A 144,179-nucleotide genomic window follows, 5' to 3' on the forward strand; every position below is an offset into this window, starting at 1 on the left:
CAGCATGGTGTCTGTGTGTAGAGACACCGGGTGGGTGGTCTTAGTAGAAGAGTAAACAGGAAGACCAAGAAGTAGACCTGAACAGTAATCAAGTCTATGGAGCACAAGGGTGTGGGTGAGGTGAGCGCGGAATGCTAATCCAGCCAGTAGTTGCCATGTTGAACTGCTGTAGTCTTAGCTCCCTGTCTCAGCTTTCCAGCCAGGTGTGAAGGGGTGAGGAGGTCAGAAGGGATGAAACGTGTCTTTAGCTTTGGAGGCAGATAGACGCATGGCTTCCATCTTTCAGGAGTGTAGCATCAGGCAGCGTAGGGCCATCTAGTAGTAGATGGTTTGGAGGCAACTGTCAGTGTGTTCGAGATGGTGGGGCGATGGAGGGAAAGGGGAAAAGGATCTGGGTGTCATCAACAGAAAAGAGGAAGTGCAAGCCAATGGATGAGAGAAGTTTGCCTACAGAGGAGGTTTAGAGATGGAAGAGGAGTGGCCCAAGTACGGATCCCTGAGTGACCCCCCCACTGCAAGGGACACAGGGAATGTGTGATATGTGCCTGTCCTTCTGGCTTAGCTGCTGTCTTAAGCGGATCTTCTGGAGAGAGGTCCCTATGAACCCTGTCTAGTCTCCAAGCAGTTTCGGAGATTGCTTTTGGAGACAGTGCCATGTAAAGAATGAAAAGTATAAAGTAAGCTTGCGTGTGCATCTTAACCTTTCTCTGAGCCAGCTCTTCTGGGCAGCCTGACCCGGACTGCCGTGGAGTAGGTGTTTTTCTCAATTCTGCAGCTCTTGTGCTGCCCCGTTTCCTCCACTTTACTAGTGGGTGGAACGGCTAACATGGGTGGCTCGTAGGCGAGATCCTTGGAGTCTTGGTGGGGGTTTAGTGTTGAGACAGTGGAGGGGCCTGTTCCATTTGGTGGTGGACTGATTCTGGTCGTAGGGTAGTCTTCAGGATGTATGGTTTCCCTGGGGTTCTCGTTCAATTCATGAGAATCTACTGTCCTTTCGATGAATTCACAGTTTGGGTTTTCATGTGCACCTTCCCTTCATGAAAAGGCTGGTTTTTGGTAAGAATGGTGAGGGTGCTGAGGAGATGTACCCTGGGGGATGGAAGGATATTACATTTTTGATGATTGCCAGGCCTTCATTGAGGTATTTCTGAGATGGCAGTAGTGTATTTGGCCTCTTGGTGGCTAGGTCTGCAGATTTCACAGGTTTGGTTGTGGCATGTAGCATATTGTGTGTTTTTGGTTATCTCACGCTATGCCCTTTGCCCGTCTTTGGCTTTTGCATGCTGCCTTGACTTCCTTCAGGCTGGATCATTGCTGTTGGGAAGTCCTTGCTTGCCTTTAATATTTGTGAGGGCACCTCCCTATCGGTTAGGGTGCTGTTTACATGGCGGGTGTTCAGTGTCTGCCAGTGCTTTACTACTGGGGTTGTCTTAAATAAGTTGTCTTAATTTTGTTGACGGTTATGTGGGGTCTCTCAAGCTATCATTTCTTTTGGGGTCTTCTATTGAGTGCTACATGTTGAAAGTGGCAAGATGTTTGGATCAGGGAGTTGAAAGGTGGCCACCGTGGTGCCCCATTAGTCTGGCATTGGACCGCCATACTGTTTAAGTGTGTGGGTTAAACATTGTCTTGATGGGTGGTCAGCTGTCTGTCTAATGTTACCTATGGTAAGCCCTGAGGAGAAAGGGCGAGCTGATACTGTTTGGCTGTGGCGAGTGGAGGTCCGTGCTAACTTGCCTTCTACAATCCGTGCTTTCTGCCAGAGGTACCTGGAGGTACCTGGAAGTGCGTGTGCCTTTAAGACTTCAAGAGAAAGGGCGAGCTGATACTGTTTGGCTGTTTGGCGAGTGGCGTACAGTGTCTGTGAGGAAAGTGTGTCATCTTACAATCACATGATGTCCGCTGAGCCGGAGCCAGTATTGTCATCACCACGGACTACAGCCCAAACAAAACACTCCGTCAGACAAGAAGATCGGGTTTCTAAGCGCTCTAGACAGCAGCAAGTAAGTCGTTATTTTTCATGTGCTTCTGTCATGGAGGACTTGTGTAAGCCTGATGCTCAGGGTGAATCTGAGTTAACAGGATTTGTGGCAACCATTGCCATGTCTCAAATTACCCAAATGGCACTTTACCTAATGCCACCCTGGCTAAAGACATGACTGATAACCCACCTCAGGCGTGCTCTTTGCCGCCCACTGCACCCCAAGTAGCTTTTCATCTGGATCAGGCTGCGGATAGTCTTACCTTAGCAGAGCCGGTGGTTTTGGAGGCACGGCTCCCGCCGTCGGGTCACGCTGCGGCGGCGGCGTGGTCCCTCGGTGGGGTGGGGGTCCTGCGGGTTGGTGTGCAGTCTCTGCGTGACTTGGTGCGGGTGGCCCCCTCTCTGTCCTCCCCAGCTCCGGCGGTCGAGGCCGCTGATGTGGAGGGGCGTGGCTCTGGGGTGATGAACCTGTATTGGAATCACTGCTGCGCAGGTACCTATTCATTGATTGATCAAGTAACGACGATTATCGATAACCTGTTAGAATCCACTCAAAGGGCGGGCATAGTAGTATGCGGAGACTTGAACATTGATTACTTTAAGCCTCAGAAATCAGACAAAGCACAATTATCAAAGGAATGGATGGAAGAACTAAATGCACGAGAACTATTGATGCTAAATGGCAGCACCCAAGGCGACATACCTCCGAAGTCAACATGGCAGCGTGATGATCAACCATCCACTATTGACTATATTTTTATATCTGACACACTGCATGAACGCATTAAATCTTTGAAAGTCCTTTCCATGACTAACAACGATCATGAAATGTTGCCAATGGAATTCCTAATGATCGATTCTGATTCAGGCTCTAAATGGTCAACGAAGGTTCAGGTCGAAGCCAACCGACTAAGACTGAGGTTGAATGAATGTGAGGTTGCCCATTTATATAATCGATTTAAGACCGAACGTCGGGAGGTCAAATATGCCTCACTACTATCTCAGTTCAAACCAAAAAACATTGCTCTAAAACAGCTGTCTTTCAAAAAGACCCATTGTTTTGATCTTAAGGTCATGCAGTGTAAGAGACTGATGTGAGCTGAGATTCGTAGGAATAAGCAAGGGCCACCGTGTGAAAGATCTTCAAGAAACCGAGCTTCGAAACAACGCTACAAAAACTGGATAAAAGGGCACAAACATCTCTTACAACAACAAGACGCTGAGGCAATGATAAAGACCTTAAAAAATAAGAACAGTGGGGAGATTTGGCGCATTATTAATAGCATGGAAACATTGCAGAGTGCATTGCAAGCCTGCCTGGTGACCGAGTCGGAGTGGGCGTCTCATTTCGAGAACTTATACAGTAAGAATAATGAGATTACATTACCATCTGTCCTCAATGAAACACCATGGGACCTAACGTTCTCGCGAGATGAAATTCGAGACATCATAATAAAAGCAAAAAGTTCGAGGGCTCCTGGCCCAGATGGGTTGACAAATTTTACCATCAAACAGTTCCCAGACCTCTGGGCCGACCTGTGCCTCGAATTATTTGAGCGAATAAATCTGTATCGCCAGACGCCCACTTCTTGGAAAACCGGCATAATTGTACCAATTTTCAAGAAAGGTGATAGAACCTCTCCAAAAAACTATCGCCCAGTGGCATTGCTGGATGTTTTTGGAAAAATGTATGCATCTGTGCTTCAAAAAAAATTGACCAAAGGGGCACAAACAGCAAAACAAGTAGACGAAAGACAAGCGGGTTTCGTGAGAAACGTCGGCTGTTCTTTAAATCTATTAATTTTGAATTTGCTGAAGATGGAAGCGTTACGCACCAATAAAAAAGTATATCTTGCTTTCGTTGACTTTTCTTGTGCGTTCGACATGATAGACCGGGAGATACTTTGGCAAAAGCTGGGTTTATGGGTTGCCCGGCTGGTTTATTAGAGGCTATTAAAGAGCTGCACACAGAAACTACAATCAGAATTCCATCAGACTAATTGGGCAACCTGTCCACCCCGATTAAGATGCACAAGGGGGTGAAACAAGGGTGCCCTCTAGCGGCTGCAATCTTCAGTCTTTTCATCTGAGACATTGGTGTTGCAATAAACTCTGTGCGAGCATTGCCACCAAAGCTCCACTTGTCGCACGTTAGCTGGTTGCTCTATGCGGACGCTTTGGTCATAATAGACGTAACTCCTATTGGTCTGCAAAGAAAACTCGAGGCAGTCCAAAAATACGTGACCTTGATTAAATTGAAGATCAATGCAACCAAATGTGAAATCTTGTTGCTTAAAAATCTAAGTACTTCACAATACTCAACAGACTCAAAGTTTTTTTGGGAAGCTAGGCCATGACTCTTTACGCATCTCTAAAAGTGTAAAATACCTAGGCATGCTGTTAAATTCCAGCATTTATGACGGCCCGTGGATCACGGAATCAAAAAGGAAATGCAGTGAATTGGCCTGTCAGTCACTGGTCTTGCATAGAAGATTCGGAAAGTTCTCACTGATACCAGTACGAAACTTTTACGAACAAAAGGTTTCTCCAATTGTAATTTACGGAGCTGAAAACGCTTTAGGTTGCTCGTACGCTCACTGGGCAACGCTAGAGAATACCTTTTGGTCAAAAGCTTTAGGCTTACCAAGTGGTATACCAACAGCGTGTATAAGGTATGAATTAGCTCTAATATCCTTACACGCATGAATTAGCTGGAACCTGCTGGCCCTATTTCATAAATGACGAGCGAGTGAGAACATTTTTCAATTTCAAATTCTTCATGATGTTTTATCATCAAACAGAGCTGATATTGTCTCAATGTGGGTTAAACGCTGTGAAAAAACTTTTATTAGAGTATGACATCAAGTTGGAAACTCTTCATACCAATCCTACTGCAGTGAAACTGAACATCTGGCGGGAAGATTTGGAGACTATGGGCCTCATTACGACCCAGGCGCTCGACCATGGTGCTATTAGCACCATGGTCGATGCCGGATTCCGCCATGGTGAATGGCGGAATTTCCGCCCCATTCCAAGGTTGGCGGGGCGGTAATTCCCCATTCACCATTGCCCCTTCCCCATTCCCATTTTTGGCCCATAGGGCTCAATGGGAATGGGGAAGGCGGTAATTACGGCACCGTAAATTACGGTGCCGTAATTACCTCCAAAGTCCCTTTGCGGGTTCGTTTTTTAACGCCTGCATAAAGCAGGCGTTAAAGTACAACCCGCAAAGGGACCTCGTAATTAGGCGTTAAGGGTTTAACGGTGCCAACACCTTTTACGGCGCCGTTAACCCCTTAACGCCTGGGTCGTAATGAGGCCCAATGTGTGCCGAGAGATCTGCCACCAGACCTATGGGAAACTTGCTCACTGAGGCAAGCGGATTCAATGTTGTACAAAAATATGTACATCTATTCCCGAAACCCAACGCGCGAAGACTTTTCATGCTGTTTCGATTAAATGCCTTGAAAACTAAAGAGCGGACAAGCACATGGGCATGTCATGTAGGTTTGGACCTTTCCTGCCGTCTTTGTTCCAACGAAGTTGAGTCACTGAAACATCTGGTGCTGTTCTGCGCGGAATTGAAAGACATGAGATCTATTCATTTGGGTCACTGGAGCGAGGAACATCCATCTTTGTGTGCTGAGGATTGGTGGTTGAGAATGTGTGACAGCACTGACATGAAGTTAATAATGCCTTTGACGTCCCTGTTAGCGGTGATCGAAGGCAGGTTAATAAACATCTAGTGAGACTGAACTGACTGTCGAACAATGATAGAAGAGTCAAAGATGGTTTCTAACCATTTGGTCGTTGTAATGTCGGACGATGGGATGGGAGGGACGTTTGCATTGTTCTGTTTTGTGTAATATTTTAAAGGTTTGTATTGAAACTAAAAAATTAAACTTAAAAAGAATCTATGTTATAGCTACTATACAGCCATGGACTGGAATCTCCCATGAGGGGATTTTGGGAGTGCTTTTCTGGATGTTGGGTTTGGTAGTGATTATTGTTCTGTGAAATGTGCCGTCACCACTCGTCTTATTGCAGACGTCACTGCTGTTCATACCCACAATATATCTCTCCGCAGCCCCACTGTGTGCATGCCACTTGCACCTCTTCTGGAGGATCTCCAAATATGTTACATTTGGTGGGGATTAGTACCCGCACGTTCATGGCAATAACGACTGGGGCCATGGGAGAAAGATCACAGCAATTTATGAGGGCAGTCAAGAAACATGAGGTCAATTGAAGAACCTATTAAAGAAATCATCGATCAGCTTTTGTTCTTTTTCAATTTTTATTACTTTTCAACACTCGGAAGATAATTAGGAAAGTCATAAAATAGTTATTTTTTCCAATACCCTGTTAAAGAAAAAGGTTAGTAAGGAGGTCATGCAGCGAGTAATACAATTTCCTTTTCCTCAGGTATCCATATGTATCATACTCTACTGGTTATGTAAACCATTAGGCATATAAATGTCCATAACCTCGATCATCAACTTTAATCACCATGGTAACACTTTGTATTTTACCCTTCCTTCATAGAGTTCCAGACTTCACCAAACCTGTCCTCTCGATGACATAGTCTGTAGAATATTCTTCCTAAAGTCGCTAATTCCGACATCTTTAACAACAAAAGTCTATTTAGAGAGTGCGACTGTCCTTCCTTGCCAGAGAGACTTTTTCTATGGTGACCAGCCGTCTCTCTTTGGTACCAGTGCGTTTGCTTTTGGATCATCCCTTGAACAGTTAACATTACAGCTTCCTTGCTAAGACTTTTTTTTATTGGTCATTCACCAATGGCATACCCTCCAGGATCTCACTCTACCGCCTTGCCAGTGTTATGCAGTCCAGCAACATGTGCACTAAGCCAGCATCAACGATGCCCCCCAATAGATCTTAGGAGAATTTTAATCTTAAACTCTTCACGTTAATTCAACGTAATAGCGTCATAGGTCTGACTCAGTGCTCGGGCTAGCGCCAGGTGTTCCCATAGCTCGCATCTAGGGCGCCGAAACCTCTTGTTTACATTCACAAACCTTTCAATTCCTTTCCTGTCAGTTCTGTACTTGACCTTGTCGTTCTTCCCTGATATCCATAGAATTAGCCATTGTTCTTGAGCACTGGCCTTCTCTGGATCGGGGAAACTGCCAATTGGGTTCCCAGCATGTTCAGTAGTTTCATGGTCTGTTTAAAATTCCTCCTAGTGCCAACTGTTGCCTGGCACCAAGGGATCTACTTTAGCATCGGTTGATCCTCCAAGGCCACTTCTGACAGAACCATCCATCCGGGCATTTTGTCATTTGGCTGTTCCAGTAGTCTTTTGGTGTGAGCTAAGACAACATCTTTATAGTGTGTTTCATAGCACAGGACGCCAACGCTGGCACTCTTTTTTCGCCAGTTTTAATTTCATCGCTTAGCTTTTAAATATCAATGCAGCCATTGGCCTTCCATCTTAACTATTAAAAAATATCGTTGTATTGCTTAGTTTAGCTGATAGGCTAAACATCAACTCAAACTATCAATGATTCCACACATTGAGACTGTCATCGGAACGACATGTTTCGGCAGTAACAGTTCCCTTCCTCAGGTGCTCTGTTTATGAAGGTGTTTTTAAGATGAGATATGCACACTTATATTTTAGACATACAATACAAAAATATAAGAAACTAAAGAAATACCACTTGCCCAAGAGTACAGGTGTGGAATTTTTCCCATGGGCACCCACATTGGCAGAAAGAATTGTGTGTGCATCCAAACGGCCAACCTCCATCATGAGTTAGTCAAAGCCTTTTAAACAATAGGACTGTAGCAGTTCACTTCAGTTGAATGCTGGAGTGAGTTAAGGCCAATGTAAATGATTAAATGCACACGAGAGTGAATGCAAAGCTTTTGGTTCACTTCTGAAGTGAGTGACTTCAGCAAGGAGTGAATGCTGAACAAAGGAATATTGGAGTGGGTGAGTTAATGCAGAAGGGGGAGAATGATGGAACGCGGGAATGCTGAAGTGAGTGAAAGCAAGAGGTAGTAGTGATTGGGAGAATGAGGGAATTCTGGAGTGAGTAGATGGAGTGAAATCAGGAGTGAGTGAATATAGAAGGGAGTGAAAGCAGGATGGAATGACCCCATTGGTACGTATATGTAATATTCCTGTCAGGCACTGATTGCCCCAGGTGTTAACCCTCTCTTGCATTCATCCACTCAGTGTAGAGTGAATCCTTGCAGTGATGGTACCGGAAACCTCTTGCAGGGGTTTACGCAGCGAGCACAGGTACTCCTCAGCGTGAACGACTCAGAACACACCATTTTGGATGTAAAATGGACTCTTGATCAAGACGTGTTCCCCTTATAAAGTCTTCTCCTCTCCTGTTCAGAGCATGCGGCTGGATTGGGAGCCTCAGGATGGTGCTGGCGTTGTCAGGCTTCGAGCCCCAGGAATCGCGCCTTGTTCAGAATATCATCTCGGAACAGGAAGTAGCCGAACAACTTGCGGGATCCCGTGAAGGCCTCTCGGCCATGCAACATGCGCCAGTTGTCTATAAACAGGATCTGTGAAATAAAGAAAACACAGTGGTGTGATTGTTGAAGGCGACCGGGTGGAGAAGAGTACATTTTATTCTGGAAGGTAGACAAGAGGAGAAGATGAGATCAGATGAGGACAAAGACACCCTTTATACAACAACTTGGAGAGGTTCTTTGCCCTATCGAAATGCTTCTTCAGGGGCAATGGGGATGGGGGGAATCTGTGTTTCAGGAAAAAGTGCTGTGATGGGCTACTTGTGCTATCATACGATTCGCCCAGCTGGCATTACCCATGCTGCAGACTCAACATAAACTCAACATAATAATAGGCTGTGAAAAAAGACTTGTCTCTCCCAGCTCCTCCCATTAATGTCTGTGTGGCAGACATGTTTGTGTGCAGATTTCTTTGTGTAATGACACTGGGTTTCTGTGTGGCGGCCATGTTTGCGTGCAGATTTCTTTTGTGAAATGACACTGGGTTCATGTGGCTCACCGGGTGCTGAGGGTTCGGTTTGTGACAGGATTAAGAAGTCCTTACGGCCCACGATATTGGCCAATGTTGGCTGCTAATGCTCACTTTTCATTTGGGGGGGTAGATTTGCTGTTCAGCAATAGTCAAATGGTGTAACGGAGGGGTTTAATTGTTCGCAGGGATAGTCCTCTGACCAAGCAGGGGAAATGGGCTGTCCAACTGTGCCGCAGAAAACAAACTTTATTGATTGCATATTGGAGAGAGTAAAGGGTGCTCCAACCACATATGTGAGTTGTATTATGGCCAACATAATGTGGTCCTCACAGCAGCCAATTTGGGCAGGCTAATTTTTCAATGTCCTCGGAAGTACTTTTATTGCCTAATACGTCGCCATCTTAGAACAGAGTATCATAGAATTTATAGATTTAAACATTTAGCAAACAACAACCCAACGCAGAGTATATGCTATTCAATCTGCGATTTTAAAATGGCCACCATTTAGACCAGAATGAATAGACAATCAAGGACTAATAAACACAGCACTCCAGGTACGTGTTTGAAGCAACATCAACGCCTCCCATGTGAGTCTTTAACTGTTAATACAGCAATAAGTAGACACCTTTGGTTTCCCTCTCTTTGTTTGCAGTTATCAACTTGCCTCTTCAGAGTATTCACTTCACCTTTTACAAAGAAATATCTTCCATATATTTGTCTACTGGACTGGGAGGATAGCTCAGGGTCAACGCACCTCCTTGGGAACAGGACGATGCCATGCAACATGGGTTTGATCAACGATTGGGTGCAACAGGGTTGTGATAAAAGGTAAGGTTCTTAGAAGGTGGAGGGGTCTGCCGTGAAGTGCAACATAAGTGCCAATTAAAAACAATTGTCTAAGGATGTCTATATATTGGGAACTGGGCATGTGCACACTCTAAGCCTTCCTCTTCAAAAATTCTGGTTGAAAGTGAAGCAGGGTGGCCATGAGATATCCCTAGAATGACATGACAGATGCTTCAGTCATTTTAGTTTCACAATTAAACACTGAGGCTGCCTTAATCAGTTCAGATGGTTCTGTATTACAAACATTTGAATTTTATTATGAGTGTTGTGAAAAACGATATGAGCAAAAAGCCCAGTGTGCACTATGTACTTAGTGATTCAAGAATATAGCCCTTTTATCACATATATATTTCTTGAATATAATTATCTGTGGTCAATCCTATGTTTCCAAAAGGCTCTTGGGTTTTATGCAAAGCAGGCAGGAACCCTTACTGTTGTCATGTGTCCCCTTTCCCTTTCTCAAAAGGGAATTTCAAAGTAGTACAGTAGGAGTGTGAAAGACTAGCCACATTAGAATGTGTAACGCCCTGGTATCCACGGGGACATCACTCAGCCTGTTCTGACCTCTTACGACCTTGAACCCTTCCCTGGAGTCTACTCGACTAGAGACTGGGCCTGAAACACAGGATTGGTAGAGTTTAACTCCCTATTGTCTCTGTGTGCTTGAACCCCTTCTTCCCCGGGGTCCAACCCTTCCCTTTGATCCACAGCTAACCTTGTTTTCTTGGAAAGTGTGCTCTACGTCCTGCTTTCAGTGCAGCAGCGCGTTGATTGATGCAGGCTCGTTGCTGCCTAGTTACTTCACTGGCAAGAGTCCGACAGGTAAGTATAATGAGTCTTTTGAACAGTTCTCTAACTTCGTTCCTTTCCTTCCTTAGATGATGGCCGGCGTCCGGGGATGGCGATGTGCTGCTGAAATGAGTAGCGCTGAAGGTGAGTGAGAGCGCGATGCGACCCTTTCGTATTTGTATTGAACTGAGTTCTTTTTCTGTGTCTTTTAGGTGCCGCAATGTTTTCAGCGTGGATGCCGGTTATGAAGAACAAATGCGGTGAGTAAGAGCGGTATGCAGCGCCTCTAGATGTTTCCACGCTAACCTGGAGTGTCTTTTCCTTCTTGCAGATGGATGAGAAGTTCCGGAGACAGAGTTCCCCCAGAGCGGCTGGGATTCGGGTAAGCGTTCGAAGCTCGTACAGTCTTTAAAAAATAAGCAAAGATATGCTGAATGCTTACTAATGCCTTTTTTCTGTTCTTTTCCCTTTTCCTTAGGAAGCGGCGTGCCGGGATGGGAATGACACCGCCGAAGATGCCCGCAGAACAGAAGGAGTGATGAATGATGGGTAGAAGCGCCGCAAGGTAAGGCTGTTCCTAACAGTGTTCTTGTTCTTGCAGGAGCTGAGCGCAGAAGAAAGATGCAGGCCTACTGGAGACCGATCCGAACACGGTGAGTGTCACGCTGCAGGTGCAGAAAACGCAAAGAAATTTCTCAGCCTGGGCGTGGCTTAAATAGTCTCTGGGTATCCCAGGTGTCTCTGGGCTGAACCACACCCAAAAGACGAGACTTCACATGCAGTTCTGGGAACCGAAATATGTGGGGGCATCCATCTTGTCCCCATCAATGCACTACAAGTCCAATCCCCAATGTTATCCTATGGAAGTGAGTGAATCTGGTGCCACAAGCGCCAAGTCTGTCTCCAAGTGGGTCTTTGGAGGGATGGAGAGGCCCTTGAGGGCCATGTAGGTGATCGTGGCATGGCTCCAGCCTGACATCTTGGAGGGCTGGGGACATGAGGGGCAGGAATCATGACAGCACCCCCCCAAGGCCCCTCTTAAGGTGGCTCTTCTGTCTGGTCCTGGTTTGTTTGGATGGTTTTGATGAAATCGTCTAAGCAAGCGAGGTGCATGGATGTACTCACAAGGCTCCCATGTCCTGTCTTGTGGACCATACCCCTACCAGTCTACTAAGTAGTATAATTTGTATCTGACGTACTTTGAATCCAGGATGTCCTTGACTTCGAATTCTGGCTCCCCGGCGACTACTACTGGCTGTGGTGGCGTTGCTACCCGGGTCCCAGGTTGAACAGGTTTAAGGAGAGACACGTGGAACACAGGATGAATCTGCATGTTTGACGGCAATGCTAGTCTGACCGCCACAGGATTTATCACAGAGGTGACGGTGAATGGACCCATGTATCTTGGACGGAAGGTTCGGGTTCCTTTAATGGACACGTGTTTAGACGCCAGCCAGACTTTGTCTCCCACTTGGTAGTTGGGGGCCTTTGCTCGGTGTTGATCAGCAAACTTAATTTGGCAATTCTTAGCTTGAAGTAGGTGTTCAGCTGCCCTTTTGAAGGTTTGAGAAATGGTCGTGTGCAAGGTTTTGACTGCTGGCATTTCCAGGGTTGTAGGAACGTCCAACTCAGAAGTACGTGGGTGCCTGCCATACATGGTATAAAAGGGTGTCTGCCCAGTGCTGGTGTGTAGGGAATTATTATAAGCATATTCAGCTATCCATAATAGGTTGAACCAGCTTCCTTCATCTTAGTGTAACATGCAACGCAGATACTGCTCGAGCATCTGATTTGCCCTCTCAGTTTGACCATCCGTTTGAGGTTGGTGACTGGTGGATAGCCGGATGTCGATCTGGGCCATAGAGCAGCATTTTCTCCAGAAGTTAGATACGAATTGAGTACCTCGGTCTGAGACCAAAACTGAAGGAAACCCATGGAGCCGTACGATGCCTTCAAGAAATACCTTTGCCAGAGTGGAAGCATTTGGGAGCCCCTTAAGAGGAATGAAATGTGCCATTTTTTAAAATAGGTCCACAACCACAAGAATAGTGTTAAACCCTTGACTGGGTGGTAAATCAGTAATAAAATCGAGGGACAACGTGTGCCAGGGTGATGGTGGGATTTCCAATGGTTGTAATAGCCCAGCCGGTTTCTGCTTGGATGACTTGGTTTGAGCACACACTCCACAAGATAGGATGAATTGGATAATGTCTTTACGCCACGTGGGCCACCAATAATTTTGTTTTACCTTGGCTAGGGTTTTAGCGATTCCTGGGTGGCCCTCGATCAAGGAATCATGATAACCGGACATGACTTGTTCTCGTAGTTCTTACTTTGGTAAGAATAAATGATTCCTGAAGTAGGGCAAATTATCTTTTATCTTGTAATGTTCTCCTTGTGCACTCCACGCTTGTAATTGCTCCGGACTCATCAGGTTTTGGATTTCTTCATGTAATTCTTCCTGAGTTATGGTTGCTGTGATTCCTAGGAGCTTGTCACTCGGGATGATTGCTATTGGGTCAGCGGTCTGATGCCCTTGCTCTTCCACCCCCACATGGGAAAGGGCATCGGCCTTCCCGTTTTTCACCCCTGGTCGAAATGTAATCACGTAGTCATATTCAGCAAAAAAAAGAGCCAAATGTAGTTGTCGTGAGGATTGGGCCTTTGCTGTTTTTAGGTACTGGAGGTTCCGGTGGTCAGTTATTACGGTGATTGTATGTCTGGCACCCAAGAGGTAGTGCTGCCATGCCTTAAAGGCTGACTTAATGGCCAGGAGTTCTTTGTCTGTGATAGCATAATTGAGGTCAGGGATCTGAATTTACGCGGCTAGAAGGCAATAGGGTACAACTGGCCCGTTTCAGGGTCCTTTTGCGAGAGGACGGCTCCCATAGCCATGCTTGAGGCTGTGGGATGTTTTTACCCATGCATCCGAGCCCTACCACAAAAACTGGGCAGTACTAGCATGGAAAACATCATGATGGCCAGAACTTCCCAGAAAATGCACAGGGAAATGCATGAAGAATAGGCTGCCACCCATTTTTGCCTATGTTGTGAGCACAGAAGGGCACAGAGCCTAACACCATTGTAAAAGGGGCAATGCTGATTGCCAAAAGCAACCCATAACTGGTGGGAATTTGTTTTCTTCAGGTCAAACATGGCTAATTTATGGGCACAAAATTATTTTACTGCAGATCTACACCAATGCCATTTGTTGAACCTGGACAATATACTTCCATGTAATATCTCTTGTTTGAAATGCTTGAATTCAAGACTGATCCAAAAAAAATGCATGCAGTACCCACTTTTGACTGAGGGCGGCGCTAGCGGTCTAAACTCTGACAGGGAAACTGCATGTCAGGAGTTGCAGGAGAGGCCTTTACATCAAAGGTTAGGAGTTAATTAAAATCTTAACCACATGCTGTTCCCAGAAGACAATCTGATTTAATTAACAGGCCAAAGGCTGGAAACCTCTCACCTCCAGAGATTCACACCAGGAGTTAGATTCTCACATGACCTCTTGATTGATAGAAGGCAGACTGGCTGGGAGTCTCCTGGAGACCACACAATTGGCTCTTGCACTTGAATAGAATATGTTGATTTTGACTGTTTCCTGTCAACAAAGGCCTGCCTGCCAGAAAACACATGTGATCACTGACCCACCCAAGTCTTGGAGGCGGACTCCAACACTCTGAGAACTGAATTGAAAGCAAAATATATATTTTACAGAAACACTGATAGCTCTTTGTAATCAAATGACCGGAATGTATAACTTTGAGAGCCTTAATTTAAAAAATGTACCTTCGATTCAAGCCCAAACTCCAATTTGTGTGATGTTCTGGGGCAAAACCCTGCTATTTATGTATACTACAGACTCCGTGTTTAAGCGAGAGACACGGGAATTTACTGGAGTATGTATGGACAGGCCGTGTATATGTGTATAATTTTTAATGAAAAACCAATATTGCAAAACCAGTTAAAAAACGCAAAATGTTGCCATTTCTGAATGCAAGCTCTTAGAAACATCAGAGTTTGAACAGAGTATACCTCATGTGATACGTGATGGGTGCATGTAATTTCAAACCACTGTGTATCTATGAAATATGTCTTTAGGTCAAATATAGATTTGTGGGCAAACTGACCAGGGGAGGATCCTATGACCCATAAAACCTACAGCATCACCATGACACACATTTCCTTCCCCCAATCAAAGCAGTGCGGAAAGCTTGACCAATGGGCAGTTGAAAGAGGGGCTGGCTAGTGATGCTGCACACACACCCACTTTCAAAAGACATAAAAAGAGCCACTGGAGGCTAGAGAGGACATTCAAGACCAGTTAATGCAACGCGCTCTGCCGGACCATACAACATCCAGAAGATACCAGATTCAACACTTAGACTTTAAAACTCCAAAGAACTTGATTCAGAACTCAAAGCAAGGGCCTAAACCCACAAACTGAGAACTCTTCTCAGTAGGCCTCAGCATCCAGCAAACCTAACAACGGTAGCAGCATCCAGGAGCCGTGCAGATCAGCGCTGGGTCCAGAGAAAGCTGTGCAGAAAGATCCAGAAGCAGTGCTGTACCCAGAGAAAGCAGAGCAGTATCCAGAACCAGAGGCCAGAGATCCAGAGTGACCAAGACCGCTGTTAGCAGAACCAGAGAGCTGACCCAGATCACTGTGAAGTGCCGAGACCAGAACCGGAGTCCAGTCCAAAACCTGACCAGATCCGTGGGGAGGCCTATTTCAAAATATATTGTGAGTACCTAGCAGAACTGTGCAGAACCAATCTCTTAGTTAAAATAATATAATTCAATCTATTTTAAATCTAACCAGAACTGCCTCCTAACTGTCACCTGTCATTTGCAAAGCTGTCACCTGTCATTTTCTAGCTGCAAGCTGTAACCTGTCGCTTTGAACTTTTAAAATTTCAAATCCGAAAAATTACCTTTATTTAATCGTCCGTATCTCTGGAACCGTTTGTGCTAGGAACTTGGTTTAAGTTTCCTCTGAAAGCTACTCCTTATACTTTCTCCGCAATCATGATTCACGCATTCGCGAATTTTGCCGCGATTTGCGATTTGGCCCAATTTCTTTACTTGTAAAAAGATAGCTGTTTTTGCCTGAACAGCTCAATTTCGTTTGCCTCTTAAGAACCATCCCTGAATCATTGCTAGAGTGAGCCTGAACTCATATTAACTAGATACCACTCACCCTGAACCTCCTGAAGGGAATTAAAAGCATTTTCAGCATATTTCTCACTGCATTGTCACCATATTCAAAGCATTTTGCCTGTGTTTCAAAACTCCTATCTGTTGTATAAGCTGCTGGGGGGTGAATTGTCCAAGAAAGTGATTACATTGTCTTTTGCTGAAACCCTATCAAGCTATTTTCTGTACTGCATTTTCATTCCACCTTGCATCCATTTGAAACCATAAAAGTATTGTTGCTATCTTATCCATCCTATAACCACTCATCATTGATCATAAAGAAGTGTGCTAGTGCCAGACTATCCATTATTGATTACTGCTCAGATTAAGTGTGATATTCAATTATTAATTTATTATAAAGTGTGATATATATATATATTGTTTAAATTCTCAAATAAACCTTTTAACTTGCAAAACAGAACTACTTCTTGGCTCAGTGGGGTCAGGGGGATTCCAAGAGAGGGGTGTTATATAGGGGTAGTCATCCAGAACTCATGAACTGGACATAAAGATATATCAATAAGGGTTTCCATTCAGTATCTCAGACTAGGCATTGACTTAGCTGTAGTGTTGAATTGAATCCTCTTACAAAGTGGGGGCTCGAGCCGGACGTTTGGGTTGGATCTATCACTTGTGCAGATTAATACAGTGTGCCAGCTGACCAGATACACATATCCGGTCGGATCACCACGCTGTGTTACGCTGTAAAGCACTCCTCAAAGGAACGCTCTAAGGAAAAGGTCTGTTTTGCAAAAATAAAATACAAACTTCTGTAAGTCAGGAAGGAACTCAAATTCCAGAATGACGACCTTGGTAGATATGAAAATAGCCAGAGAGCACTTCTTACATAAGCTATTTGTGAGAGGTGAGTGGACTCATCAGGACCAGACGGTCTGGTTGCAGGCAATCACACCCCAGATCACTGAAACAGGGTCAGATATATGGAGAGACCAGGGTCCCTTACATGTGGCCCTGAGTGAACTATATATGTCCGCTAAGGCAAAGGATGAGCACAACAAGATTGCCAGGGTAGCTGCATATTTATATTTACATATGGGAGCCATGCAGGACAAATGTCCTGAAGGCCAAGATCTGGCGAGTAGGCAACTGCTGGCATTACAGAAGGCCCAATCTGATCTGGACTCTTCTGAGCAGAGGCTGCAGAGGAGCCAGGAGTCAGAAAATGATAGTAGGCAGTATATCATTAAAATAAAAGAGGACATGGATATACTGCAACAGGAAAAGGCTGACCAGGATACCAGAATTCTGGCCTTGCAGAAGGAACGCCAAGACAGTTTGGACTCCCTACTACAGAGCCAGAAAAAGCTGGAGCAACAGATCAATTTCAACAGGGCATGCACAGAGCAGGTAGCCACCCTGCAAATCCAACTAGGCAGAGAGAAAGAGGAGAGCAATAAACTGATCCTGAAAGACCTGGATACCCAGGCAGAGTTTGATCAGGAGCGCCAGAAAGTTGGTGCCTTCCAAAGGCAAAGGGACGACCTGACGGTACAGATGCAGACTCTTAGTCAGGAAAGGGACACCTTAGGCCAGGAAGTCTGCCACTTAAAAAGAAAAATGGAAGAAAATCACCTGGTCCACCAGGGACTGGGTGACCTCCAAAAAGAACACCAGGACTTGCTAGAGCACACCAGGAGGGTGGAGGAGGCTCTGGCAAGACAGGAGCAGGCCAGTAGGGATGGGACTCAGGAGGTAACCCTCCTGCAGCAAAGACTGGCCCAGTGCTCCAGGACCAATCAGGAAACGCAGAGAGAGAATGAGGCTCTCTGCCAGCACAATGATAGGCTCCAACAACAGGTAGCAATGCAGGAGAGACTGATAGAGTCTAGTAAGGCCTTAACTGAGGGACTGAAGGCGCAGGCTCTTGCATTGCAACAGGGAGCAAGGGCGGATAGAGACCAGGTTCGCTGGGAAAGGGAAACTCCTGAGCATAACCTCAGGAGCCCTAGTACCAGAGGCCTTTATCTCTCTCAGTCCCTGGACTCTGCCACCCCCCATGTCCCTTGGCGCACATGAGCACCGGGCCACAGGGATGGCAGATTACTATCCAGCCAGAAGCATGGGGCTCATAGGCCAGTACCTCCCAGGAATGGATGGGCGGGCATCCGGGTATGGGCACCCAAGCACAGTGCAATTTAGTGGAGAACCCCAGGAGAATAGGCCCATTAAGGGCATCCTGAAAAATTCTGCCCAGTTAGGTCAGTGGGGGGGTACCCATCAAATCCTGGCAGCAAGGAGGAACCTGAAGACTCCTCTGAACGGCGCAGGACACAGGAGACCAGGTCCCCACATTCTGCCAGCCAATCCCAGGCTCGCAGAATCCGGGAAAACCTGGAAGATCAGACAGGAACCTCTGGGAGCAGTGCCTCTGAGTCAGAGGATGAATGGACCAGGGTTACCCGAACCAAAAAGGCCAATAAGGCAAAAAGGGCCTTGCTTAAGGACCCATTGAAGCAAATAAAGGCAATAAGGAGTGTCATCACGCCTTATCACAAGAACGCCAAGTATTCTGTTTGGGAACACTTGGAGCTTTACGAGCAAATGATGGAGACTTTCCATTTGAAGGACAGCCAAAGCTGTATTCAATATGTAAAGTGGACCTTCTCACCAGAATACTCCAGTTTCTTTGCGGGGCTGGAGGACCAAAATCATTTAAGATGGTCCACCTATAAGGCAGCCATCTTGAAACATTTTTCTGTTCATAGAAATCCTCAAGAGGCTCGCAAGGCAGCCTACAATTTGCAATGTGGGGAGGATCAGGCCCCACAAGAATTTGTGCCAGAACTGAAACGTGCCTTTGCACAGACCACCAGAAGGGTGCGCACAGACAGCAGAGAATTTGTCAATACATTTTTCCATGCCTTGCCCAAATATATAATGACCCAGCTCGTGAGAGATTTTCATGAGAAAAGATCTTCAGACTGGGTCATTGAACAGGCTACCCGGATCTATGAGGTGCAGAAGCCCATAGAAAATAAAAGCAATACCCAGAAAAATCCCAAAACCAACAGCACCCCTGCTGCTGCCAAGGTGGCAGAGGTAAATGTCACCCCCGTTTTGGATTTGGAGATGGGGGGGCCTAAAAACCTACCTGCACCTAATAATTCACCGCCCAGAAGGCCCTCGGACCAGTCACAGACAGGGAGTCGAGGAGGTAGTCCAACAAATGGGGTCCCCCGCTCCCCTGACTATGTAAGTCCCCGCTATAAGGGAAACCGACCAATCCTGGGTTATGTGTGGACTCCTCCAGCCCAAGGGGGGGATCCGGCCAAGCACCTAACCCAGGGAACTTCCCTCCCAACTTCCCACAGGAGGGCAGAAATTCTCCAAATCCTGGGCAGAACTTTTTCCCCAGGTATCCGCCCAATTTCCAGCCCCAAAATCATCCATCCTTCTTTCCCCAATTCCCTGAGCCCAGACAACCTAATCCGGGAGAGGGGAGGCCAAGGGTGGAGGGGTACCAAAATCTTCCCAACCAGGGGTACTACCAGAGAAGGGATAGGTACCCTTCCCGGGATCAGCCCAGGGGAGAAAATAGAGCCCCGTATCAGCCTGAGCGGGTTTCCCAGTTAGAGCGCCAGGTCCAAAATATGGCACGGGATCTGGGTCACATACTGAGGGCTCAACAGAACCCTCAGATGAGCATGCCACCGCAGAATGCCCCAAACTCTGGACCTGGTGCTCCAGAACAATGACGGGGGCAGCACCCCGATAACACACCGGTTCCCAGGGAGGAGGCACAAGGGGAAGGGGGGTGTAAAGCCTTGGAGGAAGCTTCCTTCCCAACTTGTAAACAGCTCCTAGAAAACCAGGAACCGGAAACAAAATCTCCTACCCCTGAAAGCCTGCCTCCCAAGGAGCAGAGGGGGGTAGGAGAAACAAAGGACCCAAACAGACCCACTTTGTGGAGGAGGTACAGATCTTCCAATTTGAGGGAGAGGGATCCTCAGAAGATCCTGGGAAGAGGATCTTCTCCTTCAGAGATGGGGAACTCCTCCCAAAGAAAAATGGGTCCCTAGGGATTCCAATCCAGACTGGGGGGATATGGAGACTGAGCTACCGTCGCCCATCATCTCATCCCAGAACCCACAATACCAAAATCCCCTGGTTCAAACCCATCCTGGTGACTGCCTCCAAGAAGGGGGAGGCGGCCCAGAACCGGAACCAGGGGAACCCACAATGGCTCTGATCTCCAGTTGCCAACTTTTTCTTTCAGATTCCCAAGGCTCTCCACAGAATTCTGCCCAAATCTCTTCACTAGCAATGTCCAAAACCAGAAAGTTAGCCCACCAGTTGTCCAAAAATGTGCATTATCTGTGCCCCCTTGAGGAGAAGGAGGGAAGATACTATGCCCCGGTACAAGTACAGGGGCAAGGTACAATTTTGGCACTGGTGGACACTGGATCACAAACTACCCTTCTGTCCAAAAGGGCCTTTGAGGAACTAAATGCAGGAAGGGGGAGAATTACCGTATTCCTCTCACCTCTTTTCCTGGACAACTGCAGAACTTTGACGGGAAGGAAATTCCCGTTGAGGGGACTGCAGACTTGGACATTAAAATTGGGCGACACAAGTTGCAACACCCGGTCATAGTAGTGACTCCAGAGGGCACCCCTTGTTTACTAGGGAATGACCTCCTGAGAAGGTTGTCACCTCTAATAGATTGTGTAAACAAGGTCCTCTGGACCCAGACTAGCCGACCAATAAAATTAAAACAGAGTGTCAACCATGTTAGTTTAAACGGCACCTGCCACATGGTTGAACAAAAATCTGACCAAGTAGAATTTCACTTCCAGGACAACCAGATTCCAGACGTGATAGTAATAGCAGTAGGACAACAGACTGGTGATGGGTGGTCCTCTCTATTTCTGAAAATCAACCTTCCTTCCAGTTTAAGGTGGTATTCGGCACTGGAAGGAAACACCCTGAAATTCTTTACTAATCCACAATCAGAAACTCCCACTCCTATAGTCCAGAAAGATGTGAAATCAGCTCAGAGCCTGGCTGATATTCAGCAAATTGGAGAGCAGTTGTTCATCCCTGTTCAGTTATATGATGGGAAGGACTCTGTTCTCGCTCGAGTGTGTGTGAACAACGGTAAGAGCTTCATCAGCAAAGCCATGTTCCGCCAACTCCCAAAAGATCCAGCCATTCCCACATTCAAACTGATAGACAAATGGGAAATGGACCTGGAAGCACCTAATTCCAAACATCTCCTGCCAAGCAGGTGTATGCTCAAAATCTCCATTGGCAACAAGAGCATAGTCCATAATTGTTGGGTCATGCGAGACGTCACTGCTGCCTTTTACTTAGGCAGTGACATTCTCAATCGCTTTGCCATTAGTTTGGACCTAATAAACTTCAAAGCTTGGTCCCGATTAGCGGATAATCCCATGGGCTTTGATGATCCAGAAAAAGCATTTAGGTCAGCTCAATTGCTACCTTATGCAGTTGAACTTCAGATCAAAGAGGAAGTCACCATCCCAGAAAGGACCCGACAATTCTCCCTGGAAGTGAAAGTTAAAAGAGGACAAAAATTGCAAAACCCTGATGCTTACATACATCTAAACGCTTCTCTCCAACAGCAAGGGTTGGGGGTAAACCCAACTCCATTAGTCAACATAGAACATGACACCATTCCAATAGAGGTGGATAACAGCGACTTAAAGAGTATTACTCTAGCCGCAGGCACCATTATTGGAATGGCGGTTGATGACCGACATTTTTCCATTGATCTAGGAAATGAACTGTTAGGACCAATCCCCAAGGACTGTTTTGACAGTGACAGTGAGGACAATACAACACCAGACAGGATTTTTACCCGGCATGGGGGGAACTTCCTGGTGTACACTTCCTGCCCCTATGGTAAGAAAGATGTGACTTGTGACTTCAGGAGGGATGAGGTGATTTTCCAGGTCCATGAGGGTTGCCTTTCCCACCTGAGGCCTCCAGTCCAAATCAGCACTCTGACCAGGGACTTCTCCACTCAGCTGGAGGAGGCCGCTGAGATAGCCAAACCAGAAGTATTTCCAGGCTTCAGGCAGATGGTGGAAGAGAGAGTCAACCTAGCTGATGCCTGTGTGACTCTGGAACAAAAGCAAAAGTTGAAACAAGTTTTCTTGGATTTCCAAGATCTCTTTGCGGTAGACTCATATGACTGTGGTCGCACCGACATCCACACAAAAACAATTCCCACGGACCCTGGAATGACTCCAGTGTTTGTGAAGCAATATCGTTTGCCTCTCGCATCCATGGAGTCCCTTACTGAAATAATTAAGAACCTGGAGTCCCGGGGAATAATCCATCCAGTTCACAGCACCTTCAATAACCCGGTGCTGGGAATATTGAAGCCAAATGGCCAGTGGAGACTCTGTGCCGACCTTAGGGAGCTCAACAAACGGGTCCATACTTCCCGATGGCCTCTGCCCTATATTGACCAAGGGCTGGCCCAGATTCAGGGGTCACAGGTATTCACAGCAATAGACCTGACCAATGGATACTGGACCGTGCCTGTCAGTAGGGAGGACAAATACAAGCTGGCTTTTACCTTTGGGGGCCAGCAGTACACATGGACCCGGACTCCCTTCGGATACCTCAACTCCGGCAATGAATTCAACATTTTCCTACATAAGGCCATGCCCGACCTGGGTGCGAGGGGTAACCTGGCTTATGTAGATGATGTCCTCAGCAAAGGTTCATCTGTGGGGGAACACATAGCGGAGATCTGTTATGTTCTGACCCAGTTGAGGGCCGCTGGAGCAAAACTTTCCTTTCAGAAAGCACAGTGGTGTAGAACCCGTGTTAATTTCTTGGGGCATGAGATTACTCCTCAGGGTCTCTGTCCCCAGGAAAAGAAAGTGGAAGAACTTCAGAAACTGAAAGACCCCACAACTCTGCGGGAACTAAGGAGCCTCCTTGGACTGACTAATTACAGCAGAAAGTTCATTGAGGGCTACGCCGGGATCACCAGACCCCTAATTCATCTCCTGAAGGGGGGGGTCAAGTGGGAATGGGGTCCAGAACAAGCCGAGGCAGTAAGTCAACTCAAAAGAAGCCTCTCACAAGCACCTTGCCTAGCTTACCCTGTCAGAAACAAGGAGTTCTTCCTGGAGACAGGGTTCTCTAATACGTGCTTGACCAAAAGTATTATACCAAAAGCATGACAAGGTCAATAAAGTAATCTCCTATGCGAGCAAAACTTTATCCTCTGTGGAGGAAAAATTCAACGAGTGTGAGAAGGTACTCCTGGCAACGGTGTGGGCATTGAAGAATTACCGCCCGTTTATCCAAGGGGAACACATCATAGTGGAGACTCCACACCAGCCTCTGCAATATCTCCAAAGTGACAGAATCCGGGCCGGAAATGTGAGTAATTCCCGAATTACTTCCTGGATTCTGTCAATGCAAGGCTTTCCTGTGGAGGTCAGATATGGCCAAAACAAGAAGAGTCCCCTCGCGCAAGGTCTGGCTGACTTGCATGATTGTGCCAGAGAAAACTGTCTTGAGGACGAAAGTCTAAAAATCAAGGACAACACGGAGGCATACCTTAATTCCCCACACAAAGTCTTTGAAGAGGACAAGTGTGAGGGAATGCCCACTGTTTATGTGGATGGATGCACTTACCATGTTGACAACGACGGGGAGAAAGAACTGGTGGCTGGCGTAGGGAATGCATGGGTGAAGGAGTTCCCAGAACCCTCCGCCGGATACAAAATTGGTCCCCGAAGTAGTCAGGTGGCAGAATTGATGGCTGTGCATCAGGCCATCCTCACTGCTGTCCAGCATTAACTCCACGAACTGGTCATAATCACTGATTCGGATTATGTACGGAACGGGTTCGTGGAGCACCTGGTTAATTGGAAAACCAGAGGCATGTTATGTGCTAATAACAAACCCCTGAAACATGGGAAGGTAATCCAAAACATTGATGATCTGGTCACATCGAATGGGATGACCATCTACTGGAAAAAGATCAAGGGTCATTCCAACGTAGAGGGACCAGACAAAACTGGAAATGACTTAGCTGATGAGCTGGCCAAAACCGGGGCCCTCCAAGGGGATCTAATAGAAATAGAGTCCCTGTTGGGGGAAATCCAGGTCACTGCTATCACTAGGTCCCAGACAAATGCTCACAATGATCTTTCAACTGCCCAATGGAGTAAGGAGACCCCTGATGCTGATTTAATTACAGCTCAGAAGGGGGATCCAATTATTGGTAAGTTTTACCAACACCTTGAGGACCCTGAGAACTTTCCCCTGACGGATACCGATTACATTGGGAAAGAGGACCTAGGAGTGTTGATGAAATGTCGAAAAATTTTCCGAATCCAAGACGGTTTGTTGGTAAGGAAATCCCAAGCTGGCCATGATCAGTGGGTGGTTCCTACCTCCTTCCGAAGCCTGATGTTAATTCACGCCCATGATGCGGCTACCGCCGGTCATAGGGGGTTTCATACAACACTTGAGATCTTAAGAGAGGTTGCCTACTGGCCACACATGGGCCAGGACCTCAACCAATATTTGAAGGGTTGTCTTGTGTGTGCACAATTTCAGCCAACATCCCTCATACACCGGGCGCCTCTCCAAAAGAGGGGAATGACACTCCCATGGACAGATTTACAAATCGACTTTGTAGGCCCTGTGATTCGCTCCGCTAGGGGGAATAAGTACATGTTGACTGTGACATGCTTGTTTACCAAGTGGGTGGAATGTCTCCCAGCCCCAAATTGCAAGGCAGAAACAGCAGCTGCCCTGATGATTAACCACATCTTTTCCCGTTTTGGTCTACCTCAAAGGATTGAGTCAGACAGGGGTAGCCACTTTACCAGTGAAGTAATGACAAAGATGTGGGAGATACTGGGGGTCAAGAGAAAGCTACACATTGCTTACAGGCCAGCTTCTTCGGGGGCAGTAGAGAGATATAAACGAACCATTGTGAGCATATTAAAGAAGTTTGTGGCAGATTCTGGGCCAAGTTGGGATATCCGATTACCTCTGGTCCTAATGGCCATCAGATCTACCCCTTCATCTGCAACCAAAATGTCACCATTCGAGTTGATGACTGACGCAAGATGGTGCTTCCGCAGCATTTGCTGTACAGGACCCAAGAGCAGACACTAATAAATGCCTCCACAACTCATGAGTATGTGGAGAATTTAAGGAAACTCCTTCAACATGCTTTTGCCTATGCTCTGCGGAATCTAGAAAGATCAGCTGAGAGTATGAAGACCCACTATGACCTGAAAACTTCCAGGAAGGAATATCAGGTGGGGGACCGGGTCTATTTATACAATTTCCAAAGGAACCAGGCCAAACAGCGAAAATGTTTGCCTCCATGGAAGGGACCGTTTGAGATTATAGACAAGATCTCCCCTGTGGCCTACAAGATCTGCATCCCCAAAGGCGGTTTGGCAGAGGGGGAAGACAAGTGGGTCCACATCAACCAGTTGAAGTGTTGCCATCCCAGGCACACTCTGCAACAACTGGAGGAGTCCTCTGCAATCCCAGAGGGTACCGCTCCAGAGTAATTCAATTCCAACCCTAAAATATCCTACATATAACCTATCAAATTCTGTGTTTCTCAAGTTTATGTGTTCCTGTCGCTTAATTTAAAAAAATGTGCATGTTCATATCTGTTGAGTTCTAAAATATATATGACACCCCACTATATCAATGGTGGGGCAGAAATGTCCATGAATAGGTATTGCCGCTCTTCCTTTGTCGTCCTAGGAGAAAGAAAACCTGGAGACTGGCCAAGGAGGACGATCCGGAGACCGGGAGCAGAGATGCAAGGGGCCCGGGATACCGCCCAATATTCCCATCAGGACCGGCGAGGAGAACCGATCGATCAGTACCGGATGGAGGAAAAGATGCTGAACTGTGCCATCTACCGGAAGAAGATTAGGAGAACACCCGAGATCTTGCGAGTTCCATCAGTGAAACAGAATGGCAATCGCAAGACGGGGGTTTGTGGGATGTTTTTACCCATGCATCCGAGCCCTACCACAAAAACTGGGCAGTACTGGCATGGAAAACATAATGATGGCCAGAACTTCCCAGAAAATGCACAGGGAAATGCATGAAGAATAGGCTGCCACCCATTTTTGCCTATGTTGTGAGCCCAGAAGGGCACAGAGCCTAAAACCATTGTAAAAGGGGCAATGCTGATTGCCAAAAGCAACCCATAACTGGTGGGAATTCATTTTCTTCAGGTCAAACATGGCTAATTTATGGGCACAAAATTATTTTACTGCAGAACTACACCAATGCCATTTGTTGAACCTGGACAATATACTTCCATGTAATATCTCTTGTTTGAAATGCTTGAATTCAAGACTGATCCAAAAAAATTGCATGCAGTACCCGCTTTTGACTGAGGGCGGCACTAGCGGTCTAAACTCTGACAGGGAAACTGCATGTCAAGAGTTGCAGGAGAGGCCTTTACATCAAAGGCTGGGAGTTAATTAAAATCTTAACCACATGCTGTTCCCAGAAGACAATCTGATTTAATTAACAGGCCGAAGGCTCGGAAACCTCTCACCTCCAGAGATTCACACCAGGAGTTAGAATCTCACATGACCTCTTGATTGATAGAAGGCAGACTGGCTGGGAGCCTCCTGGAGACCACACAATAGGCTCTTGCACTTGAATAGAATATGTTGATTTTAACTGTTTCCTGTCAACAAAGGCCTGCCTGCCAGAAGACACATGTGATCACTGACCCACCCAATGCTTGGAGACGGACTCCAACACTCTGAGAACTGAATTGAAAGCAAAATATATATTTTACAGAAACACTGATAACTCTTTGTAATCAAATGACCGGAATGTATAACTTTGAGAGCCTTAATTTAAAAAATGTACCTTCGATTCAAGCCCAAACTCCAATTTGTGTGATGTTCTGGGGCAAAACCCTGCTATTTATGTATACTACAGACTCTGTGTTTAAGCTAGAGACATGGGAATTTACTGGAGTATGTATGGACAGGCCGTGTATATGTGTATAATTTTTAATGAAAAACCAATAGTGCAAAACCAGTTACAAAATGCAAAATGTTGCCGTTTCTGAATGCAAGCTCTTAGAAACATCATAGATTGAACAGAGTATACCTCATGTGATACGTGATGGGTGCATGTAATTTCAAACCACTGTGTATCTATGAAATATGTCTTTAGGTCAAATATAGATTTGTGGGCAAACTGACCAGGGGAGGATCCACTGACCCATAAAACCTACAGCATCACCATGACACATATTTCCTTCCCCCAATCAAAGCAGTGCGGAAAGCTTGACCAATGGGCAGTTGAAAGAGGGGCTGGCTAGTGATGCTGCACACACACCCACTTTCAAAAGACATAAAAAGAGCCACTGGAAGCTAGAGAGGACATTCAAGACCAGTTGCTGCAACGCGCTCTGCCGGACCATACAACATCCAGAAGATACCAGATTCAACACTTAGACTTTAAAACTCCAAAGAACTTGATTCAGAACTCAAAGCAAGGGCCTACACCCACAAACTGAGAACTCTTCTCAGTAGGCCTCAGCATCCAGCAAACCTAACAGCGGTAGCAGCATCCAGGCGCCGTGCAGATAAGCGCTGGGTCCAGAGAAAGCTGTGCAGAAAGATCCAGAAGCAGTGCTGTACCCAGAGAAAGCAGAGCAGTATCCAGAACCAGCGGCCAGAGATCCAGAGTGACCCAGACCGCTGTTAGCAGAACCAGAGAGCTGACCCAGATCACTGTGAAGTGCCGAGACCAGAACCGGAGTCCGGTCCAAAACCTGACCAGATCCGTGGGGAGGCCTATTTCAAAATATATTGTGAGTACCTAGCAGAACTGTGCAGAACCAATCTCTTAGTTAAAATAATATAATTCAATCTATTTTAAATCTAACCAGAACTGCCTCCTAACTGTCACCTGTCATTTGCAAAGCTGTCACCTGTCATTTTCTAGCTGCAAGCTGTAACCTGTCGCTTTGAACTTTTAAAATTTCAAATCCCAAAAACTACCTTTATTTAATTGTCCGTATCTCTGGAACCGTTTGTGCTATGAACTTGGTTTAACTTTCCTCTTAAAGCTTAGAATCCCAGCTTTCCAACAATATACTTATACTTTCTCCGCAATCACGATTCACGCATTCGCAAATTTTGCCGCGATTTGCGATTTGGCCCGATTTCTTTACTTGTAAAAAGATAGCTGCTTTTGCCTGAACTGCTAAATTTCATTTGCCTCTTAAGAACCATCCCTGAATCATTTCTAGAGTGAGCCTGAACTCATATTAACTAGATACCACTCACCCTGAACCTCCTGAAGGGAATTAAAAGCATTTTCAGCATATTTCTCACTGCATTGTCACCATATTCAAAGCATTTTGCCTGTGTTTCAAAACTCCTATCTGTTGTATAAGCTGCTGCGGGGTGAATTGTCCAAGAAAGGGATTACATTGTCTTTTGCTGAAACCCTATCAAGTTATTTTCTGTACTGCATTTTCATTCCACCTTGCATCCATTTGAAACCATGAAAGTATTGTTGCTATTGTTGCTATTTTATCCATCCTATAACCACTCATCATTGATTATAAAGAAGTGTGCTAGTGCCAGACTATCCATTATTGATTACTGCTCAGATTAAGTGTGATATTCAATTATTAATTTATTATAAAGTGTGATATAAATATATTGTTTAAATTCTCAAATAAACCTTTTAACTTGCAAAACAGAACTACTTCTTTGCTCAGTGGGGTCAGGGGGATTCCAAGAGAGGGGTGTTATATAGGGGTAGTCATCCAGAACTCATGAACTGGACATAAAGATATATCAATAAGGGTTTCCATCCAGTATCCCAGACTAGGCATTGACTTAGCTGTAGTGTTGAATTGAATCCTCTTACAAGGCGTCCGTTTCCACCAGGTATAGGAGATCAGGGCGAGGGTGGCGTAAGATTGGGGCAGATGTGAATCTTGCTTTGAGTTCCTGGAAAGCTTCCTCAGCTTCTGTTGTCCACTGGAACTTTTTGTTGCTTTTCCTTAGCAATGACGTGATGGGATGCACTATTTGCGAAAATCCTGGGATGAACCGGCAGTAGAAGTTTGCAAAACCCAGCATACTTTGAACCCCCTTGAATGAATTTGGGGATGGCCAGTTCAGGATATCATCTACCTTGTGTACATCCATTCGGATTCCATTCAGGCTGAGAATAAAGCCCAGGAATTCCACCTCGGAGACGTGGAATGAGCACTTTTCGAGCTTGGCGTAGAGCTGATGTTGACGGAGTTTCTCCAATACGGATCGGACATGTTTAACGTGGTCCTGCTTTGATGCAGAATATACTAGAATATGGTCGATGTACACTAGAGCACAGACATCAATCAATTCCCGTAGGACATCGTTCATGAAGTATTGAAATGCTGCAGGCGCGTTGCAAAGGCCAAAGGTTATTACTTGATATTCGTACAAGCCGTATTTGGTGCGAAAGCGGTTTTCAATTCGTCCCCCTGTTTTACACGAAGAAGGTGATATGCCCCCCTCAGGTCTAGTTTGGTGTAGATTTGGGCATCTTTGACTTGATCAAGCAATTCAGGGATCAGTGGCAGGGGGTAGCGTTTTTTTACGGTAATCTGGTTCAGTGCGCGATAGTCGATGCACGTTCTCAAGTCCCCCTCCTTTTTTGGTACGAAGAATAGAGGACTGGCTGCTAGAGACTTCAAGGGACGGATGAACCCGTTGGCCAGGTATTGGTCAAGAAAGCCCTTCAGGTGCTGGTTTTCTGGTTCAGTGAGTGCGTAAATTCACCCACAAGGGATTTGTGCACCGGGTATCAGGTCAATTTGGCAATAGTATGGTCTATGCAGTGGCAGGGTATTAGCCTGTTCTTTCTGAAAGACATCTTGAAAGTCCTGGTATTCACTTGGTCGGGTGCCGATTGCCACAGTCGCAAGCATGGATGCTCTGGTGTCTATTGGTTGTTTCTCTTGGCAATAACATGTGTGGGCGCAAGTCTCGGGAAAGGCCAATTCTTTTGCTCGCCAATCGATTGAAGGATTGTGAGCTACCAACCATGGCATTCCCAAAATCAACCGGAACTGTGGTGCCTTAATGAGGTCGAAAACGATAGATTCTTGGTGTCCATCCTGGCACAGAAGGGTTAAAGCTGCAGTGCACTGGGAAACTGGACCAGAAGCTATTTCCATGCCGTTGACAGTGGTAACAGTGTCAGTGGTTGATTTAGGGCGTAACGGAAACCCCATCTATGCCGCAAGATCCTGGTCGATGTAATTCCCAAGGGCTCCACTGTCAATATACGCTCTTACTGTGTGCATCCGAGATGGTTGTTGGTGATTGATCAAGACCAGAGATAGTGCAAAATGGGAGGCTGTACTTCACTTTCTTTGCTCGACAAGTGGACCCCTACACTTGCCGGGCTGGGGAGTTTTCTGATTCCTTGATGGTATCTTCCTTGTCTGTGGCCCGAGGGCACGCTTCCCGGCAATGGTGCATGCCCTGCTTGTGACTGGAGAAGTTGCCAGCTTAAATCATCAATGCGTTCTTTGGCTACCATCAGCGCTCTCCTCAGGGTGTTGGTCTCCTGCCTGGCTGCATGTACTTCGGAACATAGCTGCCCCAACATGTGGGCTAACGGGCCGGTTTCTGACGTTTCCATGATGCCCAGGTGGATTTTGATGTGAGGCTTTGCGTTCTGTAACGCTCACCTGGTATCCACGGGGACGTCACTCAGCCTGTTCTGACCTCTTATGACCTCAAACCCTTCCCTGGAGTCTACTCGACTGGAGACTGGGCCTGAAACACAGGATTTGTAGAGTTTAACTCCCTATTGTCTCTGAATGCTTGAACCCCTTCTTCCCCGGGGACCAACCTTTCCCTTTGATCCACAGCTCACCTTGGTTTTTTTGGAAAGTGTGCTCTCCATCCTGCTTTCAGCGCAGGGGCGCGTTGATTGATGAGGGCTCGTTGCTGCCTAGTTACTTCACTGGCAAGAGTCCGACAGGTAAGTATAATGAGTCTTTTGAACAGTTCTCTAACTTCGTTCCTTTCCTTCCTTAGATGATGGCCGGCGTCCGGGGATTACGACGTGCTGCTGAGATGAATAGCGCAGAAGGTCAGTGAGAGCGCGATGTGCGATGCAACCCTTTTGTAGTTGTATCGAACAGAGTTCTTTTTCTGTGTCTTTTAGGTGCCGCAAAGTTTTCAGCGTGGATGCCAGTTATGAAGAAGACATGCGGTGAGTAAGCGCAGTATGTGGCACCTCTAGATGTTTCCACGCTAACCTGGAGTGTCTTTTCCCTCTTGCAGATGGTTGAGAAGTTCCGGAGACAGAGTTCCCCCAGAGCGGCTGGGATTCAGCTAAGCGTTTGAAGCTCGTACAGTCATTAAAAAATAAACGAAGATTTGCTGAATGCTTACTAATGCCTTTTTTCTGTTCTTTACCTTTTCCTTAGGAAGCGGTGTGCCGGGATGGAAATGACACTGCCGAAGATGCCCACAGAACAGAAGGAGCGATGAATGATGGGCAGAAGCGCCGCAGGGTAAGGCTGTTCCTAACGGTGTTCTTGTTCTTGCAGGAGCTGAGCGCAGAAGAAAGATGCAGGCCTACTGGAGACCGATCCGAACACAGTGAGTGTCACGCTGCAGGTGCAGAAAACGCAAAGCATGTTTCTCAGCCTGTGTATAGCTTAAATAATCTCTGGGTATCCCAGGTGTCTCTGGGCTGAACCACACCCAAAAGACTAGACTGCACATGCAGTTCTGGGAACCGAAATATGTGGGGGCATCCATCTTGACCCCATCAGTGCACTACAAGTCCAATCCCCAATGTTATCCTATGGGAGTGAGTGAGTCTGGTGCCACAAGCGCCAAGTCTGACTCCAAGTGGGTCTTTGAAGGGATGGAGAGGCCCTTGAAGGTCATGTAGGTGATTGTGGCCTGGCTCTAGCCTGACATCTTGGAGGGCTGGGGACATGAGGGGCAGGAATCATGACAGAATGATAACCTTCTATCAAACAATTATTTATATGCATATTCTAAGTTTTGATAATGTGTTTAACGTTCCTCTTATGACTAAAATATATACTGGAAGTGATCATTAGAAATTAACATAATGGGGCGTGGCCAGGACTGCCATCAAAGAAGATGGTGCCTTGAGAGCCTCTGAAGTAGTGGGAATGATGAGGTCAAAGACACCCCCTTTCCAGTGGCTGAATGTGCTTCAGGTGGCAGCTACGTCTACGTCTATCTGAATGTCCGGTGTAGCTCCATGAACGTTCCCTAAGATGGCAGCCATATTTTAGTGTCAGCGGAGAGAGGTAGGAGGAGCGAAGGCTTGAGTTGAGCTGATCCCAGCTGTGCAGTGCGATCAGGGTTACATACACTGAAGGACAAGCCATCAGGTGGTTACTTAAATGAGTAATGAGGAGCAGAGTGAATAGGTATGTATGCAAGCCTGGGGTTTTGGGCCTTTTGGCCAAACTGTAGTGTTCGGTTGTGCATGCTCTGCCTTGGTCCAAGATGGAGGCTGGTCTTTTGATCAGCAGCGTTTCTGCTGCCCTCTCCTCCATCCCACTTCCAGCCATGCACGGATATCCGCATCAGAGAAGGAGAGGACCCCCACCGTTCTCTGCCCTATATGAGGATTTCTCAGGACTGTTATCCTCACTCGGGATTGGCTACTGCGTGGCTCGAAGGTCCCTGGTGGGATACAAGTCAGGAAGTTGAATTTGGTTGTGCTCCCTGGTCTGATAGACCTGCAATGCCTGAGAGTGTGAGCTGATCTTAATTCTGGTTTCACCTAACGCTGTGTGCTTGGAGCACTCCCCCCCACTGAGGCGTCTGTGACAAGGGGGCGCTCAACGACACCTGGGCTAGGGGAAGTGTCTCATTCTTGCTGCTGCCCAAGAAGAGGTAACATGGCAAAAAAGGAGGAAAGAAAACTGACGTTGCTGTCATGCTCCAGTAACCGCAAGAGGAACCTAAAAAGGCAGACATAGTGGAAGTGATGGTGCATGCGGAGGAGGTCCGCGAGGGCCTGCATGCTCAGCTGATTACCAAGGCTGATCTTCAAATGCTCCTTTCCGAGATCAGAAATACATTTCAGAATGGTACAGCCAAACTCTCGCAGAAAATAACCGCTCTGGATTGGAGGAGGCCTGAAGCCGAGAGCAGAGTTGAGGAGATACAAACGACTGTCTGCGAGCAATCCTTTGAGGTCACCGAATGGGTGCACAAAATGCAGGTGCTGGAGGCACGCTGTGAGGCCCTAGATTAGAGGCAGGAGGATATGATATGATATGGTATGGCATTTGTAACGCACCTGTACACAAGTGTTTCTAAGCGCAGCCAGACAAGGGAGAGAGGACATAGGGAGGACAAGATACACAATCCTTCTAGGCCTTGTGTCATTTGGATCGTGCAGGTGCGACAATAGAAATGCAAGGGGAGGGAAATGGGGAAGCGCAAGGGAGAGGAACGGGGAAGTGTGATCAGGGCAGCATGGCTCTGGGTAGGTGCAAGGAGGTAGAGCGGCTGTAGGGGTTACAGTTACAGCACCTAAGTGCGCAGTAGATCAGGAGGCAGAGCAAATGGAGATTGGTCATGGAGGAGCCTGGTACCGAGTGAGACTCTGAGGGAAACAAGCAAACCAGCCGGCGCAGAGGTCAGGTAAGTTAGCAAGGGAGCATGAGAGAGAAGACAAAGGAGAAAAGGAGGGTCTTGAGCTGCTATCGGAACTTCAGGGGGTCTGGCTGAAGTCTGAGAGGGGCAGGGAGGCTGTTCCAGAGGGAGGCACCTTCAGAGCAGAGAGATCTTTCCCCCACTCTCTGCATGGAGAAGTGTCTGATCCTCAGAGAGTTGGAGGTAGCTGAGTGAAGGTCTCTAGAAGGAAGGTATTACTGAAGAGAGGGTTGGATGTAGTGAGAGCCCTAGCCCCAGAAAGCCTTGTGGACGAAACAGAGGGTCTTGAACTTGATTCTTGCAGCCACCAGGAGCCAGTAGAGAGATTTCAAGGCTGGAGAGATACGGTCCCTGGGCTTAGAGGCCAAGGATACATTTCGCAGTCCTGTTCTGGATTAGTTGCAGGGGGCAAAGAGTAGAGGTAAGCAGATTGTGAAAGAGGCTGTTGCGGTAGTCCATCCTGGAGAGAACCAGGGCTCTGGAGAACGTGAGCTTCTGGGGGAAAGTGATAAAAGGTAGCCTACCTCTGAGGAGGTGCAGCTGGAAGTGGGCCTTTTTGGCAATGTCTGTGGTGTGAGGGGAAAAGGAGAGAGTGGAGTCGAAGATGACGGCAAGATTGTTTTGCCTCACAGGAAGGCGAGGGTATAGGGCCCAAGCAGGGTGGCCAGAGTGAGAGAGGGAAAGCAGGAGAGGGGTCCCAATGTAAAGGATCTCCATCTTACTGGCATTAAGGCAAAGATCGTTAGAGGCACACCAAACCTGAATTGCAGATAGACAGTCAGGAATGAGCGAGGAAGGAGAGGAGGGTGAGGGAAGCCTGAAAGGGAGCTGTATGTCATTTTCATAATACTGAAAGTTAGAAGAGAAGGTGGTGATCAGCTGGGCAAAAGGGGCCAGATCGGCATTGAATTGTCAGGGTGAGAGGATAACGCCCGGGGGGACTCCACATGTGGAGAGAGAGGAGGGGGAGAGAAAGGAGCCTAGTTGTACCTGGGAGGGGCGGTCCAGGAGGAAGGAGGTCAGCCAGAGCCTGATCAGTGATGCCCAGGTTCACACGGAGTCAGTTGATCAGGGTGACGTGATTGACCAGGTCGAAATCAAAGGAAAGGTTGAGGAGGATGATGACAGAGGGAGAGCTGGAGTCGGGATTAGAGAGCAGATCTTCATGTGTGTTCAGGAGAGCAGTTTTCATGCCTCTGGCTGCTCCGAAGGGAGGAAATTAATGAGACGCGGGAGACACCGATCAAGAAGGAGGAGATTGGGCTGAGAGCCCTGGACCATGACAGTACCATTTAGATAGACATTGATGATGGCCTTGGAGGATTGGAAGGAGGCCACAAGGATCTCCTACCGGGCGCCACTATTAATGAGAGAGTAGGAGAAAGGAGAGATAGCAGAGACCATATGAGGGGTTCATAGGTCTGGAGAGTGAACAACAAAGAGGATGTCGTGAGAGTCTGTCTGGAGGAAGCGCTGATGTAGGTATCAGCGATAGGGAGGCCTGGGTTGGAGACAAGGATATCCCTCTTGAACCTTTCCCTACCAGACTTAGTGAGAGGGATTGGATAGGAGATAGAGTAACAGTTTTAGAAGATGGGAGTGATTGAGAGAACCATAGAGGGTGCAAGGAGGCAAGTGAGAGAGTGAGGGAGGAAACGAAGCACAGCCCACAGCCGCACACCCGAGGAAGCACCAAGGGGGAGGGTGTACAAAGAGGAGGCACACAGGAGGCAACAAGTCAGCAACACACCACAGGGAAGGAGCAGTATGGGTGAAAACAGAGGGGGGCAGCGCACTGCAAAATGCCCAAATTCGACTTCATTTATTTTATTTATTTATATTCTTTATAAAGCGCTATTCACCCATAGGCTTCAAAGCACTCCTTTCCAAAAAAGGAGGGAAAAAAGAATGCTGAGAATCGGACAGGAGGAATAATATACACATTTGAGGGATCCCGATTGGGGTCTCGGATGACGACCTTTTCCCACACTTTTACTCCAAACGCCCCATGATGCGGAGATAGAATTGGACAGAATCCATCGTACCCGCCCTAGGTCACAACCTCGACAAATGGGGCCCCCAGATTTTTGGGACAGAGTGCATTTCTATTTAGTTAAGGAATGGATGGCGGCAAGCCGCCTGCGCCTCAATGGGGACAAGCCAGAAATCCTGCTGGTTGGACGCCCAGCAGTGCTAAAAAACCTCAATGAACAAAACGTCCATATTGGCAACATCCTGATCCCTGCCTCGTCGTCAGTGAAGACCCTTGGTGTCTACCTCGACACCTCCCTCTTCATGACTCGCCAAGTGAGCGCTATCGCCTCCTCAGCAGTTTATGCCACCAAACTACTGCACGCCTCCAGACCTATCCTCTCCACAGACAGATGCTTAACTATTGCCCGCGCAGTCATCGGCTCAAGGCTAAACTACTATAACGTCTTCTTCGCAGGCTCCTGAGTCATAAACCAACAGAAGTGACTACAAGTCATGCAAAAATAATGCCCTCCGAGCAGCTCTTAACATTCCCAAAAAAGAACACATCACTACAGCCAGAAAAGCAGCACATTGGTTGCCCATCCGAGAACGCATCATACTTAAACCCCTGTCTATCACTCATGAGTGCCTTTCTAATACGGCCCCCACTTCTCCCAGAAAATCTCCGAAGTCCAATCCGCCAGGACACCCTGTGCCCACCGCCTCCTCTTACCTAAAGTCAGATGAGCTAAAGCTGGGGGCGCAAGCTTTCCCTACACCTCAGCTAAACTGTGGAATTCTCTCCTGCCCCCGCCCCCCACCCTAAGAGCGGCACAGTCATACTGGGTGTTCCAGAGAGCCCTAAAAACCCAGCTGTTTGATTATTTGCTATCTCGTTTATGCTTATTCTAGCACTCGTGCCACGCCCCTGTATCTGCTCCTCGCCCACAATATGCCACCTGCAGGTAAATAGCGTGTGTCTGTAACAGCACCTCCAGGCCCGAGGGTTGTATGCACACTTTATAAGTGAAATAAATAAATAAAATAAATAAATGAAAAGCACAATTTGGACCCATTTAAAACATATAAGTACATATATTAGCTGCAACCCCCCCCCAAATTCCTCTAGAATGAATTGGCGTACAGAGTGATGCATGCTCAGACTTCGAGACTGCACCCCTTCTTACCGCACATAAGGCAGTAGGAACTAGTCTCCCTGCATGTCTGGTAAGATTAAGAAGCAGACAAGCCAGGTTAATGACATGGCCGGGCAGCAGGGGGCCTCCTTGGGTCCTTACCGTTCCCGGGTTCAGCTTAAAAGTGAGCTTGTTCTCAGGCTTCCGGATCTCTCTGGTGAAGTCCTGGTAAGATGCGTACCAGCGACGCACCACGTCGTGAGGAACTTTGTTGATTGGACATCGGTCAAAGTTATTGTACCTGTGAACAGGAGAGAGGGAGAGAGAAGGAGAGAGAGAGAGAGAGAGAGAGAGAGAGAGAGAGAGAGAGAGAGAGAAGGTGAGTGATGCAGCACAGTCCTGCAGGGTGTGACCACAGTCAGTTAGGAAGTGGAGAATGGAACGTCATTCAGTGTGAGCCTGCAGTAGGGTGACCAGACGTCCCGGTTTTCCCAGGACATTCTGGGTAAATTGCCCTCCGTCCCGGGGCCCCAAGTGTTTTTTAATTTTACAAACCTCCTCCTGAGATTGGAAGGCTGGGTGACTACGGTGCCGGTTTTTGCCGGGACACGATTTTGAAATCCCGAAATCGGACCTTCGCGGCTCTACATGCGCGTGAATGCGGGAGTGAATGCTTTTCACACCCCCATTTCCTTCTCCTTCCCCTTCCCCACCCCAGCAGTCTCCTCCAATGAGAGGAGTGTGCCTGTGAGCTCACCACCTCCACAACCGCCTGCAACAAACCAACGACATAGAAGTAGGAGTACAGTTTTATTTGTATTTGCTTTAGTCCTACTTCTATGTCTATGGCCTGTCTCATTTTCTTTTTTAAACTGTCCCCCCTAGCCTACTGTCAGTCAGGCACAGACAGATGGCCATCATTCAGTGCTTGCCAGGAGTCAGTCACAGCTGTGGGAGGTGCCACCAGTCCGAAAGTGATGGATGGGCCATGGTTGAGGATGTGGCGGTAATCTGTCCGGGAGTGAGGTGCATGTCACCATTCAGGGCGTGCCCTTATTCTGCCAGGGATCAGGGAGGACCCAGAGTTCGAGGGTGGGCCCACAAGCAGCCAGAGAGTGGCGGGTGGGTCCATCATTTCTGCAATACGTTAGGGTTTGAGGAATGGGCATCTGTTTAGGATGTGCCCGCAATGTCAGGGTGTAGGGAATGAGACATCATTCTGGATGTGCCCGCAATCAGTCATGGTGTGAGGGATGAGCCATCTTTCAGGGTGTGTCCCCCATCAGTCAGAGCGTGAGGGAAAGCCATCCTTCAGTGTGCGCTTGCGCACTCAGTCAGGGAGTGAAGGACGGTCCATCTATCAAGCAGAGGATGCAATCTGTCAAGGAATCGGGGGGGGGGGTCATCATTCATGGTGTGCCCACTATCCATCAGGGGGTGGGCCATCCTGTTGAGTGAGCCCGAAATATGTCAGGGAGCAGGGTTTGGGTCATTCATGGTGTGCTTGTAATTAGCCTAATTAGCCCACCTGAGCAAAGGCCCCTTTGTAATACTTATAGAAATTTCCCCACCTGCACATCTCCACAATGACCATCAATATCCTTTAATGAAATGGTTACTCTGAGGGCCAAACATTGCCACTGCCCATCCAACACAAACAGAGCCCAACGATTGTTTTTTTTTATTGTTAGGAACTGCAATGACCAGAATGCTGTGGGCTGTAGTCTGTTATCAGTGTTTACCTGAACCATCCCACCTTTAAAGTCAGGTAAAACACATTTAGTTTGCTTCACACCTTGATTCGAGCTGCTGGACCCGGATTTCTCTGGGGAGATTGTTAAGCCGGAAGTTAGATGCACGTGATAGCATTAAATAGTTTAGAAAACCTTGAGTTGATATCTTGTGAGCTATGTTCGTGTTTGATTGCTTGCGCCCTGTATCATTTGTTCACATGGAGCGTGTTACCGACCCAATAAAAGGCCGAACGACTTCCCGCTTGGCAGTTCCACCACCGACTCCTCTCTCCTGCACGTTATTGCAGCACCAAGCCGCGGCGCACTGCACGTCATCACGCACGCATAGGAACTGCCTGACACGGCCCTGCCATAATATGTGCCAGCAAGCCGGCCCCTACCAGCAGGATCACACCGATCCTCGCAAACCCCGCTCTGCAGCAAGGTGGGCCAGGAGCGAGTCCTGCACTGGGCCTTACCCAGCAACCTCGTCCATATTGCCGGCGCCCCGGCAACCTAACAACTGGCGACGAGGATGGAATGGAAGCACGCGTGCTGCCGGAGAGCCTCAGGGCACGTTGGAGGAGGTGCCTGCCCAAAGTGCTCTCTGCAGCTGGACGGGTCTGCCCGACAACCGCTGGCTGGTGCTGGCGAGGCCTGTGACTCATGGGCTCCTGTCTCCGGAGTCCCTGGAGCAGACTGGAGGGGCACAGCGCCACGTCTCACGTTGTGCTCCCCACCTGTTAGGCCGTGCCTGACAACCGTTGGCCATGCCAACGAGGTCCCGCTAACGGTGGGTCAATGCTGCCGAAGAGCCCGGAGCATTTGTTTATGCATAGACCTGCCAATCCTTGAGGCCTCCGCTGCGCAGCGTGGGCCAGGATCAGGTCACTCTACGCTACTCCCACCACTTGGAACGTGCCGAACCTTGTGGCCCGTTGTGCAGCGTGAGCCAGGAGCAGGTCACTCTATGCTACTCTCACCACTTGGAATGTGCCTATCCTTGTGGCCCGCTGTGCAGCGTGGGCCAGGAGTAGGTCACTCTACACTACTCTCAACACTTGGAACATGGCAATCGTTGCGGCCCGCTGTGCAGCATGGGCCAGGAGTGGGTCACTCTATGCTACTCTCACCACTTGGAACGTGCCTATCCTTGCGGCTCGCTGTGCAGCGTGGGCCAAGAGCAGGTCACTCTACGCTACTCCCACCACTTGGAACGTGCCGAACCTTGTGGCCCGTTGTGCTGCGTGAGCCAGGAGCAGGTCACTCTACACTACTCTCACCACTTGGAATGTGCCTATCCTTGCGGCCCGCTGTGCAGCGTTGGCCAAGAGCAGGTCACTCTACTCTACTCCCACCACTTGGAACGTGCCGAACCTTGTGGCCCGTTGTGCAGCGTGAGCCAGGAGCAGGTCACTCTACACTACTCTCACCACTTGGAATGTGCCTATCCTTGCGACCCGCTGTGCAGCGTTGGCCAAGAGCAGGTCACTCTACGCTACTCCCACCCCTTGGAACGTGCCTATCCTCACGGCCCGCTGTGCAGCATGGGCAAGGAGCAGGTCACTCTAAGCTACTCTCACCGCTTGGAATGTGCCTATCCTTGTGGCCCGCTGTGCAGGATGAGCCAGTAGCAGGTCACTCTTTGCTACTCTCACCACTTGGAATGTGCCTATCCTTGCGGCCCGCTGCGCAGCATGGGCAAGGAACAGGTCACTCTCTTCTACTCTCAACACTTGGAACGTGCCTATTCTTGAGGCCCGCTGCGCAGTGTGGGCCCGGAGAAGGTCCTGCTTTATGTGTGCCTGAAAGTGAAATAAGTAAAGGAGTCAGGCTGTCTGGACAGTGGGAGAGTGGAATAATGAGATCACCACTGTGCTCTCCATGCGGTGGGTCATGCAGGAGGTTGTCATTGCCACCCCCTGTTTGCTACCACAACTTCAGTGTGGCCCGTGGGCCGCCAGTAGCCTGCCCCAACATCGTGCTGGCACTGTTTGCCATCAGGGACTGCTGCTGTCTGAGGACTGATCCTGCAGAGCAGATGTGGCCCGTGGTAAAACCAGTGCGGCTTTGCCTGCATGTGGCCTGCTGACACTTGGCTCGGGAACTAATAAAAGGTGCCACCCCTTTTATGTGCATCTCCTAATATCCCAATGGATAGCGATGTACTTTTGGTGCTGTGCTCCTGCCCGTTTAGTGGCCTTAAATTAGACTCAGTGAAGTTGAGTGTCATTGTCCGACTCCATGTAAATATGTAAACTAGTGGAGTGCATGAATGTACATTTTGTACATTTTGTATATAACCAATGTATATAACGGACTGTGCATAATGTTATGTCTTCCATTATTTTATTTTATACCCTTGGCATGGGATGTTGTGACATAGGCACAGCCACAGGGCTCATGCCTATTTGGTGACATGTGGTCGCCTGCGTGACTGACCCAATAAAACGGCCGAGCGGATTCCCGCTTGGCAGGTGCGCAAGCTCTGAAATAGCAGGACTTGCAGAGAAGCTGGCGTACAGCAAGGCACCAGTGAGCGACGGAATAAGCAACCTGGCAATCAAGAACCTCCCGCTGACATCAATGGAACACCTCACAGAGATCTTCAATGCATGCATGAGGCTCCAGCACTTCCCGAGAACCTGGAAGGAAGCAAGGGTCATCATTTTCCCGAAGGCCGGCAAACCACTGGGGGATGCAGCGAACTACGGCCCCATCAGCCTGTTCTCTGGATTAATGAAGCTCCTGGAGAAGGTCCTCCTTGCCCTCCTCAGCGACTTCACCTCCGAAAGAAATCTACTACCAAAGTAACAGGTTGGATTTCGAAAAGGAGCATGCGATGACCCATCAGCTGCTGAGAGTGGTGGACACCATCAGCCAGGGATTCAACATCAAGAAGTCCATGGGAATCGTCTTCCTGGATGTCACCAAAGTATTCAACCGAGTCTGGCACAAGGGACTGCTGCACAAGATGATTGGCCTGGGATTTCCAAACTACCTGGTGGAGACGATTGCAAGCTACCTGGGAGGCCGCACCTTCCATGTCGCCATGCGGTCTGAGATGTCCTCATCCCATCCCATCCGAGCAGGCGTGCCACAGGGATCGAACCTCGGACCCTTCCTGTTCAACCTCTTCACCAACGACATCCCGACAGATCTCCACAAGACCGACCTGGCACTGTATGCAGACGTTGTTGCAGTCCTCTCCCAGTCATTCAGTGAAAAGGAAGTGGTGAAGAACCTGCAAGCTTCATTGGATACCATCTCGACGTGGTACAGCGACTGGCGGATAGAACTCAACACCAGCAAGACAACTGCAACTCTGTTCACCAGAAATAAGATCAAGGTGCCCCCGCACAACCAACTCAATCAAGTGGGAGAGCAGCAGCCACTACCTCGGTGTGACCCTGGACAGCAAACTCAATGGGGAAGCCATATCGAGAATACTCAGCAGAAGGCAACAGGAAAGATGGCAGCGCTGAACCCACTCCTGAAGACCAAGTCCATGCCCCTCCAGACAAAGATCAATGCCTACAAGGCGATCATCAGACCAACCCTGACGTATGCCTCCCCAGCATGGATGACCTGCCATGAGCGACACCAGAAGAGTCTTCAGATAGTCCAGAACAAGGCCCTGTGGATATCGTCTGGAGCTCCAATCTTCACAAGGATAGCTGACCTTCACAGGGAACTGGACATCGAGATGTTGGACGAACATCTAGCGAAGCTGAGTAAGAACTTCTGCCAAGGACTGGATCAGAACCTGAACCCTCTGATCAGAAGACTCACTGCCACCACTGCAAACCTCTTCGACCGCTACCCGCAGCCCATCACTGCGAAGACCCTGTGAAACCAGCCCTACTGTGACAAGTCCACACAGACCAAGAAGAATCCTAACTCAAGACTACATACTCAACCCGAGAAGATGGAGTGATGAGGCTCAAGCCTCGCTTTCCAATAATCACCGCTGATGGGTACAATCCATCAGCAATAAGACAGAAAGCCACTCGGCAGTCTGCCCACCGACTCCTGTCTCCTGCACGTTATTGCAGCACCAAGCTGCGGTGCGCTGCGTGCCATCATGGAGGAAGAGGGCCTGCCTCACATAACCCTGCCATAACATGCGCCCGTAACCCCGGCCCCTACCAGCAGGATCACACCGATCCTCGCTGCCCCTCTCTGCAGCAAGGCAGGCCAGGAGCGAGTCCTTCTCTGCGCCTTGCCCAGCACCCTCATCCCTGTTGCCGGCGCCCCGGCTACCTAACAGCCTGACGTGCTTTTCTTAACCCATATTTTCACTACGCCACTTCATAAATGTATTATGTCCATCGTTTGAAAATATGTTGTGCAAATGTTTGAATAAGTAAAAAAAAAACCAATCGATTGATTTAAAGTTACAGATTAAACTTCATCCATACGTCGAACGAGTGGTATCCATTTTTTAATTAGAGTGCGGCCAGGGCAATTAAACTGAAGTCTGCCCCCTGCAGAGGAGGCTGTTTCTTCAACTCCTTGTCCAGGAGTACGCCCAGCACCACCAGAACCTGACCAATGAGCTTATGAGGGCCGCCCACTCAGGGGTAGACTGGCCTATACGGAACTCTGGAGATTTCCTGGTAGGCCTCTGCACCCTGGGCAGGGGCGAACTGGCCTTTAGGGAACTCTGGAGATTTCCTGGTAGGCCTCTGCACCCTGGGCAGGGGTAGACTGGCCTTTAGGGAACTCTGGAGATTTCCTGGTAGGCCTCTGCACCCTGGACCTCTTTTGTGTGGTATTTCCACATTTTCGCATAGGAAACGGGTTGGGTTTGCTAAAAATCTGTCATTTGGGGAACTTTGAAAATAAATTCCAGGGCCTTTTTGGTTCCCAGTCCAGTCCTGCACCCACTTCACGGTGTTCCAAGGAGTGGCACTTTTACATGTCAACCGATCATTATGTTCTTCGATCACATATGCTACTCCTGTGACCTTAGACTGCAGTAGTGCTCACAATTTGCAGTGTGTCTTGGGCTTGGAACATTGCTGGCAAGGAGGGGACTTCATACAAGGAGTAGGGGGCTGTCTGAACTCCTAGTCGGACATATAACCTATGTTGTTGGCAATAGAATCCCTCTGTAAATCCTTTGTGCTGATCCTCATTTTTAGTGTGAGCTCTTAGGTGTCGCTTAAGCCCCCTATAAGCCGAAACTATTGCATTTCAGTACAGATAGGGAGAAATTATATGATATGATATGGCATTTATAACGCGCCTATACACAAGTGTTTACGGCATATGAGGAGGGACGCACAGCCTGTAGGTTCTGTTTGATTATTTGCCCAACCATTGAATGCCCATGGCCATGCTAATCATTATGACCATTCCCACCCAGTTCCTGCACCTCCCCGCAAAACAACTCCTCATGGGAAACCTTTGATCTCGTTTTAATCAAGCCTTACCATCAAACTTTACTCCTGAACTGTCTGCCAGTGTTCTCTCAAAGCAGTCTTCTGAGAGTTAATGACTTAACTGGAGCTCTAAACACGCTACTGGTGTAATAGAAATGTTATAACCCGGTCTGCCTTCAGCCACTCGATTTATAAGCACTATGCTTGTCCTTCACTGAAGTCCTGCTAAAAACAAGCATTGCCAAAGCCAACAGTTTTGGCTTCTGTATAAGCGTTAGGCATTTGCCAGGCACTGCTACTAGATGCCCAGGTACTCGCCCCATTTAGTACCTGCTACCATCGATGACCAGTTAATACCACTACAGCAGTGACTGGGAAGGGCCTTTTCCAAGTCTACACAAAAGCTAAACCTGTTGACATTGCCAATGCGTGTTCCTTTTCTATTGAAACCCAGAATGAATCTTACTTTTGGAATACCACTGAGGGTGTTCTGTTCCTCGCTTCTCATGGCAGTGCTTTTTTGCGTTACTATGATGCTCTGCAAGCAGTCTTGTCTCATGGCAGTGTGTGTGTGCTTGTGTTGCTGCATTCCCCTCCCCTGGGATACTGCTGAGACCTCTAGCACTCTCAGTGTGTGAATGAGGTTCCCAAGACTGCTATTGCCTGTGTTACTCCAGGCTCTCAGGGTTGGGGATAGTGTGGTGGGCAGCTGGCTGGTCCTCACCTGATCATGTATGGTAGATGCGTGGAGGGGAGGACGCTCAACACAGGCGTGTCGGCGCACATTCGGATTCCATTGTCCTTCTCCGTGTACTCGTATCTCATGGGGACTGTGCTGAGCAGCTCAAAGTGTTCAGGATTTCGTTGACGTACTTGCTCAGCTGCGTGAAACCCATCCACCAGCACTGAGAGACCACCAGCCCCGCTGTGCTCCAGGCAGTGGAAGACCAACACACTGAGGGAACAAGACCAAAAGTCACGACGACATTTCAGATAGTGATGGAGGGGGAGGAGGGGATAACAAGTAAGGGGGGGACACAAACATTTATTACTATCATACTAGGTCCTGAGACAATTCTGATACAGTAAGTGCACAGAAAAAAGTAGGGGAGAGAGAAGGGGGAGGGAGAGGAGAAGAGAATAGAATAAATACAGTGAAAAGAGCAGAGAAGCAGAGTAGAGGGTGAAAAAACTGCAATGTTCAGCCAGTGGGCCTGCATCACTGTTCTCATCTGAGGCTGTTCCTGGCATGGGCACTGTGGAAGAAGTGCCTGCCTTTTTATCCCTTGAATGGCCCTCAAAGCACCAGATCATTAAGTAGCTCCTCCCACATTTTCCCGCTCTTTTCTGAGCTTGTCCAATGAAGATTTTAAAAGCACAGAGAGATGGTTTTCTGTCATGGAGTTATTGCAACAATTGCTCACCTAACATGGAAGCACTTACTAACCAAAGAAAAATAGAGAGAACTCCTGAAAGGTGAACACCTGATGCTCAAATGCAACCCTTCCCTAATTAGCATACATATACTCCCAGAGTTGTTGTTTATTTCACAGAACTTCAACCTCAAAAAGGAAGCACTTACATGGCAACGTCTAATGTGCAAGGCCTTAATGCAACAATAATGACACTGGACTACAGGTACTTGTGGATAGTGCCAGGGGCGGTGCAACCATTGTGAAGAATTCATTGGGAGAATGGAAGTGGAAGAGTAGCTTCAGCCTTAAACACACTACACCCATCAACTATTCACATATGCATCCTGGAAGTAGCCACAGCTCACCCATGGGTAGCTTTGCCGAGCTAAGGCCTTAAGTGAGCCAGAGATTCCGGAGAACAATGCTAGCATAATAGTCAGAGGGCAACATGATTTATCGCTGACAAAGCGAATGCCCACACAAAGAGAAAAAGGTTCAGTAGTCACCTAAAATATACAGATACAAAAATGGGAGAAATTAGAATAAAATGCCCTCAATTATTTGTGAGGCATCATAAATTGTCCAAACTGGATACAAGATACTGAAAGCTGTTCCTCTAGATGGCGTATGCAAGCCTGCCCCCTCGCACAGGCCTGTCGGGCTAGGGCTAAGAGTCAGACTTTTCCTTCAGGCCCTGGGAATTCAAGGTAGTTTTGCTATCACTCCCCTGCCCCCCATGCCTGGTACCTTGTCATAAATACAAAGGGACAAGCCGCTTCAGGTTTCTCATCTGACACAGCCATGTCATGAACACACAGCCATACATTTCTTGCTTCAAAATGTCACCGAGGTGTGGCTAAATCGCTTGCCTATGATGCTACCTATCATTTCACCTCTCAGCGTTTCTGGGTTGTGCCACAGGGGGTCGGAGCGCTTGCACTTGCTTGCCCTATGCACCGTGCACTTGGCTGCGATGCCCTCTGGCGCATAAGCGCTCAGGCGCATATCATAGCCAGAGCATTGGCAGTGTGGTGGTTACACTGCTTCCCAGGAAGGGAGCAGACATTAGTGCTGGGTGCGAGCCTCATCACTGATGCTCTCATTTATTGCCTGCTTCCAGCCAGTAAAGAGGTTTGTAAAAGGAGTGTCGTTGCAGCAATTCTCTTCTCATTTTCCGCACTGACCTCTCTAATAGGGCACTGCTTTCATCATGTGCTTTTTGTGTCAAGGACTATCTTTATTTTGGAATATTACATATTGCAACTTTGATGGCGATTGTGGTTCACCCAACCTGTGCAATGTCTTCTGGAATAAACCCTCTTCTAGATAGTATTAATTCTCGGGAGGATAGCTCAGGGGCAACGTGCTCGCCTTGGGAGCAAGAGGACACAGAGCCACACAGGTTCGATCCCCGGGTCCGCGCTTAGAAACATCTGGGTATTAAGCGCGTTATAAATAACCTATCATATCCTATCATAGCTCGTGCAACTCTGCCAATCTTTCCTAAGAAGCGCTCTTGCGCTCCTGAAGCCATACGAAGTCCTTGCGGGTGGCCCCTCCGTTCCCTGGCCCACACTGTCGCGTGCATTTGTGTCACAAATGGAGGCAAGTGTTAAACAGTAACCTCAGTAAAGTTACTTGCTCCACTCGATGCCGCCTCCTCAACTTCCCCCACTCCAAAATCGCCCTTTCAGTGGTGCCGTTACCCATATGCTAATAGAAGAGAATTCCATGCCCTCAGCTGCAGCTGAGTTTCTATGGCAGCCTGGGCTTTCATTTCTCCACACAATGCATCATGGGACTTGCAGTCTTAGGTCAGTGCAATGGAGTACAGTAAGTTCTGTCTGCCAGGCATGGGCTGAAGGAGGGTGACATGGAGTCCTCGGGTAACCTTGTGATATCACCCAGGGAACTGCAGATCGCAGGGGACGCATCATTTAAGGGTAGTTAAGAGCTGAGGAAGCCATTAACATAAATCTATTTGCCTGCCGGCCAGCAGACCAGCAACGCTGTTTTCTTTTGTATTTTCTGCACCTCCACCTGTAGTCTTCCTGCAAGCCACGTATCAGCTCTAGGAATGACCTTAATATCCATTGTACGTACCCTGCTTCTTAATAAAGGATATTTGCCGAGATGAAACCTAACGCCACTAAAGCCTTTCTTTAGTGATTGTCTTAGCCTGGTCCAGCCCACAGGCAGTCATCCTTCTCATATACAAAATATTCGGTAGGGATGTGCAACAGACTTGTCATGTTTATTTGCAGGGACTGAAGTGCAGTTTAAGAAACTGGTGCGTTCCAAAAACCGTACGGCTTATTTTTTCAAGCACCCCCTTTAATTACCCAGAGTGCAGGCAAATTGCCTTTCGCAGAAACTACAAAATTACAAGTTAGAAGCCTGTGCACAGTTTGGACGGTCAGGGTGTGTGTGTGTGTGTCTATTGTGTGTGCTTGGAATTGGCGCGCATGCTCTGTGCATAGACATATAAAGAGACACCCCTTATAATCAAAACTCTTTCCATTAATCGGAATTAAGGTTCCCTCTTCCCCTCGCGGGACCCGGAAAGGATGTCTGGTTCTCCCACCACGACAGCTTGGGGTAGCCCTTGGAAGCCTCCCCAAGTTGGCGCCCTGGGGGGCAAATGGCACCCTGGGGGGCTATGGTGCCCCGGGCGGTCGCCCGGCCCGCCCTGCTCTAAGGTCAGCCCTGCCTGAATAGCAGCGATGAAACTACAACGTTTATAAGGAAGTGTTTTTAGTAAGAATACTGGTTCACACACAGAGCCTCATTAAAATCATCCCCCGCACAAATGCAGCCCCATTCGTTTTATTCACCTCTTGCTGGGTTAATGTTCACTTAAAGGCAAGGCAGTTGGTGTCAATTCTTAGTGATACAGAATATAGTCCAAATACCACCAGATGGCAATGTTGGGCCATTTGAACGCTTTCGTGTAAGTGCGTGTTAGTAATGGAGCGCCAAGACATACCAGCGCCTATAGGCCCCTACACCCTGCTGGCTGCGGCCTACAGCGCGTGCCGATAAGGGAACTGAGGCAAAGCAGCAGCGCCCAAACAGTTGCGCCGAATGACTCGCGCCTAAATACCCTGCTTCACCTCTACAAAAGACAAAGGTTGATGCAGAGGAACACTGCCATCTAGCGGTAATTATTAATAAGCACTCTAGAATAGTCAATCCCAAACCTCAGTATATGCCTTGGGGTGATGCACCTGACAGCTCCTGTGATGTGTCAAGGTGTCAATCTTACACTACACTGACTCAATATTGCAATTGTACTCTAATACCCTCTTCTCTCAACACTACAGGAAGCATGTAATCCCATCCAGAGGAGAGGATCCCAGAAGAGCGCCTCCTGCATACAGCCTAACCTGGCACTTTACCCACAGAAGCCCACACAAGCACGTACCCCAGGGGTTCCTGCATGTTGGAGGCGTCGTTGTGAAGGTCCAAAGCTTGGTCCGTGAACCCAACGTCTTCGCGGGAGTAGTCGTTTGCGATGAACCAGGACCTGCCGTAGAACGTTTCCCTGTCGTGAGAGAAGTGTGGTATAAAGCATAAAGTGTTAGTGATATGATATGATAGGTTATTTATAACGCGCTTAATACCCAGAGGTTTCTAAGCACAGACTCGATGATCGAACCAGTGTTGCTCCGTGTCATCTTGCTTCCAAGGCGAGCGCGTTGCCACTGAGTTATCCTGCCGAGCAGAGCCGGCCTTGGGTGGGGGGTGGCGAGTCGGGCAGAAGGCGTGGCAGGCGCTGCATTGTCATTGAATGCACCCGCATTGGCGGGCTCATTCAATGACAATGGGGTGCTGACGCGCCCTATTTAACCTCCTCTCCGGAGGTTAAAGAAAACTAAAAACAAAAAAAAAGGGGCTCATCCTGGTGCCGCCCCCTTCCGCCCGCCCGCTGTTAGCCAGGGGCACGCAGGTGGCGAGGGGTGTTGCCAGTTCGCCCAGGGCACTGCTGCCCTTAAGGCCGGCCCTGCTGCAGAGACAATGAACATTGGTGACGATAATACAAACGCTGTGAGTCCTGCTCTGATCCCACCTGCCCTCTGTGGTAATGTCCCCTTTAGGAGTGTGTCACGACTGTGTCGTGACTGAGCCTCAGCCGGCACGTGCGCTAGAACGGCGGCAGACTCCATGAGTGACACTTCAGCATACTGTGTTAGGGAAGAGTGGTGGCGATAATAGACGCACTGGGAGGCCTGCTCTGATCCCACGGGTCCTCGTAGGTTAGCTTTACCCCTCCTCGCGTGTCCCAACACAGACACAGCCATCTTGCCTGAGAGCCACTATCGGACTGATTCTTCCTTTAAACTCTGCCCCATTCACACCTTAGTGTTCTCTCCCTTCGCGGGGTTGCCACACCTCCCTCTCTCTTCGCTAAAAACATGGAACTGTTCCATTATGGACAAGGGGCCCCTTTCCTACTCTGACGTCCTGCCAAGGTGTTCCTGCACCTCCCCTGCCAGTTCCTCCTTCTCAAGGGGAGACACCAAGGTGCAGAAGTTTGCCCACTTTTTTCTATTTACATCACTTCTCCACGTTTGAGGGTTACAGCTCCCCCAGCTGGCTGCCTGTCCCGTGATAATCCACGATGGCCCGCTGGGAGGATAGCTTAGGGGCAACGTGCTCGCCTTGAAAGCAAGATGACACTGAGCAACACAGGTTCAATCCCGAGGACCGCATGTAGAAACCTCTGGGTATCAAGTGCGTTATAAATATCCAATCACAATAATCAGTAGCTTTTAACTCTGCAAAGAATGGTTCATAGGATGAATATATTCCTTAGGTAGGCTCTATCTAGTCTTCTCAAACTAAAGGCTGTGTCACTTTAAACGTGATTTTGCTTATCAGAGGCACGCCTGCATATTCTACCCTGCTGGCGTGAATCAGGGAGGTTGCGTGGGAATGGATGAGGTTTAAGGCGGGGCTCATGTTATTCTCCCTCGATGTTAAACCCAGGGCAACCACCCATTGGAGTTGGCCCTCAGGAAGCATTTCCATTGTAATCTATCCACTATACAGCTGCCTCGGGAGAGTTTGGGGGGCAGCGTGATGGTGGCCAAATGGAGCCCTAATGCATCTTCTGCCAGCCCTGACATCACCCACTGGAGCACCTGTGAGAAGGGGGGGGGGGATAAATAGCACCATTGTAAGCTATTTGCTGCTTTGCATGAAATCAAAGAGCATTTTGGAAACATAAGAATGAATACACATTTTTATATTTGACATACCTGTGACAGTGATTCAAGCCTGGGACCCTTCTGAGCACATAATACACGGTGGCCTTTCTGCTTATTTTATTTATGATAATGCTCTACCAGTAAAGTGACCGCAAACTGCGAGTCATAAATACTTGGTTCAGGAGAGTTTTCGTTTGGCAGTCAGAAGCTGGCTGTCCTGCTAACAGCCTCCCTTCATCTACCTTTTAACAGGTTTTAATCTGTCTGTCCCTATTATGAGTTAGCCAGGGGCACTCTCAGTCCCTTGATGGCAAAATCATACTGAGTGCTCACTCATGGGGATTGGCAGGACCCTCGCTATGGGACAGTTTTTAAACACTATAGTAACTCGCCCAGGCTAGCCCAGGCCCACTTAAAACCCTGAGTACGTGTTATTTGTTTTTTTCTTAAGCACCCGTGTCTAAAGATCACAGGTGCACATTGGGCTGCCGATGATGGCTATGGCGGTCAGACATGCTGGTCAATATTTTTTGGGCGAGGGACGCACAGCTGATAGGCTGATCCGAACACGGGCTTGTACTACGCAATACGGCTTATGCTCTGAGCAACCTGAATGGGTGCGTCCCCCGCCCTGGCCCTAATGGTTCCAAACAAAAATCGAAAATGAAGCAATCAACAGATGGGGTTAAATAATTATGGTGACAACTTCTATAAAAACAGTGTTTTGTAAACGATTGAAAAAAGCAAGTGTTATCGCAAAGCACTCTAAAACAAGCCGCTCAGTGCCATAGTGGCATCCTTTCTGATTTCTATACGGAGAGGTGTTTTGCACTCATTTTGTACTATTTCATGGGTGCTTACTATCTAGTCAATATTAGGTGAGCTGAATGGCCTCTAGGTGGCGCTAGACACCTACAGATGATTTCATTATTCCTACACAAGAGTATTTGTGAGAATCACTTCTGGATTGAGGAAAGTGGTGGGTAAAGGTACAGGGGCCCCAGTGAGCTATTGCAGTGATAGTTCCATACACGCATCTTGGGGCAGTTCTACGGCAACCATGTTACTTAAGTACAGGAATACTTCCTGCCAGAGGCGTAGCCAGGATTGTCTAACAAGTAGGGCCTGAAGCTAATGTATTTGGGAGCACCGCAGTGACAAGGTGCTGAGTGGGCATTTACAGATTTTGTGTGGGCCTTGCCCGCTCAGGCCTTGCCCTTTCTATGACTCTGGTTCCTGCACCACGGATGCCATTGCACACTATGGTGGAGATGAGCCTAGTGCATTAGTACAGGAGAAGTACCCAGCCCATATCAGGGGGCTGGACACGATGCTCCAGGGGGTCATACTGTATTACTACAGGAGTATTCCTGCCCCATATCCGGGCGTTGGACACGAGGCTCCGCCCCAAAGCGTGGCGGAGTTACAAGGGCGGTCCTAGTGAAGGAGGCGTGCTGCGGTCTTGCCGCAAGCAATAACTACTGTCCGCATCAGCCAGGATGGGGTGAGACGGGCACTGACACCACTAGGGACGGTGGGACTCCTCAACAACTGATGCAGCACCTTGTTCGCTCCATAGAAACAATATGGGAGTGACTGTAATGGCAGTCACTCCCAGGGCGGGCCCGTCTCGCAAGAGAACGCCTTGCCCTGGGATACTTAAAAGTGCACAACACGGGATTGGCAGAGCCACCTGTAAAAGGATTTTGGGCTTGGCATACTTGTGGCCTGAGCAGGGCTATAACCGCCGGCTATGATGACTCCAAGAAAGTGACCATGTGTTTTTTGCAATAAAATGTTAAATGTGTTTTCCCAATCAGAAAAAGAGCTCAGTCTTATCTCATTATGTGTGGAACAAGGTGTAGGATGTATTCCTGTGTTTGGGGGGCCACAGGAGGGGTTAGTTCTGCTATGAATGCAGTAGTGGCTCAAACACAATGCAGCAGGGACCCTTACTTTTCTCTAACTCTATTTCCAAACTTCTATACTTGAAACGCAAGTTCCCAAATATTTGACCTTGTGGTCACTAAATGGTGATATGACGCTCACCCTTTTAGCTGAGCTCAAGCTCTCCTACCTGATTAAACCAACTCTGCGTGACACCAGCTCAGTGCTCTCCTCGTCGGGTGGGACTCCGTCAACGAAGGCGATGCCGTAGCGGAGAAAGTTCGCGAGCAGCTCCTTGAGGCCCTCCTCGGTGTCTAGCAAGCGCTGGTAGGGGGTGGACGCGACTTGTGCCCGCTTGTAGATCTCTGCGTTCCACAGTGTTTGGCACCGAGGCTGTCTCTGCTGCTCTTCGTAGCTGTTCTCCATTAGCCACGCCAAGCTGTAGTTGGTCAGGTGACCATCGGGCCCTTAAAAAGGAACGGTCAAATAAAGGCAACATGTCTCAGCAGTAGGTACAGTGTCGTCACACATTTTCAGAGCATCCTTCCTGCAGGTGGCTACCATCCTGTTTAGTTCAGTTATGCTTCCTGTTTGCGCGCCCTCACCTAAGGAGATGGCATGTCCTTCTGAATACAGCCAAGTTTTATGCGATTCTGCCTCCTAGTGAGGGTAACAACAAAAATGATTTGCTTCTCATGCTGGGACCGGGAATCGAACACCTGCTGCCCAGTTTAGTCTAGTTACCAATAGGAGTGCATTGCCCCTGCGCTTGTGCCGTGCGCATGTACTTTGCCTAATTTATAGAGTGGGGTACACTGTACCCAGTGTTATGCGGGACCCCCCCAGTGTGTATCGCCCTTTAAGAGGTGTCATAACTACGTCATGACACCATGTCAATAAAGGGAACGCCTGCACGCACGTGCCCTAGAACGGCGGCAAACTCCAAGAAGGCAACGACTGTGTCCGTGTCTCATTACCTGCATGCAGGCCCACACTGTGTGGTCACGGGCCTGCAGGCCTTGTTGCCGTGGGGCCCTCTTGCCAGCATGGTGGCCGCGGACCACACAGGCCAATCCACAACCAGATGCTCGAGGCATCCATGGGTGCACCGACAGCCCCCCAAAGGCCTGTGTCTGCATGGCCTATCAGGGTCCGCCCTGTATCCCACTAAGACCGGGTGATCCCCTGCAACCTACCGATCCGCAGTGCCTCCACCGCGCAAACGTGCTGATATTCCCAGCACTAATGGGGCCGACTCAAGTGGCCTTGCTGGCCCCCTTAACACCCCGGGGATGGCTCTACGTCCCGCATGCAGTCATAGGGCCTTCTAAAGGTGAAGCTCTGGTGGCGCGCAGTCCTGTCCCAGACCCTTCTAAAGGGGAAAGCAAGCACTGCCACAGTGCCAATCCTCACAGCATGTTCAGTTCACAGATCAACCCCACAAGAGAAAGAAGGCAGGATGGAAAATGTGTACATCACTGCTGCGAGATCTGAAATATCCCCCGGCCATGCTTGAGAGGGCCATGCAGTCCTGTATGGTGCTCCTTTGAATTCATTGATTGTTTTCTGATTTGAACTTAAAGAAAACTACAAGTCCCAGAATTCCAACCAAAACAGTAGTGGCTGTCCTTCTCAGACATGGGCATGAGAAATGTGAGAGCTCTTCACTTTTGTTGAGAAGTGAACTTTGGAAATTATGCTGAAATAGTAGTTAGGGCAGGTGTGATATGGTAATAGGGCTACCCCCTTTCATATAACTCTTGTGCCTGGGCTGGGCCTTGACTTTGCTTGTAAACCCAGAGGGGAGACGAATAGCCCCCTACTTTGCCTTTTGCCAAAACACACATCAGTTCAAGCAATGATCCATTATATTTGGGCTTAAATTGCAGAAAGTCATTCTTTGTAAATTTCACTGGTGCATTCATACCAATGCCACCTTTACCAATGTTTAGCTGGTCAGATAGCTCAGTGAGTTAATGTCTTACTTAGGTGATATGTGTTCCATCTCAGGACACAGGATTGGATCCTGGCAGTGTTAACTCACAAATTTCTTTAGGTGTTTAACAAAATGCATAACATTACACTGGTTGAACTCGGAAGTGGCCTCTCTCCATGCGTGAGAAGCCCAACCAGTCCTACAGTTGCTTGGAAAACTGGCACACATAGTATTCCTAAATTTCAAATGGGAAAGCAAGAGCTACGAGTCCCAGAATCTAAAGGCAAAACACAGGACTGGATGGTCTTCTCGTGTATAGCACGCGTGAGAGCTCTGATAATCGTATTACCCATTTTAATGGTACTGAGTAATGGCTCTGTGGTCACAAGATTGTTGGTAACATGCAGGCAGCCCACCCCTCCCACTACAATCCCAGAGACATTTCCTGGTGGCCTGCCAGCTCTTGAGTAATGGCGCGGTCCTATGGATGTTTTTGCTAATTTCCAGGAAATCGTGCTATAAAATGCAACATTAGAGCCAATTTTCCAAAATATACTTCAACTGACCCTCACCTCTAAGTTGCCATGCTTGGTTAAGGGTGGGCATGGCACATAAACCCCAACAAGTTCACCAGCCAGCTACATTATTTCTAGCAGCAGATCAGTGGCACACCCAATGGCACCGAATAGAAGTCCGCCCACCCTGGTCATAGCTATGGCCCACCACCCTCCTGACAGAGGCAGGCGGCATAGTGTGATATGACGCGTACGGCAAGTAAACGGAAGCAAGCTTTGTGCACACAATAACTATACCCCGCACGGTCATCAACATGGCGCCCTTCTCTGCTCCAAATGGCCCACCACCCCAACATTCCACCACCACGTCATCCCTCCCTGGCATTGCTGATATTTTGCACACTAACTTCAAAATCGAAATTCTGGGTGGGAAAACAGAATGCTGCGTGGGCGAGATAGAAAAAGTTATCTGATTTTGCAGAGAATTGACCATTTTTGCAGAGGACCGAAATGCAGCCCTTTGGACCACGCCAAGTGGCGTCCCTTGCAAGTCTCAGAACTCTGCCCTATGTGATAATGACTTGATATTCAGTTTGGTTCTCTGGGAGTACCTGTGAAATGTTAAGATCGACTATGAAGTCTTTTCATGGGCTACTGTACACAGCATTAGAATCTATGCACGTGACTCTAAATGGTATCACGTTTGTTCATTGACAGTCATTTTTTCGATGGGTTTTTTCTGATTTTTTTTTTTAAACTCACATAAAATATATGGGGTGTGGGTAAGGACACATAAGGGGTAGGGTAGTGAATAGTGTAAAAATGAATCCTCAGAAATAAAATAAACATTTCAATGATTTTTCCAGAATTATTTTTCAGAAAAGAAAATCTGTGGATGAATGAACATAGAACCCACTAAATAACATCTTCGGCGCCATATCTGCGGGCGAAACCTGATAAATCTCAGGGACATGCTACATCCTACAATAAATCCTCCTGTGGGGTACATTTGCCTGCCACAAAAGAAACCCCCCCTGCAACAAATATTCAATTTTTACATTGCAACCAAAAGCGGCTGTGCTTTCTTTCCCTGGCGCAGGGGTGGCAAGCTTTAAACACTGCCACTACGAAGAATGGCAGCATTTACTTCTTTCAGCTAAATCCAGCAGAAAATGACCAATGCGCAGAAGGGCATCAAGTTTTTCTGTTCTATCATGCAGAATAATAAAACTGCATACATGCCACCCAAGGCGGCTATGCAATTTACTCTTAATTCAATGTTGCACAAAGTTGTGCTTTTCAAGGAAACCCTTCCTGGCATGTTTCATGTTTGCTGAGTAACAAGAGGTGAGGCAAAAACATTCCCAGAGCAGCTGATGTACTGGGAAACCACTTGATGGGCAAAGAATTTGGATTTCTACCGAAACACAGCTTGAATTTACTTTTGGAAACAAATTAATGCACGCAAAGTACTTCAAAAGAAGCCCTCTCTCTCACTTGCTATATGTCAGTTTCAAAGAACCCATTTGCCAAGCATATCCCTGTGTACGGAAACTGACCCTGCTCTATGGACCTGACAAGTGTGATAATTACAGGCTGCCTCAGACTGCATGGCAGAAATGCTTCCAAGAACAAAAGAAGAGTCAAGCATCAGTGCTTGCCTCAGAAGTGTGAAATCCTTTGACACCTCTCCTCAGCTTCAACTGCCTAGGATCAAAGGGTTCCATGGTAACCCTGTTGTGCAAGCTAACCAAGGGAAGACATTTTGGCTGGGGGGGTTGGAAACACCCCCCCACATTTGGGGACAAATCCAGCCCATTTGATTTAAAAGACTGTTTACATTAAGACATTTATTTCAGTAATCTGAATAAGCAGTAATGTGAAATTATGACAGTTTTAATGTAATTTTCGTACAAGGAAAATAAGACTATGGGCCTCATTACAACCTTGGCGGAGGACCATGGTGCTATTAGCACCATGGTCCATGCCGCTAAGGTTGCAATTCCGCCATGGTGGATGGCGGAATTACCGCCCCATTCCAAGGTGAGTGGGGCGGTAATTCCCCATTCACCAATGGCCCCTTCCCCATTCCCATTTATGCCCCATAGGGCATAATGGGAATGGGGAAAGGTGATAATAACGGCACCGTAAATTACGGTGCCGTAATTATCGCCAAGGTCCCTTTGCGGCATGGCTTTTAATGCCTGCAAAAAGCAGGCGTTAAACAGCCATCCCGCAAAGGGGACATTGTAATCAGGTGTTAAGGGTCGGCGCCGTTTACGGCGCCGTAAAACCCCTTAACGCCTGAGTCGGAATGAGGCCCTATGTATGTCTTCCTGACAAGTGGTGGACGTGAAAGGCAGTATAAAAAGGCATTTCTGCGGAAAGCATTAATGACACCGATATGAAACTTGATGAAAATATGCCCGACACTAGTGGGCTTATGTGTAGCCATTTGTAGAACTTTAGATCAAATGTTTCCCATGAAAAATTGCAAAATGGTGCCAGAAACGCGCGAAGCAACACCGCACAGACTTGGCGTTTGAACCAGCATATTCCTTGTGAAATATGGAATTCGCCTATCTGATTTTTATGTTGGTGACGTTTGTAAATATAAGGGTTTTTGTTCCATAACCTATTTTGGTAAAAGTAACTGTGGTAAAACAAAGCCAATCATAAAACACCCACACTGAAACTGATGTCACTTCCCTGGAACCAATCCGCCCACAGGGAGGAGGGGACACCCTTAGCCTAACCTATCCATCTAAGGGTATGTTCAGATTACTTCCACCCACATTGTAAAATTCCTCTGATGTCATTCTGCCTATATAAGGAGGAGGCATAAGGAGATTCAGGACATTCAAAAATCCAGACATTCAAGATTCACCTTGCAAGATTCCAAGACTCAAGAATCAGATCCAGAGGTAGCTGATCCAGATCCAGGCAGAACCACCCTCCTAGATCCAGGCAGACCCACTAATCCAGGGAAAAAAGAGGAGAGGCCGCTAATCCCCTTTGGGAGAATCCAGAGACCAGACCCCTTTTGCCCACATGCTTGCCTGGGGCAAGAGCTGCCCACTGGTCTTCAGCATCATGTTGGGCAGTGCTTGTTTGCATCATGGATGCGTGTGCCAGAAATGCATGCGCGGAACCATTTTTGTTGTTTGCCCTGGGCACCATGTTGCTTAGAAACTACCCTGCCCACCTGACTGTGCTTGCAGCAGCTAATCTGGGTGCATTGCAGAGCTGTTGAGAGGGGAAAAGTGGGATTCATTTATGGGGCCTGGCAGGAGGAGTGGGAGAAAGTGGGGCTTCAGTCATGGGGTGGCAGGGTCCCAAACAGAACAGGCACCTTCTATGCAGGGAGCATACGCTAGGGAGCTTGCTGGCTCTTGACCACCCCATACCTCTCCACCTGGTCTGAGTCTTGCTGGGTGAATCGAAAAGGTTTGCAATTTTAGCCGGGGATTAGCCGGGTGAGCGGCCTGTGAATAAATGAGATGGAGGGGTTTTCGGAAGGGCAGAGCTGTGGATCCAATGGGGAGGAAAATGTTTTGTGAAGGGTCAGACTCTGAGGTACACATTTTCTTGACTCCATAGTCAGTGGAGGGGGACATGTTTTTTGAAGGATCAGACTCCAAGGAGCCACTTTTTTGAAGGGTCAGACTCCATAGCCAATGGATAGGAACCTGTTTTTTGAAGGGTCAGACTCTATAGTCAATGGAGAGGAACATATTTTTTGAAGGGTCAGACTCCATAGTCAATGGAGAGGAACATGTTTTTTGAAGGGTCAGACTCCAAGGAGCCACTTTTTTGAAGGATCAGACTCCATAGCCAATGGATAGTAACCTGTTTTTTGAAGGGTCAGACTCTATAGTCAATGGAGAGGAACATGTTTTTTGAAGGGTCAGACTCCATAGACAATGGAGAGGAACATTTTTTTTGAAGGGTCAGACTCCATAGTCAATGGAGAGGAACATGTTTTTTGAAGGGTCAGACTCCAAGGAGCCACTTTTTTGAAGGGTCAGACTCCATAGTCAGTGGAGAGGGACATGTTTTTTGAAGGGTCCAACTTCATAGTCAATGGAGAGGAAAACAATTTTTGAAGGGTCAGACTCCATAGCCAATGGATAGGAACCTGTTTTTTGAAGGGTCAGACTCCATAGACAATGGAGAGGAAACGATTTTTGAAGGGCCAGACTCCATAGTCAATGGAGAGGAACATGTTTTTCCAAAGGGTGAACCTCTGAAGAGAAGGGAGGGGAGCATGTTTATGGAAGGGTCAACCTGTGAAGTCAATGGACAGAATTGTTTGTTTTGGGGTGTGAGCCTTTGATGCCGATCGAAAGGAGCACGTTATTTTGGAAGACTGTATATGTAACTTCAATGGGGAGGATTGTATTTTGAGGGGGTGAACCTTTTCATATAAATGTTAGGTTATGTTACCAATCATTCCTAATGCACAATATTCGCTTGATTCTGGCCTCTGGGCCTGGAGGCTTTCTGCAGTGTTGTGGATTAGTGTCCACAAATGGACCTGCCTCAGAGCTGGAGATTGTTGGAGCTAGAATGAAAATTCTTTTGCCCCTTATTCGGGTGCCTTCTAAATGAGAAACTGGAAGTTATTGGTTCCATGTGGATCGCAGAAAAGTACAAGGGACACTCTGCCGTCCTCAACCTGTATGGCTATCTCCTGCTACTCATCGCCTTACATGCTATCCCTAGCCCCCTCAACCTTGCCATCCCATGCCCACTCGCATTCACTCCTTCACACTCCTGGATCCCCATCACTGGAACTCCCTTATCCCCATGAATCTAAAACATCCGCACAGAGGCAAAATCACTTTTAATAATCACCGCATTTCACTAGAGGACGCCCCAAGCGACACAGTAGTATAATTCCACCTCCAGGATCAACAAAGGTGTTCTCACTTATCAATAATGTCATTTTGTGAAGACACTATGTCCATCAGTTCTGCCCCCTTGGATATTCCCAGCTATATCTGCTCTACCTGCAGGTGAAAGCACAAACCAATGAAAGATGTTCTCTCTTGTAAAGCAACAACCAATGGGAATGCTCGCAACACCAAGGCACTACATACACTACTTGCTGAATCACTACGATCTTTCAAGTACATATACAGAAATAAAATATAAAATATGAAGTTGAGGAGTATATCTGCACCAAGGCGCAAAGATATGATATGATAGGTTATTTATAACGTGCAAAGCGAGCACGTTGCCGCTGAGCTATCCTCCCCAGGCAGATGAAGGAGAGCTGTGAGGATGCACACGGCACAAGCGCTGCACTTACAGGTGAGGTAGACCATGGAGTCGTCCACTCGCACATCTGTGGGCCTGATGTTGAGGTTCACGCTCGCGGTGTCCAGTATGCGCTGGTTCGTCTTCCAGTTGTAGGACGAGTCGGAGCGGCAGTGATCCCTCAGCCAGATGAAATCGAACCGCATCAGAAGGTCGTCATGCAGGAGCTCTAGGGGACAGAAAAGGAAGAGATATTTACACGGAAGCCAGTGATACATTGCAGAAAAAAATAAAGAGAGAATAATGGAAGGGGTAAAAATAACGCATTTAAAAAATAAAGAGGGTAAAAAACAATGACAGGAGGAAAGAATAAGGAAATGTAGGCAATAATAAAGTATTGCAGGTTTGATATATATATGTGCAAAAAAGAAACGAAAAAGGGTACAGTTATGAAAAGGAACAAATAGGAGGGATTGATGGAAGAGAGGGCCTGATGGTATCCACCCCATTGAAAGGTACTTTTCAGGTCAAGTGTAGATGGAATGAATGTTAGGTTAGGTAAATTAAAAAGACGACTGTAGAAACCTTTGATAAAATGAAAATGTAATAATATAAAATCCTCTATATGGCACCGTGAGACCATAGATACCAAATGTATGTAGCTATAAGGTGCAGTGGAAATGTTCTAGTGATATTATTTCCACCTTTATTTGCGGCTCGTTAAAAATGGATCTCAGGCTTTTCACATACAGCCATTTACACCAGCAGCCAATACAAGGATCAGGTCTGGAAGGTGTTTCTGTCCTTCCAACCCCCAGTACAGCACTTTGAACCATCAGAGAGGTCATGCATAGTTCTGCTGGGCCGGAAATCAAAAAAGGCCTCCCTCAACTGCAGAATACTGGATCTACTGCCAAGTAGGATGTGTTGAGGCCCTCGCGCACACCTAGACCCAACACACACCTTAAACACCCCACTCAGACATAGCTCTCAAGAAAGGGAAAAGTCACATGGCTTTTCTGAGAAATTAAGGCCTCAATGACTTTCCGGTAATCCTCATGACGCTGATACCTGCTCTTCTTCATCACAGTCTTACAATAGTGAGGGCGAAGCACACAGCCCAGACACCCTGTGCAACCATATCCAAGGCTGGGCTATAAGCACCACTAACAGTCCATGACTTCTTGGATGAAAAAGCCAGGCTCCGAAGTCAAAGTCTGGACTCACAGCAATGAGGACGATGATGAGGATGAGTAGGACGCATAGTAGCAATGATTACCAGTGAGTAATCTGGGTATCACCAGTGTGTCCTTTCTCTTCGCCCTAGTCCTATAAAAATGAACATACTGTGGGGTCGAGGGGGTGGTCATTTTATAAAATGTGAGTACTGCATGGAGGGGGACCGTCAGCACGTTCCCCTCCGTGCAATTTTCTACATTTGTAAAAGGGAGTCGAAAACCAAAGCATATACAGGTGACATTGCCCTTAAGCTTTATGATATGATATGGCATTTATAACGCGCCTGTACACAAGTGGTTCAATGCGCGAGTAAGCCTTGCGTTGACATAGAGTTTAGCAAATCTTGTAAATGCTGCCTGCTATTGACGTACGGTAGGAAGCATGCACGCAGAAAGTATTCCGCTAGCATGACAATCTCATGCTGATGTAAAACCAGGTGGTTTAGCACGTGGAACGGGGAGGAGGGTGGGGACGTGCTCACCCTTTCATCTCGCACTTCACCTGCAAAACCAAGTAAAAATAACCCAGAGTTTTGAAGCATATTGTAAACGTTGGCATAAGCCTTTTATGCCTCGTTTATTACTTGTTTTCTACTTCAGAGCTTTAAAAATGGCCTCTCGCCATTATATAGCAAGTCTCTAAGCTTTGATTATTAAGAAAAGACGCCAAACATCAGGATGGTATATTTAATGTTTAGATAAAAACCGGCATGAAATGTGTTCGGCAGCTCACTCCCTGAAGCACCTCAGATCCGACACTCTTCTGCCATGGGGGTCCACATTCAGCTCAGGATGGAGGAGGAAGGTAGAGGGGTTCCCCTGTAAGTGCCCTGAGCATCTCTTCCCATGTGAAGGCTTTAGCTTCGGCTCATGAGGTTGCCCAGCACTGGAAAGAAGTAGTCGAACAGCTGCAGTTCGTTGGCCTCAACAATCATCTCCCTTATGCACCTGCTAAGTGTAGGGGTGAAAGGTTTTAGGCTCTTGCAACCTTGGCCACGCAACAAACACAGAGGTGTAGACTTCTGTATGCTCCAGAAACCAAGACACCTCTCTACCCACCTCCAGCAGAGGAGGGGAGCTATCTCCCGCTGCAGGTGACACTGGGGATCACTTTAGGAAGAAAGCAGGGGGATATCCAGACCAGGCATCCCATGGGTCTACAGGAACCAAGGAATCTGCGGGGCTGGCCCACCAGGAGGGCTGCTAGCGCCTGTATACTTCAAGATCACGCTGCGTTCCCCTGTTTCTTGCCCTGACAATACTCTTCCACGTGAATGTAAATGTAACTACATTTTCTGTATCCCTCCGTTTTATGCCTCACCAAATGTTTCCCTCAGCCCCTCTTTTTCTGCGCTTCGAAGCGTTCACCACAAGTTAGCAAGTTACAAAACCGTAAAATAAAGTATAAACGATTTTGGCAATCCTTGTCGCCTGGAGAGAACTAGGCACATTGAAGACGACGCCTGTATGTGTCTCTTAAATGGCACCTAAACTCTACTGCATTGCTTCAGCATTGGCCGCCATTTTGTGAAAGACCCCAATATGTGTAGTTAGTAGCACCATGGACCGTTGTACGAGCCACACATGAGCAGTCATTAATTCCTGAGGCGTCTCTCTTGGGCTTGATCTGGCGCGACTTAGGGTCTAAAAAGCCCTTGGTTGAATGGTGGTAATAACGCACCTGGGATCCTTGAGGTAAACCCAACTGACCAGTGTAATGCCCTGGTAGAGAGGTTTGCCAGAGTTAGTTAGCCCCTGCAAAAAAGGTGTCCAACAGCCACTGCACTGCTTCAGCACAGGCCACAATTTTGTAAACAACCCTGGCACATGCAATCTATGCCCGGCCAGCATATAAAGGTCCTCTCATGAGGTCAGTGATTGCCTAGATATCTCTCTTATGATCTGATATGATTTAAAGGCTCCATAGAGTCCTCGGGTTGCACCCCGATAGTACCAGAGCAGGGAACCCGTGGTAAACACCAGTATCAAGTGCAACACCCTCAGAGGTAGCGTCTCCATTGCTAGCCTTATTGCAGCCCTTAGATCGCAAATGCAACACCTAAGAGAAAAACTTGGAAACAGGTCCCAGTAGACTGTCAGCCTGGGGATCCTTGGGGTAAATCCTGTTACAGGTCCCAGTAGACCATCAGCCTGGGGATCCTTGTGATAAATCCTGTTACAGGTCCCAGTAGACCATCAGCCTGGGATCCTTGGGGTAAATCCTGGTAACAGGTCCCAGTGGACCATCAGCCTGGGGATCCGTGTAGTAAATCCTGGTAGCAGGTCCCAGTAGACCATCAGCCTGGGGATCCTTGTGATAAATCCTGTTACAGGTCCCAGTAGACCATCAGCCTGGGATCCTTGGGGTAAATCCTGGTAACAGGTCCCAGTGGACCATCAGCCTGGGGATCCGTGTAGTAAATCCTGGTAGCAGGTCCCAGTAGACCATCAGCCTGGGGATCCTTGGGGTAAATCCTGGTAACAGGTCCCAGTAGACCACCAGCCTGGGGATCCTTGTGATAAATCCTGTTACAGGTCCCAGTAGACCATCAGCCTGGGATCCTTGGGGTAAATCCTGGTACCAGGTCCCAGTAGACCACCAGCCTGGGGATCCTTGGGGTAAATCCTGGTAACAGGTCCCAGGACACCGTCAGCCTGGGGATCCTTGGGGTAAATCCTGGTAACAGGTCCCAGTAGACCATCAGCCTGGGTTCCTTGTGGTAAAACGTGGCAACAGGTTCCAGTTGACCATCAGCCTGAGGATTTGTTTGGTAAATCCTGCTAATAGTTCCAGCTGACCATCAGTATGAGGATCCTTGTGGTAAATCCTGGTGAAAGGTCCCAGGAGACCATCATCCCGGGGAGCCTTGTGGCAAATCCTGGTACTAGGTCCAAGTAGACTAACAGCCTGGGGATCATTGTGGTAAATCCTGGTAATAGGTCCCAGTAGATGATCAGACTGCAGGTCCTTGTGGTAAACCCTTGTAGTAGGCACAATGCGCTTGGAGACAGAATATCTAGAGTTACTACTAGGCTTTGGGCCATGATTTTGACACCTCAAGGTGAAGCCATGTCCTCCTAGAGCTTGGGCACTAGTAGCCCCTCTACTGGGAACCACAGATTTGCCTCTGATAGTGCACAGGTTGGGGGCTCACTGCTTGAGATCCATGTGGATCCTCCCCAGGACAAGTGGCACCCAAGAGTATCACAAGGGAGGGCTGCTTTAGAAAAAGGTGCACCCTACACACCTGAAAGATGTTCTTCCGGTGCTGGAGACCTACTCTAAGCAACGCCAGGAGCCGTTGCATGATCTGTCGGCTGCATGTTCTTGGCATCTAGTCTGGCTGGTGAGAAGAAAGGGATTGGCAGCCAAAGCTGGTGAGTACATCATTGTAAGGCGTGGCAAGGTGCTGTGTTGTATAGTGCTCAAAACCTTCCTTTTTTCCCCCTTCTGGGAAAGTCAAATCTCGGTGTTTTTCTGATTCAGGTAACTGTGGAATCGTTGCTGGTTCTCTCAGCTCTTTATAACCTGCATCCTTCTATTTCCAACACCCTGGACATCCTTGCCCCTGTCATGAGAATCTGGCTGAAGTCTACCTTCAAGTGCAACTCTTGGTATAATTCCAACCTCGCCATCCTGAAACTCAAGTGCACATGGCTGAGAGGAAGTGGATGGCTTTGGGCGCATCTTCTGACAAAATGGCCTGCTGCCTACTCCAAAGGCAATACAGACTCCATCCTGTCCAAGAAGAGAGCACACGTTCAAGCCTGCATCTCTGCGGCCTCTAACAACACAGCCAAACTCTTTAAAATCTGCAAGGAACTGGCCAATCCTGTTGCAGTCTCTACCTCTGCGGTTCCCTCCCAGGCCCACTGTACAGCACAGACCTCTCACTTCTCTGCTAAAAGTCAGGACATCCTTTCCTCTATCTCCTCTTCCTCCCCCTCTTCCTCTCTCAGCCACGTTTGGCCATTTCTCCCTCTCCTCCTCCTTTCTCCTCTTTCTCTCTGACAACCCCTGACAAGGTTTCTAGACAAGTCCGATTTATGAAAGTGTCATTCAAACAGGTGCCCCCCTGCTCATCCAAAACCATGAAGGACCATATTGACACCCACGCTCCAGCCTTGGCCAATTTCTCTAATCACTTTTTCGGAACTGGAACTTCCTCCTCTCCCTTTAAGAACTCCCTTGTGCACCCACTCCTCAAGAAGCCTTCTGATGATCCTGCCAACCTAGTAAACTATCACCCAATCTCCATCAAACCTTTCCTGGGCAAACTCTTGGAAAAGCTGGCCATCTCCCAGGTCTCCACAATTAATATGTCGGTTGTCTTCATGACCATCAGTCTGGCTTCAGAGCTATCAGAGGCAGGGAAACTGCTCTCCTGAACACCTGTGAAGATCTGATCCCTAACCTTGATTCCAGCATTCCTTCTGTCCTCATCCTCCTTGATCTTTCCTCTGCTTTCGACAGGGTCAACCACGTCATCCTGATCAATCGACTATGTGAGAGCCTGTGCATCACGGATCAGGCCCTGGAGTTGCTGGCCTCCTTCTTCTTGGATCATCCCTCCCAGGTCCAACTTGAACCCTTTCTCTCTGCCATCTCTCTCTCTACCTGTGGTGTTCCCCAGGGCTCTATCCTCTCACCCTGGTTTTTCAACCTCTACTTGGCCCTTTGGCACACCTCATCTCTACCTTCTCTTCTAACTTTCAGTGTTATGTGGATGACACTCAGCTTTCCATCAGGCTCCCCTCAGCCTCCTCTCCTCTCTCACTCATTCCTGACTGTCTATCTGCAAATCAGAATTGGTGCGCCTCCAACGATCTCTGCCTTAATTCCAGAAAGATGGAGATCCTTCTCATCGGGACCCCTGCTTTCCCTCTCTCACTCTGGCTGCCCGCCTTGGGCCTTCTTCCTTTGCCTTCTTGCGAGGCAAAAAACCTTTGTGTCATCTTCGACTCCACTCTCTCTTTCTCTCCTCACATCTCGGACGTCGCCAAGAAGTCCCGCTACCAGCTGACCCTCCTCAAAGGGACTCTTACCTTTCTCACTTTCCCCCAGAGGCTCACTGTCTCCAGAGCCCTGGTTCTCTCTGGGCTGGACTACAGCAACAGCCTCTTTCTCAATCTGCCTTCTGCTACACTCAATTCTCTGCAACTAATCCAGAACAGCACTGCAAGACTTATCCTTGGCCTCAAGCCCAGGAACCGTATCTCTCCAGCCCTGAAATCTCTCCACTGGCTCCTGGTGACTGCAAGACTCAAGTTCAAGACCCTTTGCATTGGCCACAAGGCTTTCTGGGGTCGGGGCCCTGCACTACATCCAATGCTCTCTTCCAAAATATCTTCCTTCTTGAGCCCTTCCCTCAGCTACCTCCAACTCTCTTAGGGTTAGAAGCTTCTCCAGGCAGAGAGTGGGTGGGTAGATCTCTCTCCTCTGCAGGTGCCGCCCTCTGGAATGCCTCTCTGCCCCTCTCAAACTTGAGCCAGACCACCTGAGGTTCCGGAAGCAGCTCAAACATTTCTCTTCTCCTCTGCTGTACTGACTGATTGTTTGGCTACCCTCAGAGTCTCCCTGAGTCCAGGCTGTTTCTTGATCGGTCACCCTTGCACTGCCTCATGGTCCACCACGCACTTAGGGGCTGTAACTGTAACCCTACAGTCCCTTGTTCTCCTTGCACTACCCAGGGCTGTGCTGCCCTGGCTGCATTTACTTAGAGCAATGCTGCCCTGTCCCCCCCCTCTCCCTTGCACTTCCCCCTCCCTTTCCCTTTGCACTTATCGTTCTCGCAGTCGCTCAACCTGAATGAAAGCAGACCTAGTAAGATCGGTTGTCTTGTCCTCCCTCGTCTTGTTGCGCCTAGAAACACTTGTGTACAGGCACGTTACAAATGACTTTATCCTATCATATATCATGCAGAGTGGCTTAGTTTCACTAAATTGGGGGGTTTTGCAGCGCAAGAAGCACCAGTCTTGTCCTGAATGGACGGATATTCCACATGTTTGGAAGAAAAGGGAGCCGATGTAGAATGCAAAATAAAGTCTTCAAAAAATGGTATCGTCAAAATGAATTCATTAGGATGAACAGCACTGAGTAGAGAGGAGCTCATTTTCAACACAATGTGAAATGTAAGGTTTACATGAACACCCCCCCCCTCCCTCCTGGGACTATCATGAAGGATCTCAAGATACAGCCCTCCACCCCTCACCACCTCTGACCACACCTCCCTTTTATAATCAATGTTGTTGGCTAAACTCTAGGCTGGGAGACACTTTTCAAGCTTGGGTTCACAGGAATGGAACCTCCTCCTTCACACACTCCATCAGAACTTGAGCCTCTCACCCTTTGCACCTCCATTAAAATACCAGCTTTTCTCTACAGGTCGAGTCCCCCCTTTTCTTAGCCAACAGTGGTAACGAGTGCCAACATGCAGTCAACTCTGTTGTCTGGTGCTTCTAGACATTGCCCTATTTCTGGCCAGAAATTCCAGGCAGAAGATGTGGTGGCGCTCAGGTCCTCCGAGGGCTGATCCACGTAGACTTCTTACCTAAGTGATCCTCGTGCAAATTCCATGTGCATGGTACCATCTGTGGAGCGGTGCTGTGCCAGCGGGTAGAAGAGTAGGGTGCCATGCAAACCATGCCCTGGGGTACTTTTCGGCTAACGCCCATCTTCAGCAAGCCCTGGGAGCTGCCCAGCATACGTGCGAGACTCCGACACCACATTTTTCCCTGCATGAATAAAGGGAACATGGGCAATCAGTGAAGCTTCATGTCATGTTGCCCACTTTTCAGCGAGAACCATTTGATCACATACTTCTCCACCCCCTTAAACATGAAGAACTATCCCCCACCAGAAGGACCACAAGGCCCTCAATGCTCTCACAATGACTTCACTTTTTTTAGGTCTTTATATTAACAGCTTTAGGTCTCTGCCAGAGGTATTGCAGATCCACATCAGAGAGCCGTCCTGGAGCCAGTCAGTGGGCGTCATAACGAGGTCAGCGGTAACCCACAGGTGCTACCAACGAGTTGCCACCGATGTTGTAACACCACTCTGCTTCCTGATATCCCAGTGCCACCAGGATATTCCAATTGGACTCCACGGGAATGGGGATACAGAAGCACCGGCACTGTTGCTAACAGTGCCTGTGCTTCTGGGGGAACCATGCCTAAAGGGCCTGGTGTTGCCTGCAGGTCAGACCTCCTGAGAGCACCGGCCCCTGCAGGCATTCTCGTAGTCACACGGCCTGGAAAGTGCGCCAGTACATTGCTACCGACACCCTTATTTCCAGACTGCCAAGCTTGTAATGAGGCCCAGTGTCCCTGTGACACAGAATGAGGGCATCCTACTGAAAGCTCTGTTATAGTGGCAGACATTTTTTTCTGGAGCGAGTAGAGATGTCTGAAAATTGGAGAGAACTGCTGAACGTTGCTTTTAAGTACTTATTTTGTTTCCATTCTGCTTATCTGACATGCATTGCAATTTTGTTGTGCATTACCTTCTGTTTGTCGTTTATTGTTATGGTATGTTATGTTATTTGTCATTTACATAGCGCTTGTCTGTTGAACGCCCTTGGGGACCATAGTCCAGGTCAGTCGAGAGAGTAGGGTAGCATACGGTGCTTGGGTGCACTCAGTATATGAGCAGCTGATGCGATTGCCTGGCGGTAGCTGCATCCTAACATTTGATGCTATGATAGTGAGAGATCAGTCGAATGTGTGCAGTCTGGTGGTTGGTATCCGAGACTGCATTCTGGCAACATTAGGCCTGTGTAGGATGATTATGTGGTCAGCTAGGCCGATTTCTTTGTGTGTGGTATAGCTGCGTTCTAGCAGGATATTCATGGAGTATTGTTCGTATGTGAGCAGCTAGGCTGAAATTGATCGGGGTGTAGCTGCGCTCTATTGTGTTTTGGTGTAAAGTAGAGAGTGAGCATAGTGGTAGGAGTGGTGTGTGTCTGGAGTGGGTGTTCTATTCTTATGAGCACACTGTTTCAGGATTTCGTTCTGGCTCTGGATGAGCTGGTCGCCGTCCTCTTCATGTTCCGCGGTCACTGCACTCTGAGGTAGAATTCAAGCTAGGAGCAGAGTACGATATGATTGCTCAGACAGGGGTTATTATTCTTAGCCTCAGCACAGGATCCGGATCACTGGTTGTGGTTTATGGTGGATTGAAGGATACGATTAGGCAGGATATTTGGTTACAGGGCAGAAGCTATCTTACACTAATGTAGTCACATTAGGCTCCTATTCCATGTCTCTGGATGTCACTAATGGTGGGTTGCAGGATAGGTCTAGGCAGGAGTTATTTCGCCCCAGCATAGCAACATCGAGGCAGTGACGTTAAAGAATAGGCTGGACAGAGGCAGTGTAGAGTCAGGGTGCTTTAGCACCTGGGGGGAATTGTGTCTTAGGCATGTAGTTGGGACAAGGTATGGAGCGAGCAGGTATTCCTGGGTACAAGGCGCGAGAAGCTGCTAGGCCAGTGTAGTTGACTCAGGAATTACATATCTTAGCGCCTTCAGGACGCTAAGGTTGCTATCAGTGGTGTTCATTTCATAATTCTGTCTTGGTGACTCATTGGTCGATTTCTGAGGTCTCTTTGCTCGGTATCTCATTGGACGTTTGTCCCCAGGCTGTAATTACTTTGCAATGTAATTTATATCATTTAGCGAATGGCTTCCCGGTGGATGATCCCGAGGTCTCATTATAAAGGGGGGCAGTAACCCTGGGGCACTGCTTCTAGTGCCCATGCATCCGAAGTAACACCTCTATTCAATGTCTGTCTGTTTAAGACTCATGTATTAGATTCTAATTCTGTTCCGCTTGACATGATCTCTGTTTGATTCCGAAGTAACACAACACCTTGCCATTCTTTCAGATTCTTTGACAGTGCCACCCACCAGGATGTCTGGAGTCAATACCTCTGTGGTTTTGAGGCAGCTGAAGCAGCAGCTGACGGTAAAGAGGCTGCTGCTTGGGCAGGCTCTGCACCTCTTGCTCCTCCACCACGAGGGAATCTTCTTTGTCCTGTTTGATAAGCCTGTCCTCTCGCTCTTCCAACTGAGGAATAGTAGCAAAACGACCTACCCCTCCAAGATGGTCTGCTGCGGTGAAAAGGCTGTGGCTGCCTGATGGTGGCACCTAAGACCTTGGCTACCGCCTTTGAGGTCTGCAGATTTTCAAGGCTTTCATCAGCCTTGTGACCAAATCAATGGGAGCCGTCAAAGGGCATGTCAGCATGTTCTCTCTTCATGTGTTTGCTCACATAGCACAATTCTCTTAGACATAGTAAGCAGTCTTCCATTCCGTGGTGGATGGAAGTCTGTTTACCATGTCTATTAGTAGGTAGGTAGGTAGACTCTTACAGAAGAATTTACATGGAGGTCATGTCACTTTGGCTTTGACTCATAAAAATGATGGGGTTGAGATTGTTAAATGGCAGGACACGTGATGACATCCCCGGTTCAGTAACCCTTAGGAGTGCCAGAGGTATTTCGACCATTGACTATTTCTCAGTACCGCCAATTTATGGAAACAGATTGCTCAATTTAGTATTCAGGCAGCTTTTGTATTTCACTATGGTATGCGTCTCGCTGTCCAGTTGGATTAAGCGATGACCAAGGGGAATTTGTTTAAATATTTGGCAGAGATTACCTGCAAGCGTCACGCTACCAAACGATTAAGATGGAAACTGGCAGACAATATAGGTGAGCAAATATTGAAGCAAAACGTATGGAAATGTATGTCTGTATTGGACGAGTCAGAGAAGCCAGGGTCAATGGTTCTATGTTGTGGGGAGCTCACGAGGGGGATCCAGGGGTTTTCTCTATTAAATGTTCATCGGGCAGTAGACAAAGATTATTCAAAGGTTGGTTTGATATTCAGTGTAGACTCGGCAAGAAGGGCTCTTCTGTCTTTATTGAAAGGCAGGGATGTGGCTAAGAGTGACATCATTCAGATAAGGGCTCAGTACAAAAGAATTTTGGAAAACCGGAAGTCACAAATTGACAAATGTGCGTGGGATGAGCTGGAGGCAGCCAGCAGGGGAACAAACTAATATGAAAATGACGGCTCCTCGAACTTCCCTTATGATTCAAGGCCCCAAATAATAAGCTTCTGGATCTGTATTATTCATGCTTTGGTAATCACAGCTATGGCTGTGTGTCATTTAACATGCTGTGACTATGTGTGATAGGGATCCTGGCCCATTGGCAGCATATTACAGGGCACGTTGAGAAAATATGTGATAGGGATCCTGGCCCATTGGCTGCATGTTCCAGGGCACGTTGAGGCAATGTGTGATAGGGATCCTGGTCCATTAGCTGTATATTACAGGGCACGTTGAGGTGATGTGTGATTGGGATCCTAGCACATTGGCTGTATATTATTGGACATGTTGAGAGGATGTGTGATAGGGATACTGGCCCATTGGCTGTATATTACAGGGCACGTTGAGGCAATGTGTGATAGGGATCCTGGCCCATTGGCTGTATATTACAGGGCACGTTGAGAAAATGTGTGATAGGGATCCTGGCCCATTGGCTGCATGTTACAGGGCACGTTGAGGCAATGTGTGATAAGAATCCTGGCCCATTGGCTGCATGTTCCAGGGCACGTTGAGGCAATGTGTGATAGGGATCCTGGTCCATTAGCTGTATATTACAGGGCACGTTGAGGTGATGTGTGATTGGGATCCTGGCACATTGGCTGTATATTATTGGACATGTTGAGACGATGTGTGATAGGGATCCTGGTCCATTGGCTGTAAATTACAGGGCACTTAGAGGCGATGTGTGATTGGAATCTTGGCACATTGGCTGTGTATTACAGGGCACGTTGAGGCAATGTGTGGTAGGGATCCTGGCCCATTGGCTGTATATTACAGAGCACGTTGAGGCAATGTGTGATAGGGATCCTGGCCCATTGGCTGTATACTATAGAGCATGTTGAGGCAATGTGTGATAGGGATCCTGGCCCATTGGCTGTAAATTACAGGGCATGCGGACGCAATGTGTGATAGGGATCCTGGCCCATTGGCTGTATATTACAAGGCACATTGAGGCAATGTGTGATAGGGATCCTGGCCCATTGGCTGTATATTACAGGGCACGTTGAGGTGATGTGTGATAGGTATCCTGGCCCATTGGCTGTATATTATAGAACACATTGAGACAATGTGTGGTAGGGATCCTGGCCCATTGGCTGTATATTACATGGCACATTGAAGAAATGTGTGATAGCGATCCTGACCCATTGGCTGTATATTACAGGGCACGTAGAGGAAATGTGTGTTAGGGATCCTGGCCCATTGGCAGCATGTTACAGGGCACGTAGAGGAAATGTGTGATAGGGATCCTGGCCCATTGGCTGTATATTACAGGGCACGTAGAGGCAATGTGTGATAGGGATCCGGCTCATTGGCTGTATATTACAGGGCACGTTGAAGAAATGTGTGATAGCGATCCTGACCCATTGGCTGTATATTACAGGGCACGTAGAGGAAATGTGTGATAGGGATCCTGGCCCATTGGCAGCATGTTACAGGGCACGTTGAGGCAATGTATGATAAGGATCCTGGCCCACTGCCTGTATATTACAGGGCACGTTGAGGCAATGTGTGATAGAGATCCTGGCCCATTACCTGTATATTACAGGGCACGTTGAGGCAATGTGTGATAGGGATCCTGGCCCATTCGCTGTATATTACAGGGCACGTTGAGGCAATGTGTGATAGGGATCCTGGCCCATTCGCTGTATATTACAGAGCACGTTGAGGCAATGTGTGATAGGGATCCTGGCCCATTCGCTGTATATTACAGGGCACGTTGAGGCAATGTGTGATAGGGATCCTGGCCCATTGGCTGTATATTACAGGGCACGTTGAAGAAATGTGTGATAGCGATCCTGACCCATTGGCTGTATATTACAGGGCACGTAGAGGAAATGTGTGATAGGGATCCTGGCCCATTGGCAGCATGTTACAGGGCACGTTGAGGCAATGTATGATAAGGATCCTGGCCCACTGCCTGTATATTACAGGGTACGTTGAGGCAATGTGTGATAGAGATCCTGGCCCATTACCTGTATATTACAGGGCACGTTGAGGCAATGTGTGATAGGGATCTTGGCCCATTCGCTGTATATTACAGGGCACGTTGAGGCAATGTGTGATAGGGATCCTGGCCCATTCGCTGTATATTACAGGGCACGTTGAGGCAATGTGTGATAGGGATCCTGGCCCATTCGCTGTATATTACAGAGCACGTTGAGGCAATGTGTGAAAGGGATCCTGGCCCCTCGGACACGTTGAAAAAAGTGTGACAGGGATACCGGCCAGAACAATACAGGTTATAGGATACGTTGACATGTATGAAAGGGAAGAAAGGACTCTTCCAGCAAGCAAGAATGAAGCTGTTCATTCTCCAGTATTTCCAAAGTGTAATGAATTTAGTTTTACAGGGGATGGGGGTTCTTAACTTAATGTTAGTCTGGTCTATTTCTAAAGCTCACATACCCCAGATGGTGGTTTCTCAGCACTAAACGCTCAGGAGAAGAGGAAAGGCAAGGGGTTAAGCTATGCATCACTAGTCGTCGGTAGGAATGATGGCTATGGTGGAGCCCAGCTGAAGGGGCCGGGAGATCCAGTACAGCGGGAACGCAAAACAATCGGCCTCATTCCAAGTCTGGTGAACTGGTAAAAAAAATGCTGGAATTTGTGGTTACCGGCACTTTACCAGACTGCGCAAATATGGGTTTGCCGGTGAGGCCCCTGGGTTACCTCCAGGTAAAAGCTTGAGGTTAGCCAGGTGCCCTGCTGGGAATAAAATCCGTCATTACTGTGGCGGTAATTACGGCAAATCCCTTCTGGAGTCCTATGGCTCTCCATGAATGGGGATGATCACCGTCCTACCGGCACTCGGACTCCGGCCACAATGCTGTCAGACCACGAGCGGGTAAAGGTAAGTACCAAATGCCAGCTTCCTGCCGGTTCTACCACCAGGATACCAGCAGGGTCAGAATGAGGCTTTTATTGCCGGTAGGGTGCCTGGCTAACCTCTAATCGGGCGGTCTGGTAAAGTGCTGCTATCCATCAAGACCGGCACTTTTTTTACCGGACCGGCCGACTTGGAATGAGGCCCAATGTCTGGAAAAAGACTATGGGAGAGCGGAGATCGGAAGAGGGGTGGTGGGGAGAGAAACATGTTAGACAAGGAAAGTGGGACCACTCTGGTTGGTAGTAGAAAGAGATTCCAAGTGGATCTTCAGAATGCTGAAACTCATCGCAGAACAGGTGGTATTTGGCCCCGTGTTCTGCTACCTGCAATTAGCCCGGCCGCAGAAAAGCCCAGAAGAGGGGCTCAAACAGACACCGCTCCCGTGGCTCCACTGAGATGGGACTGCCGGATGTGAGGTGAGTCTGAAAGAAAGGAACCCCAGAACCAAAGGTTGACAAAGCAAGAAGGGGCGTCACGCTTGATCTGCGGCACACCGGGATGATCCTGGTCAAGTCCAGATTTTGAACTCAAGAAAGAGAGAGGTGGGCGAGGATTCCGACAGCCGGCAGAACCACAAACCACCAGGGTCTTTGGTTTCACCAAAAAAAAGTCACAGCATCGCGAGACTTGAAAAAATGAACTACAAGAAAAACTAGGAAACAAACCATTTCCTGCTGCACAACCTGTCTCCGGAGCAAGTCTCCAACTAGATAGAGGTGGAGAGAAACATGATTCCAAAGAAAGAGCAGCTGCAACAAACCTGGGGCGTGTGTAATCTTCTCACCCACAAAGTGTATTCAAATATGTGAGTACGGAATTAAGAGCGGGAGCAACAGTGCCATTATTACTTTCACCGAGGGGACAGAGACTCAAAAGCTAGCCCTGCCATAATAGGATGTAAGCCACCTTCACACGTCGCTCTGGACTCAGACACACTGCTAATGACAGGGATTTATAGGGAGTTTCCACATTGGGGGAGAATGCAAGGTAGGGTAACAATTGTGGCTTCACCACTCTGCACTCAGCCACACCACTGGATACCTGGGTGCATAGTATGTGGCCGCAGGAGAGACTTAAGCAGGGTGGTGAGCAGAGTGCCTTCACCACACTGCACTCAGCCGCACCACTGGATACCTGGGTGCATAGTATGTGGCCGCAGGAGAGACTTAAGCAGGGTGGTGAGCAGAGTGCCTTCACCACACTGCAGTCAGCCGCACCACTGGATGCCTGGGTGCATGGTATGTGGCCGCAGGAGAGACTTAAGCAGGGTGGTGAGCAGAGTGCCTTCACCACACTGCACTCAGCCGCACCACTGGACTGGGTTCATTTCATAGAAAGTGGCCGCAGAAGAGACGTAAGCAGGGCGGTGAGCAGACTGCCAACATCACACTGCACTCGCCACACCACTGGATACCTGGGTTCATAGTATGTGGCGGCAGAAGAGACTTAAGCAGGGCAGTGAGCAGACTGCCAACATCACACTGCACTCACAACTGGATACCTGGGTTCATAGTATGTGGCCCCAGAAGAGAGTTAAGCAGCGTGGTGAGCAGAGTCCCTTCACCACACTGCACTCAGCCGCACCACTGGATGCCTGGGTGCATGGTATGTGGCCGCAGGAGAGACTTAAGCAGGGTGGTGAGCAGAGTGCCTTCACCACACTGCACCCAGCCGCACCACTGGATACCTGGGTCCATAGTATGTGGCCGCAGAAGAGACTTAAGCAGGGCGGTGAGCAGACTGCCAACATCACACTGCACTCAGCAGCACCACCGGATACCTGGGTGCATGGTATGTGGCCGCAGAAGACACTTAAGCAAGGTCGTGAGCAGAGTGCCTTAACCACACTGCCCTCAGACACACCACTGGATACCTGGGTGCATAGTTTGTGGCTGCAGAAGAGACTTAAGCTGGGTGGTGAGCAGAGTGCCAACATCACACTGCACGCAGCCGCACCACTGGATTCCTGGGTGCATAGTATGTGGCTGCAGAAGAGACTTAAGCAGGGTGGAGAGCAGAGTGCCTTCACCACACTGCCCTCAGCCGCACCACTGGATACCTGGGTGCATAGTATGTGGCCGCAGAAGAGGCTTGAGAAGGGTGGTGAGCAGACTGCCAACATCACACTGCACTCAGCCGTACCAATGGATACCTGGGTGCATAGTATGTGGCCGCTGAAGAGACTTAAGCAGGGTGGTGAGCAGAGTTCCAACATCACACTGCGCTCAGACAAACCACTGGATACCTGGGTGCATAGTATGTGGCCGCAGAAGAGCCTTAAGCAGGGTTGTGCACAGAGTGCCAACATCACACTGCGCTCAGACAAACCACTGGATACCTGGGTGCATAGTATGTGGCCGCAGAAGAGCCTTAAGCAGGGTTGTGCGCAGAGTGCCAGCATCACACTGCGCTCAGACACACCACTGGATACCTGGGTGCATAGTATGTGGCCGCAGAAGAGCCTTAAGCAGGGTTGTGCGCAGAGTGCCAGCATCACACTGCGCTCAGACACACCACTGGATACCTGGGTGCATAGTATGTGGCCGCAGAAGAGAGTTAAGCAGGGCGGTGAGCAGACTGCCAACATCACACTGCACTCAGCCACACCCCTGGATACCTGGGTGCATAGTATGTGGCCGCAGAAGAGACTTAAGCAGGGTGGTGAGCAGAGTACCAACATCACACTGCGCTCAGATGCACCACTGGATACCTGGATGCATAGTATGTGGCCGCAGAAGGTCTTAAGCAGGGTTGTGAGCAGAGTGCCAACATCACACTGCCCTCATACACACCACTGGATACCTGGGTGCATAGTATGTGGCTGCAGAAGAGACTTAAGCTGGGTGGTGAGCAGAATGGGTCACCACACTGCACTCAGCCGCACCACTGGATACCTGGATACATATTATGTGGCCGCAGAAGAGACTTAAGCAGGGTGGTGAGCAGAGTGCCAAAATCACACTATGCTCAGACGCACCACTGGATACCTGGGTGCATAGTATGTGGATGCAGAAGAGACTTAAGCAGCATCATGAGCAGAGTGCCAACATCACACTGCGCTTAGACGCACCACTGGATACCTGGGTGCATAGTATATGGCCGCAGAAGAGACTTAAGCAGGGTTGTGAGCAGAGTGCCTTCACCACACTGCACTCACCCGCACCACTGGATACCTGAATGCATAGTATGTGGCCGCAGAAGGTACTTAAGCAGGGTGGTGAGCAGAGTGCCAACATCACACTGCACTCAGCCGCACCCCTGGATACCTTCATGCAGAGTATGTGACCGCAGAAGAGACTTAAGCAGGGTGGTGAGCAGAGTACCTTCACCACACTGCACTAAGCCGCACCACTGGATACCTGGATGCATAATATGTGGCCGCAGAAGGTACTTAAGCAGGGTGGTGAGCATAGTGCCAACACCACACTGCACTCAGCCGCACCACTGGATACCTGAATGCATAGTATGTGGCCGCAGAAGTTACTTAAGCAGGGTGGTGAGCAGAGTGCCAACATCACACTGCACTCAGCCGCACCACTGGATACCTGCATGCAGAGTATGTGGTCACAGAAGAGACTTAAGCAGTGTGGTGAGCAGAGTGCCTTCACCACACTGCACTCAGCCACACCACTGGATACCTGGGTGCTTAGTATGTGGCTGCAGAAGAGACGTAAGCAGGGCAGTGAGCAGACTGCCAACATCACACTGCACTCAGCCGCACCACTGGATACCTGTATGCAAAGTATGTGGCCGCAGAAGAGACTTAAGCAGGGTGGTGAGCAGAGTGCCTTCATCACACTGCACTCAGCCGCACCACTGAATACCTGGATGCATAGTATGTGGCCACAGAAGGTACTTAAGCAGGGTGGTGAGCAGAGTGCCAACACCACACTTTGCTGAGACACACCACTCGATACCTGCATGCTGAATATGTGGCCGCAGAAGAGACTTAAGCAGGGTGGTGAGCAGAGTGCCTTCACCACACTGCACTCAGACACACCACTGGATACCTGGGTGCATAGTATGTGGCTGCAGAAGAGACTTAAGCAGGATCGTGAGCAGAGTGCCAACATCAGACTGCGCTCAGACACACCACTGGATACCTGGGTGCATAGTATGTGGCCGCAGAAGAGATTTAAGCAGGGTGGTGAGCAGACTGCCAACATCACACTGCGCTCAGCCGCACCCCTGGATACCTGGGTGCATAGTATGTGGCCGCAGAAGAGACTTAAGCAGGGTGGTGAGCAGAGTGCCAACATCACACTGCGCTCAGATGCACCACTGGATACCTGGATGCATAGTATGTGGCCGCAGAAGAGACTTAAACAGGGTCGTGAGAAGAGTGCCAACATCACACTGCCCTCAGACACACCACTGGATACCTGGGAACATAGTATGTGACTGCAGAAGAGACTTAAGCTGGGTGGTGAGCAGAGTGGGTCACCACACTGCACTCAGTCGCACCACTGGATACCTGGATGCACATTATGTGGCCGCAGAAGAGACTTAAGCAGGGTGGTGAGCAGAGTGCCAAACTCACACTATGCTCAGACGCACCACTGGATACCTGGGTGCATAGTATGTGGATGCAGAAGAGACTTAAGCAGCATCATGAGCAGAGTGCCAACATCACACTGCGCTAAGACGCACCACTGGATACCTGGGTGCATAGTATGTGGCCACAGAGGAGACTTAAGCAGGGTCGTGAGCAGAGTGCCTTCACCACACTGCACTCAGCCGCACCACTGGATACCTGAATACATAGTATGTGGCCGCAGAAGGTACTTAAGCAGGGTGGTGAGCAGAGTGCCAACATCACACTGCACTCAGCAGCACCATTGGATACTTGCATGCAGAGTATGTGGCCGCAGAAGAGACTTAAGCAGGGTGGTGAGCAGAGTGCCTTTACCACACTGCACTCAGCCGCACCACTGGATACCTGGATGCATAGTATGTGGCCACAAAAGGTACTTAAGCACGGTTGTGAGCAGAGTGCCAACACCAAACTTTGCTGAGTAACACCGCTGGATACCTGCATGCAGAGTATTTGGCCGCAGAAGAGACTTAAGCAGGGTCGTGAGCAGAGTGCCTTCACCACACTGCACACAGCTGCACCACTGGATACCTGAATACATAGTATGTGGCCGCAGAAGGTACTTAAGCAGGGTGGTGAGCAGAGTGCCAACATCACACTGCACTCAGCAGCACCATTGGATACTTGCATGCAGAGTATGTGGCCGCAGAAGAGACTTAAGCAGGGTGGTGAGCAGAGTGCCTTTACCACACTGCACTCAGCCGCACCACTGGATACCTGGATGCATAGTATGTGGCCACAAAAGGTACTTAAGCACGGTTGTGAGCAGAGTGCCAACACCAAACTTTGCTGAGTAACACCGCTGGATACCTGCATGCAGAGTATTTGGCCGCAGAAGAGACTTAAGCAGGGTGGTGAGCAGAGTACCTTCACCACACTGCACTCAGCCGCACCACTGGATACCTGGATGCATAGTATGTGGCCGCAGAAGGTACTTAAGCAGGGTGGTGAGCAGAGTACCAACACCACACTGCACTCAGCCGCACCACTGGATACCTGAATGCATAGTATGTGGCAGCAGAAGGTACTTAAGCAGGGTGGTGAGCAGAGTGCCAACATCACACTGCACTCAGCCTCACCACTGGATACCTGCATGCAGAGTATGTGGCCGCAGAACAGACTTAAGCAGGGTGGTGAGCAGAGTGCCTTCACCACACTGCACTCAGCCGCACTACTGGATACCTGGGTGCTTAGTATGTGGCCGCAGAAGAGACGTAAGCAGGGCAGTGAGCAGACTGCCAACATCACACTGCACTCAACCGCACCACTGGATACCTGCATGCAGAGTATGTGGCCGCACAAGAGACTTAAGTAGGGTGGTGAGCAGAGTGCCTTCACCACACTGCACTCAGCCGCTGTTAGGGAGAATTCTCTGTTTAGGCTGAATTTCCTAACCTAGTGAGTCCCCCAGCAGCTTTGCTGGATTTCTGAAGTTTGTTTTTTCCATCCTGCCAAGAGTGAGACTCTTTTCCTCCCACTCTTGGACATGAATGTGTGTAATTCCTTTGAATGTCAATGTGTTCTATGGGCTATGGGGAATTTTACTCCATAGGGTCTCATATGTTATTTTATGTGTGTTACACCGCACCCTACGTGCCGTAACACTGGGGCGTCCTAGTGGACCTCCACCATAGACTCCATACCCGGGGACTGACTACTGTCTCCCCGGGCATGTAAAGTCACCATTGGCTTTACTAGACCTAAATTTACTTACAGAACTAGTACAAACCATCTTATTGTGGACGTGCTAGTAGGGGTAATTCGATTACTCCTGGGTCTGTTACTCGAGGGGGCACTGTCCCGTCCCCCCTCGTCGAGTTTTGGCTGGTGGCAGTGGAAACTACTTGTTATGTTCGACCCCGAACATAACCCTATGGGATTCGTCCCATTGTTGGAGATTGATACTTTTCCTCGTTAATCTCTAACATACCACGGTCTACTTATCTTAAATAAGTTTATCGGATGGTATTTTCTGCCAGAACTCGGTTTTTAAAATGGCGTCTGTGTTCGTCTCTGTGACTCCTAAACCAAAGGTTGAGCCCTTTGTTCCACTTTTGGCGGGCCGCTGTACAGAGACCCTCCAAAGTGGTGCCATTCTGTCTGGGTTACCACAGGAGTGTGGGAGGGGGTTTAGGCACCCTGGACCGAGTTGCTTGCCAACTCCGGTCGCACTCTGGAGTGATTGGCCCAAGTGGTGAGCCTCCCCGCTCACCACTTAGCGAGTGTTGATTGACAGCTAGGCTGAATGAATGGGGGTTTTCTGCATAAAAGCAGGGCTTTTGGGACTGGATCTTCAGAAGTCGCCACAGGACCTAAGAATCCGACGAGGCTAACGCTGAGCCGACCTGCACGACGACACCTCCGGTGGAGCCCTGCGGAACCGACTCACCACTTCCCGACGACAGAGGAGATCTCCCTGCCGGAGAGTCTCTTCCCCTGACTGGTGGGAACAACCAGTCCCCTTTGCTTTTTCTTCGCCTCAGGACGCAGTGGTCGAATTGCCCGTGCAGAGCACCCCGGCAACCGGATAGCCACTACCCCTGTACCGCGACCAAAAGGTGGTGCCTTGTGACGGAGCACTCCGCGGCTGGTCTCTTCCCTGGTGGTGCACCAGACTTCACTTTTCTTCAACGACGAGATCATCTCTACTCTTGGCAAAGACCCGACGTGCATCCACAACCAGGAACAACTGCCCCCGCCGGAGCTGTCTCTCCACAAACAAGGTACCGTGTCCGCCTGGCTTCCCTTTCTGCCGGATCGAGTGAGGTGTCTTAATCCTCGCCTTTCCTTTGGGTCGCCTCCAAGCTTTCTCTAGCATGTTGTTCTGAACTGGTTCAATCTGCCGATAACAATTTGCTACAAAGACTCGAACGCATTTCCACTAAGAGACTTTTTGGGACATACCGCCTTGCCTCTCTCCGAGTGGGCCTGGCCTCTGAACTTTATGATCTATTGTGGTTCTTGCCTTCTTGCCTTGCATTTTTCCCGTGAAGTATTGAACTGTGTTGATTTCGTAACCTGCTTATTTTTCTCTCCCGTCCAAACTAATATTAGAGTGCCATCTAGGTTGGGGCATACACCTCTGTCTGCAAATAAGTGATGCCGGTAGAACCTAGACTTGTCGAAATATTGTTAGGGGGATTGATCGTTTCTTCTTCGTAGAGTAATTGTAATTGAAGTGTTTGCCGTGATAGTGCCATAGTGTTTTCCATAGATGTTCCGTTATAAATAAATACCTTAATATCTTTACACTGAAGCCTTGTTGCGTGTTTGCTTGTCTTACTGTGAAGATTTGCCCTATATTGTATACTCCACATACTGCTTAACTCTTCTTGAGAGAAGTCTGACTGCTCAGCCACAGCTACCAAGTGAATCTGTGTGGTACAGACTGCTACCAAGTGGGTTTACTGCCAAACACCTGTAGTCCTAAATCTTGTGCAGTGGTCCCAGAGGGAACTGCACAGGTTTCCGCCTAACACTGGTGTACAGCGGTGGGATTTGTATCGAGTATACAGTTTAGAGTGCTTTTTGACACTTTAGGATAACTAACCACAAAGCTTAGCACTAAAAAAAACTTTCACAAACATGTCTATGATGGAAACTTACAGTCAAGAATCCTTGTCAGGTGAAAATACTGAGAGTTTGCGAGCTCTCTGTAGGCAAGAGAATCTTTCTGTAAGAGGCAAGAAGTTAGAACTAATAGAGAGATTGCTGGCGAACCAAAGTCTGAGTACTGGTTCAGAGGAACCAATTTCTCCAGCAAATGTAGATAACAGTGATGGTGTTGATCTAAATCGTAATTCTGATGATAGCGATGAAGAGGCTGACGAGGACGGAGAGGCTAACGAAACTGTCTCCCCAGCTCCTCTACCTGCCTTACCAGCTGTACCTACGGGGCCCATACCAGGTCCAACAAGTAACCCTGCTTATTTTGAACTTGAAAAAATGAAGCTCGAATTAGAATACAAACGGTTCTTGGCTCAATCTGAACGAAACCAAGAGCTCGAGTTCAGATGGATGAATGCCCAGGCTGAGCAGAAGCAAGCTGAGTTAAGACTCAGGGAAATAGAACTTAATCACGAGTTAGAAATGAAAAAGTTGTCTATGGAAAATGCTTCTCTCTCCTCTGGTTCCTCTAGGAGCTCCAGTCCCAAAAGACCCCGGATGCCGAAGGAATTAGTGGGTATGTATGAACCGAGATTGGATGTGTTGGATTGGTTAAAACTGTTTGAGTACAATCATGGGCTCCAGGACATCACCGGGAATGATTTACTTCCCTGGTTGTTCTCTAGGCTCCCTCCTGTTGCGACTGAAGTGGTAATGGAGTTGGGGGATGCGGAGAAAACGGATTACGAAAGTGTGAAACTAGCCTTGATAGCTAGATTTGGGAAGACGCCTTCCCAGTATCTTAAGAGGTTTAGAACCCTCAAAAAGCATGATGGTACCCCTTGGGCTACCTGGGTGAGTGAAGGGTTGAAAAACTTAGAGGGATGGATTAAGGGTTACAAAGTGAACACTTATGAGGGTATGAAGAATCTTTTTATGTTGGAGTCGATTTATGATGCCTGTTCTCCTGAGCTCAGACAGCACTTGGCTTGGAATTGGATTCCCGGACGCTAGCTAAGGCTGTTGACTTATGGGTTGCCAACAGGGCTACTCATAAGGATTCTGGGGCAACTCAGAAAAAGGATGAGGGAAAACAGCCTAAAAAAGACTCCAAAGAGAATTCGAATAACTCAAATTCCAAAGAGGGCCCCAAACAAAACCAGAAGGGTAAGCCACAAGGAAAACCACAGCAGAATAGTGTGTCTTCTGGTGCCAAACCGGAAGGAGGCCAGAACAAGCCACCATTCCAGAAAGCATTCAGTAAATGCTTTGTTTGTGGCTCGACTGACCACGTGAAAGGAGATCCCAGATGTAAGGGTAAACCTTCAGGGGTCCAGCTTGTCTCCTTAGCCTTCGCTCCAGAGGAGGAAGTCCAAATGGGAAGTGGAAACTTTCTACTGCTGGCAGATGAACCCATTGGAGTCTCAGCCAGCGTTTCTTTAGTATCTCTGGGGTTGTGGAAACAACAGAATTTAGATGTCTATAATTCTATCCCCGATAATACTAAAGAGTATTATAAGGACAGTGTCCAGGTGAATGGCCAGGAGACTCCTGCCATTAGGGACACTGGGGCCAGTATTACTGTGGTGGATAAATCGTTTTTTCAGGCTGAGGATGTTGCTAAGGCACCCAAATGCCTCACCAAGTTAGCTGGAGGGCCTGTGCAGATGCTTCCCCAATTACCAGTTCTCATCCAGTGTAACGACATGACTGTGAAGATACCTGTCAGCATACAGAGTGAGGTACCAGGACGCGTACTGTTGGGTAACGATTTGAAAACTCTCAGAGTTGTATCGCATACTCCCAGACCTCCTAGTAAACGGTTACAGGAGCTAACCAGACCCGCAAGAGAGAGGACCATGCGCGGTACTCTCCAGGAGATGATGAAGACAGAAATCACTCCTGCTCCACTAGAATTGTCGGCCACTGTCTCGAAGAAATCAGAAGCGAAAGGGAAACCTAAGACTTCTATCCCGAAACCAGCAGCCAGCATTTCAGTGCAGCCAACACGGACTTCCCCGCGATTGTCCAAAGTTACACCCGTAACTCCACCTCCAGCTGAGGCTGAGAGGGAGGTACAACCCTGTGTGGTAGAATTAGACTCTGAGGAAGAGCTAATGGAAGGCCAGGAACTCATTGGAGATCTGGATCCTGTTGACCATCCTGAGCTGCAGTTTTTACTGGCAGAAGGTGGACCCAGCAGGGCAGACTTCAGTAAGGGACAGAGAGAATGTCCAACTCTGGAAGGTCTTCGCCACCAGGCAGAAGCTCAGGCTGAAGGGCAAGAGCCTGGGAAATACAGGTTGCACTGGGAAGATGGCCTCTTCTACAGTGAACCGACCGAGTCTGCACCTGGAGACTACAAACGACTTGTAGTACCCCAAGAGGACAGACCACAGTTCTTGCAGTTAGCCCACGAGATTCCTTTGGCTGGTCACTTGAGTTTCAAGAAGACTAAGGAAAGGCTCTCTCTCTACTTCTATTGGCCAAAGATCGGGCCGAAGTAGAAAAACACTGCAGGAGCTGCCACACCTGCCAGACCTCTGGTAAGGTTGGCTCCAAGAATGTGGCACCTTTAGTGCCTCTCCCAGTTGTGGGAGTCCCATTTGAGAGAGTAGGGATTGACATTGTTGGTCCCCTTGATCCTCCAACCTCCTCAGGCAACAGATGTATACTTGTTGTAGTAGACCATGCTACTAGGTATCCTGAGGCAATTCCTATGAGGACTGTTACAGCTCCGGCTGTGGCTAAGGCCCTCCTTGGTATTTTTACTAGGGTCGGGTTTCCTAAGGAAGTAATCTCTGACAGGGGGTCAAACTTTATGTCCCACTACATGAAAGCCATGTGGAAAACCTGTGGAGTTACTTACAAGTTCTCAACAGCTTACCACCCCCAAACCAATGGGTTGGTAGAACGGTTCAACCGAACCATGAAGAGCATGATAGGTGCTTTAGAAGAACCCCTTAAGCGTAAGTGGGACCTTCTACTGCCATGCCTTCTCTTTGCTTATAGAGAAGTTCCTCAGGAGGGAGTAGGTTACTCTCCCTTCGAACTTCTCTATGGTCATCCCGTCAGAGGTCCATTGGCCCTGATTAAGGAGGGGTTGGAGAGTGCTCCTTCCCCCAAGCCAGTCAGAGTGACTGACTACGTGATAGGTCTCCGGAGGAGAATGTCGCACATGATGACGGAAGCAAGCGATAACTTGAAAGCTGGACAAGAATTGGTCAAGCACTGGCACGATCAAAAGGCTAACATGGTTGAGTTCGCTCAAGACCAGCTCGTTCTCGTTATGATCCCAACAAGGCAGAGGGCCTTGCAAGATAAATGGATGGGACCCTTCAGAGTTGTGGGTAAACTCGGAGAGGTTAACTATCTGGTGGACTTGGGCAATCCCAAGGTGGCTCCGACCGTCTTCCACACCAACCACCTCAAAGCGTATGTCTCACGACCTGATGTAGGAGCGTTGCTTCTAGCATCATCCGAGGAAGAAGAAGAGAGTGAAGCTCTTCCGGATCTCCTCAGAGGCTTACCTTTAGACGAACAAATTGAAGGAGTAAATCTCTCCTCCAATCTGACACCTGAGCAACAAGAAGAGTGCAAATCCATGTTGAATCAGTTTGCCTCCCTGTTCTCGCTTTCACCAGGCTTGACCCCTTGGGGCCAGCATGACATACTCACTGGTGACTGTCTGCCAGTCAAAAGCAGAGGATACAGAATGTCAGAAAACGTACGAACCCACATCAAAGGTGAGGTCAGCAAGATGCTTGATCTCGGGGTAATAGAGCCCTCTACTAGTCCATGGTCTAGCCCAGTTGTGTTAGTACCAAAGGCCGATCTAAAGAGCTTAGATTCTGCGTGGATTATAGAGCTCTTAATGCAGTCAACAAGACTGATGCCCACCCTTTGCCAAGAACAGATGAGTTGGTGGATAAACTTGGCGCCGCCAAGTTCCTCAGCACATTTGACTTGATGTCAGCCTATTGGCAAATAGCCCTGACAGACAATGCCAAGGAGAAAACTGCATTTTCTCCCCCGTTGGCTTATACCAGTTTAAGGTAATGCCTTTCGGATTGAAGAATGCACCTGCTACGTTTCAACGGATGGTAAACCAGGTTCTGAATGGGATGGAGGACTTCTGCATGGCATACTTGGATGACATCGCAGTGTTCAGCAATTCCTGGGAAGAACATGTAACCCACCTGAGAGATGTTTTGCAGGCTCTTGGACGAGCCACTCTGACCATAAAGGCGAGTAAATGCCAAATTGGACAGAGTAAGGTAGTCTATCTTGGACATGAGGTAGGAGGTGGAGAAATAAGGCCTTTGCTCAGTAAGATTGAAGCTGTGCAAAATTGGACAACACCTACTACTCAAACCCAAGTGAGAGCCCTCCTAGGCCTCACTGGGTACTACAGGAATTTCATAAAGAACTATGGGACCATAGCTTCTCCACTGAATGTCATCTCCTCGCCCAAATTTCCTAAAAAGGTTAAATGGAACGAGGAGTGCAATCAGGCTTTTGAAAACCTGAAAAATGCTCTTTGCCAAGCCCCAGTACTCAGAACTCCTGATTACCGCCAACACTTCATTGTGCAGACAGATGCTTCAAATGTAGGGATAGGTGCCGTACTCAGTCAACTGGATGGGAAAGGTAAGGAGCAACCCGTTTGCTTCATCAGCCGCAAGCTGAAGGATCCTGAAACAAGGTGGGCAACAATCGAAAGAGAGTGCTTTGCTATCGTGTGGGCTCTGAAGAAGTTTAGGCCGTACTTGTATGGTTCTACTTTTGTCATTCAGACTGACCACCAACCCTTGAGATGGTTAATGCAAATGAAAGGGGAAAACCCAAAACTATTGAGATGGTCGATCTGCCTGCAAGGGTTTGATTTCACCATTGAGCACAGGTCAGGATGTCACCACCAAAATGCTGATGGTCTCTCTAGGATGTATGTCATCGACTAGAGGTATGAGATTCATCCAGGAGTGGATTAAATCCTCCTGTCCCTTAGTCTGGGGGGGGGGGTGAGTGTTAGGGAGAATTCTCTGTTTAGGCTGAATTTCCTAACCTAGGGAGTCCCCCAGCAGCTTTGCTGGATTTCTGGAGTTTGTTTTTTCCATCCTGCCAAGAGTGAGACTCTTTTCCTCCCACTCTTGGACATGAATGTGTGTAATTCCTTTGAATGTCAATGTGTTCTATGGGCTATGGGGTCTTTTCATAGGGTCTCATATGTTTTTCTATGTGTGTTACACCGCACCCTACGTGCCGTAACACTGGGGCATCCTAGCGGACCTCCACCATAGACTCCATACCCAGGGACTGACTACTGTCTCCCCGGGCATGTAAAGTCACCATTTGCTTTACTAGACCTAAATTTACTAACAGAACTAGTACAAACCATCTTATTGTGGACGTGCTAATAGGGGTAATTCGATTACTCCTGGGTCTGTTACTCGAGGGGGCACTGTCCCCTCCCCCCTCGTCGAGTTTTGGCTGGTGGCAGTGGAAACTACTTGTTATGTTCGACCCCGAACATAACCCTATGGGATTTATCCCATTGTTGGAGATTGATACTTTTCCTCGTTAATCTCTAACGTACCACCGGTCTACTTATCTTAAATAAGTTTATCGGATGGTATTTTCTGCCAGAACTCGGTTTTTAAAATGGCATCTGTGTTCGTCTCTGTGACTCCTAAACCAAAGGTTGAGCCCTTTGTTCCACTTTTGGCGGGCCTCTGTACAGAGACCCTCCAAAGTGGTGCCATTCTGTCTGGGTTACCACAGGGGTGTGGGAGGGGGTTTAGGCACCCTGGACCGAGTTGCCTTGCCAACTCCGGTCGCACTCTGGAGTGATTGGCCCAAGTGGTGAGCCTCCCCGCTCACCGCTTAGCGAGTGTTGATTGACAGCTAGGCTGAATGAATGGGGGTTTTCTGCATAAAAGCAGGGCTTTTGGGACTGGATCTTCAGAAGTCGCCACAGGACCTAAGAATCCGACGAGGCTAACGCTGAGCCGACCTGCACGACGACACCTCCGGTGGAGCCCTGCGGAACCGACTCACCACTTCCCGACGACAGAGATCTCCCTGCCGGAGAGTCTCTTCCCCTGACGAGTGGGAACAACCAGTCCCCTTTGCTTTTTCTTCGCCTCAGGACGCAGTGGTCGAATTGCCCGTGCAGAGCACCCCGGCAACCGGATAGCCACTACCCCTGTACCACGACCAAAAGGTGGTGCCTTGTGACGGAGCACTCCGCGGCTGGCCTCTTCCCTGCTGGTGCATCGGACTTCACTTTTCTCCGACGACGAGATCATCTCTACTCTTGGCAAAGACCCGATGTGCATGCACCACCAGGAACAACTGCCCCCGCCGGAGCTGTGTCTCCACAAACAAGGTACCGTGTCCGCCTGGCTTCCCTTTCTGCCGGATCGAGTGAGGTGTCTTAATCCTCGCCTTTCCGTTGGGTCGCCTCCAAGCTTTCTCTAGCGTGTTGTTCTGAACTGGTTCAATCTGCCGATAACAAATTGCTACAAAGACTCGAACGCATTTCCACTAAGAGACTTTTTGGGACATACCGCCTTGCCTCTCTCCGAGTGGGCCTGGCCTCTGAACTTTATGATCTATTGTGGTTCTTGCCTTCTTGCCTTGCATTTTTCCCGTGAAGTATTGAACTGTGTTGATTTCGTAACCTGCTTATTTTTCTCTCCCGTCCTAACTAATATTAGAGTGCCATCTAGGTTGAGGCATACACCTCTGTCTGCAAATAAGTGGTGCCGGTAAAACCTAGACTTGTCGAAATATTGCTAGGGGGATTGATCGTTTCTTCTTCGTAGAGTAATTGTAATTGAAGTGTTTGCCATGATAGTTCCATAGTGTTTTCCATAGATGTTCCGTTATAAATAAATACCTTAATATCTTTACACTGAAGCCTCGTTGCGTGTTTGCTTGTCTTACTGTGAAGAATTGCCCTATATTGTATACTCCACATACTGCTTAACTCTTCTTGAGAGAAGTCTGACTGCTCAGCCACAGCTACCAAGTGAATCTGTGTGGTACAGACTGCTACCAAGTGGGTTTACTGCCAAACACCTGTAGTCCTAAATCTTTTGTAGTGGTCCCAGAGGGAACTGCACAGGTTTCCGCCTAACAGCCGCACCACTGGATACCTGGATGCCTAGTATGTGGCCGCAGAAGGTACTTAAGCAGGGTGGTGAGCAGAGTGCCAACATCACACTGCGCTCAGACACACCACTGGATACCTGCATTCAGAGTATGTGGCCACAGAAGAGACTTAAACAGGGTGGTGAGCAGAGTGCCTTCACCACACTGCACTCAGCCGCACCACTGGATACCTGGGTGCATAGTATGTGGCCACAGAAGAGACTTAAGCAGGGTGGTAAGCAGAGTGCCTTCACCACACTGCACTTAGCCACACCACTGAATACATGGATGCATAGTATGTGGCCGCAGAAGGTACTTAAGCAGGGTGGTGAGCAGAGTGCCAACACCACACTTTGCTCAGACACACCACTGGATACCTGCATGCAGAGTATGTGGCCGCAGAAGAGACTTAAGCAGGGTGGTGAGCAGAGTGCCTTCACCACACTGCACTTAGCTGCACCACTGGATACCTGGATGCATAGTATGTGGCCGCAGAAGGTACTTAAGCAGGGTGGTGAGCAGAGTGCCAACACCACACTTTGCTCAGACACACCACTGGATACCTGCATGCAGAGTATGTGGCCGCAGAAGAGACTGAAGCAGCGTGGTGAGCAGAGTGCCAACATCACACTGTGCTCAGACACACCACTAGATACCTGCATTCAGAGTATGTGGCCACAGAAGAGACTTAAGCAGGGTGGTGAGCAGAGTGCCAACACCACATTTGCTGAGACACACCACTAGACACCTGGATGCATAGTATGTGGCCGCAGAAGAGACTGAAGCAGGCTAGTGGGTCGCTGCATGCCACAGTGCGTCCGCGTGGACGCCCCCGCTGCGCTAACCCCGGCATGCGCCAAAAGTGAACACTTCCCATTTTGGGAAAGTGGCTGTTAGTAAAGTGCAAAGGGGAACAGTGGCGCACAACAGTTTAATTGACATCGAAAGGTAGAATCAGCTTGTCAGCCCTACTAAGATTCCCATCTTTCACCTACATCTCCGCAGCAGGCACCCAACCCACTGAACTGTGTTACCATCATCACCTTGCATTTTAAAGCATAAAATGTTGCATACATCTCTGAACACACCAAATTACTCAGTCACTAATTTACATACAAAAGTATACCTTTCATGAAGTTGTTCAACTTCTCACGCAGGTACTCTTCCTAAATCCGCGCACACTGAGTTGTCCCATCATCGTATAGGACAGTGTAGCGTGAACAAAATGTTTTAATCCAAGTACGTTGGTGGATTGCCTGCGAATCACTTTGCTGCAATGCATGCTCTCGTGTTCGTGTGTACCCTCTTCAGAGTGAACCCTGAACAAAGGTCTATGCTTTGGGCTCTGCCGGCAAGCACACATCTCAGACTTTGCTTCCCTGCTCAGCCCCCCCTCTTCTGAAATTCTGTTTAACGCCCGCCCGCCCCCTCAAATGACAGATGTGGTACCCATTTAATCCTCACATCTAAAACAAGCTGTTGAATGGGACCACATTGTTTAATACATTGACTGCTGTCAAAAATGGAACGAGCGGCAAATCCAGTGTACAATACATACTTAGTGATTCAAGCATACAGTCCTCTTATCACAGACTTGTTTGTATAATTCAAATATTGGTGGACATGTACTCAGATAGCCCTCTGATTTTATGCAATGCAGCCAGGAACACTTATTGGTGCTATTTGGACCATTCTCCTTTCTCATAAGGGTATTTCAAAGGGTACAATATGAGTGCGCCTGACTGTCCATCTTGGAATAATAGTCTTCCACCAGAAAATAACTAACATTGTTGCTCTAGGTTTTGATGATGTACTTTGCTAAGTATGACGCACTTTGCGTCCATAATACGACTACGAAGTATAGTGGGCGTGCTCAATAGAAATGAACATTGCAAACTTACAAAGGGTCCATTTGTAATGTCAGTACAATTAAATAATCTAATTTGTAATCGTTTCTTTAGCTGAGAATATATTGCGCGCCTTCTCAGATTAAAACCTGTGATCTTTTTCCCCTGTCAGCACTAGGGCAATATTTAGTTTCATATGTTGACCACTGACTGGTTGGCAGCTCTGCTGAAAGTTGTAAGCATTTGTGTTGCAGTATTGGACAAACACGAAAACAGAAAAAAGAAATGTGTAAACGCAGTTGTGGACCTTGCAGTCTAGTCCACAGGTCTCATCTAAAGTGTGCCCTAACCCCAGCACCCCCCTGCAGAGTCAATATACGCCCCCCTCACCTCCTGCCAAACAGACGATGCACCCTCCGCAACATTCTTTCTGGACAGGTGTAAGGACACATGTCTCTAGGCCGGTCACCACTTCTGGGGATGACTCTGCGACTGCTGCTCCCACTCTACATGTCACCACATGACAAGCCGCACCTCGCACATATCCACCATACTCTCTGTGGTTGTTCTCTGGTCACACTGTCTCCCAGGAGTGGCTGGTGTGATCCACAAAGAGTGACAAAGTCCTGGATTGAGCCAGAGTGGGACAGGGAGAAAAAGAGAGTGCAGCGAAAGAAAGGAAGAACTCGACAAGTGTCATACGTTAGTCCTGATTGCTTTGCATGACGTGTGTATGGAGAGTTCTTATATTTTGTCGGACCGACTTATGGCGTGCTTTGTTGCTTTGACATTAAGCTTCATTGAAGAAATAGCACACGCATGGCTTCTGAAAGACACCCATGCAGACAGCACTATGTGTTGGTGTGAAACTAAAGATGAGAGCAGATGTCGCCTACTATATAAATAACAAGCTCTGGAACCCAGACTTCTAGGAAAAATCCCAGCTTTCCACTCACCCAAACTATGTGATCTTGCCTTCTTTTCTTTGGCTGCCAAAACTGGGATCCGGCCGCTAGAAGTGATTGGTTGAACCGTGCAATAGAGGAAGAGACTCGCTTACGCATGGTTTAGCATGTCGCTACGTGTATTATAATAATATTGACCATTTATAACGCCCATACCACCTGTCGCACTCGTGGCAACAGCACTTGCGATCCCGGGTTCTCTCCCCGTAGACTTGTGACATGAATGAAACTCCACCATTGGGTAGCTGGGTGGTTGGGTGTGAGTTGCGAGGGCGGGGGTCAGAAGAGTGCCGTACGGATGTATGGGTCGGGGGGGGGCGGGGGGGTAAAGTACACACCCTGCACACTTAAGCTGAAAGATGCAGAGGCGCAGCCAGGGTTATACTGGAACAGTGAATGGGTCTGGGCGTGGGAAGCAAAGTGGTCACTCTCGGAAATCACAATGTGTGACTTTTCATGACAGGCTGTGGAGCGGTACCCAGGATCCCACTGAAGGGAAATGTAGTATACAAAGCTGTGCCAATTATCCTCCATGGCTCACACAATAGGTCCATACCATACCTACAGGCATGATCCTGTTGCCCCATGGGCCACCCTGAGCTTGGGCACTGCAGTCATGGCAAGTTATAGCCATTGGTTCACTTAAGAGTACATAGAAGAAGCGTTGGTACCCGACTGGTCGCTATTAGTCGGATGCACGGCATGAACCCTGACACCCCTGAGATCACTGTCTGAGCTACTCCCTTGACACTGCCATTCGGGAACAGTCATACGTGTGCCCTTTTCTATGCCTAGGACAGTGCTGCCCAAACAGCACCCAGTCTACGGGGCTTCCAGCCATCTCTCAGGCTGGCTATTGAGCTTTCTGATGCATAGGCCAGTCACTGCGACGAAGCACCCACTCTCGGAGGTGCTGCAGTGCATGCTAGTGGCTAGTGCTCTGTCCCTCCAAAGCCTGTCCAACGGGCCACAGACAAGATGGCTCCCTGCGGGCACAATGCTAAGAACCAGGGCGCCTTTCCATGTCCGTCTCATACTCTTACCATATTTTAGCGAGTTCCTTGGGAACAGCATACTAAGGTGAAATGAAGGCGTCCCGTCATCAATCGGGTGATGGTCTAGCTAACGTGCACCCCTGGGCATTACCTGACAGCTAACGCCCGTCCACGGAGGATGTATTGCTATTAGACCCCAGCAGGCTTTCTGGGGTGCTTTTAGTGGCTCTTAAAAGTTGAGAAATGGTGTGTTTGCTGTTTGTCAACATTTAATAGAACTACAAGCGAAATTGGCCACAGGGAAAAGGGAACTACATGTTGTCCCTACAGCATTGAAATGGCGGCCCTTGCCATGGAGGGACTGGGCCAGAACTGTGAGTGTTCCTATTGCCAGCAAGGGATGAGGCGGCTGTAGCTAAGTGGAAGCAGGGTTGGGGAAGGGAGTGGGTGATGGAGAAATGGTGAGGGTGTGTGGGGACGGGGAGGGCTTACCTGCCCTGCAGGGAAGATGGCAGCCTAACACTTCTGAGGAGGACCAGAATACAGGCTATAGCATGAGGAATTGCCCACCTTGTGTGCTTCCTGGTTGGCTGTGGAAGCACCATGACCACACCTTCCCGGGTGCTAGTTCTAAATAACTCAAACGTTTCACAAAAGCATTCAACATCCACCTTTCGGTTCTGCCAGTGTCCTGCTGGGGCCCTGGGGTCTCAAGCCTTGCCCCTGCCTATTGTCATGTCCTTCTAAAACTCAGCACTTCCAATAGGAGTCTACTGCCCACCCTGCTGTCCTACTGGTTTATGGGATCTCCAGCACTTGCTCACGGGCTCTCGGAACTCTTGCTAAAGCTCGAAGGGTGTGTGGTCAAGCCTCATGAAATGTTCTACTACAAAAATCGGTTGCCCAACCATCGGCCTGGCTCCCCTGAGATCCTACTGTCTTATGAGATGCCCAGTCTTAATCTACTTACTCTGAACATCTCTTGATGTATTTCACCGTATCCTTAGTCCCTGCTTCCTCTGATGTCTTATTAGTACTTTACTCTCTCAATGTGTTCTAGGTGCTTGGCCTTCTGTATTTGCCTCATCTGATGTCTTACTGGTACGTTACTCTCTTAATGTACTCTAGATGCTTCATCCTAGGACCTGCTTCCTCTGTTGTCTTACTGGTACTTTACTGTCTTAATGTGTTCTAGGTGCTTGGCCCTCTGTACTTGCTTCCTCTGATGTCTTTCTGGTACGTTAATCTCTTAATGTGCTCTAGGTGCTTCATCCTTGATCCTTGATTCCTCTGATATCTCACTGGTACTTTACTTTCTTAATGTGTTCTAGGTGCTTCATCCTTGATCCCTGCCTCCTCTGATGTCTAAGTGGTACTTTTCTCTCTTCATGTGTCCTAGGTTCTACATCCTTGGTCTCTGCTCCTCTGATGTCTTACTGGTACGTTAATCTCTTAATGTTTCCTGGGTTCTACATCCTTGTTCTCTGCTCCTCTGATGTCTTACTGGTACTTTATACTCTTAATGTGTTCTTGGTGTTTCATCCTTGATTCCTGATTCCTGAGAGGTCTTATTGGTGCTTTTCTCTCTCAATGTGTTCTAGGTGTTTCATCCCTGATTCCTGATTCCTGAGAGATCTTAGCGGTGCTTTTCTCTCTCAATGTGTTCTAGGTTTTTCATCCACGAGCCCTGATTCCTGGTATGTCTTACTGGTGCTTAAGTCTCTTACTGTGTTCTGGATTCTTTAGCCCTGGTTTCTGCCCTCTCTTATGTCTTACTGGTACTATGAAATGTCCACCCCCAGCTGCTACAATGTTGTAGGTTTTGCTACTGCCTTAATGGTCCCATAGGATGTTCAACCCGTCCTTGCTACTGCTTCCTCTGATATGCTGCTGGTCCTGTAGTAGCTCTAGGCCGGTTTTCTATACTACTGTCCTCAGGATGAAAAAGTACCGAAGCCCTTCTTTCAGCTCAGACTAGTGGCCCTTAAGTGGTATAGGATGGAAGATCTTACCCCTTCCAACGCCAGTTTCATAATGCTCAGATGGTGCCCTTTCTCAGATGCTGCGGGCTGCTCGCCTTGGCTCCTTCCTCCACCAGTGCCCAAATGATGGACTAATGCCCGCGTCCTTGCTTCAAGACAGCCTGGTGGCCCTCAAATGCTGCCGGCTGCTCGCCTTGGCTCCTTCCTCCAGCAGTGCCCAAATGATGGACTAATGCCCGAGTCCTTGCTTCAAGACAGCCTGGTGGCCCTCTGATGCTGTGGGCTGGTCGCCTTGGCTCCTTCCTCCACCAGTGCCCAAATGATGGACTAATGCCCGAGTCCTTGCTTCAAGACAGCCTGGTGGCCCTCAGATACTGCGGGCTGCTCGCCTTGGCTCCTTCCTCCACCAGTGCCCAAATGATGGACTAATGCCCGAGTCCTTGCTTCAAGACAACCTAGTGGCCCTCAGATGCTGCCGGCTGGTCGCTTTGGCTCCTTCCTCCACCAGTGCCCAAATGATGGACTAATGCCCGAGTCCTTGCTTCAAGACAGCCTGGTGGCCCTCAGATGCTGCCGGCTGGTCGCCTTGGCTCCTTCCTCCACCAGTGCCCAAATGATGGACTAATGCCCGAGTCCTTGCTTCAAGACAGCCTGGTGGCCCTCAGATGCTGTCGGCTGCTCGCATTGGCTTCTTCCTCCACCAGTGCCCAAATGATGGACTAATGCCTGAGTCCTTACTTCAAGACAGCCTGGTGGCCCTCAGATGCTATGGGCTGCTCGCCTTGGCTCCTTCCTCCACCAGTGCCCAAATGATGGACTAATGCCCGAGTCCTTGCTTCAAGACAGCCTGGCGCCCATCAGATGCTGCCGGCTGGTCGCATTGGCTCCTTCCTCCACCAGTGCCCAAATGATGGACTAATGCCCGAGTCCTTGCTTCAAGACAGCCTGGTGGCCCTCAGATGCTGTGGGCTGGTCGCCTTGGCTCCTTCCTCCACCAGTGCCCAAATGATGGACTAATACCCGAGTCCTTGCTTCAAGACAGCCTGGTGGCCCTCAGATGCTGTGGGCTGGTCGCCTTGGCTCCTTCCTCCAACAGTGCCCAAATGATGGACTAATGCCCGAGTCCTTGCTTCAAGACAGCCTGGTGGCCCTCAGATGCTGCCGGCTGCTCGCATTGGCTTCTTCCTCCACCAGTGCCCAAATGATGGACTAATGCCCGAGTCCTTGCTTCAAGACAGCCTGGTGGCCCTCAGATGCTGCGGGCTGCTCGCCTTGGCTCCTTCCTCCACCAGTGCCCAAATGATGGACTAATGCCAGAGTCCTTGCTTCAAGACAGCCTGGCGCCCATCAGATGCTGCCGGCTGATCGCATTGGCTCCTTCCTCTTCCAGTGCCCAAATGATGGACTAGTGCCCTCGACACAGTCAAGTCAGCCTGGTGCCCATCAGATGCCACCTGGCTTTAGGCCTGGTTTCTTCTTCCCACAGTGTTCCAAGGATGGCATAGGCTCTTCAGTCCGTGTTTCAGTTTGCGGTGGTGCCCATGAGATGTCGCAGGGTTGTAGGTCGTGCCCCTCTCGCACAAGTGTTCTGATGATGGGACAGTGCCCGCAGCCCTGGTCTCTGCTTGCCCCTCGCCCTGCTGACCCTCGGATGCTGGTGCTTGCACGCCCTCCCTCTTCATTCTTTTGTGGTCCCTCCGTTGCCAGAGCACCCACATCCGAGGCTGTGGGGTGGATGTCTCCCCCACCCCCTTGACCCACCTCCTGTGCTGCGTCCTCTGTTGTTATGGTTTCACCGCACCCGAACTGTGTGCCCTTCTCACCTGTCCCGCGCTTTCAAAGGGAGGGCATGAAAGTTTAATGGACCATGGCAGGCCCATGCTCGCCTCGCGTGCCAAGTAACGGGATCCCTCACACACTGTTAATGTTTACACTGTGCACAGCAGGTTAAACACCGCTTCCCACCGTTAATGCACGGAGTATTCAAAGGCCACGGCGTTACATGGTCACAGGCAAGGAGAGGTCTCTCCATAGGCGTTACATGGTCACAGGCAAGCAGAGGCCTCTCCAGAGGCGTTACATGGTCACAGGCAAGGAGAGGCCTCTCCGTGAGAGGCGTTATATGGTCACAGGCAAGGAGAGGCCTCTCCGTGAGAGGCGTTATATGGTCACAGGCAAGCAGAGGCCTCTCCAGAGGCGTCATATGGTCACAGGCAAGGAGAGGCCTCTCCATGAGGGGTCCTAAAATTAAGAGCCAGGCACGTGGGAGCTCTGCTCTGAGGGGTTCGGGTACTACATAGGGGGCACTTAGGAGAATAGGAAATAGAAGATGTGTCAAAACACCATGGCCCTGAAAGGCCAGTAGAGCTGGAGCCAGGCCTATAACTGGGGAAGGCCGGTAGGGCTGGCAAAGTCAGTCACATGTCAGGCATACCTCGACTATACTACTCGCGTCAGCACGAGTCACCTGCGCACTGTTGGTGTTTCACCATCCCACACAGCTATAAACCTCTTGCCTCAACTTGGCCCCCCGGAAGTTGCCTTTCAGGCCAGAGAAATGTCCCGGAACCATGTGTTTACAGCTGACCCACAGCCTGACCTAAAGAGTGCACATCGTCTCCCCCCAAAGCTAGGGCAACAGCGCACCCCAGGGCTAGGGTACGGGGACGGCATTTTCTTAGTCGACCAGACAGCACTATGTCAGTGACGTTCTGTAAATGCCATATTGCCTTGATTCTCGTGTCCGGTTCAGAAGAAGATGATCAAATAGAAAATCATCGAAACCGGTCGAGCCCTTTCCAAGCAGGATATCCCGAGGAACAAGCTGGGATACCCACAGGGCATCATTATGTCCCTGTAATGGAGAAGGGATCCGCCAAGAACTCTGCACCTCTGTGGACTCCTATATTCTAACGATACAACTGGTCATGTTATACAATTCAAGTCATTAAGAGGCCGTCATAGGGTTGGACTGTTGAGTTCATACCACTACACGAACTAGGAGTACTCAATAGAAGAGATTTTATAATTTCCTGTTTTAAATTTAATCAATTGTATATGTGTCATACTTTGTGTTTTTTTAAACTAATCAAGTGATCTACAACTTAGGGCCCACACACTTCTCTGAAGGTCAATTAAAGGATGAAGGGTCTACGACCCTTGGGAAATAGTTCCTCATAGAAATGTGGCCCTAATGTTTTGAGACACTGCCCTGTAGTCACCATCATCGAGAGGTGAACCCAGTATTCCAAAAACAGGAGTAGTAGGAACAAAAAATCCCCCATCCTCCATCCCCAGGCGGACCGGTGGCAGTGGCACTACCCCGATATACCTAAGGACGGAAGCCCACACATGAGGTGAGGGCCTTCCGCAAAGAGGATATTGTTGAGGTCATACATTGATTGTATATTTACCAAGTAATCCCACGTGAATACAGTGGGCTTCGGGAAGTGTTTTGTGTGTGAAAACTATATACCATTTAACGCTTCAGGCCGGATTGTGAACGGTAATCAATTTCTCCCTGATTGTGCTTCGGTATGTTTCCAGGAGTGTCATATAGTTTGGAAATTTTTCTCACGGCAAAGTTGAACTGGCTCAAGCAGATGGAAGGAAAATTATGGAAGTCCGTATTGGGAAAGGGAACAGGAGTGCATAGCCGAGCATCGAGCTTGGAAAGTTGCTGCAGGGCCGTGACAGCAGGTCCTGCTCCCCCTACCAGCTATGCGCTCTCACTTGGGGTGAGTACCCATTCTACCAGTAATCTTGATTTTTATTATTTAGTCCACCCGACCCCACATTCCCTCGATTCCCCATGCCTCCATTCCTCTCCTGTCCTCTTCCCGCTCCTGCCCACCCAGCCCCTGACATAGGCCTCTTTACGGAGGGCCCAAGGGCAGCCTTGCCCAGGCAGATGACGAGGGGCCACAAGGCAAAGGGCAGCTCCCGTGGACAGCTCCCAAACTCTGTTTTCCCTTTTCTCACTGAATGTCTGACGAAACACTCTCAACCAGGTAAGGTGCCAATGGTTGGGAGCACAGCCATCTCTGTATCCCTAAAACACTGCCATTTCTACCACTGCACTGTCTATTTAGCCACTTTGCAGAATTCAACCCAGCTCTGTAGGTAGCCACTGTGTTGAACCTTACTGCACTACATAGGTAGCCATTGTGTGGAACCTTGCTGCACCCTGTAGATAGTGATTGTATTGAGCGTTGCTGCGCTCTGTAGGTAGCCATTGTGTTGAACCCTGGTGCACTCTGTAGGCAGCCATTGTGTTGAACCTTGGTGCACTCTGTAAGTAGCCACTGTGTTGAATTCCACTTGGCTCTGAAGTTGCCATTGTGTGGAACCTTGCTGCACTCTCTAGGTAGCCACTGCGTTGAAACTTGCTGCGCTCTGTAGGTAGCCACTATGTTGAACCTTGCTGCACTCTGTAGATAGCCACTGTGTTGAACTATGCTGCACTCTGTAGATAGCCACTGTGTTGAACCATGCTGCACTCTGTAGATAGCCACTGTGTTGAACCGTGCTGCACTCTGTAGATAGCCACTGTGTTGAACCTTGCTGCACTCTGTAGATAGCCACTGTGTTGAACCGTGCTGCACTCTGCAGATAGCCACTGTGTTGAACCGTGCTGCACTCTCTAGGTAGCCACTGTGTTAAAACCTGCTGCACTCTGTAGATAGCCACTGTGTTGAACCGTGCTGCACTCTGTAGATAGCCACTGTGTTGAACCTTGCTGCACTCTGTAGATAGCCACTGTGTTGAACCGCGCTGCACTCTGTAGATAGCCACTGTGTTGAACCTTGCTGCACTCTGTAGATAGCCACTGTTTTGAACCTTGCTGCACTCTGTAGGTAGCGACTGTGTTGAATTCCACTTTGCTCTGAAGTTGCTATTGTGTGGAACCTTGCTGCGCTCTGAAGGTAGACATTTTGTGGAACCTTGCTGCACTCTGTAGGTAGCCACTGTGTTGAACCTTGCTGTGCTCTGTGGGTAGCCATTGAGTGGAACCTTGCTGCACTCTGTAGGTAGCCACTGTGTTGAACATTGCTGTGCTCTGTGGGTAGCCATTGTGTGGAACCTTGCTGTGCTCTGTGGGTAGCCATTGTGTGGAACCTTGCTGCACTCTGTAGGTAGCCACTGTGTTGAACCTTGCTGTGCTCTGTGGGTAGCCATTGAGTGGAACCTTGCTGCACTCTGTAGGTAGCCACTGTGTTGAACCTTGCTGTGCTCTGTGGGTAGCCATTGTGTGGAACCTTGCTGGGCTCTGTGGGTAGCCATTGTGTGGAACCTTGCTGCACTCTGTAGGTTGCCACTGTGTTGAATTCCACTGCCTCTTGAAGTTGCCATTCCATTGAACCTGCGACACTCTTTCATTAGCCACTGTTAGAATTCCACTGTGTTCTGAAGTGGCCACCAGTACTGAATCTAGGAGAACACTAGGACATTAGCCACGGTTCTGTCCAGACGAGCATTCGGATGTATAGTGAATAACTAGAGGTTAACCACTCTGGTGCAGCTGGGATCAGCACTCCTAACTTAACTGAGTGCCCATCACTGCTCTAAAATCACTGGAATCTGCATTTAGCCACTGCATTGAGCCCAAGCGTCTGTGCCAAAGTGCACACTCGAGCCTCTCAATATAGCCACCGTTGAATCTAGGTGAGTTTTTACAATCGAGCCACCGTTGAACTCCTGCGAATTTTACAATACAGTCACAGTTGTATCCAAGTGAACCTTTACAATATACACACTGTTGAAGCAAGGTGAACTCCCGGAGTGAAGCCACTGTTCAATCTAGGTGAACTATAAGAGTACAGCCACTGCTGAACCCAGAAGAACTACTAGAATATAACCACTGTCGAACTTGTGTGTATTTCCCTAGACAACCGTTGCTGAAGCTAGGAGAACTATTAGAGCTGAACCCATGCAACGACACACAGTAGAACTGGGTCACAGGGGTAACATTGCATTGTAAAACTAGATAATAGTGTACACCACCACAGTTCACTCTTGGTCCACAACAACCCATTAAATCTGACTCAGCTACATCTAACTCTAGTAGAAGTGGGCTACATAAGGCTACATAAGACCACATTGAGGTGTGTTTCCTCCCACAGCACAGCTCGAATGTAAGTTTGGTCATATCTGGCAACTATCAAGAATCTGGCCCCCACAGGAAGGCCACCGCCTCTGTGAACCGGATAAGACTAAAATGGGGCGAAACCCTATAAGGAGAAACAAACACATAGAACCGTACAAGGGAAAAACTAACCTCAGGGCACCACATGTCAATACAGGGAGTCTTCCATCACGGTTGACCCCGATACCACTACAAAACTACAAGAGCCCACTAAGGGAGATAACTATACAGGGCCCCTAAAGGAAGACCCAACCACAAACCACCACGGGTCACTACAGTAAGACCACCACCTCTGTGAACCGGATACAACTAAAAAGCTGCAGGACCCCACAAGGAGAGAGAGCCACACAGGACCCCACAAGAGAAGAACTATCCACAGGACACTATAGAAAGAATTTTGCAATGGTTGAACCTAATACAACTACAAAACTACAACAGCCTACAAAGGACAACCATATAGGACCTCACAAGGGAAAACCAAACCACGGGTCACCACAGGGAGTCTTTCACTGCTGTGAATCCAAAACAATTACAAAATTACAGGTCCCTAAAAGGGAAGATCAAACAAAAGGGATCACGGGGAGGCCCTTGCCACTGTGAACCCAATACAATTACCACTACAAAAGATGCAGGACCCCATAATCAGAGACAGCCAAACAAGAACCCTCAAGGAAAGACCAAACCACAGACCACCACAGGGAAGCTGTCACTACTATAAATACAATACAACTAACCCCCAAAACCTAGTCCACAACTGCCAAAGTTAGTCACCTACTACCAGGGTTGTCCCCGAAAGTCAGGGTTAGTCTGAGGCTGCGAGGGATGTTCCCTGACTGCCACGGTTAGTCAATAACTAGCAGAGCTAGCCCAGAGCCTGTAAAACACCCCCCATCTCCAGAAAAAGACTGACCCTTTGATATTCCTTCCCCCAGGGATAAAGCAATTCTGAGAACATAACCCATCACGAAATGCAAAACTCCAGGAAATATAGATGCAATAGGAACAACCAATACTGAGCAAACAAAATGGAACCAACCTCAAACACCATACCCGAGAACAGACACATACTCTGGGATAACACAAACACACGTTCAATAGAAACAGGTCAATTCGCCAGAACAAGACCTAAATCGCCCTACCAAACACCCTACCAGTCAACTTACCACCACTCAGACAGCCACCTTAAGCACATTAGCAGGATAACCGAAATCAAATGGGAAAGATGGGAAAAACACAGAATCAAACCAGAATGAACAACACCAAAAAATCACAAAAAATGGCCATGACCAAATACACCATCAACGTCGACAGGGAGACGATCACAAAGAAGACATCAAGCCATTATGAAAAGTTGCTGAACTACTCAATGAAGAAGCAGCCGCGACAGACACGAAAATGCAATCCGGTGGTAAAAATTACCAACATCAACATAACCACCAAAACACACTGCCAAAGACCAAACAGACCACAAGAAACAAAAAGATATGCTGCACCCTATTCAACGCCGGATCTATGTCCAAGCACGTAACGGAAATATACGATCTGCTATGCAACGGTGGGTTAGACATCCTATTCCTCACTGAAACCTGGCTAACTCCAAACTACAAGGTTTTAGTGCACGACTGCCTAATCAACAAATTCAAACTCAAGAAAGCCAACAGAGAAGGAAAGAGAGGAGGAGGACCCGCAGTAGCATACAAGAGCCAGCTAAAAATGACCACAGCACCACCATTAAACATGCCAAACTGCAAATCACTCATCCTGCAAATAACCATAGATCCTCAAACCAATGTAACCTTGTATCTAGTCTAGAGGCCATTTGTAGACACCTTCTTGACACCATCACCAATGTGTCCAATAAACATGATCACCTGATCATTCTTGGAAACTTCAACTTCTGGTTCGACGAAGAGAACATCAACTCAACCAAATATGCTAACGAATCGTCTAGTAACAATTCATCTACGATTACTGGTGAAAGAACACCACACACAGCAGGCCACACACTAGATGCAATCTTCAGCATCAAAACCCTGGTCACAAATGCACCTTCAATGCAAATCCTCTGGAGCAACCACATCATTATATCCCTCTGTGATCCAACCGTCATCAAGGATAGCTGACAACATCCCTGCAAACCCTCCAATTCTGAAAAGAAATCAGAGAGCCATAATCAGTGTGGACCTAAACGCGAAACTGGAAACCACCAAACTATCGTTCAGCATCCTAAAATCCCCCATCATACAAGAAAGAACAGAAACAATCCTAAAATGGATCACAATGACATTTCACCAGAAAAAACCTTTCACCCCCTCACTAAAGAAAACAATGGCAACATGATTCACACCCCATCTCAAAGCTATGAAAAAAACAACAGAAAACGAGAACAAGAATGGATGAAAATCTATTACCAACACAAAAAAGCAAATACCAAAGACAGATTACACTATACCAAGGCGAAATGCTCAAAGCAAAAAAAGCATACTACAATGATCGGATCGCAAAATCAAGCAACGCCCAGAAATAAATGTTAAACATCATAAACGAGATGAGAAAATCCATCCATGTACAGCAACACACCAACCCCTATGCAAAAATTATGCAACGACCCTGCTGACCGCTTCCAGAATAAAATCACTAATATCCAGCAAATCACACAAAGCAAGCCATTGATCACATCAACCATTCAACACTGGAACCACAGACTAGACTAATCCACCTCCCACCGATCTCAACAGATACATTCAACAACCTAGCGAGCAAAAGCAACAGAGCTGGGTCTCCAGCAGTCTCCTGCCCACCACTTGTCTACAAAAGCATCCTAACTCAGAGATCACCAGTAGAATACTACCTCAACCTCTTCACCCTCTCACTAGCAACAGGAACGGTGCCACACGCCTTCAAATTGGCCTAGATGAAGCCATAAAGATACATTGGGAATCACGGAAGACTGAACCAACTACCAACCAATTTGAAATAATTCCATCCCATAGCTACTAGAAAGCTACATCTATGAACAAGTCCTGGAATATTTAGAAAACAACAGGTTGTTAGATCAGGCATAAGTAGGCTTCAGACCCATGAGAGGAATGGAAACTGTGCTACTATCTATACGGAACGATCTAAAGACCAACGCAGACTCCAACACAAATTCAGCACTAATACTACTTGACCTTTCAGCAGCCTTCGACACTCAACCAGGACACTTGATCAAAAGACTAGAAGATATTGGGATCGACGACAAAGCTCCAGGGCTAAAATCCTTCCTGAAAGAAGAGAAACAACCTGGTTATCGCCATTCAAGTCAGCTCCTCGGAAAACAACATGTGAAGTCCCACAGGGCTCATCACGATCATCACCACTATTCAACATATACACGACTCCCCTGATCAACCTCATCTAAAACCACGGCCTCACCTGCTACAACTACGCTGATGACACTCAATTCATCTATAAAATGAACACCACTGACTGCCTCACTAAACTAAACCAGTGGATGAGCATCAACAGCCTTAAACTCAACCCGGACATAACCGGCATTATGATTGCACCCAGAAACAAGGTGAAGAACCATCACATTCCATGGCCCACTGAGCTTCGAAACCCATCAAACCCATACATTTTGGGATCCTAATGGACAACGGACTAGCATTAGAACCACAATTCAAAACTGAAGTTAAGAAATGCTTCTTCCACCTAAACACGATCAGCAAGATACCTCCCTTCTTATCCTTCACACACAGAACACTCACTGTCATCTCTCTCGTCATGTCAAGAATAAACATACGCCAAAAGCATCTACCTCTGAATGCCAGAATACCTTATGAGGAAGCTACGACGACTACAGAAAGACTACTCCTTTCACTCATTAGAAGAGAACACGTCACATCAGCACTAGGAACACTGTATTGGCTACCAGACAAAAAACAAATCTTCTTCAAATCTATCTGATTAACATACAGCACGATCCACATCCAAGGAGCGGAATTCATACAGGAGAAAATCTCCATTTACAAAGCAACACTAACAATAAGACCCAGCAACGAGATTCGCCTTGACATAGAGGTGAAACTCTGGAACTGGCTCCCAAAGGAAATATGAACAACAGAGGATCACCAAAAATTCAAGAAACTGTTAAAAGCATGGCTCTTTAATGCCCTAAGCTAAAGAAACCATTGGGGTGGCAAAATCACGCCACCGCACTCAAGAGTATGTTACGAAACAGGACCACCCAAAGAAATGTCAACCCTGTACCCAATAGGAATAAGAGTAAGCCAAAGGGTTAACCCATCACAAAACAACCCAGAAAACGCCCGACTAACCCTACTAAAAACTCTCTAACACTCTGCATACCCACCACCCAACACAGAAGTAACATGACACAGACCTTCGGCACAACATGCCCAAACTACAGGCACACTACCAGCTCTCCGCAACATCCAAAACACAATTGAAACACCTGCAAACAACCACCTGCAAAACATCACGCAAATGCAAATCTTCCAAAATCATACTAGCACACAGTGACCCTTTCTTTTCCGAACTGAAGCTACAAACAGCACATCAAAGCTCTCTTGCACTTTTCCCTCTAAACCCTACTAATACCCCCAACCCCTTTCTTTTTCAGATCCACCTGAAAGCCTGGAGACCATAGCAGCGGTGCATGGTACAAGTTCAAATAACATAACATCAAAACATTGTTGTATATAAATCATAGCACATTTTATTTAAAAAAAGGCTCTTTAACCAGGACAATCCAATAATGAGGTTATTTGGAGATCTGCTGATATGAAACGTAATAAGGCCATGACTGATTTCGGACTCCACTTGACTGAAATGAAATTGAGTGATTATCATCAGCTATCCACCCGCTTTATTCACTTCACCGGCAGGAGCATACTACCTTACTGCCAGAGATGGGCAATTATGTATGTCTCTTACCCTAATAGTCATACCCCGGCTGTTTGCCCCCCTCAGCTAACTTCTCACTTCTAAAATCTGCTACACTACAGATGCACAACCCTGCAGACGGCCACCACAGGCACTTCCAATGCCACGTGAACATCATTGAGCTATGATTAAGGCATCCCCTTCTGTCCTCTTGCACTCTCCATCATCAGAGAGTAAGCACCCAAAGCATGTGTAGCCTCTCACATCCTCTCACATGCTGAGCTGTCCCCTTTGTTACGAATCAACTTCCGGGGCACCAGTGGTCCAGGGATGAATATCGGATTCTAAACCATCAATCAGCCCCACACCTCTAGTACATCAGAAGGGATCGAAACAGATTGGAATACAAGGAAATGATACGACCGCCTTGTCCAATTTTGTAACGTGGACGGAACGGCAGGTTTATCTCCGCAAGGTCGTGGATCTGAAGGCAAGTCCCTGTGTACGTTCACGCCAGAAAGAATACAACCCGCTAGGCAAGAAGGCCAAGAGATTGCTTGTAAGGATAACAAGGTTTAATTGTACAGAATACAAAAGGTATCAGCAAGGGACTCTGCTGCTCGAGAACGCTCTGGTTAATCTTTGAACAAGCAGAAGCTTAAAAGGCTGTTTAGCAACATCGGTATACAGTAAAAAACTGGCGTCACTGATTGGCAAGACCATATACATCAGCCTGCGCCATAGGGGATGCCAGGCTATAATTGGTTCAGATTTCTGCCGTCTGTCTGTTCCCACGTCGGTCAGCTGGGCTCATCTCTCTGAGGAGTGAAGGTCAGGTCTCTCGTAAATTACAATATCAGAAGTGCTATGATACACTAAGCCTACTACTATTTCACTGTGGCATGCACCAGGGAGGCTTGGGACTGGTGCCAGGGGGATGGGAGGAAGAAAGACAGTCACGCTGACCTAAACATTCTGTGCTTTGTTGATATCGCACCCAAGGTCTCCACCCTTGTTTTGATCTATAATTTATCCTTCCCTTTACCTTGTGCTACAAATGATGTATTTATGTGGAGAGGTGAAACAGTCGCACATGCTTAGATCTTTTATGGCCATTTGGTTTATGATTGGGGGCTGGGGTCACTTGCTATCATAGAATGCAAGGGTGTGTGGGATCGGGTCGGTGGTGTAGGCCATGGCTCTCGGTAGGCTGGGTGGGGGTTAGAGGTCTGCTGGCAGATTGGCTATGATGAATGGGCACTCCGAGGAGCCTGGTTTGTCTCATGGCCTTGCAGGGCACATTCCTCCCAGTGATACTGAGTAAGTGTAACAATGGAGAAAAAGCGGAAACTTCCGTGAGAACTGGCTGCGCGGGCTCGTCCTGTCTTAATGTTCTGGGCTTAGTCGTATTCTTCGATTAAGCTAAAATTGTGTCGCTCAGCCATGCGAGCTTATGCATCCACCATAATTACAAAATGACGTTCCTTTGTATGCACACACTGGGTCTATGCATCTATCATACCTGCTATATTATATCTGTGGTGAGTTTCATAGCATGGTCCTCTCCCCCTCTTGCACACTATACAACTTCACCTCACCTTAAAGCGCCTAGAGGGATGGGATAGACTCATATTCATTCCAACAGATCGTTGGTTAGTTGCCACACAGTGAAATTACAATTATTACCAAATGATAAAAGGGACTGTCCAGTCAAGGTTGTATGAACATATCTACATTATTATTATTACAACAGACAGTTCTAGCACACTACAAAATATAACCCAGCCTGTAAAGAAGTACAGTTTTAAGAAGGGAAGGGGATGCACTCTGGATACTGACAGGAGGATAGTTGTTAAAGTAATCAATCGTTATGTTCAAGGATACTTGGTCTCAGCACAAAGGGAGCAAGGAGTCGTAAAATGTCACTAGGGGCCTTCAGGGAAGAACCAGGGGGACAGAACCACACTGTAGCTTGTGCTCATAGAAGTTCTTGGTACTCGACAGGGTCGAGTCAGTTGCAGCACCTACGACAGAGTTCCAGGCGGCTACGGGTATCAGGCGGCAGGCAGTTCGACAATTGAGGCGGGACGGACAGCTGGAGGCTGGCCTACATGGTCGCTCGGGGTCAGGAATTGTTGTCTCAGTGCTGGTCTGCAGGACTGAAACACTAGTCGAAACATCTCGGATGACGTTAGCGACAGCGGCATGACAACAGTCAGTGATGCAGTCGGTTGCAGTTTGAGGGGCTCGACTGTCTAAAATGTCCTTTTAGGCAGAAGCTGGTGGATGTTTGTCGATGCACTCCTCCTAGCTTCTTTGTTGGACTCATGTCGTCCTTTCAGGTGGACAGCCCAAGGCTGAGGAGAGGGTTGCAGGCAATGGCCTTGTCCTTCTTCCGGTTTGGCTGAGACACTCTCTGGCACTTCCCACCTAGGAAGCTTGCTTCAGACCCTAGCAGGGCATACTGTGTGCTGGCTGGGTACCGGTACTGGAGCTGCTAGAGGGTTGTCTGGATTCAGTATCTCCTTCTGTTCCCTGAGAGATGTTTAGGGGAGGAATCTTGCTTCCCTCTGGGAAATCCTGGCCTTCCTTCACTGGCGGAAGCTGTAAGGCAGACTGTACCTTCAGCCAGGGTCCAAAGGAGTTCTTCTTGTTACTCCTGGCAAAGTCTTCAGATGATTTCCCAAAAGACGGGCTCAACCCTCTTTTAAAGCCAAATGGTCACCAGTGACTGCTACCCTTTTAAGCCTGCAGGAAAATCAAAATCGCACAACCTTACATAAGTGCCTTTGTTATAAATCAGTGTAATTATTTTGTGAAGTGAAATTTGCAGAAAGTTAAGAATTGTGATTGTGTTTTTTTAACTCACTTTTGTGATTTATTGATGCTGCGAGAAGTTGATTGTGTTGTGCCACGGATAAAGTGTTTTTTGAAATTTCTGTGCTAATTTCTATTACTTTTAATTTAAATAAATTCCAATTTATTTACCATACACCGGCCTGGTTCTTGGCTCATTAATAGCTAAGGGGAGAGGGATCAAAGGGGGATGGGCGATCAGGGCGTTGTGGGAGCCTTGCTCTTACTTGACCTGTCGGCCGCGTTCGACACGGTTGATCATCCTACTTTGATCTCCCGTTTGTCGAGCGTGGGCCTGGGAGGCCGGGTATTCAACTGGTTTTTGGATTTTTTGACTGACCGGTCCCAATCTGTCTTCTTAGCCCCTTTCTGCTCGGAGTTTATCGTGGTGTTCTGCGGAGTTCCGCAAGGATCTGTGTTATCCCCAATTCTTTTCAATATTTATATCCGCCTTCTTCTCCTCCTTATCATGTCACATGGTTTCCATTTCTATTCATATAGCGGCCCGGCTCAGGAGCTATCTCGATGACTTGGGTGCCTGGATGACAGCCAATTCCCTTAAACTTAATGGCATTAAAGCAGAGGTCCTGGTGGTCGGGACAACCAGCCCCCTAAACTATTGGACCCCTGACTTCTGACCTACTAGTCTCGGCCCGTTTCCCTCGCCTTCCCTTACAGTGAGAAATCTGGGGGTCAAGTTCTCATCTTCGCTGATGATGACTGAGCAGGTTGGTGCTGTCTGTAAAGCCGGCCACTTCAAACTGCTCACTCTGAGGAAGGTTCTTCCCTTCATCCCTGGTCATCTACATGCCCCCGTGGTAGGAGTGTTGGTTCTTAGTACAGTTGACTACTGTAACTCGCTGTAATACAGACAACCACGATATATGTTGTATCGCATCCAAATGCTCCAAAACGCAGCAGCTCAAGCAGAACTGCGCCCTCCAGCACGTACTCATATGACCCCTCTCTTAAATCAACTGCACTGGCTTCCGATCAAACAACAGATTCTGTTTAAATCTATGTGCCTGGTGCACTGAACCTACTATAAAGTGGGAGCAGAGTATCTTCAGGATAAATTCATTCACTCACAGGCTGCCCCACTACTCTTGGTTCCCCGTTTTAAACAGGCTCGTACTGGCGGTCGTGCCTTTTCAGTGGCAGCCGCTAAAGCATGGAACCAACTGCCCTGGGCCCTTCGTGCAACCTCCAACCATCTGGCTTTCAGGCGTGCCCTGAAGACTCTTCTCTTTTAATTTCAGGTTGCCTCACCTGCTCCTCCTAGCACCAAGATGCCTTTGGGTGTATGTGCGCTTTATAAGATCATATAACATAACATAACATATGTTTCTGATAGGGTGGCTTATCAATAAACCCTTACAACCCATCCTCCTGTCTGTTGTGGATCAAAGGGTCTCTCGGGTTAATTGAGCTCTTTGTGGTTCCTGATTAAAGCGCAGGTTTCCCAAAGAACAGACTTTCTGTATCTATCAAATCACATACTCCTACCCTCTGAATGGAGTCTTCCCGTGAGGTTGCCTACTGTAAACATGTACCAGAAATGACAGCTCACAGTCATTGATCCATTAGTGCAGGAGCTGGCTTCAGGTTTACACAGAGGCATTTCAAAGGGGTGTTGGTGTTCCTGCTGTTTGTTAGTTCTGTGATCGGGCCTCTCGCAGGCCTGCTTCAATCAACTCTCATCAGCATGTGCTGCCACAAGCAGTACTGACAATGAACATGGCGGGTCCATGGAGCGTTTGATATTTAAGTAGGCTAGCCATGGCCTGAGGAAGGTTCGGCTCTTCTCCTCCTGGGGTGCTTTCAAGTACTCCTGGCTGTAGCATTCCAATTAAACGGGACAGACGGGCAGGGCCTATTGGCTGTGCCCACCCAGAGTATACAATATATGATTTTGTCGTGCGTTGAGCATAGGAAAATGTGTGCAGGTTAGCCCCACACATATTTTCTGAGGTTGATCTACCATCATTCAATTTTCTTTAAAAATATCAAAAAAGCCCAGGCGAGTGCACACCCGCCGTGCGGAAGATTGAATTCCTCACACCCTCAGATAACATATCCTTTGGGGCATCCACCAAAACCATACAAGCCAAGCGGCAGACATGGATGGGTACTTCCGACCCGCACCCATCGACACCGTCGATTTCTCATCTGAGTCTCCCACTATCCCACTAACATCCCCCCACCCTTTTCCTATGCCTGGACGGGGTATGCCTTCTGATACATAGAGTGACACTGCATACAATAAAGGAGTAGTGCATTTCCATCCTGCACCTATCGACAGCATTCCACATGCTCCCACAGCTCATTATGACCACTGGATAACAGAGCTGCGCTTTGGGCAGGATGCTTCAGAAGGCACTAGCTCCTTATTAGGTGAAGGAGACACTTAAGCATGGCAGATCTAATCCTAATGTTCACTGTTTACTGGGTTCAAATTGCCTCACAGACTAACCTACACACCATATCATAGAAACCTGTAACTTTAACTCCTACCCCATACTTCACCCTTCTTTCAACCTACCCCCATTCGCAAACCAACTTTACTTCAAATTACTTCAGGGATGTAGCTCCATCCTATACCCTCTACCTTCGCCCCAACCCCTCCACTTATTTATTTATTTATTCGGATTTGTAAAGCGCGCAGCAGCCCAGGGGCATCATGGTGCTTGTTACATGCATAGCTTAGTTGCATATACATGGTTATACAGAAGTGTTAACTAGCCCAGCCCTTTTAGACACTGATGAGGCCGAAACGATAACAGCCAAAGCTCTTGGCTACAGCTGCTAACCAGAATTCCAGTACAAACAGCACTCAGAACAATACTTCCCAGAGGTGTTCTTTCTACCCACCTGCCCCCATCCAGTTGCTTAGCTTACCCACACGATCTTCCATTGCGATCCTTGGTACCAGGATGTAACAGTCTTGGCTATGCGGTGCTTCCGTCCTTCCGATGAGTACATCAGTGCCCTTCCCTGTAAACTCGTTCACCTTCCACCAGACTGATTCATGCGCACCGCTCCCGGCACACGGTTAGAATTTCCCAATACCTCTTTTTTCACTGTATGGGAAAGTCTTCAATAGGCGTACTGAATAAAATATGTTTCTTGTGCAAGTTTGCATACTGTTCAGTTACTCTCCCCTCTCACATAAACTGTCAGGCGGACAAATTGCGGGGCAACGCGCTAGTCTTGGAAGCAAGACCACACAGAGCAACAGAGGTTTGAATACCGGATCCGCGCTTAGAAACCAAACTCGGTAATGTTATTAGGAGCGTTATAAAAAATTTAAAAAACCTGCATGTTTGAAAAGCTAGTAGCCTGGGGCCGACCTCTTCTCAGTGCTGGAAATGGGAAAGTTACTGGGGGAACCCTCTCATCCTTGGAGGGGCAGGGCCTTGGGCAGGAGGGGCCAAGGGACGTGGTCCCAGGTCACGCAATACAGTGGGCTTCATTACTAGTTGGGTGGTATTGTGGCACTAAATCTGCCAGAACACCGCCCAATGGAATTACCGTTACCGGCACTTGGTCCGGCGGAATTACAGCCGAATTACAAGTGACCGACATAATCCCCATTTTTTGAGAATCCATTGGACTATATGTGGCATTTTGCGCAGAATTACCACTGCAGTAATTCCACCGATTTTGCTGATTTTTAGCAGAAAGTGGTAGGGTTTACCTCCCGCATGATGATGGAGGTAAATCCCCCACTCCGGGGTCATACTCGTAGTATTGCGGTGTGGGAAAAGTGGTGGTAATTCCACTATCAGCAATTTCTTTCTCGCATTGCCATACTTGTAATGAGCCCCAGTATCTCCTCATAGAACCCAATCCTGGCGATTCGCATAAAAGCAAAGAGCATTATGGGTACACAAGTATGTCCAGAATTTGACATTTGTAACATGTCTTATTGTGATTAAGTAAGAAACCTTTTTGAGTAGATAAAGGAAGTTGGGCTCTGTCATTTTTCATTGGTCACACTACTCACTACTAAGAAAGAAATATCTCTACATTGCAGAACATATATACCAGTCTGGACAGATAGAGCAAGTGTTTAGGGCGTTGGCTTCGAGTATACGGAAAGTGCCTGAGCTTGAGAGCAGACTGCTTTCAGAAAACTCACCAATGCTACAGAGTCTTCGTAACCCCTTAAGTGACTGGCTCTGGGAACAAGGCAACTAGCCATGTCTTGCCAGAGGCAGCTCATTCCCTGCACTGCCTCTACTGCTTTCTACAATGCTGTATCATCCTCTTAGCGACCATCCAAGGCTGTCCTGTTTAGGTTTCGTGGATGAGGAGATCTTAGCTTAACTCTCATTATGTTGCCCTCAGCCTACTCCTGGCGGCGACAGTTTATCAGCAGACAAGGCTTAACCAGACCCCACGTTGACCATCAGCAGGATTGACTCCAATATGGTTCCCTGGTTATAGAGCCCCCACGATCCTCAAGGCCATCGCTCATCCACATTACGACTCAAGGTATTACCATCCACCAGATTGTTAATGGTAATGACGTGGTATGTATATAGGTTTTCCATAGAAGATGTTTGCATATAATATCACCTAACCGAAGTTGGTACTCATTTATGGACCTCATAAGGATGAATGGCAGAGTTAACCTGCAACCTGCAGATCACACACAGATGGCAGAAGCGAGCGCTCAACCCACTGTGCTTTCTTACCGGCTATTAATTGCCTCCCTTTTTCAGCCAATTTGGGCAGCTCGTTTAACCTTCTCTTGGCCATATACATGCCTCCCAACGATCACTATCACTTCGCCTTATTTTATTTTAGCTGTTTGTGAGTTTAGACCCTGCGTCTTTTCAACTTGACTTTCCTTTCCACACCTGTACCCATTCCCTCTTGTTGGCCCCTAATTCTTTTCACCCCACAGACCACAGCCTGGCTGCCACCCAGGGCGGGGTCCCAGACCTCTGCACAGACACGGGTCTGCGCTATAAGACCCTCTATGGTGGTGATGGCCGCAGTTTAAATGACTATTGACCTTATATAACATCAGGCACCATAGCCACTTTTAAGTCGTGGTTTCCTTCCGCCTGTGCGAATTGCTGAATGCACCCTCCCCGTCTTTGACCTACATCTGGTGTCCAAGCGCTAGGCGCTGCCCAGGCGAGATTGCATTCTGTGCGCAGGCAAATCTGCGCTCTGCCTCCCAAACCCCACGAGGCGCAGCCCTTTGTTTTTGGAATCATTTTCTTTTGTTAAGATGTGACTGTGGTCTTATGCTGAATTCAAGGTAATGGCCCAAAACGTCGCCCTCAGAATTCCGTTACCTGAAATTCTGACTTTTAATTATTTTTTTCGACCCCTCTTACACCACATATATATGTGGGGGTCAGGGTATGGGATATAATAGTATAATGAGGGGTCTGCGGTGGTCACCCTTGGCATATGCATGTGTTTAAGGGGGTTTCAACATTTATTTTTTCTTCTTAAAGTCGGCTTTTTCTGCCGTCGAAATTCTGGGGGTCATAGTCGTCACATATATTTTCAGCAGTCAGTGGAATTGAATGCGAGGAATGTTATCCTGGGTGAAGGTTTGGAGAAACCTATGGGGTGATTGCTGTGAGTGCCTTTGGAGTGGGAGACCCCTATAGGATTTGAAGAGCGAGAGGAGCTTTGGATCCTAGGGTGAAGGTTTGGAGAAACCTATGGGGTGATTGCTGTGAGTGCCTTTGGAGTGGGAGACCCCTATAGGATTTGAAGAGCGAGAGGAGCTTTGGATCCTAGGGTGAAGGTTTGGAGAAACCTATGGGGTGATTGCTGTGAGTGCCTTTGGAGTGGGAGACCCCTATAGGATTTGAAGAGCGAGAGGAGCTTTGGATCCTAGGGTGAAGGTTTGGAGAAACCTATGGGGTGATTGCTGTGAGTGCCTTTGGAGTGGGAGACCCCTATAGGATTTGAAGAGCGAGAGGAGCTTTGGATCCTAGGGTGAAGGTTTGGAGAAACCTATGGGGTGATTGCTGTGAGTGCCTTTGGAGTGGGAGACCCCTATAGGATTTGAAGAGCGAGAGGAGCTTTGGATCCTAGGGTGAAGGTTTGGAGAAACCTATGGGGTGATTGCTGTGAGTGCCTTTGGAGAGGGAGACCCCTATAGGATTTGAAGAGCGAGAGGAGCTTTGGATCCCAGGGTGAAGGTTTGGAGAAACCTATTGGGTGATTTCTGTGAGTGCCTTTGGAGAGGGAGAGCCTTTGAGGAATTGAAGAGCGAGAGGAGCTTTGGATCCCAGGGTGAAGGTTTGGAGAAACCTATGGGGTGATTGCTGTGAGTGCCTTTGGAGAGGGAGACCCTTTGAGGATTTGAAGAGCGAGAGGAGCTTTGGATCCCAGGGTGAAGGTTTGGAGAAACCTATGGGGTGATTGCTGTGAGTGCCTTTGGAGAGGGAGACCCTTTGAGGATTTGAAGAGCGAGAGGAGCTTTGGATCCCAGGGTGAAGGTTTGGAGAAACCTATGGGGTGATTGCTGTGAGTGCCTTTGGAGAGGGAGTCCCTTTGAGGATTTAAAGAGCGAGAGGAGCTTTGGATTCCAGGGTGAAGGTTTGGAGAAACATATGGGCTGAGTGCAGGTGGAGAGGGGAAGCCTTTGAGGATGTGAAAAGCGAGAGGACCTTTGGATCCCAGGGTGAAGGTTTGGAGAAACCTAAGGGGTGATTGCTGTGAGTGCCTTTGGAGAGGGAGACCATTTGAGGATTTAAAGAGCGAGAGGAGCTTTGGATTCCAGGGTGAAGGTTTGGAGAAACATATGGGCTGAGTGCAGGTGGAGAGGGAGAGCCTTTGAGGATGTGAAAAGCGAGAGGACCTTTGGATCCCAGGGTGAAGGTTTGGAGAAACCTATGGGGTGATTGCTGTGAGTGCCTTTGGAGAGGGAGACCCTTTGAGGATTTGAAGAGCGAGAGGAGCTTTGGATCCCAGGGTGAAGGTTTGGAGAAACCTATGGGGTGATTGCTGTGAGTGCCTTTGGAGAGGGAGTCCCTTTGAGGATTTAAAGAGCGAGAGGAGCTTTGGATTCCAGGGTGAAGGTTTGGAGAAACATATGGGCTGAGTGCAGGTGGAGAGGGGAAGCCTTTGAGGATGTGAAAAGCGAGAGGACCTTTGGATCCCAGGGTGAAGGTTTGGAGAAACCTAAGGGGTGATTGCTGTGAGTGCCTTTGGAGAGGGAGACCATTTGAGGATTTGAAGAGCGAGAGGAGCTTTGGATCCTAGGGTGAAGGTTTGGAGAAACCTATGGGGTGATTGCTGTGAGTGCCTTTGGAGTGGGAGACCCCTATAGGATTTGAAGAGCGAGAGGAGCTTTGGATCCTAGGGTGAAGGTTTGGAGAAACCTATGGGGTGATTGCTGTGAGTGCCTTTGGAGTGGGAGACCCCTATAGGATTTGAAGAGCGAGAGGAGCTTTGGATCCTAGGGTGAAGGTTTGGAGAAACCTATGGGGTGATTGCTGTGAGTGCCTTTGGAGTGGGAGACCCCTATAGGATTTGAAGAGCGAGAGGAGCTTTGGATCCTAGGGTGAAGGTTTGGAGAAACCTATGGGGTGATTGCTGTGAGTGCCTTTGGAGAGGGAGACCCCTATAGGATTTGAAGAGCGAGAGGAGCTTTGGATCCCAGGGTGAAGGTTTGGAGAAACCTATTGGGTGATTTCTGTGAGTGCCTTTGGAGAGGGAGAGCCTTTGAGGAATTGAAGAGCGAGAGGAGCTTTGGATCCCAGGGTGAAGGTTTGGAGAAACCTATGGGGTGATTGCTGTGAGTGCCTTTGGAGAGGGAGACCCTTTGAGGATTTGAAGAGCGAGAGGAGCTTTGGATCCCAGGGTGAAGGTTTGGAGAAACCTATGGGGTGATTGCTGTGAGTGCCTTTGGAGAGGGAGACCCTTTGAGGATTTGAAGAGCGAGAGGAGCTTTGGATCCCAGGGTGAAGGTTTGGAGAAACCTATGGGGTGATTGCTGTGAGTGCCTTTGGAGAGGGAGTCCCTTTGAGGATTTAAAGAGCGAGAGGAGCTTTGGATTCCAGGGTGAAGGTTTGGAGAAACATATGGGCTGAGTGCAGGTGGAGAGGGGAAGCCTTTGAGGATGTGAAAAGCGAGAGGACCTTTGGATCCCAGGGTGAAGGTTTGGAGAAACCTAAGGGGTGATTGCTGTGAGTGCCTTTGGAGAGGGAGACCATTTGAGGATTTAAAGAGCGAGAGGAGCTTTGGATTCCAGGGTGAAGGTTTGGAGAAACATATGGGCTGAGTGCAGGTGGAGAGGGAGAGCCTTTGAGGATGTGAAAAGCGAGAGGACCTTTGGATCCCAGGGTGAAGGTTTGGAGAAACCTATGGGGTGATTGCTGTGAGTGCCTTTGGAGAGGGAGACCCTTTGAGGATTTGAAGAGCGAGAGGAGCTTTGGATCCCAGGGTGAAGGTTTGGAGAAACCTATGGGGTGATTGCTGTGAGTGCCTTTGGAGAGGGAGTCCCTTTGAGGATTTAAAGAGCGAGAGGAGCTTTGGATTCCAGGGTGAAGGTTTGGAGAAACATATGGGCTGAGTGCAGGTGGAGAGGGGAAGCCTTTGAGGATGTGAAAAGCGAGAGGACCTTTGGATCCCAGGGTGAAGGTTTGGAGAAACCTAAGGGGTGATTGCTGTGAGTGCCTTTGGAGAGGGAGACCATTTGAGGATTTAAAGAGCGAGAGGAGCTTTGGATTCCAGGGTGAAGGTTTGGAGAAACATATGGGCTGAGTGCAGGTGGAGAGGGAGAGCCTTTGAGGATGTGAAAAGCGAGAGGACCTTTGGATCCCAGGGTGAAGGTTTGGAGAAACCTAAGGGGTGATTGCTGTGAGTGCCTTTGGAGAGGGAGACCATTTGAGGATTTAAAGAGCGAGAGGAGCTTTGGATACCAGGGTGAAGGTTTGGAGAAACCTATGGGGTGATTGCAGTGAGTGCCGGTGGAGAGGGAGAGCCTTTGAGGATGTGAAGAGCGAGAGGCGCTATGGATCTCAGGGTGAAGATTTTGAGAAACCTATGGGTGATTGCAATGAGTGCTGGTGGAGAGGGAGAGCCTTTGAGGATTTGAAGAGGGATCAGAGCTTTGGATCCCAGGGTGAAGGTTTGGAGAAACCTATGGGGTGATTGCTGTGAGTGCCGGTGGAGAGGGAGAGCCTTTGAGGATGTGAAGAGCGAGAGGCGCTATGGATCTCAGGGTGAAGATTTTGAGAAACCTATGGGTGATTGCAATGAGTGCTGGTGGAGAGGGAGAGCCTTTGAGGATTTGAAGAGGGAGCGGAGCTTTGGATCCCAGGGTGAAGGTTTGGAGAAACCTATGGGGTGATTGCAGTGAGTGCCGGTGGAGAGGGAGAGCCTTTGAGGATGTGAAGAGCGAGAAGCGCTTTGGATCCCAGGGTGAAGATTTGGAGAAAGCTATGGGTGATTGCAATGAGTGCTGGTGGAGAGGGAGAGCCTTTGAGGATTTGAAGAGGGAGAGGACCTTTGGATATGGAATAGGCTGTGAGTAGGGTTCCTGGTCTTGCCAGGGTTGAAGACAGCACAGAAGATTCCACGATGCTCATTGGCGTTTTACTGCGCTTCTCATCACAGTCCTCCTGGGACACCCTCAGAGCTGGCCTACCTCACGTTCCGCTGTTCTATAGCCATGACATTAGATGCGTGCAAGCCGCAGGCCAACCCAAGCCCACACACCTTTTTCCCGAATTACAGGGACATGTGGCCCTCCACATCAAGGCACCAACTCAGAAGTCATCTTTGGAAGCCCAAGAACATCACCATCTGTTGACCCCTCACCCCTGCCAGTGCTTCCACATCCTGCTATTGGCTTAGGCCCCCCTTCTGGGCTTGGTGGTACCAGAACTGATAGGAACCCCACCTGCCTTGGAATCCCAACGCGTACCTGATCTTCTCAGCATGTCCCACTCTGGAAGTCGCTGGAACGCCCGTCACCGTTTCCCCTCCTCTTAATTCTCCGTTGCTTATTCTCTCCGGCCCAGCAGGCTGGGGTGACATCCTGCCAACAGGAGGGCTTTAGCGCTTTATAACAACCAGGCTTGTCATTCGGCTCAATACAGTAACCTACAAAGACATAACTTAAGTGCAATGCAGCCTTGGATCCTAAAATTACTTTTGAAGATGAAGAGAGAAACCTTAGCAGTAGTCTTCAAACTGGGGGGGTGGCTCTCCTGGGGGAAGGAAGGATGCCAAGTGGGGCGCAAGTCCCTTCAGAAATTGAGTAGGGTGAATGCGTTTGATAGAAAATATAAGTGAATATGGTATCTGGAGGGGTCCAGCAACAATCATTCTACTTAATGAGGGTTCAGAATAAATACTTTTACTCAAGTGGGGTTCAGCATTAAAACGTTTGAATACCATTGCCTCAGAGATAAATCTCCTAAGACCCCACGTATCGCCCCCAAGAGCCATTAATATCGGCCCTCTACAGCGTCAAGAGGTAACTTGCACCAAAGAGTACACATCCCCTCGACAGATGGGTGACCTTACCAGGGAGCGCTCCTGTTCTCAGCCTTCCAGATGTCTGACTCCAAGCACCCGTCAGGAACTCCCCGGGAGGATCTGCGCGTGGCTTATATATGCCGGCTTGGCAGGGCGAGCAGTGAACTCGGATTGCTGGCTCCGAGCCCTGTCGCCTGGAGGGTGGGGGGGCAGATGTTGCAAGGAAGGCGCTCCAGGGGCTTGCCTCACGCGGGTACTGTCGCAGCAGCCGAGGGCGCCGCTCCCTGCTCCATCTTCCAACCCACTGTGCACTCCAGCGCCTCTGCATTCCACAGCGAGAGCTCACCGGTGATCGGCGCCTTCTGCAGAAGACTTGGATACAGCACACTGGCCTCTAGGCGCTATGTGTACTGGAACAGCGAACTTAACATCACACGGTTTCAACATTGTGAAGTCTTTCGGCGGAAGGAGGGCAACAACACACCCAGATTACATTTAATATCTCTGTGATCTGACAACATTCCTACACCCTCCCGCCAAGACTAGAGCCATCCCTGCTCCTAGTTATCTCTTCAGGGAATTGGGGGATGCCCTCACCCCCTTGAGTGGCCCACTGAATGAGGTTGCACCTTTGAGTGGGCCCCACAGAAGCTTAACACACACCTTTTCCTCCACAGCTCTGGACCGTTCCCTGACTGCCAAGTTCTGGCCCTTTGAGCCCTTAGAGCTCCCTTGAGTGCTAGTCACACCACCCTCGCTTCACCTGGGCAGGCCTCTCGAGTCATGCACGGCTCTTCCTCTCATTGGCCCACGTCGGGGGCGGATTGTGATTGGCTACCAGCACACCCTGCTCAAGGGGAGACCCTGATCCCACCCATCACTGGACACAGTCCTTTGATCATGTCTCATCTCACGCGACACCCAGAGCCAGCCCGAGGCACGGGCAGTCTACGTGGTGGCACAGGGCCCTGCATCAGGGGGAGGGGTGGGCGCAGGCCCTGACCCCTATGCTCTTTGATCTAAATGGACAGGCAATAACTTTCAGAAGCCCCTTTTGGTAGGCTCAGTCAGCGCCACCGTATTAATGCATCACGGGCCCCCTGCTGTCACAGCTCTGAATGCACCAGACACCCCTGCTAGCCCATCTCCCTCCTTTCAGGAAGAAACAAGACTTGGGCAGGAAACCATTTGTCCATTACTATGCCAACCTACGTCACCCCTGCTCATTCCTCTTGGCCCCTTTCTTTCCCCCCCAGTAAGGTGCAGAATGAGACATGTCTTCTGTTGGCATAAAAAGACTGCAGATTTATTTTCACACATAAGAGGAAACACAGCAAACAGTTGTGAAAATAGTTCCGAAGGTGCAGCGACTGCTCCGTGACCAAAACCTGCTTCCCCCTTTTCCCAACAAAGTCCAGAGTAGGCAAAACTCCCCCTACCCTTCGTGTCTGAGCCCCGCCTGCCCCTGCAGGTGTTCATGGGCTGAGAGAGCCCCATTTCTTCGGGGGAAGCTGAGCCCTCATTGCTACCACAAGACGCACCCGCCACTTAGGCTCCCAAGAGGCGCTGATCCAAGGAGAGCGAAGACCCTTCCGGCTTTCCCATGGCTCATTCGGAGTCTGTTTCTTGTCACTGGCCGCCAAAACAGTGCCACGCCGTCCCACAACGGCAACAGCCAGCCCTCGCCGTAGCTGTCCCATATGCAGGGTGGGAGCAAAATGAAGATCCTTCTCTGCAGCGGCAGGCGTCCTTCTGCTGCGGGGTGTAAGTTCCCTGCAGCAGGAGCCCGCCGCTTATATGGGGCTTGGCCCGCCCCTTTCTTTTGTTGCCCTTTGCAGGCTTTCCAAGCGCTTTGGCGCGCTTGGACTTATCCCTCCCCCTTACCCAGGGAGGAGGGAGGAGGAGGACCCTGCCCCGGTTATCGGGGTGCCTCCTCCATCTTTTTCGCTCTTTCTGCCGTCACCTTCATATCCTGGGCATTTGTCCATTACTATGGCAACAACATACATCACCCTTGCACAACTCCCCAACCCTTCATGTCTGAGCCCCGCCTGCCCCTGCAGGTGTTCCTGGGCTGAGAGAGCACCGTTTGTTCAGGGGAAACTGAGCCCTCATTGCTACCACCAAACGACCCCGCCGCTTAGGCTCCCAAGAGGCGCTGGCCCGGCTTTACCATGGCTCATTCGGAGTCTGTTTCTTGTCACTGGTCGCCAAAACACTGCCACGCAGGTGGGTTACCGCCCACCGCAGCTCCCCCCTTTCCTTTCTCATAGTTCCAGGAGCTTTGTGCACACATTCCAATAAAACAGATCCATCCCAGCTGTCGACAAGTGCACTCCATCCTTCAAGTAATACTCTGGAGATTTCAGATTGATCAGGCCTTGCCTGATCTGGGGAAAACCTCTGCCCCTGCAGAATTTTGCCATTGCGCAATTCAATTTCCTTCTCCATTTCTCCACCACTGAGTGACTCTCAGCGCCCCTCCATTCCTGCCTTGGAATGATTTCTGACCACACAATCTCGGTCTCCCCCAGCTGTGCTGACAACTCCTTTAAGGAAAACAGCATCTCCCTCACGAGGCTCCCCCTCCCCAAGCTCGTCAAATCGTTGCACCCAAGGTGAATGATCAAGACATCCGGCTTTTGCTGCTTACCCAGCAATTTGAGAATGTGCCCCTGCAGCTGTGCCCATCTCATCCCGGGCACTCCATGCCACCATATTCGGTACTCGCTAGCGGTCCGCTCCTCCTGCTCGGCCGACCAGCTCGCCCGGGCATTGACACAAAGGAATGCCCTAGAACCTAGACGGATCGCATCCTCCTCTGTGCTGCCGCTACTAGGAAGGAGATGAGAAGGAAGCGGTTAACGCTACATTTTTTCAGGCCTGATGTATCTCCTGAAACACCCCGATTTCCATCCCCCTATTTCCTTGATCGCTTCTGAACCCAGGTCCATCTCCGCTGCTGATGTCGCTGCCCCTATCCTAAAGGAGTGAGTCCCGAGCACCCCTTCCATCACCCCAATTTTCTCCAATGCCATATCCATGACCCTCCTGAACTGAAAACGGCTCAAGGCCGACCCATCACTGTGCAAGAGAAGGGGGAACCCCTCACCCGTAGGCAGCCTCTGCTGGAGATACGCAGCAACGCATCCCACCGGGCACACATGCTCCCTTGCGTGCCGACGAGTCTAACTGTCCTCCCCTTCCCCTTCTGATGAGTCTTGGATTTTCTCAGAAAAATGCTTAACTGGCCCTCCATTAAGAAAACATCTCCCCGCCTCAAAAACCCAGATCCCCTGCCATCCCTATTCTCCGGTACCAGTTCACTCACTCTGAATGTCCCAAAGAAAGCTAACGTGAAGGCCGCCGTGAACAACACCCTCTCCGCCTCATTGTGACAAACCCCCCCCATAGGCATCCAATCAGACTGTGCAACTTTTCCACATTAATAGGCCGCCTTGCATCTGGCTTCCTCTCCGCCTGTTTTGCCCAACCTCTCATTGCCATCACAATGTAATGCTCTTTCGTGAGATCTGTTTTGCCCCCAATTTGTAATAGTGTGCTATTGCCGCCAGGTGATAGGCCATCCAAGATCTAGTTCCCCCAGACCGCCAACAGCATCCCACAAAGGCCCGTAATGGCAAATCTCCCTGCCATTCTGTCAACACCTCGTTCTAGAAGGCCAAGAATCGCTGCCAGCACACTTTGTATCTTCTTACTGTGCCAGGTGCTAGAGCAGTATGGATTAAGGGACTCAGATCCCCACAATCATGCCCCATCACTGTGCCTTGAATGGGGTCATCGTCCTTCTTGGTTCTGGACAGCTCCCCCAGAATTTCTCCCACTGTAAACGATAGAGAGAGTCAGCGGCCACGTTATTCACCCCTGGAATATGTCATGCCCTCACCTCAGTGTTCAGTGTCAGCAGGCTTTTTGTGAGTTCTCTTAGCAGTTTCAGAACCCTGGAATTGCTGGACGTCCCCTGATTGTTGATCTGAACCACTGCCAAGTTGTCTGACCAGATCAACACATTTTTGTTCCTTAACTGCCCGGCCCACATCTTACATGCAACCATTATGGGGCACAGCTCTAGCAGAGTGATGCCACTAGTAATCCCCTCACAATGCCATGCTGCAGGCCAAGCCTGGCCACACCACTCACCCCCCAAAATGGCCCCAAATCCATGTGAGCCTGAGGAATCAGTGAACAGTTGGAGCCCCTTGCCGCTGGCCAACTCCTCTCTCCATAGCAACACCCCATTAAAGTCATCCAAGAAACCATCCCACATTCTGAGATCCTCTTTAACCTCTGACCCTAGTCGGACATGATGTGATGCATGCTGTAAACCCACCATTTTAAGCTCAATGCTCCTATCAAACACCTTACCAGCCTGGTTAACCTTACCCGCAAAATTGAGGTTATCCGCCAATGACTGAAGCTCCCTCAGGGTGGCCTTTTCCCCTGCCCCTCAAAATCTTGATTGTTTCCTTTAATTTCAGCACTTTCTCGCTAGGCAGCCTGCACTCCCCTGCCACAGAATCAATCTCGATCCCCAGACAGGACAGTGTTGTGACCGGGCCCACTGTCTTCCCCCTGGCTCGCAGGACCCCCATTTCATCCATCAATCCCTGAAATGAGCTCATGAGTGAACGGCACTCCCCCGTCCCCTTCTTCCCAATAAACAAGAAATCATCGAGGTAGTGCAGGACATCCCCCACCGGGTCCCTCAGCTTCAAAGCAAACTCCAGAATGGTGCTGAATTTTTCAAAGTATGCACATGAAATAGCACAACCCATTGGCAAGCATTTGTCGAAGAAGTAATCATCTTGTACCTTGAAGCCCAGCAAATGATAACTCTCCTCGTTGATTGGCAATAAGCTGAATGCGGACACTATGTCAGCCTTCCCATAAGAGTGCCTCTCCCTGCGGAGTTCACCATCTCCACTGCATCCTCAAATGAAGTATAGTGAACCCTGCACAGCTCTTCAGATATGCCATTGTTCACAGATTCCTCCTCAGGGAGGAAAAGGAGCTCTTTTAACCAGCACTGCCCCCCCCTCCTTCTTTGGAACCAGCCCCAAGGGTGATACCACAAAAGTCTCCATGGGAGGAGAGGTGAGAGGGCCCGCAACCCTCCCTAGTTTGATTTCCTTTCCCACCTTTTGTGTCAACACCTCTGGCATTTCCATTGCCGACTTCAAATTGTTAGCCTCCCTGCCAACCTTAGCCCCAGTGTAAGGGATCCTGAATCCCCACCTAAAACCTTCCAGAGAATTTTTGCATCCAGACTGTTGTGGTACACATTTAGAAATTGAACTGGTGTGGGTAAATGGCTTTTAATCACGCTTTGCTTTATCCTTGGCACTGCTTCGTTGTTTCCCTTCACCTGACGAGGAGCTGCATTGCCCTGCGCTTTTTCTCTTTGAGTGTTTGAATTTACAAGCTTTGCCGAAGGCACAGTCCCCTTCCGCAAATTTCCAGCAGTCTGCCTGCTCCCCCTGGTAGCTGGAACGGCTGCTCCAGGAGGAGTGCCCTCGAAAGGACCCACTAACCCTCTGTGAGTAAGACCCTCTGCCCTTCCAGTACTGCTGCTTTTCCCCTTGAGCCTTTTCCCCCCGACTCTCTGGCGGGTACCATCTTGTCTATGTAACCGCCGATATCAACCTCGTCCCAAGACATTGCGGGCCAGACCTGCATCTTAAGCCTGAAGCCCCTGTCGTAATTTAGCCAGGCGTTGCTGCCATATTTCAAATACAGGTTGTGAATGTACTGCTCATCTGCAATCATCGCCGCTGCATCCTGTGGGAATCTCTCAATCATGATGGATCTATACATCCTAAAGGCCCTAGCCAATTGTGGATAGTGACCTCAACCTTTGGTTTCTCCCTATCCTTCTTATCCCTCTCTTTTTCAGTTAACTTCCTTGACCCTTCACCATCAGGTTCCATTCCAACCAAATCCACGATTTCCAGAAATTCTTTTTGCAACACCCTCTCCTTATAGGCCCTTGGTATGTGCCAAACCAAGGAGTTCCCTGCAGCCCTGGTAGGGGCCAAGCCCGGCATCAGTCTTCTGTACTGTGTGACATTTCCCAATACTCCACACTACACTTGGTTAACTGCTGGAGCCGACGCCGGCTCTGCCCCTTGGCTGACCCCACCCAAAGAGGGGATCCCGGGCGCTGCAACACCTTGCAGCAACCCTGCCGGCCCATGACCCAGAGAGCCTCCTGGTGCAGAATTGGCCTATGCCAAGTGCCCCCCCACATACGACTGGACCAGCGCTGGGCAATGCAAATGCTTGGCTTAGCCCAGAACTCAAGCCCCTTGACCCCAGGTTCTCATCCTGATGGTGAACTGCCTCAGCATTTCTCCCCAATTGATCAAACGCATTAACATTCCCACATAACATTTGAGCATTGCCACCATTCCCCCATGCTTGCATACCTGTCACTAGGAATATTGGAGTTAGAGTTTGAGAGGATACGGTTGTTCTGTGTAGAGAAGGAAGAACTGTTTACCTTAAGAACCGTCCATATATCTTCTCTCCACTAGTACTCCATTCCTTTTTTACTTCTTCTTTGTGACTTTACAACAAAGAAGAACCTATTTTAAAAAATATTTTTTTCTGCTTCTCAAAAAAAGAATAATTGATTGTTTTCTGTTCTTTAAACAAAATTGTGAATTACAACTGTGAGTGTTTTAACAATTTCTGTTATACTTCTTTGTTATTACAACCTTTATGCTCATCAGGATTTTCTTTGTCTAAATAATAAACTTTTCAAATAACTTTCTAGAAATTTGCCCTTTTTGTTTTCAGAGAATTTCATAAAAATGCATGATACCAGAGTTTGGTACTTTTTTGAACAATTTAATCATGTTGATTTTGATACATAGCAGTAAGGGATCTACGGTGTTATTTTGGTCTTTTGTCCCCTCCTTTTCTGCTCATGGGACAAATCCCCCCCCTCTTTCTTTGTTTGCATACACTGCATGAACATACCTTTTACCATCTCCAAGGATGTGGATCCCCCTGCTGCTACTGTCGAATTGGCTACAGGTGCGCTCGGTGCACTGCCACGATTCCTCAGAGCCTGCAGGTACTGTCACCATTGAGGCTTCAGGCTTCTGTGCCCTCCCCCTTCCTTTTGCGGCAGCCGATCTGCGGTTTCTTGCCGCCTCTGCTTGCTGCTTGCTGGCCTTTGCCCTCTCGGTCATGTTCCTCTTCCTTTTGGATGCCGGCTCCTCTTCCTCGCTCTGACCTTCTTCTTCCTCCTCTTCTTCCTCTATTTCTTTGATCTCCTGCAAGCCTCAATCGCAGGACGTGTTAGTGAACATCAGAGGAGAATCGGCCCTCTGGCTGGGGCCGGCTGCCTCACCCCCCATGTGTGAGGCTACTAGATTCATTGATCCAGGTCGATGCCTGGCCGCTGCCAACCGGGCCATAGACAAGAAGGCCTCCAGGTCCTTCTGGGGGCAAGAGAACCCTGTGGCACCCAGGCCATGTGTAGCCATCTCCTTTGTTGTATGACCCTTTCTGTGCAATGCCTTCTGTCTGTAAACCCAGCACATGCACTGCAACCAGTAGCAGCCTTTCAGGTGTCTTTAGCTCACCTCCTCCCGTGCACCTTGTACTGAAACTGTTCGCATAGGCAGTGTCTCTTCCTGCTGTTGAAATCTTCAATTCAATTCAATGCAATGCCACGTGTACTGTCCCCTAATGCCACAACTGAAAAACCCAGGCACCAGTACTGGTTCAAAAGTCTAGCAAAAGGTTTCCCTTAATTACGTGCATCTCACAACGTTGCCTGCCTGCTCCGCTTTATTGCACGTCGCTCCACTCACCAGCCGGATGTGCGCGACAAGCTCTGTGCGCCGTTCCGAATTCCCAGAGCCTTTGTCCTGCACCACTTATATAAGTTTTAAATATATCCCAGTGCCGCCGGTATGCCACTTCTCTGTTAATTTAATTAGTCGCCGGCTACCGCCTTTCACCCAGTGCGGCCCGGTTCTCCTTTCACTCTGTCCGCTTCGCAAACGTGGCAGCCCACTGCTTGCATTTGCCTACCTTCTGTCTTTGTGCGGTCACCTCCATCAGCCGCTCACCACGAGCCGACTGCCCGCCCTGGCTGCACCACTTGGATCCTCTGCCAGCCGCTCCTCGCCTCCTTTCGCTGGTTTCCAACGGCGGCCCGAGGCAGCAGCACCGTTAATCCAGATCCGACGAAGCGCAGTTCCCAGGCTCTGACACGCACGACGACTAATGCACTTGCTGGTCTTCTCCTCCTGTGACGCTGCTCGATTTCTTTGAACACCCGTCCTCCGACTTCAACGCTGCTCCGTGAACCACTCCAGCAGCACTTCCACTCCTCCTGGAATATAAAACGAAAATCCTTCTCTGCAGCGGCGGGCGTCCTTCTGCTGCGGGTTGTAAATTCCGTGCAGCAGGAGGCCGCCGCTTACATGGGGCTTGGCCCGCCCCTTACTTTTGTTGCCCTTTGTAGGCTTTCCAAGCATTTTGGTGCACTTACTTAGGGAGTAGGACCCTGCCCCGGTTATCGGGGTGCCTCCTCCATTTTTTTAGTTCTTTCTGTCGTCATCTTCATTCCTGGTATACATGTGATTCGAACGAATGAAAGAATAACGAAGAAAAACAAATGTCGATATTTTTTTGTATTTGGGGGGCCTGCCCCACAAAATCCCCCATTCCCCAACGCTTACAGCCTCACCCCAAATCCCCAACACCTTTGAAGCCTCTACACCATATATATATTTTCGTTATCATTCCATTCGTTATTTTTTTTTCTTTGTTTAAATCACTGCATACCGTAAGCTACGGTGACCTGACGACCCGGTTTTGCCGGGTCTGTCCCAGAATTGGGTGCTCTGTCTCCCTTTCTCAAGATTCCTTTTGCATTGGAAATTGCAGTGGTCCCTGTTTTTGGTAATAGGTCTTCATAGCTGGCAGGCAGGAATGCACAATCTCACACAGAAGAAATGCTGTGTTTTACACATTAAGATAGTTGTAGTTTGTGATAAATTAATTATACTATGTGTTTATTCCACCAGCAACACTGAAACCTCCTTCTCCTCCAACACTACTGAAGTGTAGTGCCTTGACAGCCACTTTCAAGAGTTAGTCCTATTTTTATGTTAGTTGCCCTGTCCTGGTTTTTTACTTTTTAAATCTGGTTACCCTAAGTTAAGCAGCAACCATTAGCCCCTTCAATCACAGTCAGTCCATGCTCAGCATTCATTTGTGAAGGTAAGGTCACTGAAAATCAAAAGCATTGGCACTGCTTTCACAGAAAATGCCCAAAATGCAGGTGCTAACTTCATAAAACTGCTGTTTGATATGCATGATATCATATCATATGAAACATCATTTATAATGCACCTGTACATAAGGTTTTCTAGGCGACAAGACAAATGATCTTTTAAAGCTTTGAGTCATTCGGACTGTGCAAGTGCGAGAACGAGAAGTGCAAGGGGAAAGGGAAGGGGAAGTGCAAGGGAGAGGAGAGGGGAAAACAGGAATGCTACGAGTAAGTGCAGCCAGGGCAGCAATGCTCTGAGTAAGTGCAGCCAGGGCAGCAATGTTCTGAGTAAGTGCAGCTAGGGCAGCAATGCTCTGAGTAAGTTCAGCCAGGGCAGCAATTCTCTGAGTAAGCAATGCTCTGAGTAAGTGCAGCAAGGGCAGCAATGCTCTGAGTAAGTGCAGCCAGGGCAGCAATGCTCTGAGTAAGCAATGCTCTGAGTAAGTGCAGCCAGGGCAGCAATGCTCTGAGTAAGCAATGCTCTGAGTAAGTGCAGCCAGGGCAGCAATGCTCTGAGTAAGTGCAGCCAGGGCAGCAATGCTCTGAGTAAGCAATGCTCTGAGTAAGTGCAGCCAGGGCAGCAATGCTCTGAGTAAGTGCAGCCAGGGCAGCAATGCTCTGAGTAAGTGCAGCCAGGGCAGCAATGTTCTGAGTAAGTGCAGCCAGGGCAGCAATGCTCTGAGTAAGCAATGCTCTGAGTAAGTGCAGCCAGGGCAGCAATGCTCTGAGTAAGTGCAGCCAGGGCAGCAATGCTCTGAGTAAGCAATGCTCTGAGTAAGTGCAGCCAGGGCAGCAATGCTCTGAGTAAGTGCAGCCAGGGCAGCAATGTTCTGAGTAAGTGCAGCCAGGGCAGCAATGTTCTGAGTAAGTGCAGCCAGGGCAGCAATGCTGTGAGTAAGTGCAGCCAGGGCAGCAATGCTCTGAGTAAGCAATGCTCTGAGTAAGTGCAGCCAGGGCAGCAATGCTCTGAGTAAGTGCAGCCAGGGCAGCAATGTTCTGAGTAAGTGCAGCCAGGGCAGCAATGTTCTGAGTAAGTGCAGCCAGGGCAGCAATGCTCTGAGTAAGCAATGCTCTGAGTAAGTGCAGCCAGGGCAGCAATGCTCTGAGTAAGTGCAGCCAGGGCAGCAATGCTCTGAGTAAGCAATGCTCTGAGTAAGTGCAGCCAGGGCAGCAATGCTCTGAGTAAGTGCAGCCAGGGCAGCAATGCTGTGAGTAAGTGCAGCCAGGGCAGCAATGCTCTGAGTAAGCAATGCTCTGAGTAAGTGCAGCCAGGGCAGCAATGCTCTGAGTAAGTGCAGCCAGGGCAGCAATGTTCTGAGTAAGTGCAGCCAGGGCAGCAATGCTCTGAGTAAGCAATGCTCTGAGTAAGTGCAGCCAGGGCAGCAATGCTGTGAGTAAGTGCAGCCAGGGCAGCAATGCTGTGAGTAAGTGCAGCCAGGGCAGTAATGCTCTGAGTAAGTGCAGCCAGGGCAGCAAAGCTGTGAGTAAGCAATGCTCTGAGTATGTAGCCAGGGCAGCAATGCTCCGAGTAAGTGCAACCATGGCAGCAATGTTCTGAGTAAGTACAGCCAGGGCAGCAATGCTCTGAGTAAGTGCAGCCAGGGCAGCAATGCTCTGAGTAAGCAATGCTCTGAGTAAGTGCAGCCAGGGCAGCAATGCTCTGAGTAAGTGCAGCCAGGGCAGCAATGCTGTGAGTAAGCAATGCTCTGAGTATGCAGCCAGGGCAGCAATGCTCTGAGTAAGTGCAGCCAGGGCAGCAATGCTCTGAGTAAGTGCAGCCAGGGCAGCAATGTTCTGAGTAAGTGCAGCCAGGGCAGCAATGTTCTGAGTAAGTGCAGCCAGGGCAGCAATGCTGTGAGTAAGTGCAGCCAGGGCAGCAATGTTCTGAGTAAGTGCAGCTAGGGCAGCAATGCTCTGAGTAAGTGCAGCTAGGGCAGCAATGCTCTGAGTAAGTGCAGCCAGGGCAGCAATGCTCTGAGTAAGCAATGCTCTGAGTAAGTGCAGCCAGGGCAGCAATGCTCTGAGTAAGTGCAGCCAGGGCAGCAATGTTCTGAGTAAGCAATGCTCTGAGTAAGTGCAGCCAGGGCAGCAATGCTCTGAGTAAGTGCAGCCAGGGCAGCAATGTTCTGAGTAAGTGCAGCCAGGGCAGCAATGTTCTGAGTAAGTGCAGCCAGGGCAGCAATGCTGTGAGTAAGTGCAGCCAGGGCAGCAATGTTCTGAGTAAGTGCAGCTAGGGCAGCAATGCTCTGAGTAAGTGCAGCTAGGGCAGCAATGCTCTGAGTAAGTGCAGCCAGGGCAGCAATGCTCTGAGTAAGCAATGCTCTGAGTAAGTGCAGCCAGGGCAGCAATGCTCTGAGTAAGTGCAGCCAGGGCAGCAATGTTCTGAGTAAGTGCAGCTAGGGCAGCAATGCTCTGAGTAAGTGCAGCCAGGGCAGCAATGCTCTGAGTAAGTGCAGCCAGGGCAGCAATGCTCTGAGTAAGCAATGCTCTGAGTAAGTGCAGCCAGGGCAGCAATGCTCTGAGTAAGTGCAGCCAGGGCAGCAATGTTCTGAGTAAGTGCAGCCAGGGCAGCAATGCTCTGAGTAAGCAATGCTCTGAGTAAGTGCAGCCAGGGCAGCAATGCTCTGAGTAAGTGCAGCCAGGGCAGCAATGCTCTGAGTAAGCAATGCTCTGAGTACGTGCAGCCAGGGCAGCAATGCTCTGAGTAAGTGCAGCCAGGGCAGCAATGTTCTGAGTAAGTGCAGCCAGGGCAGCAATGCTGTGAGTAAGTGCAGCCAGGGCAGCAATGCTCTGAGTAAGCAATGCTCTGAGTAAGTGCAGCCAGGGCAGCAATGCTCTGAGTAAGTGCAGCCAGGGCAGCAATGCTCTGAGTAAGCAATGCTCTGAGTAAGTGCAGCCAGGGCAGCAATGCTCTGAGTAAGCAATGCTCTGAGTAAGTGCAGCCAGGGCAGCAATGCTCTGAGTAAGCAATGCTCTGAGTAAGTGCAGCCAGGGCAGCAATGCTCTGAGTAAGCAATGCTCTGAGTAAGTGCAGCCAGGGCAGCAATGCTCTGAGTAAGTGCAGCCAGGGCAGCAATGCTGTGAGTAAGTGCAGCCAGGGCAGCAATGCTCTGAGTAAGCAATGCTCTGAGTAAGTGCAGCCAGGGCAGCAATGCTCTGAGTAAGTGCAGCCAGGGCAGCAATGTTCTGAGTAAGTGCAGCCAGGGCAGCAATGCTCTGAGTAAGCAATGCTCTGAGTAAGTGCAGCCAGGGCAGCAATGCTGTGAGTAAGTGCAGCCAGGGCAGCAATGCTGTGAGTAAGTGCAGCCAGGGCAGTAATGCTCTGAGTAAGTGCAGCCAGGGCAGCAAAGCTGTGAGTAAGCAATGCTCTGAGTATGTAGCCAGGGCAGCAATGCTCCGAGTAAGTGCAACCATGGCAGCAATGTTCTGAGTAAGTGCAGCCAGGGCAGCAATGCTCTGAGTAAGTGCAGCCAGGGCAGCAATGCTCTGAGTAAGCAATGCTCTGAGTAAGTGCAGCCAGGACAGCAATGCTCTGAGTAAGTGCAGCCAGGGCAGCAATGCTGTGAGTACGCAATGCTCTGAGTATGCAGCCAGGGCAGCAATGCTCTGAGTAAGTGCAGCCAGGGCAGCAATGCTCTGAGTAAGTGCAGCCAGGGCAGCAATGTTCTGAGTAAGTGCAGCCAGGGCAGCAATGTTCTGAGTAAGTGCAGCCAGGGCAGCAATGCTGTGAGTAAGTGCAGCCAGGGCAGCAATGTTCTGAGTAAGTGCAGCTAGGGCAGCAATGCTCTGAGTAAGTGCAGCTAGGGCAGCAATGCTCTGAGTAAGTGCAGCCAGGGCAGCAATGCTCTGAGTAAGCAATGCTCTGAGTAAGTGCAGCCAGGGCAGCAATGCTCTCAGTAAGTGCAGCCAGGGCAGCAATGTTCTGAGTAAGCAATGCTCTGAGTAAGTGCAGCCAGGGCAGCAATGCTCTGAGTAAGTGCAGCCAGGGCAGCAATGTTCTGAGTAAGCAATGCTCTGAGTAAGTGCAGCCAGGGCAGCAATGCTCTGAGTAAGTGCAGCCAGGGCAGCAATGCTCTGAGTAAGCAATGCTCCGAGTAAGTGCAGCCATGGCAGCAATGCTCTGAGTAAGTGCAGCCAGGGCAGCAATGTTCTGAGTAAGTGCAGCTAGGGCAGCAATGCTCTGAGTAAGTGCAGCCAGGGCAGCAATGCTCTGAGTAAGTGCAGCCAGGGCAGCAATGCTCTGAGTAAGCAATGCTCTGAGTAAGTGCAGCCAGGGCAGCAATGCTGTGAGTAAGTGCAGCCAGGGCAGCAATGCTCTGAGTAAGCAATGCTCTGAGTAAGTGCAGCCAGGGCAGCAATGCTCTGAGTAAGTGCAGCCAGGGCAGCAATGCTCTGAGTAGGTGCAGCCAGGGCAGCAATGCTCTGAGTAAGCAATGCTCTGAGTAAGTGCAGCCAGGGCAGCAATGCTCTGAGTAAGTGCAGCCAGGGCAGCAATGTTCTGAGTAAGTGCAGCCAGGGCAGCAATGCTGTGAGTAAGTGCAGCCAGGGCAGCAATGCTGTGAGTAAGTGCAGCCAGGGCAGCAATGCTCTGAGTAAGCAATGCTCTGAGTAAGTGCAGCCAGGGCAGCAATGCTCTGAGTAAGTGCAGCCAGGGCAGCAATGTTCTGAGTAAGTGCAGCCAGGGCAGCAATGTTCTGAGTAAGTGCAGCCAGGGCAGCAATGTTCTGAGTAAGTGCAGCCAGGGCAGCAATGTTCTGAGTAAGTGCAGCCAGGGCAGCAATGCTGTGAGTAAGTGCAGCCAGGGCAGCAATGCTGTGAGTAAGTGCAGCCAGGGCAGCAATGCTCTGAGTAAGTGCAGCCAGGGCAGCAATGCTCTGAGTAAGCAATGCTCTGAGTAAGTGCAGCCAGGGCAGCAATGCTCTGAGTAAGTGCAGCCAGGGCAGCAATGCTGTGAGTAAGCAATGCTCTGAGTATGCAGCCAGGGCAGCAATGCTGTGAGTAAGCAATGCTCTGAGTATGCAGCCAGGGCAGCAATGCTCTGAGTAAGTGCAGCCAGGGCAGCAATGTTCTGAGTAAGTGCAGCCAGGGCAGCAATGTTCTGAGTAAGTGCAGCCAGGGCAGCAATGCTGTGAGTAAGTGCAGCTAGGGCAGCAATGCTCTGAGTAAGTGCAGCTAGGGCAGCAATGCTCTGAGCAAGTGCAGCTAGGGCAGCAATGCTCTGAGCAAGTGCAGCTAGGGCAGCAATGCTCTGAGTAAGTGCAGCCAGGGCAGCAATGCTCTGAGTAAGCAATGCTCTGAGTAAGTGCAGCCAGGGCAGCAATGCTCTGAGTAAGTGCAGCCAGGGCAGCAATGTTCTGAGTAAGTGCAGCTAGGGCAGCAATGCTCTGAGTAAGTGCAGCCAGGGCAGCAATGCTCTGAGTAAGCAATGCTCTGAGTAAGTGCAGCCAGGGCAGCAATGCTCTGAGTAAGTGCAGCCAGGGCAGCAATGCTCTGAGTAAGCAATGCTCTGAGTAAGTGCAGCCAGGGCAGCAATGCTCTGAGTAAGTGCAGCCAGGGCAGCAATGTTCTGAGTAAGTGCAGCCAGGGCAGCAATGCTGTGAGTAAGTGCAGCCAGGGCAGCAATGCTCTGAGTAAGTGCAGCCAGGGCAGCAATGCTCTGAGTAAGTGCAGCCAGGGCAGCAATGTTCTGAGTACGTGCAGCCAGGGCAGCAATGCTCTGAGTAAGCAATGCTCTGAGTAAGTGCAGCCAGGGCAGCAATGCTGTGAGTAAGTGCAGCCAGGGCAGCAATGCTGTGAGTAAGTGCAGCTCGGGCAGCAATGCTCTGAGTAAGTGCAGCTAGGGCAGCAATGCTCTGAGCAAGTGCAGCTAGGGCAGCAATGCTCTGAATAAGTGCAGCCAGGGCAGCAATGCTCTGAGTAAGCAATGCTCTGAGTAAGTGCAGCCAGGGCAGCAATGCTCTGAATAAGTGCAGCCAGGGCAGCAATGCTCTGAGTAAGCAATGCTCTGAGTAAGTGCAGCCAGGGCAGCAATGCTCTGAGTAAGTGCAGCCAGGGCAGCAATGCTCTGAGTAAGCAATGCTCTGAGTAAGTGCAGCCAGGTCAGCAATGCTCTGAGTAAGTGCAGCCAGGGCAGCAATGTTCTGAGTAAGTGCAGCCAGGGCAGCAATGTTCTGAGTAAGTGCAGCCAGGGCAGCAATGCTGTGAGTAAGTGCAGCCAGGGCAGCAATGCTCTGAGTAAGTGCAGCCAGGGCAGCAATGCTCTGAGTAAGTGCAGCCAGGGCAGCAATGCTCTGAGTAAGTGCAGCCAGGGCAGCAATGTTCTGAGTAAGTGCAGCCAGGGCAGCAATGCTCTGAGTAAGCAATGCTCTGAGTAAGTGCAGCCAGGGCAGCAATGCTGTGAGTAAGTGCAGCCAGGGCAGCAATGCTGTGAGTAAGTGCAGCCAGCGCAGCAATGCTCTGAGTAAGTGCAGCCAGGGCAGCAATGCTCTGAGTAAGTGCAGCCAGGGCAGCAATGCTGTGAGTAAGTGCAGCCAGGGCAGCAATGCTGTGAGTAAGTGCAGCCAGGGCAGCAATGCTCTGAGTAAGTGCCGCCAGGGCAGCAATGCTGTGAGTAAGCAATGCTCTGAGTATGCAGCCAGGGCAGCAATGCTCTGAGTAAGTGCAACCAGGGCAGCAATGTTCTGAGTAGGTGCAGCCAGGGCAGCAATGTTGTGAGTAAGCAATGCTCTGAGTATGCAGCCAGGGCAGCAATGATCCGAGTAAGTGCAGCCAGGGCAGCAATGCTGTGAGTAAGTGCAGCCAGGGCAGCAATGCTCTGAGTAAGTGCAGCCAGGGCAGCAATGCTGTGAGTAAGCAATGCTCTGAGTATGCAACCAGGGCAGCAATGTTCTGAGTAGGTGCAGCCAGGGCAGCGCATAATTAGTCACTTGGTCAAGATCTCCTGAGCTCTATTGTATTGGAGGTCGCCAAACTTGTGCCGTCCTAACTTTGACCCGCTGCACATTGCTGCCTGCCGAATTTGGCGAGTTGAGCAGACCTTCTGATTTCGCCGCTTTTTTTTGCTGCACAGCCTTCCTCCACGTGCCGGCCTTCTGTGTCCTGTTCTGCACCGTGCTACTGCCACATTGACCACATAGTCTGACTTCAGCCCCCAAGGTAAGTGTCCTTCCCTCCACTAGCATAAGCGGTCTTTTGATATTAAATGTACCATATTCAGACTCCCCCTTCTTATAGCTAAGAATTCCACAAATCTGCATGTTAAAAAAACACAAACAGCAACAAACAAAAAATTCCCGCAAAAATTGACTTTTCTTAAAAGAAATAACGTCACAATAAGATGGGGAAAATGAGAAAGAGTGAGGGAATGGTGGGCCCACAGGGGGAGCAGTGGTGCGCACAAGCGGAGGCAGAGGGCCAGGTGAGCAGGGGTGGGAAAGAAAGGAGAAGGGGAGCAGTAGCCAAGAGGGGGAACAGTGGTAAGAAGGTAGAGGGGTAGCGGTGGGCTAGAGGGGAGAGTGGGAGGGCAAGAAAGCAGAAAGGGTGCAGTGGGCCAGAGGAGGATCAATGTGAAAGAAAGCAGATGGGGGAGCGGTAGCCCAGGGGGGGACTTGTGGGACAAAAAACATAGGGGGAGTGGTGGTCCAGAAAGCAGGGGGGGAGTGGTGGGCTGGAAAAAGGCTGTGAACTGTAGATTGGGAGAAAGGATGCCAGAAGCAAAAGGAACTATGAAGGATGAAGGGCTGCAGATTGCAGGAGTGTTAGGCAGAAACCTGTGCAGTTCCCTTAGGGACCACTGCAAAAGATTTAAGACTACAGGTGTTGGCAGTAAACCCACTTGGTAGCAGTCTGTACCACCCAGATTTACCTGGTAGCTGTGGCTGAGCAGTCACACTTCCCTCAAGAAGAGTTAGGCAGTATGCAAAGTATACTCAATAGGCACTCAGATACAACAATACAAGCAAACACTGACCAGAGCTTTGGTATCAAAGTATATAATTATTTATTTAAAAACACACTGTTTGAAACACTCCAGCACTCTTGTTGTAAACTATTCTAAACACAGTTACTATTATAATATATACACCCCTTTTTCCTTATCAGATAAGTCACTGTAAAACACCACTTATTTTTATACAGAGGTAAGCGCTTAACTAGATGGCACTCCAATAAGTTTGTGAGAAAGGGAGGGAAAAAGGCAGAATATGGAAAGATACACAACTCTAAGATTCAGGAACACTGTTAGCAAGGCAGAAGAGAAAAAGTCACTGGTGAGCCAAAGTCCAAAGGCTGGGCCCACTCTTAGAGAGAGCAGAGCACACATGCTCCCAAGATCACACAGTTACACTAGGCTTAGAAAGTCTTGCAGAGGGTTCAGAAAGAGTTTAGAGAGGCTTAGGAAAGTTTAGCCAGGGTGTCCCAGGCTAACCCAGGTTCAAAAGCCGGGGGCTAAATCTACCCCGTACAGTCGGTAGCAAGGGAAGCCAGGCGGGACACGGTACCTTAAGTGGGAAGGATCCTCCAGCGGTGGCAGTTGTTCCTGGTAGTGGGTGCAAGTTGCGTCGTCGTCCAGGGGAAGAGAAGATCTCAACTTGGAGGAAAGATGAAGGTTGTTGCACTACCAGGGAAGAAACAAGCCGTGGAGTTTTCCGGTTAAAGGTGGTACCTTTGTTTCGCGGTCGTGGTAAAATGTGGTATCCCGGTTGCTGGGGTGCTTGGCACAGGCAAGGCGGCCACGAGGTACGTTGGGAAGGTGAAAAGACAGTGAAACTGGTTATCCCCACCAGTCAAAGGAAGAAGACTCTGCGGCGGGAGATCTCCTCTGTCGTTGGGAAAAGTGGTGAGACGGTCCAGCAGGGCTCCACCGGTGGTGGTGTCATGGCAGGTCGGCTCAGCTTCTCCCTCGTCGGATTCTTAGGTCCTGTGGCGACTTCTGAAGTTCCAGTCCCCAAAGCCCTGCTTTTATGCAGAAAACCCCCATTCACTCAGCTAAGCTGTCACTCAAACATGCTAAGTGGTGAGCCGGCCGGCTCACCACTTGGGCCAATCAGGACGGAGTGCGACTTGAGTTGCCTAGGCAACTCAGTCCAGGGTGCCTAAATCCCCCTCCACCCCTCCTAAGTACCCCAGACAGAGTGGCACCACTTTGGAGGGCTTCTGTGGAGAAGCCCGCCAAAAAGTGTAACAAAGGGCTCGGCTTGGGTTGGAGTCACAGAAGAGAACACAAACGCCATTTTAGAATCAGGTTTTGGCAAAAAATACCAACCGGAGAATTAATATTAATTAAATAAACCGGCGGTATGTTCGAGGCTACCGTAAATAATTAAATAAAAGTAGTAGCTTAAAACAATGGGAAATCCCATAGGAAAATATTTGCGGTTGAATATAAAAAGTAGTATCCACTGCCACCAGCCAAAACTCGATCAGGGGGACGGAGACGTGCCCCCTCGACTAACAGACCCTGGGGCAATTGAATTGCCCCAGCCAGTACGTCCACAATATGATGGTTTGTACTGGTTCTGTTCAGAATTTAAGACTAGTAAAGTCAATGGTGACTTTACATGCCCTGGGAGACAGTAGTCAGTCCCAGGGTATGGAGTTTATACTGGGGGGTCACTATGACACCCCTGTGTCACTGCACTGAGGGTGCTGTGTAACACACATCACAAAGACACATGAAGCCCTATGGAGTAAAAGACCCCATAGCCCATTAAACACATCTAGATTCAAAGAAACACACTCAAATCATGCCCAAGAGTGAGGGTGAAAGAGTCTCACTCTTGGCAGGAGAAAAAAATAAACCCCAAAAATCCAGCAAAGCTTCTGGAAGACTCACTAGGTTAGAAAACTCAGCCTAAACAGAGAATTCTCCCTAACAAGGAGGAACGAATGAGGGCAAAGTGTGAGTTGGGGGCACAGTCGCGAGTGCGGCAGAGACTCGGGCCTGCGAGTTGTGACTTGGCAGTGTGACAGAGCAAGTGAACATGCACATGACTGGCAGAGTGAGAGGTTTGGGAGAGCAAGTTGTGATGGAGAATTGTTAAGTGGGGGGGGAGTTGGTGAGTGATATGATATGATAGGTTATTTATAACACGCTTAATACCCAGAGCTTTCTAAGCACAGACCCAGGGATCGTACGTTGCCCCTGAGCTATCCTCCCGAGTGGGGGCACTTGGGGCAAAAGTGGAACATAGAAGAGGAATATTTGCACCATTAAAACTGATAACAACCAATAAAGTAAAAAAATAAACAATATAAAATATGGACATATATTTAACAAAAAGTAGAGCAAAGTGCAAACTATTTTCTCAAGCCAGGGACGTCTGGGGCTTTTTCTATTAAGTTGCTAGCTTCTGTGTCCCTTCTATGACGTCACCACATGTGAAAATTGCAGGTGGGCCCGCACTTTCCACCAGGGGCCCCGCTAATCGTAGGGCCAACCCTGGTCGCACCATTTGAGTTCCATTGTCTTTAAATGTGACATAGTGCATCGTCGATCACTACAGCACGGCAGTGCATCTCTCTGGGGAGGGTGTGAGAGCACGTCAAGGGGGGTGTGATGTTTCTACATGTTGGGGGAGGATAGGACCGGAACACGCGACTTCTTCCGCCATTTCATGTAAAGCAGTAGCGTTAGTAGGCTGTGGGAGGGAGTGCGTGTGCTGTGGCAAGGCTAAGTAAATACACCTAAAACCCCCGCAGGCACCCCTCCCCCACCAGGTTGCCCCGCACAGAGAAGTCAGTGCACCTACGGCAGGGCAATAATCGACATGTAAAGATGTTGCAGAGTGTGCTGCCGAGGCTCTGGATGTGCTGTCCGGCTGTTGCTGGTGACTAAGGTCGGAATTAATCTATACTTCCGGGGCCTGATTCATGGAACGTTTTCCTATGGCATTGCGCCATTATAAAACACTTCCATGAATCAGGCCCCCTGCAATCTGCGGGGAAAAATGTGTGTATCGTGGGCTCGTGAAAATAAATGACTACGGGGAATTGGCTACGTGGTCATTTTCTCAAAATAGAGGCTGTTGGGAGTTTTGCGGGACCCACCCTATTAAAAGACAAAATAGAGGAAATTACACTAACTAAATACATCAATTAAATAAAAATAAATCAACACAGTTATTTATTTTGATGAAACCATTTAGAAAAAGACGTTGATCGTGTGCAATAGCAAGTTTGAAAGGCATGTTAATGAGATGAGTGCCACGATGGTTCCGAAGAAAGCTCAGCGTGTCAAGCACTCGTTAAAGAGGCCTGTGTTCATATGCCCGAGCGCTGTTCCAGACGCCGTACGTGCCCAGGAAGAGAACCAGGGAGGAAACACTGGCGTCCAGTGCGTTTGGTAGAGGCCCGTTCCTTTAACAAGAACTAAGGACGGTGGCTCTGCTACAGGGGAGAGGAGACTCTCTGAGAAGGCGGACCCAGGCAGGGCGGAGCAGCGACTGGGTGGAGGGTGCTGGGTTCGAGGAGGAGGAGCGGTCTCTGGAGTCGGATGCAAGGAGTGAGAGTGCTCAAAGGAGGCAGTAAGAATGGGTAAGGGGAAAGGGAAGGTTGGAAAGAAAGGGGGGGTGGAGGAGGAGGAGGCAAAGAGGGGGAAGTCATCATCTGTGAAATTTACACCTGTGGAGGGGGGGAAGGGGAGAAATGAGGGACGACATCGCAGCAGATCCCCTCAGAGGGATGACGAAGGGGGGCTGGTCCGGGACATTTCAGGGTCGGGGACTCCAGGAAAGTGCGCTTTGGAGGGGCTGGAAGCCTCAGTGAGCAGTATGTCTGAAGAGAAGATGCAGTCTGATAGTGTGTGGAAGGTAGTGTTGAAACCTGAAAATCGTGACAAGACATTTCTGGGGGTGAATCCGACAGAGATTGCTAGATGGTTGAAGGCAGCAGTGGGAGATGTTTCCCGGGTACAAGTGGTGGCTGGGGGTCGGTTGTTGGTGGAGGGGTCGGACGCTGATAGCAAAGCAAAGATTCTGGAGGTGCATTGCCTGGGTAGGCATGCGGTTAGACCAAAGTGGAGTGTCTTGTAAGGGGGTGCTGTATGGAGTGCCAGTGGTTATGAGTATGTCTGAAGTGGAGGGGCAACTGGCGGGAGTGGGGGTGGTGGAGGCATGGAGGTTGGGGAGGAGGGATGCACATGGGGATGTGGTGTCTACAACTGTGGCAGTGAGATTTGAGAGAACGGAGTGTCCGGAGGTGGTGGAGATGGCTTATCAGAGGTATCGTGTGAAAGTATATGTGGCAATGCCATTAAGGTGTTATAAATGTCAACGATTTGGACACATGGCGAGAGCATGCAGGAATGAGAGACATTGTGGGAGGTGTGGTGGAGAGCATGATATTAAGGAATGCAAGGTGGGGACTCCGGAGAAATGTGTGAATTGTGGGGGGGAGCATTCTTCTGCGTTTAGGGGATGTGAGAGTTACAGGGTGGCGAGAGAAGTGGTACAGGTGAGGGCGGCGGAAGGTCTGTCTTATGCGCAGGCTGTTGCAAAGGTGAAACCAGTACGAGTAGTGAGTGAGGTGAGTAAGGAAAAATTGGTGGTGGATGAGGTTGTGGGAAGAAAGAAAGTGGTGGGTGAAGTGAAAGGTGTAGAAATGATGGTTGTTTCGAAAACGGAGTTTTTGTGCTTTATAGTGAATGTGTTAGATCTGGTTCAGGGGAATACGTCCATCAGTTCATCAGATCTTACGAAAGGAGTGGTGGAAGCTGGGAGGAGGTTTTTGAATGTTGTAGATGTATCAGAAGAAGATGTGTTTAAGAAGGTTGTTAAAGTGCAGAAGCTGAGTGGGGTGCCGGCATGAGTATTTTGCAGTGGAACGCGAGGAGTTTGTTGAGGAATGGACAGGAGTTGAAAGCTGTGTTGTGTGAAGAATTGAATGTTGACGTGGTTTGTATTCAGGAGACGTGGTTGAGGGGTGATTTGAGATTTGTGATGCCAGGTTTTGAGTTGTTTCGTAAGGATAGGTTGGAGGGGAGAGGGGGGGGTGTGGCTTTAGCAGTTCGAAAGGGGTTGATTGCAAGGGAGATTGTGGTGGATGGAGCAGTAGAGGCGATTGGGGCGGGGATTCGGGTAGGAGGTTCGGAAGTATTGGTGCTGAATTATTAAAATCCGTGTGAGGTGGTGGAAGTGGGTGTGTTGACTGGAGTGATAAGAGGACATGTGGGACCGTGTGTTTTGTGTGGTGATTTTAACAGTGCCAACACGTTGTGGGGTAGTGATAGGACAGATATGAATGGAGAACTGTTGGAAGACATGGCGGATGAATTGAGTCTGGTATTGCTGAATGATGGATCGGGTACGAGATTGGACGTGAGGACTGGGAAGCTATCGTGCTTGGATTTGACTTGGGTGACTGCTGCAATTGCAGGAGAATGTGATTGGGAGGTGCGTGAGGATGGAGACATGGGGAGTGATCATTTTGCTATTTTGGTGACTGTGAGGGGTGAGGTAGGGATCAGGTCACGTATGACTGGGAGTCGGTTGAATTTTAGGAAGGCTGATTGGGAGGTGTACAAAGGAGTGTGTCGGGATTTGATTGTTCCAAGGGGAAGAGAGGGGGGATTGGATGAATGGAATGAGCATCTGGTGCAGGGAATGAGAGCAGCGTCTGTGGCAGCAATTCCGGAGGTTGAGAAGGGGAAGGGTGGGAAGATTGAGGTTCCTTGGTGGTCGGTGGAATGTTCAAGAGCAGTGGCGGCACGAAAGAAGGCTAGAGCAAGAGCGGTGAGAGCGGGAATGTTGGTGGATCTGGTGGCATATAAGAAGGCTAAGGCGGTGGTGCAGAGGGTGATTAGAGAAAGAAAGCGAGGATATTGGAGGGGCTATTGTGGGTCTCTGGGGAGTGCTTCTGGTGTGAGTGAGGTTTGGAAACAGTTCAAACGGATGTCTGGATTAATGAGGTCGCAGGGTGGTATGTCTGTGTTGTTGAAAGGAGAGGAGGTGATTAGTGAGGATGGGGATAAGGCGAATTTGTTGGGGGAGTATTTTGCGGGGGTTCACAGTTCGAGGAACTTCCCAGAAGAGGTGAGGATACGAATGGGTGTGGTAGAGGAGGAGACGCGAGAGGTGGTGGCGAATGTTGGACCTTGGGAGGAGCAATATGAGGTTCCATTTTCGATGACAGAGTTGAATGGAGCGATTCGAAAGGGGAAGTGGTCTAGCCCTGGGGTGGATGGAATTATGTATGTATTTTTGGAGAAGTTGCCTGAGGGATGTAAGTTAGAGGTATTAGCGTTGTTTAATGAGATCTGGAAGAATGGAGTTTTGCCAAAGTTGTGGAAAAGAGCGATTGTTGTGGCGATTTTGAAGGGTGGCAAGGTTCCTACAGAGTGTAAGTCATATAGACCGATTGCGTTGACTGTTGTGCTGTGTAAGGTTATGGAACGGATGGTGGTTGAGCGATTGGGGTTTTATTTAGAGTCGAATGGATGTTTGAGTGACTTTCAGAGTGGGTTCAGGAGGAATCGATCGGTGGCTGATCCATTAGTGAGATTAGTGACTGGGGTGGAGGAGGCATTATGTGATGGAGAGTTGGTGGGAGCGTTCTTTTTGGATTTGGAGAAGGCGTATGATATGGTATGGAAGGGAGGGTTGTTAGTAAGACTGTTGGAGATGGGTGTGAAGGGAAGAATGTTTCGGTGGATCAAAGCATTTTTGGCAGATAGGACATTTCAGGTGAGAGTGAGGGGGGTGCTGTCTGAAGTTTGGAAGATGGAGAATGGGACACCACAGGGAAGTGTGATTAGTGCGATGTTGTTTAATGCGATGGTGGATGGGTTGATTCGAGCTTTAGCAGGATTTGGGTGTCAGGTGGATTTCTTCGCGGATGATGGTGTGGTCTGGGTAAGAGGGCGGTGTTTGTTGTTGGTACAGAGACAGTTGCAAGCTGCGATTGTACGCATGGAGGAGTGGTGTGGGAAATGGGGTTTCTCGGTGTCAGTGGATAAGAGTGTGAGTATGGTGTTCTCAAGGAAAAGAGTGCAGCAAGAGTTGAATTTGGTTTTGAAAGGTGTGAGGGTGAAGAGCGTGGAAGAGTTTCGATACTTGGGAGTGATTCTGGATAGAAAGTTGAATTGGAATGTGCAAGTGGATGGTGTGGTGGATAAGTGTAAACGCAGGCTGAATTTGTTGAGGGCGGTGACTGGGAAAG

At 48.9% G+C, this 144,179-nt stretch overlaps 1 protein-coding gene across 6 annotated transcripts; it reads right to left on the minus strand.

Moving 5' to 3' along the window:
• Positions 1 to 6,179: 6,179 nt before the first annotated feature.
• On the minus strand, positions 6,180 to 120,462 carry LOC138570229 (trimethyllysine dioxygenase, mitochondrial-like). Of its 6 annotated transcripts, XM_069648962.1 has the most exons (9): positions 119,759 to 119,776; positions 119,154 to 119,332; positions 67,756 to 67,939; positions 60,019 to 60,195; positions 52,444 to 52,720; positions 48,581 to 48,700; positions 44,466 to 44,696; positions 36,784 to 36,922; positions 6,180 to 8,530 (listed from the first exon to the last, which is right to left on the minus strand). In XM_069648962.1, exons 3-9 carry the CDS (start codon positions 67,931 to 67,933, stop codon positions 8,399 to 8,401), a joined length of 1,254 nt encoding a protein of 417 aa, XP_069505063.1. In that variant the 5' UTR covers positions 67,934 to 67,939; positions 119,154 to 119,332; positions 119,759 to 119,776; the 3' UTR covers positions 6,180 to 8,398. The 6 variants fall into 6 exon arrangements, with proteins under 6 accessions (XP_069505063.1, XP_069505065.1, XP_069505064.1 ...); XM_069648964.1 differs by lacking the exons at positions 119,154 to 119,332; positions 119,759 to 119,776 and adding an exon at positions 120,374 to 120,462; XM_069648963.1 differs by lacking the exon at positions 119,154 to 119,332 and having other exon boundaries at positions 119,759 to 119,890.
• Between the last annotated feature and the right edge of the window lie 23,717 nt (positions 120,463 to 144,179).

Source organism: Ambystoma mexicanum, chromosome 2q, assembly GCF_040938575.1.
Source record: "Ambystoma mexicanum isolate Mex_15411 chromosome 2q, UKY_AmexF1_1, whole genome shotgun sequence".
In the NCBI taxonomy this organism is placed as follows: Eukaryota; Metazoa; Chordata; class Amphibia; order Caudata; family Ambystomatidae; genus Ambystoma; species Ambystoma mexicanum.

Excerpts from the sequence above, each read along its gene's own strand:
- LOC138570229 (XM_069648961.1), bottom strand. The coding sequence starts at position 120,038 with ATGCAGAGGCGCTGGAGTGCACAGTGGGTTGGAAGATGGAGCAGGGAG. Across the intron at positions 44,697-48,580 it reads AACATGCAGGAACCCCTGGG|TGTGTTGGTCTTCCACTGCC; the intron begins GTACGTGCTTGT and ends TTGTTCCCTCAG. Across the intron at positions 36,923-44,465 it reads CATCTACCATACATGATCAG|GTACAATAACTTTGACCGAT; the intron begins GTGAGGACCAGC and ends TCCTGTTCACAG.